The 143,376-nt window shown below is 41.3% G+C and overlaps 5 protein-coding genes and 1 long non-coding RNA gene across 9 annotated transcripts; 3 read left to right on the top strand and 3 right to left on the bottom strand.

Moving 5' to 3' along the window:
* The first annotated feature begins 21,006 nt into the window (after positions 1–21,006).
* LOC148160025 (palladin-like) lies at positions 21,007–22,984 on the top strand. Its single transcript, XM_088005287.1, has 4 exons — positions 21,007–21,017; positions 21,593–21,768; positions 22,150–22,216; positions 22,708–22,984. The coding sequence occupies exons 1-4, from the start codon at positions 21,007–21,009 to the stop codon at positions 22,982–22,984; spliced, it is 531 nt and encodes a 176-aa protein (XP_087861413.1).
* A 2,708-nt stretch (positions 22,985–25,692) lies between these two features.
* LOC148160024 (uncharacterized) lies at positions 25,693–27,104 on the top strand. The gene is made up of 2 exons (XR_015762726.1): positions 25,693–26,427; positions 26,831–27,104. It is a non-coding gene; the product is annotated as an uncharacterized LOC148160024 (long non-coding RNA).
* Positions 27,105–41,399: 14,295 nt separating this feature from the next.
* On the top strand, positions 41,400–63,843 carry palld (palladin, cytoskeletal associated protein). 2 transcript variants are annotated; one of them, XM_088005164.1, is made up of 13 exons: positions 41,400–41,599; positions 48,662–49,345; positions 51,439–51,583; positions 51,870–51,971; positions 54,069–54,107; positions 55,402–55,623; positions 56,441–56,590; positions 56,836–56,924; positions 59,526–59,658; positions 61,490–61,697; positions 61,778–61,943; positions 62,493–62,626; positions 62,714–63,843. In XM_088005164.1, exons 2-13 carry the CDS (start codon positions 48,870–48,872, stop codon positions 62,872–62,874), a joined length of 2,025 nt encoding a protein of 674 aa, XP_087861290.1. In that variant the 5' UTR covers positions 41,400–41,599; positions 48,662–48,869; the 3' UTR covers positions 62,875–63,843. The 2 variants fall into 2 exon arrangements, with proteins under 2 accessions (XP_087861290.1, XP_087861291.1); XM_088005165.1 differs by lacking the exon at positions 54,069–54,107 and having other exon boundaries at positions 41,401–41,599.
* Positions 63,844–64,242: 399 nt separating this feature from the next.
* Positions 64,243–67,538, bottom strand: cbr4 (carbonyl reductase 4). Of its 3 annotated transcripts, none has more exons than XM_015007900.2 (6): positions 67,364–67,538; positions 67,094–67,286; positions 66,852–66,972; positions 65,786–65,922; positions 65,270–65,404; positions 64,243–65,187 (listed from the first exon to the last, which is right to left on the bottom strand). In XM_015007900.2, the coding sequence occupies exons 2-6, from the start codon at positions 67,236–67,238 to the stop codon at positions 65,009–65,011; spliced, it is 717 nt and encodes a 238-aa protein (XP_014863386.1). In that variant the 5' UTR covers positions 67,239–67,286; positions 67,364–67,538; the 3' UTR covers positions 64,243–65,008. The 3 variants fall into 3 exon arrangements, with proteins under 3 accessions (XP_014863386.1, XP_087861292.1, XP_014863387.1); XM_088005166.1 differs by having other exon boundaries at positions 67,094–67,242; positions 67,364–67,536; XM_015007901.2 differs by having other exon boundaries at positions 67,094–67,245; positions 67,364–67,533.
* Positions 67,539–70,079: 2,541 nt separating this feature from the next.
* On the bottom strand, positions 70,080–115,177 carry sh3rf1 (SH3 domain containing ring finger 1). Its single transcript, XM_015007899.2, has 12 exons — positions 114,396–115,177; positions 112,533–113,036; positions 89,446–89,721; positions 88,805–88,900; positions 86,685–86,990; positions 82,564–82,674; positions 80,060–80,187; positions 78,837–79,007; positions 76,703–76,980; positions 76,343–76,629; positions 74,667–75,019; positions 70,080–74,530 (listed from the first exon to the last, which is right to left on the bottom strand). The coding sequence occupies exons 2-12, from the start codon at positions 112,911–112,913 to the stop codon at positions 74,362–74,364; spliced, it is 2,556 nt and encodes an 851-aa protein (XP_014863385.2). The 5' UTR covers positions 112,914–113,036; positions 114,396–115,177; the 3' UTR covers positions 70,080–74,361.
* Positions 115,178–121,921: 6,744 nt separating this feature from the next.
* On the bottom strand, positions 121,922–142,469 carry nek1 (NIMA-related kinase 1). Its single transcript, XM_015007894.2, has 35 exons — positions 142,373–142,469; positions 141,863–142,011; positions 141,674–141,770; positions 141,491–141,588; positions 140,573–140,656; positions 140,419–140,486; positions 140,244–140,330; positions 139,777–139,831; positions 139,380–139,580; positions 139,222–139,294; positions 138,008–138,120; positions 137,823–137,888; positions 137,443–137,502; positions 137,317–137,364; positions 136,845–136,925; positions 136,591–136,742; positions 136,080–136,202; positions 135,892–135,994; positions 133,857–133,940; positions 133,699–133,776; positions 132,863–132,958; positions 132,584–132,781; positions 131,771–131,824; positions 131,432–131,687; positions 131,206–131,331; positions 130,980–131,117; positions 130,557–130,691; positions 130,337–130,442; positions 129,608–129,684; positions 129,301–129,515; positions 128,961–129,118; positions 127,618–127,994; positions 124,610–124,743; positions 124,378–124,510; positions 121,922–122,662 (listed from the first exon to the last, which is right to left on the bottom strand). The coding sequence occupies exons 2-35, from the start codon at positions 141,977–141,979 to the stop codon at positions 122,649–122,651; spliced, it is 4,005 nt and encodes a 1,334-aa protein (XP_014863380.2). The 5' UTR covers positions 141,980–142,011; positions 142,373–142,469; the 3' UTR covers positions 121,922–122,648.
* Positions 142,470–143,376: the final 907 nt, after the last annotated feature.

The raw sequence follows: 143,376 nt of genomic DNA, 5'->3' as shown, positions 1-143,376 counted from the left end.
TTGATACAGTAGGGGCTTCCACACTTCCCATATCTGTGTCCTCTGTCACTTTTATCAGCAGTTAAAACTGTTTAATCCGTTGTTAACATGTGGTAACCTGTTTTTCCGAGCTGCCTTTAAACGCAACATAAGCGCTACGACGCTCACGCTGGGTTTACACCTGTGCGGCAGCTGCTGCTGTGCAGAGCTATGCAGGTGAGTTAGAATCATGGCAGCAAACCAGCAAAACACAAAGACCTTTGCACAGTTTTTCCCCCAAACTAACCGATTGAACCAACGGATTAAAGCAACAGTATGTAAAATTGACCTTTTTTTTAGTTTCACATCATGATATAATGTCATTCCCTCATCAAAAAGAAAAGCAGCTTCCAATCCTTCCATCTCACAGAACAGCCCTCCCATTTAGTCCCCCTCTCAGCTCCTTCAGACTAGCCAGCAGCAATTAGCAAACACCTGGTGAAAATGCTGAGCTCATTATAGGAGCTACTTCTCAGTGAAACGCTGGTAGAAACGTTATTAAAGAGGAGCCGTGTTGTGGTTACTTCCTAAAGGCAGAGTTTCAGAAAGAGCAGGAGATTTTTAAAGAAGCAGAAGCCCAATTCCAAGGCGTTAATTACAAAGTCAAATTTATTTTAAGTCATGTTTGATATTTTTGTAACAACTGAAGGTAACATAGTTATTTGATTGTGCTATGAAATGATACCATGTGGCTGGAAAACACATAATATTGTGTCTTTAAGGGGAAAATAGCTATGTAAACCAGCCTGAACTCTGTACAAAACCATAACTGCTGGAGCAACGTAAGATGGGTCTTTGTGCTGTTTCTGGTCAGCAGAGGGTTTTGGATTAGACAGCCTCTATGGATTTGGTCAGTCTCTTTCTGATAGCTGAATCTGTTTAAATGAATTGTGGTGACTGAGGCCTGCAGTGCTTTGGATATTGTTCTGAGTTTGTTGTGATCTGGTGAGCTCTTGGCGCCATTTGGTTAGCCTGACGGCTCCTTGGAAAGTTCACCACTGTTCTCTGTTTTCTCCATCTGTGGATAGTAACGGCTCCAATTATATTTTGTTGATGTCAACAAACCTTAGAAGTCACTTTCTAATACTTTCTAAGCTGATAGATGTCAATGTTTTTCAGCTGTCCTTGCACTGATTCTTTTTAGCCTATTTCATGTCGTCACACAGCTTCTGTTCAAGTGAAGTTTTGGTTCAACAGGAACCAAAAATTCTCAGGACTGGTAGGAATCACCGCTGTTCCATGTTTTCTTCATGTGACTAATAAAACTGAATAAAAAAAACAAAAAGAGATAAACCACAGTTAGATCATAATTTAATGAACAGAAGACAGTTGTATTTTTCACATAGGGCTAAGTTGTTGTAGAAACAGAAAAAAAAATTATTGGGGGATTAATTTTTCACAGCACTGTTATATATCTCCAACACATATGTGTCCTGCAAAGTAGTTAGTTACTGATTAATCTATCAATTATCGATCCATCCATTTTCTGTACACCCTTGTCCCTTCAATTATTCTATTGTTAAACTAAAAAATTACACAGATTTGTCATTTAACCACTTAAGCGTTTTTATACAACATTATAAATACATTAAGAGATGAAAATAATCAAATAATTCTCTTTATTTTTTTTTATTTAAATGAAATGAAATGAAGTTAAAACTATGCCACTTCAGGAGCTTTGGGTAAAACATTTCAACAGACAAAGGGGTATTCATCTTAAATGCAAAATGGATATATATTTTTGTACACTTTTGGATTAAGTACTGCTTTGAATATGTAGATTTTTTAGGAATTTTTTAGAAAATTGCAGGTTTTTTGAGCATACTCCATCACTGCAAAAAAGTCCCCTTTCAAAAACAAGAAAAGAAAGTACAAAAATAGGGTATAATTTTCTTAAAAGAAAAATTATCTGCCAACAGAACAAGAAAATTTATCTTGTCAAGATTTTCCAAAACAAGAAAAAATATCTAACCAAGATGAACCTACAAATATCTTAAAATTAGTGTAATTTTACTTAAAACAAGCCAATTTTACTTATACAAGTAAGATACGCATGCACAGAGAGAACATGCAAACTCCATGCAGGAAGACCGGGGCCAGGAATCAAACCAGGAATGTTGCAAGGCAAAAGCTCTACCAACTGCCACTGTGCAGCCCGCCAACTTTACTAAATAAATTTAATTCCAACATTCCGGATACATGTGCAAACTCAATTAAGTAAGGTTGATCAAAAATCCATAAACTACTGTCTGGTGTAGGCCAAATATAGTATAGCCAGATCCTGGCAATCCATAACCAGACCCCAACTAAATACCTGGATGTCTACACTATCGAAGTCTGTTGCCTTGGAGAAACTTACCTTTATGATTAAGGGTAAATATTGTATGTTCAAAAAGATTTGGGAAACGTTTCTGCTATTCTTGGAAAATATAGATACTCATAATGAGGAAAGATCGAATGTACCGTAATCTAATTTTGCTCATGTTTTTCTTCTTGTTATGGTTGTAAATCTGTGATCTTCCCATCAGCTTCAAATGTACTCGAACATTGTATGAAACTGAACCACTGATGAATGGATATCTAAATCTAAGGAGAACTGTGGCTTCACCTCGCATATAAAATGGGGACGACGACTAAATCTAGTGGACTAAATCTTGCTCAAGTTATCTAGTCAAGATAACAGACAACAATAATTTCTAACGGGACGTTTGGGCTGATATTTAGCCCTGTCCTCACAAGTACTGCAGGCGTATTTTGATTTATTGAGAGCTCGAACACCGTAAATATCCTCTTCCCTTGCCCTTTTTTGAAGCACAGATGTTAAAGTTTGATAATCGGGTCTCCTCTTTCCAGAGCAAACGTCCTCAGCCGGGGACGTTTGCTCTGGGGCCCGGTCTTCAAATGCCGCTTCTGTCAGTGCAGAGGTTGAGCTTTTAGCCTCCTTTGCACCGCTAACTTCCCCAGCCAGGGACAGATCGGTCTGAAAACTCATTTCAGACAGAGCCGTCCGATATGAGCTTTCAGACAGAGCTGTCTGAAATGAGTTTTCAGACTGATCTCAGTGATTGGTCTTAAAACTCCCACAATGGTCTGTCTCACTGCAAACTTTCCCAGCCGGGAAAGTTTACTGAGAGTTTTGGCTTTTCGGGGAAGCTTGCTTAACAATTGGGGAAGGGTTGAAGAGATAGGCGTCGAACTCGTCATAATCGATGGACTCATCCTTGTAACTACGGGTGTCAAACGTTACCCCAGGAAGTATCTTGTTAAAAATCTTCCTTACGCCTGTGGTGATCAAATATCCAGCACCAAAAGTTAGGGGGAAAAACACGGTGGCTACGACTTGTTCCATACCTAAAATCGTCCAAAAACACAGAGCTACAAGTCAAAGAAATGCTTGGATATATCCTCTTGTTTTGAGATCCAAGCATTCATAACCTTAGATGTTCTTTGATCTATGTCAGTGTTTCTCAACCTTTTTTGGGCCAGCGCCCCCCTAGCCCTTATCCAGGTCCCTCACCGGCCCCCACCAAAAAATTTGCAGGCTACTTTGCACTGACTATTATTTTATCATCAATATTACTATCACTATTGTAGATGTTTTGATTTTTATGCTTGTTTCTGTATTTATCATCAAAAATAATTTCCCAGAGAACAAAAAAGCCATGGGAACAGAAATTATTTTCACAGGCGTCTACAAAAAATGCAATGAACATTCAAGTTAAAATTGGTAGGCCTAACAGCAGCCAATCAGAGTGGAAAATTTTTTCTTATTTTGTGCCATTTTCTAGATGTTAAATAACCCTACAAAATAATCAGATAAAAGATATACAACATGCCAGTTTAAACTTTGATCTATTTGCAAACGACTGAGCTCTGCAACATTAAAACATGGATAGAACTGTAACTACATTTATCATAGCTCTTCTTCTCTTCGGTGTTTGTCAGTTTCTGGTGGTGCAGCTCTGTGCTGCCTTCAGGAGAATGGGACATCAGAGCATCATCCATAAAACTTCGCCCACATGGCATTTAGTGTGCAATCCAGAGCTTTCAGTGGAAAAACAAAAGTTCCAGGTCCTTTAATGCCATAGAAATATGAGACAGAAACATGGATTATATATGTAAATAGACCTGTCTATTGATTTATAGATTAATAGTTTTACTGGACAGAAATTACAAAGAACAAATCTGGTTCTTAATCAAATCTAATTAAAAACATGAATAAGTGATTTTTTAAATTAGAGCAGTTCTGGTGTGATCCAGATGCCAAAAAATAGTTATCGAACTTTATTGAGTTTTCACAAATCAGGAAAAGGTTTCACAAATCACAAACATGGTTCGAAATATTAAGCTTGAAGAGGAAAATAATCCAGTCCCAGTTTCAAGTGTCTAGGTGTAGTAGTTTTTAAACTAGAGTTGGTTAAAGATGCGAAAGGTAGTGAAAAATTAAGTGGAATCGCCCTTTAGCTACTGGAAGCTGGAATTGGAAACCAACTTCAGCTTCGTTGATACTAAGACAATAATGTGATTAAAAGCCTGAAAAACTGAAAGTATTTGCTCGTGAGGTATAGACTGTTATATATTTATACCAAAAAGGTCTGCATTATATGTTATTATTTATCAAAACTTATATTGCATGCATCAAGAAGATCAGATTAAGAAGGTCCATGGAAAGCAGATGGAAACATGCTTGATATATAAACTGATATTGTTTCTGAAATACTGATATTGTCTCTGAACTGTTATAAGTGTTAAATGTCAACCGTTTAAATATTAAATTATAATTTTCTATACACTCTGCCAACTTATACAAGAGTTTAAGTTTGTGGGGTTTTTTTTCATTGACAATAACAAAGGATTCTATTTAGACACAGTCTGTTTTAATTATCTGAAGAGATTTCGTTAAGTAAGTGATTTCTCTTTTTGTGCTTGAAATAAGAAAATTTTACTTATATAAAATAAGTTCTAGACTTGAAGTTTGATTGGTAAATATTGATATTCTAGTTTCTAGCACATATTTACTCATAATAAGTACAATTTTCTGAATATCAAGCTTGTATATCTTACTGAGATAATTAAGTACAAAAACACTTAAAATAAGAAAAATATTCTAACTTAAACCCCGCTTTGTGAGAAAAATTATCTTGTCAGAAAGAAAACAAGAAAAATCTCCTTAATTTAAGATATTTAATCTTACTAGGATTTCAGTTTTCCCAGTGCAGTTAACAATTAATCATTTACTAAATTAGTTGATGATTATTTCTATAATTGATTCATCACAATTAATCATTTCACCCTATTTTTCACATGATAGGAAACATCAGAACTGCAGTGCAGTTTTGCTGCTGAATTGCCTGTTTTGTCCACTGAGTGTGTGATCCTCAGTGTTTGGGCACTAGATGGCAGCAAATTGTTTGCGGTGCCACATAATTCATCGGTGACCTAAAGAAAAGTTTTCATAGTCAAAGCATTACTGATGCACTTTCAGTTGCGTGTGATTAAAGTCCAAGAAAATAAATGAAAAACCAGTCGGTAAAGATCCCCAAACCTGAAGCTGGTCTCGTTTCCCCAAGTCTCCATGCTGCTGTTGTTTGATGGCGTTTGCACTTTTAGATCAGATTTTGCAAAACTTCTCAGGAGCTCCTTTCCCATGGGGAGCACCTTTAATGTGGGAGCAGGTGACGCACCTCCTCACCTCCACAGACTCTAATGAGCCAGTTCTAATCCGATGCCAGCGTTCTTGAAGAGGCATCGAGAAGGCATTCCTGGCGGATGGGAGCTAGGCGTGACCTTCCGTGGTCAACCACAAGCTGTCTCCGCCAGAGAGTATTATGGTGCTGAGCGCATGGTATTCTTCAGCATGCCCTTATTCCCCTCAACTCACAATACATAATGCAGCGCTCTGTTTTTAAGGGATTGGTTTCTCGCACTGGGATATATGCGAGCTACATCCCAGAGGGGAAATTGTGCATTTCTTTACCCTGAGTTCATACTTTCGTCCTTTTAGGGGCTGGATTTTTTGGGTCAGGATTACAGGATCAGAAATCAAGGGAATGTGTTGAGTCAGTGCAAGACCCCAACGTACGTCTGGGCTGCTAGAGAGCATGTCTAAACATCGCTGTTGGTGTGAGGTCCCACTCTGCAAAGCACCAAACAAGCCTCTCTATTTCAAGTCCCTGCAAATCAAGTGGAGAAAATCACCGGCATGCTAATTCCTGGAATTTCATGCGACGCTCTCTTCCATATCATTACTCTGACTGCCTCCTGCGCAAACGAGGCAATTCAAAGCTTGGGATGTCGAACATTTGAGGATGATGGGCAATTAAGGGTGGGAGCAGCCTTGGCTTCTAAGTTTCAGACAAACACACACAAAACCACAATGGAAACATTTGGATGCTTTAGTGGCTGCTCAAACATTCTGCCTAGACATCCATGCAAAGCAAGTTTCCAACCCCAAGATAAGACTGAATCCACTGCTCAGTTCCAGGCATCACACATGTACAGATGTGATCACGCATCTCTGCTTTCACCAACATTAATCGCAGACAGGCTTAACATTGCAAATATTTACGATGACTTTTGTTTAAAGCAGGAGAAAAAGTTTTAGTGGCTTCCTTAAAAGTCATTCAAAAACTACAAGTAACTTTCGGTAAACCCACATTGTTTAGATGGAAGCAATGAATTGACATTTTTTCCGGTTCTTGAATAGACGACACAATATGTGGCTTTTCAGCTCAAGGTTTAAATGTAAATCATATGTTGCCAATTTTCCATCATCCAGAACACATTTTGGACGTATTAAACATGAAAACTAACATTACATAAGTATTTTGAGGGTTTGACAAAGACTAACATACATATAGCACATTATGAAACAAAAACTTAATACTTTATCAACAGATATTCCAGCACCCGATGTTAGCATTTAACTCCACTGGATGCTTCCTGAAAAGCTTTAATAACGGACCCTTTGGAAACCCTTGACTTTATGAATATCCTAACTAAGATATCAAACCGAAGCCCTTAAGGGGCCATTTACCTCCATCTTTTAGATTTCTGCTTCAAAACACCAGACTCAAATAATCAGGTCATTAGCAGGACTCTGGAAAACTTGACTGCATTCTGACGAGAGCTGGAGTTTGAGATTCTTCCTGTGAAACTTCACTGGATGCTGAGGAGGCAATGCAGCCACTTGGTTCAGGCGATGGACCAGGCATGATACAGATCACTAGAGTTTGAAACTGGTGAAGTTTGTGGTTGTAAAATCAATTGTCTTGGTTTATTGTGTGAATTAATACTGCTAAGGCATTTAGATTCTGGTGTGTCTAGAGGGTGTATAACTAGAACTTTGCATTGCTCTTGTCCTTTTATGCACAAATAGTAATACTAAAAAAGACTAATTTGAAATACGTGTTTGCTGTGGCATTTTAACCAACATACCATTACAGTAGCCCTTCCTCCTACATTTAGTGAAAAAGATTTTGCATGAGGTCATGGCAGGTGAGATCTCATGATGTAATCTGACTGTAATGCTCACTGTTTGGCCCGTTTCTGCAGGGTCATAATTTTTAAGTCTCCCTAGCGACTCATTTGATCTCTGCAGGAGAAATGGAAAGGCAAAAATAATGTTTTGTTTTGTTTTTCTTATATTGCTTCCTTCTTTAAAAGTGTTGTAGGCATGAAGTCATTTCCTAATTAATCTCCAAATGTCTGGTGTCGAGAAAGACCTTGACCTATGCTCAGATTTAGAGCTACAGTACAAGACGCTTCTATGTCTGCAGTAAGCATTTTCGCTTAAACATGACAGCATTTGAAAAGGCAGTATTCCAACAAGCAAAACAGAACAGAGATTTTAGCAGCGTGGTGAGATATGGCCAGCTTGACGTGTTGCTCAGCTCTCACCATGCTGATACCTGAACTCTGCTGACAGCATGTGTCTAAGGTGAGAGCACATTTGAACTGCTTCACCACAGAGCTATATGGGGCTGCCTTAAACTGACAAAGCAGCTCTAATTTCACTCAGATTTTCGGTGAACCATGGGCCTGCACACGTCATTTAAACATCAGCAGTAAAACGCTCTAACAGACGCATGTAGGACAATGTAGCCACTGGTTTGTTAAATGATCATATGACAAGTAGAGCTGCTCCGTTAAGACTCAGCGGTGACTCCAGCTTTCCTGCTGGCCTGGAGACAGAGTGTGAAGTTTCATCCGGCGAGGTGAGACATTTTCTGCTCACCTTGCAGCCTTGGTGTCTGGGAGGGTCCTGATGTTGACAGCCTGTGATAAATGGCAGCAAAACTCACACAATCCAGTCACTCAGGTTCGCCTTGGTCATGTTAAGGCTACAGAAATGCGAGCGGGGCTGTGTCCGGTCTTGTGAACTGGCAAACTCTGCAGGATCAGAGTGTCCCTGCTGAACTGAAGGAGCCTACAGGAAAGGAGAGTCTTAAAAGACAAAGTGTTTTAACTCTTTGTCCATAGGTTAAATACGCCCTAGTAATCTCATCTTTGGAGAAAGACCGTTTCTACAGCCAGAAATGATTCTGGGCTCAGTGTCAGCAACATGACGCAATCATGCTCAGTGCTCAGAGGATGGGTCTTGTGAAACAGTGAGAATGGATATGACTCTATACTTCCCTCCCCAAAAGACTGACCCAGGCGCCAAACATTAGGGGGAACACAACTCACCTCCCTCTTATAAATTGCCAAACATTACAGGACCAGGGTGTACCTACTGAACTAAACAACCCACCAGAAACAGTGCAGATTTAAAGCAAGGAAGTGAAGGAAATGAGATTTGTAAGGGCCAGATCAGTGATTGCTGAAAACATGGCATACCAGGTTTAATGAAGAATGACTGTGGTGGATAAAAGCAGCAGCAGCAGGAGGATGAGGATTATCCAAGGGAAGGATGATCAGATGAAGCTACATAATAATCCCCACTGAAAACTTCATTGTCTACAGAATCAACCTGTGTGTAATTTATTCTCAATATAACTGCAGCCTGTTCTCAGGTGTTGTTCCAGTCCTCCGTGTAACCTTGAAGAGAGAAATTTGGTTCTGCTAAAGGGGACATATTGTGCAAAATTCACATTTTGCATGTTTTTGTACTTCCATTTGGGTTTCCACTGCTTCTTATTGCCAGTTTTTGCAATAAGTTAATGTTTTTTGGTGCTTGGAAAATGTGCTGTTTCAAAAACAACATCACAAACCAGCAGGCACTGCCCCTCACCAAGCAACCCCAGAGAAGCCCAGCCTGTTACCTAGCAATACAAATGGTTGGTCAACTGGTTTTACTGCTGCATGTGCTGTTTACTGCTGAAACAGACTAGTGTTTTGTTGTTGACTTACCATTCATAAACCACTTCCTGCATTCTTGTTGGTTGTGCAGGAGGCTCTACTTTTACTTTTCAAAGATGTACGGCTGTATAATTTCACATCTGTTTTCACATGTGAGTGTAAATGTTGAGTTAGAGGCCAGCAGCAGATTATTGGATTTGGTTAGGGCCTTAAACATCTCAGTCTGAAAGGAGTTTGAAACAGGAAGAACTGACCAGACTGAAATCTCATAAGCATGATTTTGTTCACAAAATGTAACAAACATTCTTTATATAACCCATAGACTTATCCTACTTGTTCTAGGAATCAAATACGTCACCTTTAAAGATGTTGTGTCTATATGGGTTTTGAATTTGTATGGTCCTACAGGCATCACCCCTACTACTACCTTGTTGTAGATCTGCCCCTTGTCGACAGCTGGACTTAAGTTTCCGAAAAGGTCTTTTCTGTCTCACGCTAACGTTTGTGGTTCAGGGTGCGCGCCACAGCTGGACTGTGCGCTCTGGACTGCCTTCTTCGGTTCACCTGTTTAAACGACTCTCTGCGGTTTCCTCATGCTTGACGAGGCACCGGCGTTAGACCCGGCTTACAGTAAAACGGCTTTTGATGGGATATTTTAAGGCTGGTATTTTTTTTGTCCTGGATGGTGGATTCCTGTGCAGCTGCCAAAAAGCTGCGTTTGAAGTGGAGCCTGGTTCAATTATGTATCTCTGACGAGGCTGAAGGCGAGGAATTTTGGAGATCTTGTGCGCCTGTCTGAAAGAAACACCAGCAGACATCCGTCGGAGCACGAGGCAGTGAAAATGTGTTGCCCCCGCTACGTTGTTACTCTAAAATCCGAGGCTGCACAAGGATACTTCTTTTATGAGCAGATGAGAGGTCAGCGGGGACTCATAAAAACAAGCCAAAAGCCTTCCTTCCCATGTGCATGTGACAGGATAACAGCTGTGCGGACGTTAAACTGTCCAGAATGGAAACTCAAGATGGCCATCTCCACTCCTTTGCCTTTTGTCTATGACTGGATGAAACAGAGCTGAAGGCCCCGATATCACAGGGAACGACGGTTTCAGTGGGGGGTCCGCGGGATCGGCTTTCATACAGGCAGAAAAAGAAGATGTTTCATGTCAGGTTCATGTGTTGGATTAGAACTCGAACGGGTGTCTATAAATCCAGGGGAGGAGGTTGCAGAGTTCAAACCCTGACTGCAGCAGCGTCAGCCTGTTGCAGATTTTGGCATTCGTCTTCTCAAGTAGGCAGGAAATTTACTGCAGTTTCCTTCTTTCTGCCCTCCCCCGTACATTTCTCCAAAAGAGCATTTTGAAGATCCTGCTTAGGTCAACATCGACTGGCTTCCATATCTCAGCCGAGTTAGGAGAAGAAATAATAAAGAACTTCATGATATTTAGATGACAAGTAGACACCTTACAAGAAACAGGTGGCCCAACTATTCTGTTCATAAATGTTTAGTATTGTTTTTCTGGTGTTTGTGGAAAAATCGTGGGCAGATTTCTTTGTACTAATGCGTTTCTTGAAAGATGTGGCCATACAGTGAGTGACTCACTGGGGGCCCAAACATCTGCGCAGTGACAGACAGCTATTGCAGTAACTGAATCAAATCGATCTTCCCATAAAGTGGTGATACATACCTAAAATTAGACCTGACACAGGCTGCTGTGTGGTTTATCGTCAGCTAAAATTGCTCTGATTGATGGTAGTGGCTATGAAATACTTTTGAAAAATGAGTAAATTGGTGTATTTGTCGAAGCAAATCTCTAGTTGGGAGCACGTACTTTTGCACAAAAGCTTAAGTTTTGAATGAATGCTCGTGGGATTTGGCTTTACGTGATGTTACAAAACGAAAAAATAAATAAATAAATTAAGACCCTCAAGCATAATAGCAGTGAAAATGTGCTTTCGTCAGCATTCCACTTTGTTTTCGGCGGAACTTCAAGCTGCTGTTTAAATGTGCGGTCTCATTTATTGGTTATGGCTGATATGTTTAATTTTGGCCTCTTCTGGATGTTCCTTTTGTTGGTTTTCAAGCTGGATTTATTTGACAATCAGGAGGATATATGGTCTCACAGTGTGAGATCATGAGAGGACGTGGCCTGTGTTTTTGTTAGCGTCACTTGGTCTCCTTGGAGCAGGAACACAAGATGACAGCATGCGCCCACTTTCAGTGACGTCAGCTGACCCTCATGGGACCTTTTTGAAACGCAACATGGCCAAGAATTAGTTGGATTCTGATTATTATTTGCATGTTCGCATCAGAAATCTGCATTTACTTTCTTACAGTTATTTGCAAAAATATGCATACTCCTTGAGCTTTGTCACATTTTTTTATGCTACAAATTTGGATGTAGTGTATTAAGATTGTATGTGATAGGCAAAAGTTGTGTGTTATTTTCCTTTTCCAATTTTTACAAATAAGTCTGAAAAGTCTGGCATGCATTCATATTCAGACCTCTGTATACCGATACTGCAACCATTAGCAGTAAGCTAAAGCTAATTAGTTAATGTTTCCTGGCAGGAAAGTGTTTGGTATAATCAGCAACTCTCATAGACATTACTATCATGATAATGATTGGTTTGATTCTAAATAGCCACATCTCTGGCCTACATGTGCATTAAATTAATATGACCTGTTCTTCAGTGAGCAGGTTTAGTCATATTTCAGTCTCCCTGTGTGGATAAAACCACAGACCTCATTAAAAAAAATTTAAAGAGTAAAACATTCTGTAGGAACGTTTTCTGTAATATTCGCAGGGATGTAGGGGAAAAGGTGTGGCCAGAAAATTACACATAGCAATGCACAAAAACCCCCTCAGTCTGAATCGCCTGGGAAGTTTGGGAGAAAAAGTTCATATTCCAATTAGACAAAACGCAGCAGCTAACCATAATGTTAAAGAAACACAGGAATGCCTTCAAGGAAAGAACTGGACTGGGATGACCGGAGTCTGAATGTGAGAAAGCTCTCTGAGGAGACCTGGAGACTCTGGCTGTCCATTCAGCTGAAGCATTTCTGCTAATCAGCTGCAAAAAGATCTTGTCAGGACGAGGAGTGAGCGCATGTTGCTTCAACATTATTTCATGCTGTATTTTCTTGTATTAGGTGGAGCCCAAAAACAAGGCGCTGTGTGTGAGAGCGCCACTTTGACTCATTCAGTGATTAATAAGAGCATGCATGCTCTGTAATAACATGGAAAAAGTTTAAGAAGACATTCACACAGCAAGTCTTTATTTTCAATTCTACTGTTTTTTTTACTGAAATATGATGATGATTATTGTTATTATTATGAACTTGCCGTTCATACTAATTAAACCAGTCCGCCATGAGACTTCTGTGAGAAAGCGTTCCGCATGCGCAGAAGAAAAACATCGATATCGCACCGCAGTGCACCTAAGTTTACTGAAGTAATAGTGGATGGAGTCGTTTATGGGTCGATTTTGTTCAGTTTATTCAGCAAGGGGAGCCAATAGTATCGTCACAAGACCATAAAAAAACACAAAAACAGCTAATAAAAAAGTTTTGTGGAGCACTGACTGCAAATTCTGTAGGAAAGTGTGTTCAGGTGTGTAGTCAGAACCAGGAGTGGTCTGGTCACGATGTGATGCACTTCAGTGACACAAACTTCTTTCATAAGTTCGTAATCATAATTTCCAGCCAATGTTTATGCCCTGATTGACCACATCTAACCACATCTGGCCTTTTTTGGCTCAGAATTAAGACGCACGTCTCCTGGCAATGACATAAAAAGTCGTTTAAAATGCGACATACCCGCTCAGACTGCAGAGGTTTTGAAAACAATCGGATTCTTATCCGATTTAGCTCCACAAATGACAGTGACTCAGATACGATTTGTTTTGTTGTTGTTGTTGTTGGAGCGAAAACGTCGATGGAAAAAGTCGGATATGAATCGCATATGGACATATGGTCGTATTTGCCTGCTGTGTGAACGCAGCCTAATGACATGAGTTGTTTGTCAGAACAATTGGATGCCCAGCGACAGATATTGTTAGACGTCTGTTCTTCTCTGTGTCACCAAGTGGATCCGACACGAAGAGAGCTGACCCTCTCAGTAATGACACCACTAAGAATCCCACCTGCCACATCTCAGAGGAGCGCCGTTGATGACCAAAAATATCCCGAGTCCTGCATGCGGTAAAAGCCCGACTGACGAGGAGATCCTGCGGAGACCGAAGCACTCCACCACGCCCTCTCACTCTCTGCATCCGCCAGCAGCACTCCGGCTCTGAACAAAACCACAAATGGCCGATTTTCGCCTGCTGACTGAGCTGATTTTTAAATTTAATCACCGCGGTCTTATTTTGGCGAGAAAGAAATGACGTATCCACACCTCTCAGAGTAGCCGCAGTCTTCTGTCTTGTTCCTGTCAGGTGCTGCCAAGTCAAAGTGGTGCATTTAGACTCTTAAGTTATGCTATTTTTGTACAGGCCGAATTTGGCTTTTCCAGTTGCCTACTTCTTGGTTTCTGGCATGAGGAAGTGATTAGGGTTTGGGTCAGTGTATTTCATGTTTTCCCCTCTTTGGTCACACCATTGTGCAAGCTGAACCACTGTCATCTTTTATTAACTTAAAAGCCTTCCTCCTGCCATCGGAGATTAGAGCCCCAGAGGTTTCCATCGTGACAGTGTTGACTGGCTCCAGCCAAGTCCTGCTGTGGCGCCTTTGATGGTCAGCGGACTGTAGGCAGGACTTCTCTCGCAGCTGAAAAGCAAAAAAAAAAAAAAAAAAAAATCTGTTTGTTTTGGAAAAGGATTCCAGAAGGCACAACCGGAAAACTTATTTAAAGGTTCGTTAGGGCAAAAGAACATATGAAGTTTACCTGCTCCAAGTTTTGATGGGCTTAAAGTTGCAGATGGTTTGAAGTGCATGAACCGGATTTATCTGTGTTGCTAGAGAGAAGCTTCCAGATATTTCAGGAAACCGCTGGAATCACATGAATGAATTCAGTGTGGGCAGTCGTGAAACATTTTTTTTGTCTCCTTAATGAGTCTTAAATGTGTTTTTTTTTCCACTCTTCTGTTTTGTGTGGAATTTGGCAGCTCTGACTGCTCTCTCTCCCTCCCTCCCACTCAGCCCTGTGCTCAGTCTGAGAAATGTGTGTATCTGTGTAACTGAGTGGCTCAGTGTGGGTCATGCTGTCAGGAGAAGAGGCTCAGTGTACATCCTTGTATCAGGAGAGTTTTTACTGATCTTGGCTCACCTCACTGGGACGTAGGAAACAGAGCAGGTGAGTCACAATTTGGGTGACATCTGGGTTAAAGGTGTAAAGGTAAAAAAAAAGATCAATTGCTATTATTTGATGTAGTAGAATAAATCTCCATAATTAAGAGCAAAATAACTAAGTTGAGCAACTAATGCCTTTTTGCTAATATTTCTAAACTAACTCTGAAACTTGGCTTATATTAATTATTATATTAATATAATGCACCAGTAGCTCATATTTTTCAGTGCAGACATTAGGTGAGAGCGTCACTTGATTTCTGTGACGTTGCGTCGCGCTTGCATGCATTTCCGCTCATTTGCGTGAGTTCATGTGTGGAGGGGGCATCCCACTTGAGTGCTGAGGTGTATCCAACTTTAGCTCAGCTGTTGCACTAATCTGGTACTATTTTAATCTTTGCATTTCATGCATGCACACACAACATGACCGCAATTCATTCCCTCTCACTCTTATTTGTCTGGAGAGTTTTCAGCTAAGTAAGGGATGTATGTGTTCCTGCTCACCTCTTTTTGAGGCACGTTTCATATAGTTGACAGTGTTGATTCTCTAACTCTGAGGTTAATGTTGTAATGGTCCTGATGGCCGGAGCTGAAATTCCTTACAGTCTTGTATATTCTGGTTGTTTCCGGTCAGAGATTCAACTGTCATCAGCAGCTGTCTGTTGTCTAAATCATCCTAGTTGGGTTTGACCCGTCATTGACCGGGCTCCATCATCACACAATCTGGGCTTGTTTTTTATTTTAACCTCCAACCAAAGCATTTCTATTTTTAATTTCTAAGGCTCTAAGTGGAACATTTTAAACTGACCCCAGTGAACTAGGAATGTTAATGTTTTCCTTCTCAGTCCAGATGACAGCATTCAAATGAATGAGGTGAGCTGGGCTTTGTATGTCATGATTACTCCATAACTGAGAAACAAAATATTAATTTCATTTTTTTGTTGAAAATGTGCACATTCTTTTCTCTGGGTTTAAACTATACTAGTAGCCTACTGGACTATAATCCACAGACTAACATTTGCTTGAAGATTGTAGATTATGATAGTGCTAATCAAACAGGTTATCAGGAAGAAAAGATCACCAAACAGGCTCCCAGGTGGAACCCCAAAGGGAAGCGGAAAACGTCCACAAAACATGAGGCAGACGCCAAGAAGATTGTCTACACCAGAATGAAACCAGGACAGAAGTCTCCGGAGTTCTACCTTTTGCAGGCCACATGGAAAGAAGACATCATAAACATGAGTTAAACAAGCATCTCATCAGTGAGTGAATGGGACAGAACAACCTGGGCAGGTCTCCAGTTTGTCGTAGGGCAACACAGGGCAAACAGCTATGGGCAACTTGGAGTGACCTAACCTCATGGTTTTGGACCAGGGGAGGAAGCTGGAGTACCTGGCTGAGAGAATAGGCTATCTCCATGGACAGAAACCATTGGCCGGGATTTGAACTTGCACCTGTGATTTAAAAAGTGTCTTTAAAAATTCCTAAAGAAAAACAAGGGATCACAAGAGTAGTTGGAAGTGGTGCTCAGAAGAGTAGTTGGAAGTTGGTCACAGTAGTTGGAAGTGGTGCTCAGACTTCTTGTAAATATTTATTGACATACAATCAGACTGAATAAATCAGGATAGCAACCTCATTGACTATGATACAAGTGTGATCCTCCCATACCCTGCTTTAAGGAAGGCGTATACCGTCGCATTGGACACGGAGAAATCATCACTGTGTATATACAATGGGGACTGTTTTTGATTTTGGAGGCTTTAAGGCTGCATTTGTTTGTATAAACTCAGTCTGCATCCATGGGAGGGAAGAAACCCAGTAACCCTTCCCTGTTTGCTTGAATTAGGCGATAGTAAAACCAGCCCAGCCTGCTGTAAGGTTTGGCCAGTCTCCCTTGATCTCCCTCTGTAGTTTGTAATTATGGGTAAAGCCAGCCTTGATGCCGCTCTTGTTGTCCGTTTCGGCATCGGTCCGGTTCTGTGGTCTGCAGACATTAAACTCTCCCAACTGAGAATGCAGGACAGATTTGTCCCAAGAAGATGACCTCCTCTCTTTGTGTGTGGGGGGTAGTGGGGGGGTGTTGTGTTGAAGTTGGCCACTCCCTTGTCAATGACATGGTCGTCATAATGACTGAACCCTCCTTCTTCTACTTCCCTTTCCCCTTCTCCTCTGTTCTGGCCTCCTCCTGCTTGGCTTTGTGGTGAAACTGAGCTTTGCTTCATAAAATTTTCCATCAGCGGCAGCAAATAACAACAGGGTCAGACGAGGAGAGAGCGGCCCGTTGAGGCCGGGGCAGCGGGGCTCGGTTTGGCCTGTGAGACCCTGTCTTCATTTGGAGAGCAGCTCGCACTTCTATCTCAGGCTTCATCCACACTTAGCTAAGTTGTGTAAGCTACTTTCCAACATGAGGTTATCGTTCAGAGAGCACAGTGGGAGGCTGTTTGATGCTGAGGGTGGGATGTGTAATCACCTTGGCGGCCTTTGGGTGGGATGAATGGAGAGTTGAGGTGTTAGTCATAAAGACTTTGAGCTCATTCGTATGCATGCTCCAAATAGTTGGGTTTTGTAACGGCATTGTGTTGGGGGGAAGTGGGTGGCGAAGCTACACTCTGCCAAGAAATGTCTACCTTCAGCGCATTTTCTCAGGGCATTGACGGCTTTTGTCTTGACCACACCCTGCTGAAAAGGAGTCTGCCGATGGTCAGATTCCTTCTCGTGCCTCCTGCTCCGTGTCTGACTGGAGAAAGTCTCGGTTCCCTCGCTGGAGAAAGCGCAGCATGCTGTGTAGGCCTGTTACGTTCAGCACATTCCAGAGAAACAGAGGGGATTAAATAAACATTACCAAATGGCTTTAAATGAGTTTATACAGTAATTATGTATAATTGCACATAATTAAGGTTTATTAATAAGGGTTTTTACTGTTTTTGTTGAAAGTAGTTTGTGTGTCCCATTTTATTGTCAGCTGATGAGAGCCCTTGTTGCTTTGAGAGCAACAATAGTTGTATGTTTCCATTCACTCCTCTAATGTACATTACAGTTGCAGACGTGTATTTGGGTTCACCCCGCCCAAATCAGCACAGAGTCGAAAGTGTTTGGCTGTAAGCTTGAAGTCATTTTGATTGTGTCTCCACACGCTTTGCACTTTCAGGGACTGAAATTCTTGCCTGGTCTTATTTGCAAAACGGCTTAAACTCAGCTAGATTAGAGGAAGAGTGTGTGAACGGCAATTTACAAACTTAGCTACAGAAACCCTGCTCTTAGGTTTTCCTGTTTGGGCCTGGACTTTGTTAACACACGAGATTACTTTAATCTAAATCCTTTCCTTGTCGGCATGGTTATATCTTTAAGGTCGTTGTCCTTCTGTGTAGTCAGTCTCGTTCTCTTATTGTCAAATCATTTGCTGCCTCTAACCGGTTTTCTTCCTATTTTCCCATCTCCTCTGACCAGCCTTACTGACAATGAAAAGTAACCCCATAACAGTATATATATGCTTAATATGATACACTTCACAGTGTAAAATGAATTTTGCTGGTTTAAGGTGAAAAAGTTGACTGGATTTGAAACTTTTGTGAGGCGCTGTCTGTCAGGTTTCACGTCTGGGTTGATTCAGAGCAAAGAATCATACCAGTCTGAGCAACCGCCTCCCTCTGCCTGTAATGCCCTCTGATCCCCAGTAACTCCATCAGACTTTACTTACGGGTGTGAATGACGCATCGAACCCTGCTTGTTTTTAGTGCAACTTAAAACACAATTTTAAAGGATTTATATTAAATAAGCTACTTCGCACCCTTTGCATTTGTTGCAAAGACCGCAGCTGACAATTTCTTAATATTACTCGCAGACTGTAGAAATGTTTAATTAACCTAAACAACCTGGCTTTCAGGAGTTAAGCCCCAGCAGACACAAGAGTCACGCAAGCACGTTGTTTTCACTTTTCCCCAGCTGGTTATAATCCTGGAAAATGGATTTAAAACCCACACAGGGATATTGTTTGGTAAGGGGGGGAACCTCTATTTCACTGTCAGCCATGTTCTGGTCTTAATTAGGAAGCAGAATTTGAAGTGAGTCATCTTATAGTGTCGTGTTGCACATTGTTTTCATATCACTGTCCGCTCGCCGACTCACGAGACATCATGATATGATAAGTGACACATGATAGTAGCTACCTGTGCACCAAACAGTTCACTTAGTAAACGTAGCCTTTAAAGTGAAGTCACTTTGGCCCTCATTTCTGAAAGAAAGCCATAAGGAGTCCTCTTCACTGTTCGTCACCAGTGATGCAGAAGAAAGTGCTCTGGTTGGAGAAAAGCAAAGTGACCACAAACAAAACCTTAAGTGTGAAAGAAAACTAATTTTGTACATCATCCTGGACACACAAGCCCCATAATGTGGAATATGGTGGTGGCAGCATCGTATTTTCCTTTAGCAGGAAGCCAGAAAGCTGGTCAGAGTTGATGAAAAGATGGATGAAGCTAAACAAACAAAAACAAAATCTGTTAGACGTTGCAGAGGCTTTAAAGCTGAGGCGGAGTTTCACCTTGAAGCAGAAAAATGACCCTAAGCAGATAACTAGAGCAACAACTGAGTGGTTTAGATCAAATCATCCTGTGTTAGCATGTCAAATGCCATAATCAATATCATCAATACACATGAAAATATTGATCAATATTCCATTTGTTTTGCTTCAAAAGCAACTCCACAAAGGTGGGTTTTTATTCTGGGTTTAAAGGAACTCAGTGTTTCAGGTCTTTTGCAGTTTTCTGGTGCAGAGAGGCTGAATGCTGCTTCTCCATGTTTGATTCTGGGCAGCAGAACCAGGAGATCTGAGGCGACTGGAAGGCTGATACCATAACAACAGATCTTTTATGTATTTTGGTGCTCAGCTGTTTAGTAATTTATAAACTAACATCAATATTTAAAAGTCTGTTCTCTAGGCTATAGGGAGCCTAGAGAACAGACTAGGGAGGAGCAGAAATTAAGAACTGGGTGATGTGCTCCATCTTCCTGGTTTTAGTGAAAACACAAGCAGCAGCTTTTGGATCAGCTGCAACTGGAGGATAGATTTTTTTTTTCTTTTTTTTTTTTTTTGACCAGCATACATGAGTTTCTGTAGATCTTGCTAGAAATCGTTGAAATGTTCTTCAGGTGATAGTATTTCGACTTTGTAAATGTCGCTGTGTTTCTGAAAGTTCAGGTTTGAGTGGATCACTGCACCTGGATTTTACAAATAGTCAAAGCAAACACTGGAATCCAATCGACAATCTGTAGTAAGACTTGAAAAAATCCGTTTAAAGATGCTCTTCATCGAGTCTGACTTCATTTGAGCTATTTTGCGACAAAAAGAACGGGCAGAAATTTGTTTTGCAAATGAGCTACACTACAGAGCAGAGGGAGTTTTTGGATAAGATTTGGATATTTATTTGTAAAAATATTAATATTTTGAGTACTGTATTGAATAAGTTTTTGTTAGTGATGTGAAAAAGTTCAGTAGTTGTGTATATTTTCACTCCTGTCACTTTGTCTGCGGTATTTCACCAATCATCGTTTTTTATGTCTCACTTTTCCTGACTCATGCTCTTTCATTCACTTTTCCATATCACAGTTTCCGCTCACATCAATCAGCTCAGTCATAAATTCACCAAGTATGAACTATTGTCTGGACGTGCAAACTGATTGATTGCTTTCTGGAAGACGAGTCAGCGGGCCGTCCTACTGACACATCGGGGTGTGAAAAGTGAAATTACGGCCGTGCGGCGGGTTGTTGGAAATTGTCATGCAGCTCTCTGAGACAGTAGGAATGCCTTCAGGTCATGGCTCTGGGTGTGCGAAACAGCTGTTCTTCTGGCGTTTTGGGAATTCCTGCGCCTCCCTCTGACGATTCGTAGGCCAAGAGGTGAACGAGAATTTACACCGCTTATCATTTAGCGGCGCACTAAGGCTCTTAGTGGTGTGTCCGTGGAGAGTCGGTGCTTTGAATGTGTGGAAAACACTTTTAAATAGATTAAGACGTTGCTATGGATCAAAGTCTCTGAATGTGGTCTCGGAGAACTAATATATACAAGGAAATAGTTGAGTGGATCATCACGGTTTGATCTTGGGCTTGATGTGGTGGCGCTGACTTTGAGGCCTGCTTTAATCCTGACCCTGTGAAGAGAGATGAAACAGGCGAAGCTGCTGGAGTTGGAGGCTCTCCATTATCCACCTTTAGTCCAAGATAAAGCGACGTCTGCTCCGCGGCTCCCCCGGGAGAGCTGTTCAGGGCTCACAGCGCTCCGATTGGGATGTGGGCAGAGGCTGTTCCTGCTTCCCGTAACAGAGCGGCTTGTCAGCGCCTCGGGTGGGGGTGGAGTAGCGGTGGGGGGGGGGGGGGTTGATGTTTCAGAAGATATGTAAACTCAGACATGCCCATCAGGTGTGCGTGTGTGTGTTACTGAGTAGGTATTCACATGAAGTTGATTAGGAGACGTCCATCACATTTGGAGTAGAAAAGTAGGAACCAGTTTGGTTGAATTGTTTAAAGCTGCAGTAGCTATGTAACTTTTATTTAAAAATGTATATGTTTTACATATTTGTTGAAACTGTCGCTATGCTGTGACAGTATGATTTGAGACAAATAATATGTGAGACATTTAGGAGTGCAGTCACAAGGTCGATGGTGCGAAGACCCGCCTCCTGGCTCTGATTGGCTCTGCTTTTCTTAAATAGCGTCTCAGGAAGGAGGTGGAGGAGCTCACAGATTACTGATGATCTGTTTCTTATTATACTGCCACGACAGAATATTTTAACAAATATGTAAAAAATGTATATCTTTATAAAAGTTACATACTGCAGCTTTAAGAAACAATTTGCACTTTTGAAAAGATTTAAGCTGAAAGCAGAACATCCTTACCACCACTGCAGTTTTTCTTTTGTAACAAATGAAATAAGTCAGTCACATATACCAAAATGTTGCTGGTTGATGTAATCCAGGTGTTCCCTTACCTGCAGGTGGTTCTGCGAAGGCCGCGAGCTGCAGAACTCCCCTGACATTCAAATCTGGAGGGAAGGCGACCTTCACACGCTGGTGATCGCCGAAGCTTTCGAGGACGACACGGGACGTTACACCTGCGTGGCGTCCAACAGCCTGGGAGCAGACAACACCTCCGCCGAGGTTTACATTGAAGGTCAGGCATTCAGGCTGCTGCTCTCATGTAAATATTCTCAGCTGATGGTGGAAGTTTTCACACATGAACCTGACATAATTATTATTGAGCTGCTCTGTGACATAAAACTAAATGTCAATGGTTTGCCTATAATGAGCAGGAGTTTTTTATTTGTTTTTTGGGCTTTTTTACTTTTCAGAGTTTGTGCACCAGAATGAAAGCACTAAAGAAAGAATACGACATAAGACCGGTTTGACAAATTATACATGGAATACACAGCAAATTGTTTGTGTCCTTGTGGCTTTCAATAACAGCAGAGAAAATCTTCTTCTGCAAGTTACTTAAGGTTCTATATAAAGTTACAAAACCGGCCTCTGCTTTTGTCTTCCTCTCCACTCACAGGAGCTTCATCGTCGGACTCAGAGGGAGAAGGAACGGCGTCAAAGTCAAGATCAGGAGCCATGCCGCAGTACGTGTGTTTCTGCACCGCCTCTTGTGACCTTACGACCCCACGGTGAACTCCGAACCCCAGGAAGGGTCAACTGAGCCCCACAGCAGCCAGTAGTCTGCTGTCTGCTTCTCCTTATCCAGGCCTTTAAAGAGCCTTAAGCCTGACCCAGAACGTGGGACGCATTCCTCTAATAAAAGGTCCAACGGGGTTAATATGAAAAAGAATCACCGTGTCATGCCTGCCTCTGCTTACCTCCAGACTTTAACCTCTCGTCTGCACTTCACTGCCTACATGAATGTTTCTTCCATTTCTTGAAGCTCAAGCTGCTTCAGACGACCGTTTTTTAAAAACCAAAACAAAGCATCTTGACAAGAATGTATTTTTTCCAGTCCAGCAGAGCAGAACCGCTTTACTCCAAATGTTTTTGATTATTCCCCTGCCTTTCAGGGATTCTTGGCTAAATTTTGTTTACATTCCCTTCAAGTGTGCCTTCCTTCTCCGTCTCACAGAGCGCAGAAAAAGACGACTTCGATGTCCTTAACAATACGTTCATCATCGCCCAAAACCCCAGAGGTGCCTCCTCATCGCTCAGCCCTGGTCCAGTCCATGTCTCAGCCCCCACAGAGGGTAGGTCCCAAACCAGCCGTGATCGTAAACCTTCAAATATATATAAAAAAAATATCTTCCTCTCTCTCATGTGTGTTGTCTTGTAGATGCAGAGCCCCGTGTCTGCACTGCACGGTGGTGAGGCGTCAGGCCCTCCACTGTTCACAAAGGTACGCTTGAATCAATGGAAAGTGCTCCAACCCCAAACTTTACTGTGTTTTATAGGGATTTTGTTCGATAAATAGGCCAACACAAAGTAATTACTTATAAAGTGGGAAGAACAGGAAACTTTTTTTTTTAAATAAAAACCCATAAAGTATGGCATGCATTTGTATTCCTCTGCCCTTAATCAATGAGATTTCTCTTAAGATTGATTTATAATGTTATTCCCTCATCAAAAACGTACCTGGAGTGTTGCCTTAATTCTTTCATGCATGTTTGAGAAATCCTTTAATCTCTCATTCAGCTGTGCAAAACGCCCCAGCTCCTTCAGACTAGCCAGCAGCAGTTAGCAAACACCTGTTGGAACTGCACACCTGCAGAAGTCGTTGTGAGCTTCTTCTCAGTGCAATGTTGGTAAAAACAACGGTAAAGTTTAATAGAGGAGCCATGTTGTTGTGATGACTTCCTGAAGGTGGAGTTTTAGAAAGAGCAGGAGATTTTAAAGAGACAAAGGCCCAATTTGAAATCGCTAAGTTACAAATTGAAATTTCTTTTGAGTCATATTTGATTTGTATAGCATTTTTACAAAACTGAAGGTAACTTAGTTATCTGTGGCACTATGTGGATGGAAAGTACATAGTACTGCCCCTTTAAATTAAACTGCAGTATAACCTTAACCGTGAAAGGACTCCTCCATGCTTATACATGGCACATCATCCAGACAATCCATCCACAGATGCATCCATAAATGTCCTCAGACATCCCATAATAACTGCTGCGGCTTCCACCAGTGGGGGTCCAATAAAACAGAGGCTTTTCTGGTTCAGACTCTCCAGCTCTCCACCGTCTCCTCCCCTCCTCCTTCCCCCTCAGGCTGCGGGTCTTATGATAGCTGAACTGAGACGGGCTGAGGCAAAGCTTCAAACAGTCCTGCCAAGCCCACAAGGGTCAGGTCCCCTTCACTTTCATTCAGCCTGCCAGGCCCTAAATCATTTCCCACTTCATTAGTAAAGGACATTTGTTGTTCCTTCACCCCCACATCGAACTCCTTTCAAACCGCTGCCAGACTTTAATCACGACATTCCCACGTTGGTCAGCACCCGTCCCCACTGACCCATGAGGAATATTTCTCCTGTGAACCTTCTCTTAAACGTGTCCATGCTGAAAGCGCAGAATGAGAAGTTCCCAGGTTCATGTGAGCCCACTGAGGCTGCTGGTTTCTTGTCGTAGTTCATGTATTCATCCGACTTTATAGGCGGCGAGATTGAGAGTACTCGTGTAGGAACACTTGATTTCTTCCTTCATTTTCTCACAAACTCTGCATTTTATGAGGATTTTGTGCAACAGACCAAGACAAGGTAATGTAGCACACGAATGTGAAGTGGGTGGAAGATGATACATGTCAGCCTAAAGAAAAAAAAGAAAAAATTTGAAAAGTGTGGCATGCATTTTTTGTTTTTTAATGAAGACGAGGAACTGAGTCAGAATTAATTGACTGGCCCAGAAAAAAAACTTAGAAGCTGCAGAAAATTAATACTGGATTGTGGTTGTATGTTTTGTTCAATGAACCAAAACATACAGCCAGATTTATACTCATATGATTAAATGGCCCAATCAAAGTCCTGACCATAGTTCAATTGGGAAAAGCTGAAAACTGACGTTTACAGATGTTCTCCATCTAATAAGTTTCAGTTTCTAGATCTGCAAATGTTTAATGTAAATGTACAACACAGTTTATATATTTTTTAGTAAGACGTATCATTTTCTCTGAACTTCAAAGCTATGCATTGGTCTCTGTTGGTCCGTAAGATCTTAATAAAATACATAAAAAATACACGGGATGTGATAAAATGTTAAAACGTCCAAGAGGCCTGAATACGTTACAAAGCCCCTCAGGATCCAGCTTTACGATGTCGGAGTTTCCTGTTTTCAAACTTTTCCTATAGCCGATTTTTATGACCCCCTTTGCTGTGTGAAATGATCTCATTCAAATTTATTGACTGTTCTGTTTGCTAGCTTCTGATTTTATTTTCCATATAATCAGAAAAGCACTTGTAACATCTGTTTCTAAAAAAATAGCTTTTTTTAAAAAGAAAAATTGGATCACTATGCAGTAAATCAAAGGAAATCACCATGACAATAATTATTCTTCAGAGTTTTCCTGGATCCTGGGCAGTTTATATTTCAACAAGACAATGGCTTGAATCCTTTAGAAAACTGCCATGGCTAAAAAAGGACCTTGAATCAATTTGGCTTGATTCAAAAACATGTTTGAGAAGTTATTTAAAGCCTCATTTTGATGTGGAGATGATCATATCGCCAAAGTCTAAACTGAATCCAAGAGAATTTCCTGATTCTTGAAGAGCAGATGTAATCTGAGCATGATGTGAACCTTGCAGCAGCTTTGGGAAAACGCCGAGACGTTCATTGTTGGGAGTTTCTTACTAGAAACAAACTGTTGTCCGTAGCTATTAATGATCCCCTTCACACTTTAAACTCAGACTTTCCTCTACACCTTATTCTCTGCAAGCAACGACAGACTCCCAAATATACATTGTTGGCCTTGCGTGTCAAGCAAACATTTAGTCCACCGAAAACTTTCGAAAGCTTTTAAAAGAAAGTTGCTGAACCACGGAGCATCTCTGGAGAGACTTAAAAAGACTTCTCTAATCTGCTTAATCTTGACCGTTCACGTCTGAACGAACGGGGAAACAAAAGATTACAAAATTCACATCAAGCATACAGGTTCCTTCCCCAAAAAGACATACGGGTTTAATCAAGGCCTAACAAAAGCATCTGAATTTCTATATTTATGTAACGGATTAACAAAACCTTCCAATCACCTGCTTTTGCTTTGTCATTGTGGAAAATGTGTGGTGAGAATATTCCTTTTGGATCAAGCAAGCAAAGGACACGATGAGAAAAATGTGGACAGTTCTCAAAAACCTCTGGATGGACGGTAATGTCCAACAGGAGGGGAGTTATATAACAGAGGGTGGGTTTTTTTTGTTTTTGAGATTCAAATTTTTTATGAGTTTTATAGCCCTCATCCTCCCTCTTTGTCATGTTCCTACTCTGAAACAGATGCATCTTAATTAGAGATGTGCTCTTCATCCTTCACTCATCGGCGTCTCTCTCTCTTACTGTCTCTCTCTTTCCAATCTTTGACTGTGGCCTCCTCCCCTGCAGCTCCTGCAGGACGTCCAGGCGTCAGAGGGCCAGGTGGTGGTTCTGGAGTGCAGAGTCCGCGGAAGCCCTCCCCTCCAGGTCCAGTGGTACCGGCAGGGGAACGAGATTCTGGACTCGCCCGATTTCAGGATTCTACAAAAAAGTGAGACGTTCCCAAACTTGACGAAGCTCAGTAACTTTCAGACGTGTGCTGACTAATAGTTTGTTTCCCCCCCCCCCTTCTCTCCTGCGCTGACTGAACACATCAGAGCCTCGGTCTGCAGCTGAGTCAGGTACGATGCCTCAGGCTCTTGCAGCTACATTCATGTTTAACATGTCCAGGTTAAATAAGTTATGGACTGGCAGATCCGTCTGGGGGCTTAATCTTGATTTCATCATGACAACATTGTATCGCTGCAGTCAAAAGGGAGTCCTAGCTATTAATAACATTAAATCACATATTTCCCACCTGTGTGACTCCTTGTCTAACACGGTCTGTGAGTCAGAGCGACATCCCCAAACATCTGTGTCTGTCTGCTAGCTTGTCTTCTACGCTCTCTGTTCGTCTGACTCATCAGTCTACCTGAGATAACCATCGTCCTTGTCATTTCTGTGTGTCACTTGGTCATCGTCTTGTCATATTTTTCTGACCTCATTACAAACAAACGCATTTATGGTGGTGGTGATTTATTTCAGAGGAGATCTGCACCTTGGTGATCGCAGAGGCTTTTCCAGAGGATGGAGGTCTGTTCTTCTGCAAGGCGTCTAACGCTTTCGGCTCCGTCAGCAGCACGGCCCAGCTGACCGTGAACCCAGGTGCGTCCAGCGCACAATCAAAGAGACAGTCAAACTTCACAGGGGCGAAAACCGAACCATGAGATGTGGTATCTGTTTTTATGATTGATTCTAAACCACATCAGAACGGTAGAAAATTTTATTAATTTGCAAGGTCAAGTACAGAGAAATTAAACAGAGCAAAAAAAAAAAAAAAAAAAAAATTAAAAATGAGACTTCTTTCCTTTAACTTCAGTCCCATTTTCTGGTTTAAGGCGCTGTAAAGTCATTAAAATAAAAATTGTTCAAGCTTCCATAACAGATTTCAATAGACAGCGTTAATGTAATCCCACAGGAGCTCTTCTGGCTAGCAAGCTAAGCTAAATGCTAGTTATGATTTATCTAACACACATGCCATCTTTCTTCCGGTTCAAAAACAGCTTAAAGAACATAAATGAAGGATTTTTCACACAAAGGCTATTCAAGCTCCAGTCCTTCATTGACCTGCAGCTTTTAAATATCTTTTCAACACACCTGAATAACATAATTCAGGTTATTATCAGGAATCTGTAGAACAACAACCACTCCATCTCCTCAAAGAGAAAAATACATTTATGATTTCTAGGGCTGTATCGTTCAGTTTCCAGAATGTGTCCAACCCCAGAAAGAGCAGTACTTTAATATTACCACAAATATACTTTCTTTACGTTGTCAGGCCCAAAAAAAAAAAAAAAAGTTCAATGTTTTCAGAAAATATAAACGGTACTCATGAACTCTGTCTGGGGATTCCTTCTTAAATTTTTAAGTGAGAGAATGGAATTGTATTAAATTTCTTAATTTAAGGTTTTAACTGAAGGTTGAACATCTAAAATAAAATTCAGTTATTTGAGTCATTTTTAGGAAGTTTTCCATGGCCATAATGCTAAAATCCAGCTAACCTCAGTAGTCGTTTCCTGAAGATGGAGCTGATTGGGTTTACTCATATTAGCTCAGTGACCGTCTCCTCAGATGTAACTTAATTATCTTAAGTCTGTATAGAAAAAAGAGAGTTAAGCTGGACACAACTATTTCTGTGCATATTATCACAGACAGAGTTGTTAGTACAGTGCAGGATTCACCACAGCGTAAAGGAAAGGCTGAATAAACAGGAATTGCATCAGCCTGACTGGACCCAGCTGTCGCCCCATATCAGACCAGCTGTGATTCACTGTGTTTGTGTTCAATTTCCACTCAGTAATGGTATGTGCTGGTCCAGAGAGACCTAAATATCAAAGTAAGTAAAAAACAAAACAAAACACTTTCCACTGTTTGCTTCCCCCAGCAGCTGAGGACTCATCAAGTAATGGCATGTCTGGCGATAGCTCAGGATTTGAGGATGCGGCCTCCTTCCCTCCTCCACCTCCTCCTTCGCCACCACCCACCGAGATCAGCCTCCTGGAGTTGCCGCCTAAGGCGCTGCCTCAGCCCGGTTTAGACGCGTTCCGTGTCAAAGAGCTGGAGATGTGGCCCGGTGCATCCGTTCCGCCTCTGGTCCAAATTAACTCGGAGGTGGAAGACGGGGACAAGGAGAGAGGGCTGGACCCTCTACAGAACAGCCAACACCCACCGTCACCTCCAAGCTTACCTAAAGACGCCCCGCTCCCACCGCCACCTCCTCCTCTGCCGCTGTCAGAACTGGCGGCAGCAGACATCCAGGTCACGCCCTCCAGTCAAGCCCACATCATACCAGATTCTCCTCCGAGCCAGGGCAAGCTGTCTCCATCCCCCGGGAAAGATGGTCCCCCGATCCCTACCAAGCCAAAACCAAAGCTGTGAGTACTTGTCATTCCTCGTATGGCTGCGTCCCAGAGGAGGGTTGGTTAGCAGGGCTGAGAGTCTGACTGGGAGGACTGGGAGGACTGTCTGAGGGGGAAATGATGGTGTTGTCTCTCTGCTTTGTGGAAAGGGTAAAAGGGAAAATCCCAGACCTTTTGGAGAAGAAAAGCGTTATCTTTATGTTAGTGTCAGTAGCTGCGTTTCCATTACGAATCTGCACAAAAGTTTGTCAATATTCTACAAATGGTGAAAAAAAAAAAAAAAATTCACAATTGCTGTGTTGCTGTGTTTCCATTAAAAAATAAAAGCAATTAAAATCACACATGAATAAGTTTGTTCACGTGACAGGTCATTAAAAACATGGCGCGCTGCCATCCCCCTCCCTCTTCCTGTTGTCTTCTTTGTCTTTTCTGCCGGTGGTTGCATCCGGCTGTTGATCACATGACTTGTGTGATGAGACAAAAGTGTTTCCATTGCAGTTTTGCAAAACGCACTAACTTCAATATGGCCAATAAGCTACCTTATCATAGCACAACTTTTTATCTATTTTTTTTCCCCCAAAATGTCCTTGTTTCCATTAAGCAAATTTGTTTTCATAATTCCAATTTGTGCAAGTTTAAGCTCAGTGGAAACGCAGCTCGTGTCTGTAACAGATCTCTGTGCTTTTTCTGGATGGCTCCCATTGTATTCTTGTGACCTTGCTGTGCATGCCCGTCCCACGGTACGGCTATTGTGTTTTTGATTCCTGAGGTAGAGTGTCGCTGTCATTTTAGAAGAGCTGAGCAGCAAATGGTTTTCTTTCTGTAGTAATCAGGCCTCGTCTTAACCATCCTACCACACCTTTCCTTTTTTTATTGAAAGAATAAAGTGAAAAACTGAGGACAATAAGGAGAAAAGGAAAGACGTGAGGAAGAGAGATCTGATGTGCAACCGAACCTCACATTCAGAATAAACCATTATGTGGTTAGCCTTTTAATCCCTCAGGCTTTCCGGATGCCTCGCTGATACATGCTTGAATATTTGCAGATTGGTTCCTTTACTGGTTTGAAGTTATTCATTAAAGTAGCTACTCTATGTTTGTTTTCCAGACATTACAGGATTTTTCTTTTGATTTATTGGCAAGTGAGACACTGTTGGTTTTCTCTTCAGTACATTCTGTGATATTCCGACTAAGTGATAAATATTGTTCTGCTCCATAAAAGATGGAAGATAAAACCTAACGACGTTAAAGGAATAGTTCAGATGTTTTTAAAGTTCAGCTCTATGAAGTTACCATCAATAATAGTTCCACAACAGATTTCATTTTGCCAGGAGTTTATAGAAGAGTGAAGGCGTTTAAAGTAATAATTTTTCTCAGCTTGGATAACTTTTAACGTATTGATTGGATACTTGCAACCTTGATTAACTCTCTGCTTCCAGACAGTGATAGTCCATTTCCTTTGGTAGAAAATGTTAAAAACTAAGGTTTGAAAAAATGATTCCTTAGTAACAATGACATATCACAAACAAACATGTCCTCCACGCTTGAAGACATCATGACTGTGTGCTCTACTGCTGAGTCAGTGCAAAGAGGGGCCATGACTAAATGATGGGGCGAGTAAGAGAGCGCAATCGACTTTATTAAGTCTGGATCAACTCTGTTGAAACTCTGTGATGTTATTTTGAGGGAGTCATTAAATTGCTTGATCATTTGATCATGAGTCCAGTGAAATTTCTTGAGATTAATGATGACACCTGGAAAAGCACAGCAATACCTGTGACCTTGATACGCAGATGACATCCTGTTGGGAAACACAAAGTAAATTCCCCTCTTTACTGAACTCGTATGATTAGCTGTTAGCATATTCCAGGGTTTTATTCTAATTTATACAAACTCACTGCAATTTAACATCTCTCTAGTTACAATTAAATAAACTGTTATTGCTAGTAATTTCACCAAAAAGCGCTTGAAAAAAAATCTGAACTATCCCTTTAAATTTTGTCTACCACTTTTTTTAAAGCTGAAACATGTAGCTTGATCTGTTTTAGTCATGGTTGCAGTCGACATTTCAGGAGGAACTTTAACCTTTTATGTTGAGTTTTAACAAAAAACATACATTTTCTACCTAAATCAGACATTTGAACCTCTGCCCAGCTGCTGCTGATGATCACTTTGCTATAAATCTCGGCTCTCTCAGTTCAGCCCGTTTGTCCCTGCATGCGCTCCAGATTGCTGCTTATGGGTGCATACATGTACTGAAAACATTGTGACTTGATAACTCTGTGCTTCCAGAGCTGACAATAATGAGGAGAAGACTGAAATCGCCAGGTAATTATTTTGTTGTGTCTGTGATGCTGTAAGCAGCATTTATCTGTGGTTATGGAGAAAACATTAACAAAAGCACAATGGAATTTCTTTAGAAACAATCAAGTTTTGACAAATCTTTTATTTGGCTCCGATATGGACATTTTTAGGAACATTTTGTGTGAATTCAGGAGGTTACATCTGAGAAAGTTAGAGATTAAGAAAATGACCTCGTGCGTAGAGCTACGTTTACAGCCGCCCCATTAAACATAGGATTAATAATTCACTGGAGTTATATTATGACTGCATACTTTGGACAAGGCACAACATCTGACTTAGTTAGTTGCGTGACAAACCCTGCGCAACGAAAAGTCTTATCTGTTTATTTTTCACAGATAATAAGGCCAGGATGTTCGAGATTTTTTTCCCCTTATTGGTTTAAACACTTGTGTTCTTTTTCCATAACAAAACGCATGAGGCGCTGAAACAATCAGCCTCCGACGTCGAAGAAATTAGCGTAGCCCCCCCATCTTCTGCCCCATTACATTGTTTCCTTGCTTAATGAAAACAGCAGCGCCGCCGTTAACCAAAGGTCATGTTTCTGCAACACTGCGCTTATGAACAGTGGCCGACTGTAACCAATTTGAAGCTTATCAGTTCAATCAGATCCTGCTTGTTGTGCGGCACGTCGTCTGCAGGCTTTTTCTCAGTCAGCTGCTAGGGAACGCTCACTATAAACAGGATGTTTTTATCTGAGTTAGCCACACTCATCCTAAGGGCATGTATCCTTATTTTTATAAGTATTTTGTATGTAAGAAGGTGGGAAAGAGCACAAGTACAACACATCAGCTTGGCTTAATGTTGGTGAAGATTACATGCAGACCACCATCCCTGGGTAGTGATGCGTAACACGATGGCTGTCCAGTACAATAAGGTTTTAACAGCTTCCCACTTTGAGTTAATAAGGGCAAGAGTTATTTGTTTCAGAGCGGGAGAGGAAGTTGGGGGCGAAATGTGGAGTCTGACAGCAACACACAACCTAACAGACCAGCACTCTACTCCGGGATTTAAAAGTGCTCTGTGGCATCCCCGGCCTGTCTGTGTTTCATCACAGTGGCTGTTGCTTGTTTGTTGCAAGATTATGATTAGAGAGACAAAAATGTCAGGAATTTTTAGAAAGATCGTTGCACTAAAACAGCCTATAGACCAATTTCATAAATTAATTGAAAAGTTCATTTATTTGAGTAATTTAGTTCACCAAGTAGGATACTTTAAATGTATTAACTAGATTGACTGTTTTTAAGGTATTTACTGTTAAATACAATGACTTTCTGCTTTCGGCTATGTAAACAGGACATTCAATGTTAGAATATTACATCAGAACAATTAAAAAAGCTTTTTAAAGCCAGAAATGTGGGCTTAACGAAGAGCGTGTGTAATCCCACCCTTAAAGGCTGTTTGACTCTGACAAATGACCCTAATTGAAAAGCACATTCTGAAGTAATGAATATGATTCGACACTTCTTTGTGTAAAAACTAGCACCAGTGAATGAAGGGAGCTAATTCCTGCTTTTTTCACATAATCACTTTGTATTGTACCTGTGTTAGTTTAACTGCATGATGGAGCTAATGGAGCCGTCAGTGTAATAGTCTGAGGACAAAGTCAGTCACACCACTCAGAGAAACTGTAAGGGAAGATAAAACACTGATTTTAAATCTGTCGTTCATGTGGCTTACACTCTGTGGGGGACAAACAAGCCACTGCTGCTCTGGTGGGTAAACAGTGAGAGGAATGTTTGGAGAGACCAGATATTGATTTAATTTCTTGTTCTGTTTTGTAACATAAGTAGTCTTAAGCAGAAGCACATTTGACTTACCATACCAGCAAATTCAACTTCAAATAGCTCAAAAAAGAAGGAAAATTCTGGAGAGGCCCACGCAAAACCTGGACATAAATCCAACTGGGACACATAGGTGTGGTTGAAACCAGAAAACCCTCCAGAATGGATGAAAGAAAATGTTACAACAAAATGTTGATTCAATTTCCCCAGTGATTAAAAAAGAGATGGTACCAGTTATTACTGTAGCTTGAAGGCTGGACATAGAATTAGGTATTATTAGAAATTTGCTTTTTCACATGTAACTGGGTTGGTTTGGATACATTTTTCAGCATCATTTGTAAAATGCGTTTTGTATTTATTGAAGTTTTCATTCTCTGATATTAAAGTTAGTTTAATCTAAAACATATTAAAGTAGAAAAAGCACAAATAGAAGAAAACTAGGGGTGAAAATACTTTTTGATGGCGTTCATTTTAATGTAAAGTTTAATCTTTCTGGACTTTTTTTAATTAATGTATCTATCCATCACTGGACAATATGGCTGGAAACATAATATGATACAAGAATTTCACATAAAACTACTATAGATAATTATTGATTAGTTATTTGTTCTAAATATCTGAAATACTGATAAGTTCGAAAAGCTAAACCCTTTCTTCTGCCTACATCTCCCAGAATGCTGATCAGAGTTCAGTGAAATTATTGAATATTGTGCCAGACGTATTATTTACTGATATTTATCACAATGTTATTGATTTATTGAGTGTAAAGCTTTTACTTATGAACAACTCGACTCATTAAGACAGTCCATTGATTGACTTCAAAATGGCTTCTCAGCTCGCAGTATTAACAGGCAGAAAACCAATTTTTTTTTTTTTTGGTTTGAGTAATGTTGAGGGTTATGGAGCATGCTTGAGAGGAAGGGACGTGCTGCGGGAGACCTGGCTAATGAAAACAAACCTGCTGACTTTTTTTTTTTTTTTTTTTTTTGGTGGGCTGAAGAACAGATATGGGCACAGGAATGGAGTGAAAGCTGAACTCAAACTTCCCAGGGAGAGACTCAGATTCTCTGCTTGGATAAGAGCTAAGGCACAAGTCTGGAGAGAAACCAATGACTTTACCACATGTTGGGAAAGACAGGAGTTTCTCATTGACTGCCTTCTCCCCCCAGATCATTTCAGTGTTTCTAAGCATAGCCAACAATAATGTTTTAAGGTGTGTGCGTTAGTCCGAAATGACACCTTGATTCATTCATTGATTCACAAATTCACAGGCTGCTGATTACAGGATAAAATGAACAAGCAACACTTTTCTATAGAGACAGTGTTTTCTTCTCAGAAACTGCTGCAGGGTTTAAGCACACAAAGGAGAAGAATGTTTTCTTAACCTAACCCTACTGCTGGGAGCTTGTGTGTTTTGTCATCCAACCAGAAGTTATCTTGTTGTTGGAGGCCAGTTTAATTGTGTGAGCTTGGCAGGAAAACAGGAGAGCATTGCTACTGAATGAAACGGCTTTCGAGCATTGTGAGGCAAAGACACGGCCAAGGAGACGACACTCTGGAGATTTATGACCCTGTTGGATAAACTGAGCTGTGTTTTCATGATGCAAGACATCAGATCGCTTTTATTTTGCTCAGCGTTCACCTGAACACTCACCTTATGAACATAAAGTCGCATTACGACAGGCGGGTAACACCTGGAGCTGGTCGCTCCGATTCACATGTGAGAACATGTTTGTGTTTCAGGTTGAGGAATCGACACCGACCTTGATTACGGCTCCTGTTTGTAAGATTTCATTGCAGTGTTTTATTAACATTCTGCTGTGATGGTGTACTGCTACCATTACAATACCAATATTGATCATCTGTAATAATCTTGGCTAGAGTTATAGGATTATTTTATATTGTTTACACTGTGAAGCAAAAGTTGTTCCATTATTTCTTCTGTTAACTTTATCATAGAAAGAAAAATCTTGGCTTTAACACTTGATCATCTTTGAGGCTGTCCCGCTTGTTGCTTCAATAAGATCCTAATAAAAGCAACAGCTGGGATTTTCTACTTTCTGAGCTTTCAGAATATTCTTGAGCTAAAGTCAAAAGCTGTTTCACATTTTGTCAAGTTACCGACACAAGCATTAATGTATTGTAGTGAGATTTTAGAAGATGTACCAACACAAAGTTGTGCAGAACTGTGGGAGGTAACTTGGTTTCCACATTTTAAAAACATAAGTCTTAGAGCTGTTGCTCTGATTTGTGTTCTTTCTTTACACTTTACAATTTTTATGGTCCAGTTTGTGTCGTCTTATCACATGAAATCTGAATGAAATTCATTTTAGTTTGTGGACTTAATGTGACGAAACCTTGCAGATATTTGAACCCTGTAAATATTGCTGCTCTGTTAAATGACAGAACATGTAAAGACTTTTCACTCTGAAAAAAAGAGGAAGCATTTGACAAATTAGGAGGCATACAACTGGAGCAAAACAAAAAAGGTGGAGCCAGCAAAACGCTGCCTGAGCATTATATTATAGGTTGGTACGGTCTAACGTCTGGGTGGGCGTCTCTGTGAGCCCAAAAAGCAGAGGCAACAATTATCCATTCCTCTGCTTAATCTCTCTTTCATCAGAGCAGGAATCAACACTGACAGTCGAAATGATGCTCTTGCACGGATTTCGCTCCACAAAGTGCTTTTTGTGTCCGTGCTGAAGTCTCACTAGCGGCGTGACTGTGGGTTTGTTTTTGACGCCGCACCGCAGTGTGTTCTCTTTTAGCCTGCATGATGAAAAACAGGCACTCTTTAGCACTTAGCAGAACCTCAATTTAGCCTTTTTTTTTTGTTTGCTACACTTATCCTGGTGTTCCGGCAATCATTCAGGTTTTTTCTTTTTTTTTCTTGCTCTTTGGCTGCATGGATACTGAGGTAATGACTGATTGTAATCTACAGAACTTGGGTGGCTTACATGAAACCAGACATGGGGGGAGGAAGCTAACTCAAACATGCAAATGTATACAGTTTTGCAGCCCCTGAACCTGATTTATAAATAGTTTGGAGATGATATTTAAAGAGCAGCCTTGGAGAGAAAAGGCACAGATTTGTTTGTGTGAATGGAGCGCAGGCATCGCCAGAGCCACTTTATTTTTCTTTCCTCGGTATTTACATCTTGCTTGCCACTGTAAACTTCCCAATCACATTTCAAGAAAACACTGCAACCTCAGCAAATCACCTGTAGACCCACTTTAAGAGAGCACAAGGAAGGAACCAAAGAGTTATAGACAGGCATTTTGTTTTTGCAAATGAAAAGATTTTCTGTTCAGAAAATGTAATGGATGTTGCTTGGACTAGCCCAAACTTAAGCTGGCCAAAGTATCGATTTATTACAATGTACATGTGGGTCTAAAAAATTATTTTGCTCGAGAAAGATGAAGAAGCCAGACCATGAAGTAAATAAGAGAGCAGGAAACGTTTTTGTGTTGTCCCTACATGTTTTTGCTGTGAAACACAATGGCGGCAGCATCAAAATAGAATTAAAACGTATCATCTCTCACCTCTCTGATACGAACTTTACAAAAACATTATTCCAATCCAATTATCCTCTAATGTCTGTCTGCGCTCCTGGACTGCAAGAAGCTGAATTTTTAGAACCCGGAGAGAACATTCTTGAGCTCAAGCTAAAGACTGATTTGGCCACAACACAGCAAATGAAGACGAGGTCAATGCATAAGCACAGTCGTGATGAGGCTAAGAATGTCCTAATCAAATTTAACCTGGCCCCTGCTGCCTGCAGCTTGACCTCTTACCTTTCAATCCAGGTCCGTTGACATAACGGCCATACCTCTGAGATGAAATGATCCCTGCAGTAGTTTCCAGACCTCTTCAGCTCCACACAGGCTGCCATCTGGGGAACAGCAAACTCACTGCTTTCACACACAAACACACAGACTGTGGAGTTTCAGCAGAAGATTTTCCTCCTACATTTTGCTTTTCTCTTTAAAGAAGCGGAGGTCGTTCACTCAGTCTGGTGAATATTTTTTGTCTCTTTTTTTTTTTTTTTTTTTTTTTTTCTGAGCAAAAGGCTTCGGTTGCCAGGATCTGTCGCATATCTGCGCTGTGACTCAGAGCTTCCCCTCAGCAGTTTGTTTGTGTTTACGAGGTGCAAACTCTAATGAAGTATTAACAGTCACTTTCCTGTCGGTGTTGCTTGCGGTTTTGTAGAAAGCAGGAAACATATGCGTGTTGAGGAACCACAGAGAGCCGAGACGGCAGGCTTCTCACAAATGGGTTGTCGCCACCGTATGTCTAATTAGAAGCCGCCGAACACCTTACAAGGCCACATGCTTGGGTTTTGATTAGCGGTGTTTGGAAAAAGGCAGACAGGAAGCTGGCTCTCGTTTCGTTGGGAGTGAGGTCCGTAAAATTGAATAAAAAGTGAAAAGAAATCGCAGGAGGCTCGAGGGAAGCAGGGATGAAGATAATTTCACATGGACCTCGGCAGCTAGGGAAGGGGGGCCAGTCTATAAAAGGACATGGGAGACACGGGATTGGCTGAGACGGCAGATCAACAAACCGTTGGATTGGTCGGGGAGGCGAGAATGACCTGAGTGGAATGAAGAAACTCTCCAAATAAGGAAAAGAGCTGTGGGAGCTGACCTTCAGAGAGACGAGCCGGAGGAGAGGGAGTGATGAAAGGACGAGCGCTGGGATGTGAGGGGAGTGAGAGACGAGGCAGAGTGTGTGTGTTTAGGGAGCTGAGAGCATGGAAACTAAACTACCTCAGAGTCCCCTCCCCAGTAGAAAGCACTGCTGGGTGTAAAACGCACAGATAAACACCCACCAACATACAGCACCTTGAATTTGAGTTAATTTCATAAGAGACAGAGCTTATTAAAGAGAAAGTATTATGTAAAACCAACTTTTTTTTTATTTAAATCATGTTATAATGTTGTTTCCTCATCAGACACACCTGGAGTTTTGCTTTTGATTCTTTCATGCATGTTTGAGAAATCCTTTAATCTCTCATGGCAACCTTTCAGCTGTGCAAAACACCTTAGTGGACATAGCTCCGCCTTCGAGATGGAGTTCATCCTCAAAGCTACAGTTTCCAAGTTTTCCCCTGACAGAGCAATCCTCCACCACAACTCCACCACTCAGCTCCTTCAGACTAGCCAGCAGCAATTAGCAAACGCCTGTTGGAACTGAGCGTCTGCTGAGCTGATAATGCGAGCTACTGCTCAGTGAAACGCTGGCAGAAATGTGGTTAAAGGGTTAACAGAGGAGCCATGTTGTGATGACTTCCTAAAGGTGGAGTTTCAGAAAGAGCAGGAGTTTTTAAAGAGACAGAGACCCAATTTGAACGTCCAATTTCTTTTAAGTCATATTTGAAGAATGCAGCATTCTTATAACAACTGAAGGTGACATAGTTACTTGATTGTGCTGCAAAATGACTCTTATAAGATTGTCACAATAAAAGCTGCAAAAGATTTCAGAGTGGGCTGTAATCTTTAGCAAGATGCTACAAGTTTCATCTTGTAGCAGGATAGCAGCTTTAAACATACAGCAGAGCCACAACGAAGGGGTTTAGATGACATGATAGAAACATACATGAAATGATGTGTCTGTGCCTGGATATTGAAACCAAAATTCACAAATACTCTTCATCCAGACTGACTGAGTTAAAGATATTTTGCATAAATCTATGGGCTAAAATAACTGTAGCAAAAAGCGGTTCCATTAAATACCATGGAATCCCATTTCTGCCATGAAAAAAACACCCAACAGGAAGTCATAATTTCCAGTTCTAAAGTCATATTTGTCATAATAAACGTCATAATTACAAGAATAAAGTCAGAATTTTTACTTTTAATGTCAAAATTTTAAGATAAAATGTCATAAATTCAACTTTCAATTATAATTATAAGGTATAAAGTTATAATTTGGACTTTCAGTCTTTAATGAGATTCAAAATCATGAAACGGTTTGATTTTTTTCTCACAATTGTGACTGAAAGTAAAACATTATTTGAGATTCAGTCAGAATTATGACTTTGAAAGTTGAAAATGTGCCTTCTTGTTAGTTTTTCTTCTTTCCTTCATGGTGGAAATGAGATTTAATAAAATACTGACTCTGGGGCTGAATACAAATGCATGATGCACACTTTATATTTATTTGTAACATGTAGAAAACATGTTACAACACATGCTTTGTTAAGCTCCAGACTCACAAAATCCCAACAACACATCGAAGCTTGTGGCTGTGATATGAAAAAAAAGCCAAGGTCTGCGGGGTGTGAATACTTCTGGACTATGTAAACACACAGGGAGGGCGACATTTTTTCCTTCTGAGATCAATGATTCTGTGATCAGGCTGTAGCTCCAAGTGGTAAATCTGGCTTATCTGCCAATAGACACTCTCAGTTGGTTGACCACACAACTCCCACTTGTGGATCTCAATTAGAGGGCTCCGTAATGGGAACACACTCCACTCTCATGACACGGCTGTCACCGAGAACAAACACAGACAGGACTTGCAGTGATTCGCCCCTCAGAGTCTGCGAATCAGAGGTATGATTCGCTCCGTAGTGGAACGAGACCTCCCCGAGTGGCTGTCTGACTCCCGCCGGTAACTAGACTGGGCACATAAAACACCCCACTGGAGCGCATCCCAGTTCTCCCACCTTCCACTGGTTCTGCCGTGACTCATCAGCCGGCCTGGAACGCGACGGCTCTAAAAATAGAGCCATAACACACCAGAATAGAAATGAGAAATTCCTAATAACAAGAGCTTTGCTTCATGGCTCAAAAATGAGGAAGAAAATCCTTCTCTTGAGAAATACTCGTGGAAATACTTGTGTGAATATAAAGCAGAACTATGCGGTCAGGATGGGAGTGCTCACACACGCCAAGCAGAGAGTTGGGCTCTTATATTATTCCCACACCCTAAAACAACACACACTGCATAAAGCTATTGTGCTCCGTGTGCTGGACACGTAGATAACGTCTTCATACACACCTCTAACATATGAGGGGTGATAATAACAGAGAGCTAATTCAAACCAAAGCTCTCTGATGATTAAAGGGTTAGTCCAAAATCCTTGAAGTGAGGTTTCCTGGAAGCATCGAACATCTTAACTAGACGAGTCACCTGGGTTTATACTGAATGAAGAGGCTAACGGCTAGCCTGATATTGGTCAAAATTAAAGTGTACTCTATGGTCTAAAAACGTCGGTCTCAAAAATAGGTCCTTTATATGACCATTAGCTTATAAACCTTTTAAAAAGCATCACTGAATCAGATGCTTATTTATGTAAAAGATAAAGAATATTTAGAACGGAAACAAACTTTGGTTTAGCCGGGTTTTCAAAAGTGGCAGGGATGTGACATCATGCAGTAGCTCAAGAAATGTAGAAATGTAAAAGTACGCGCATTTGTTTGCTGTACATATTATTACGCTGCAAAATTCGTGTGTATGAAGTTTTCTTGTGTTTTTCTCATCGTACAGTTTTGATTTGTAATTTCTGTCAAGTATTTTGACTTGTTGGTTATGATGGCTTCTTTTTTTTCATTCAAGGAACACGAAAACAATCTGTCATTTCCTGGTGGTGACAGAAAATGACAACACCACAGAAATGCAGCTTTTGATTAAAACTACATAAAAAGTGTGGATGTTTAATCCCTCTGGGATTAGCTATTAGCATTAGCATCCAGGAGCAACTTTTCTGCATTCATGAAAACACCTTCATTTAATACAATATTTTCTGTCAATCAGATGTTAACAACTTGAGCATTTAAAAAAAAAAAAAACTCAAACTGCCTTCTTAAAGGGGAAGTATTATGTGTTTTTCAGGCACATAGTCCCATTTTATAGCACAATCAAGTAACTATTTAACCTCAGTTGTTTAAAAACATCTTGTATATATCAAATATGACTTAAAAGAGCATTTTCTTTGTAGTTTAACCCCTTGAAATTGGGCCTCTATCACTGTAAAAATTGCTGCTCTTTCTGAGCCTTGTGGAAGTCATCACAACATGGCTCCTTTATTAACCCTTTAACAACATTTTTACCAGCGTTTCACTGAGCAGTAGCTCTTGTAATGAGCTCAGCAGATGCTCAATTTGCTAATTGCTCCTGGCTAGTCTGAAGGAGCGGTGTGGGGACTTTCTCTGTGAGACGGAAGCTGAGGAGGAGCTTTGTCCTTGAAGGCGGAGCTACGTCCCCCCAGGTGTTTTGAACAGGTGAATGGTTGCCATGGAAGACTAAAGGATTTCTCAAACATGCATGAAAGAATCAAGGCCACACTTCGAGTGTGTTTTTGATGAGGGAACAACATTATAACATGATATAAAACTCAAAAAGTTGATTTTACATGATACTGCCCTTTTAATATCTTGCTTTGTCTCTAAAACAATGCCAGTTGTTTTAATTGGCATGGAAACTGGAGTCCTTCTTATGTCTACTTAGTTTCTGGCAGTTCAAAACGTCTCAAACTTTAAAAAGTTTTAAATTGTTGTAATACATGCTGATGGTTTTGTAAGCAGCTGCTTTCTGGCAGTGTGTGCTCATACTGTGGAGGGGAGGAGCCCACAGAGCGACTGACTCATGCAGAGAAAAAGAAAGAGAGAGAGAGAGTGAGAGAAAGGCAGGGAGGCGGCCCGTGTCACTGTCTGGCTGCCCACAGCTATAAAAGCCGCTCTGTACCTGGCAGAGCAACACGGAGACGCTGCAGCGGTTCATTCACACCGAAGATCACCACGCTAAAGGTAGACTTTTACTTTTCTTTTATTATTCTCTTGTGTCAACTGGGAGTTTATTCTGACAGCATTACTCAGGCTTTTGGGTTGGAATGACAGAAAGGGAGGGAAATGTGCTTTTCTGTAACTTTTTAAGAGTTTCACATCAAGTAGAGGAAAGTTTTCAAAAATGTTATCTCCTTTTATTTCTCGTTTTTATTATTCATAGTCTTCTTTTTTTTTTTTTTTTTTTTTTTTTTTTTAGAAATCCAAATGACCAAATGATAATGTAGATTATTTTAGCTTTCCTCGACCTGTGAAGAAATCCTGCGCGGTCAGAGAGGCTCTCTGGTGTTTCTGGAAGCACACAGAGGCTTGAGTTTGATACCCATTCATTTAGGTGAGGCTTATAAAGAGGGAGCCAGTTCAGACTGAGGAAACCAGAAGGGGAAAAGCATCACCAGAAACCCGTTCTCCCTCCAGACTGGTGTCTGTAACAAACTCAGACTGTGTTTATGTGGCGGGGTTCGTGTGTTTGCCGAGCTCCCCGGCGGAGTCGGATGGATTAGTTAACACAATAGACTCTCCAGAGTGAGAAAGTTCGTGGCTTGCTGCGCTCCAACTCGTTTGCTGGCTGATTTCTTCACTTTCTGCATCTCCTCCTCCTCTTCCTCTCCTGCTGTTAATCCCATTTGATGGCGATCTCTTTCCCACTCCAATCCAAAGAAGAATGTCTTCAGCATTCCTGCAGCAGAGGAAACTCACTTGAACAGAGAATAGGAATAGGAGAATGGATGAAGATGAAGCAGCCTTCATCTGTTTTACGCCTAGATATAAAACGCATATGAAGCTTGGGAGGGGGAGGCGACGGTGTAAGACGAGAAAGAAAGAAAGTAGGACAGGGAGAAAGTGTGCGACCGTGAGTTGTTGGAAAAGCGCTCTGTGCTTCACTTTAAAGATTGTAAAAGAGAGGAGGGGTGAGGTGGTGGGTGAGAAAACAGTCTGCTTCTATTTTATGTGGTGTGTGTGCAATTATAGACATGGGCAAGGGGAGGAGGAGGCAAGAATGGATGGTGGTACCCAGGGAGGAGTGGTGTTGAGAGTTAGTTGAGCCCTTTAGGAGAAGAAAAGCTGGAGTAAGACGGAGCAGCAGATGTGAACGCAGTGACTAATGGACTGTAGATGGATGCTTCAAAGTATTTTATTGGGTTTTACATGACAGACCAACACAAAGTTCTGCAAAAATGGGAAGCAGAAGGTGAAGCCTCAAATTTTTCACAGGTTTGATTGTTCTGCATTTTAGCTCCATCCATCTTTCCCCACAACTATGACTGGCTTTGAGAAGCCTGATCCTCACAGTGTGATGTTGCCTCCATTGTTGTTTCATCTTGGGAGTTGTCGGGTTTTTCTGCCACACAGAGTTTTGGAAAAGTTAGATTTTGTTCTCGTGATTTAAGTTCATTGATTGACTTCTGGATTTTGGTTTATGGAGTACAAAGTCATGCCACATTTCTTAAGATTTGTAAAATAAGAAGTTAAAACTGGATTATTTACATGTCAAATCACAATTACGCTCCACTTTGAGTTTGGCTGATGGGTAAAATCCCATTAAAATATCCTGAAGTTTGCAGTTGTAACTTGGCATCATGTGAAAAAGTTCAAGGGTCAAGAAATCCTTTGAGTCTTAACAGCAAAAACACAAAGTCCTACCAAGTATTTCTGAAAAGTTACGTGTAAGTTAGTTTTGTCTTATTTCAAGTTTAGTAAGATATTTGTACTAAAAATGAGACGTAAAATACTTGGTATGATTTTGTGACTTTGCAGTGTCTAAGCTAGAACGTGCTCTGTTTAACTCTTTGGAGCTAGCTATCCTAAAACTCATTGGCAATAAACTGTATTTTGACAGTAAATGTGTCATAAAACACGTCGCTCTGCTCAGCAAACGTCTAGAAGCTGCTGATGTGACACATGTCTGCAGTACCAGGTGACCGAGGGAGGTCGGACATCATCAACCGATCAGTCTGCACGTCATTTCATGTGATGAGCTCAACTCTCTGTGACAGATTAACGTGATTTTACTGCTTCAGGCGAGTTCATGCAGAGACACACGGCCATGATGACGCAATGCTCACTGACAGCAGGGCAGCGTTTAAACACAATGATAATGTGATTAATCTTCAGCAATTGGAGGATTTTAATCTTGCTGTATCGCATTGTATCGTTTTGCAACCAGAAACTTCTAATATGTTTTTATTTGGATTTTATGTGGTAGACCCTGATACTCACAAATGAAACCCAGAACAATATCCAGTTGGGTTTTATTTAGAGGGTATCAAAGTAAAAGGGGGTGTACTATACATTTGCAGCATGCTTTTCAGGAATCCACTTTGTAATTATTGCTCTACTTTGTATTAAATCTGAATTAAACACATGAAGGGTCGTGGCTTCAACTGTACACGATTCCCACCTCGTGTTTCTGTGACATTAAAATGCGGTTTTACTTTCCACCATAAATCATTTATGAATAGCAAAGTCCCCCGGCGTTACCTAGCCACAGAGGTGTTTGCAGAAACAAATATTCGGAGGTGTAATGCAAACACACGCTGGCTTTATAAGCTGAAGGCAGGAGTCTAGTCTCTCCCCCTCCCTCTTCTGCTTTTAGAGACGCGCAGGCAGACTCAGTCGTCTCTGTGTTGTTGTTGTTTACAGAAGGAAACCCCTCATTACTGCCGACGTACACTCAACAACTTCCTGCTCGCTTCCTGTCTTCAGCTGGCGAAGATAATAAAGCGGCTCCATCCTTTACGGCCAGCTGCAGAGCTGGCAGGATCGGACAGCGGATAAAATTCCCTCGATGGCTCTCTGCTAACTTGCTCTGGTCCTGAACTGCAAAAAACACAAAATGTCAACAAGTACAAAAGTACCTTACAAGTCGCTTTTCAGCAAACTATGGGAGCTTATTTTAAGTAAATAATTCCTTGAATATTGATGGAAAAAGTACTAGTTATAAGTGGATTAATCTGCTGATGGAACAAGATAATTTAACTTATAACATTTGGAAAACTTATAACTAGTACTTTGTTAATCTTAAGGAATTATTGACTTAAAACAAGCTCCTAAATCTTGCTGAAAAGTTACTTGCAGGTTAGTTTCGTCTTTTTTCTTGTGTACTGAGATATTTGCACTAAAAACTAGACCAAAACGTCGTGGTAAGATTGTGTTTTTGCAGTGTGGAACAAGGAGTTTCCAGTGCGACATGAGCCGTTCAAGTTCAAGTAGGCAACAAAGAGCAAACATGGCCTGTTACAACGCCGGGGTCTCCATTTATTAAAGCAACATGCTGCTGCTGCATCTGGCGCTTCTCACTGAGCCTGAAACATCACAGCGCTGTAAAACTCTCCCTCGGCGACGTTACCGTCAGCCTGCTACACGGTCCGATTATTGTGCTTTTAGAAATGTGACAGAGATTCCAGTCTGCATCGCTCTTTGTCTCGTCTTTCTTCCTCCAAATTTGTTAAGAATGTACAAACCCGACCCAAAGAGACCTCCTCCATGGAGTCCTCCAGGAGAGAGGGGCAAAGAGACGGGGAGAGGCCTCCGAGACGGAAGATTAATTGCGTCTTCCAGTCGGAGCAGCACACAGAGGAGCTGAAGTGTTTTCTCTGTGAAGCGAACGGCTTTGTGGGCCAGTTGGCCCGAAGCAGAACAGCAAAACACAGGACTGTTGGCGTGGCGACACAGGAAAACTTCCCTACTAATTAGATCCCGCTCTGACATATGGACGGAGAATAAAAGGGACAAATGGAAATCTGCTGAAGGCTGAGAGATATTTACAGAAACTACAGGTCAGGGCATCAGCAGCTGAGCTCAGGTGGATTATTAAGAAGCAATGCATGGTGGGACGACTCTGTTGGACTTTGCGGTCAAAGATTTCTGGAAGTGGAAGCTGGAGGCTGATCTGATTCTGGACAACCTCTGGCTGGTAGCTTGATTGATCCAAACTCTCAAGTGGGACATGAAAATATTTACACAGCTGGAAATAAGACCAGACTGACCGTTTAAACATGAAGCGAATGTTTAAACCAGATTCAGATGCAGCTGTAATTTGGCTATAATTATAATCTTCTTGCACTAAGTAGTTTTGGAGGACGAGAACTGCCAAGCCATGACAGATTTCTTGAATCTGCATCGAAACTCTGTGGAAAAAGCAGGATAGTTACAAAGTTCTTGACAAGCCAAGTCCCTAATTTTGTGACCAAATTCCGATCTCTGATTTTTGTGGAGCTCAACCTACAGATCTAGATTTCAGGGGAGATTTCAGAACAGCAATGACAACATTTAACAAGACAAGTAAAACTGGCTTTTGCATCACATGTTAGCCTAGTTACGATGTTCTGAAAGCGCTGCTTTCTCTTGCAGCCGGAATAAAAAGTAGAAATGACGGCCTACGTGGTAGGAAACAAACCTCATAGCTCGTGATTTTGGTGACACACTTCTAAAGAAATGTATTTGCACCTCGAGCTGGAATTTGTAACTTCCGTGACCAACCTGAACGCACCATTCATCGATTTATTTTTGCGACTCTACCTCCTGTTTCAATTTTTTTTTCTTAATTCCAAATAGAACTGTAACACAAGTATGTAAAAAAAGAAGAAGAAGAAGAAGAAGAAAAAACCTTAATGAATGCCAAAAAGGCCTTTGAAGTTTCTTCATGCTGAGCCAGTAAAGCAGTGAGCGATGGGGCCGTGAGGATATGAAGTGTGTTTCCTTTCTGCCGGCCGCTTCTGCCTGACGCACCGAGAACAAAGCCAAAAAAGGAATGAAACTGCTGCGGAGTGCCGCGAGCCTCGCCAGCTGCCAAACTATTCCTGTAAAAGCTCACTTTCTTTGGAGGCCTGAGGAGGAGAGCTTTGGGGAAATGTAAAGGAAAACGTACACAAAGAGGCAGACATGTTGAACCGATTGTGTTGCTTCTGTTTTTTTGTTGCGGTGGGTGAGAACCGTAAGGAGAGCACCAGGTGGGGACGAGCTGGAACGATCGGAATGGATGCTTGTGGATTAATGGGTATTTATTTGGGCCTGTGAAGTCCACTCTGGAAGGAAGCGCATAACCAAAATGAAAAACCAAAATGGCTCGGAGAGACTAATCAGTCATGCTGCTGTTGGCAGCAGGACCTAAAAGAAGGCGGGTGGGAGGTACAGAAGGGAGCGGGGGGGGGGGGGGGGCTGCACTGTCACAGATAGGAAAAAATAGTTGAAACACTCCACTGATTATCTGACATCTGGAAAAGATTTGGGCACGTGAACTTGGTGGACTCCAGACAACATGCGCGCGCCGGGATGTACAGTATTTTCTGAGCAGTGGGGAACTTCTCATTCTCACATGCAGCACACACTGCAGCACACACTGCAGCACATGCTGCACAACATGCTGCAAGATTTACAGCTTCTCGGGCTTTTCCTAGAGACCAGTGTCGTCTTCCTGATGCCTGCGGGAAGCGGCGCTTCAGGCCTGTGGTTGCTATAGTTTGTGAAGACTCAAAGGAGCCCCATATTGCCCTCATTTACAAGTTTGGAATGTAATTTTGGGAGTCTGTTGGTGAGGATTTATATACATGCTGCGTGTTGCTGCTGTCTCTGGTATCAAACGTTTTCTGAAATCCTCCTGTCTTTTTAAGGCCTGTTCCTCGAAGGATTCTGTTTGGTTAGCCGACAGAAGCTCAAGTTATACAAATAATTATACAAATATAACATGACGGAATGTAAATAGCTAAGAAAGTAAACCCTAAACCACAATGCCTTGCAAAATTATTCACATCTCATAAACTTTTCCACATATTGTTTACCTTAGAAGCGAAAGCTTCTATGTATTTTATTCCCCTAAGGTTCAGATATGTGGCAGAGCTACAAAGTGTCCCAGAGAAAGTTTGCTCTAATATGAACATTTCCAAGGACCATGAATATTTCTGTGAGACATGAAGCTTATGAACCACTACAGGATCAAAGGAATCCTTCATTTGTTGTGTTTTTAAAAGTTTATGGACTTCACATACATAAAAAAGATATATACAACCACCCTGAAATGAAAAGGATCAAAACAACTTAACAACACTTGGTCTCTTTGAAACTTTACTAGTTCATGTAAAGTTTCGTGGAGGATAGAAATGTGGAGAAGATGACATCCGAGAAACTCCACTGTCTCTCCTCCACAATGACATCGCAGGACAGTCACCAAACTGGACAACCGCAGCTCTGAAAACCCCCAGACAAACAGCATTTCATCATCTGGATTAATGACTCACATGTGTCACAGTTATGTTTTTCTTCTTTCAGCAAAACATCCAAGCAGGAGTCATACCAAACTGTGTTTCACAGAGCGGAAACCGGCTTCTGCAGCGCTTCTATTATCAGTTTTCTAGGCTGCAAGCCGGAGCCGAGCAACAGCAGTCTGACTCCTGCAGCGCATTTAAAGTGCTGTCAACAGTCTGGCCCTTTGTTAACGGCTACAAGCTGATAAACTATCAGTCCCTGCTGCTCGTGCAGTTGTTTCCTCCCTAGAAGTCGGACATATTCCAGTTTGACCAAACCTGGTTCCTGACGCAGCCCAGGAAGAACAGTTCACTCTAGTCAGTGGTGAGAGAAAAGTCAGAGACGTTTCTAAAGGTTAAACTCTGTCAGTATTTCTCTCACTGACTGTAGCTGATGCACTGCAAAAGAAGAAAATACATCTTACTGAGCATTTGTGGTCTGTTTTCTAGTAGAAATAAGACAAGTGTATCGATTAGGAAAAAAAGAAGTGCACTTCTAGCACTTTTTCATCAGCATTAAAGAATTATTTACTTAAAACAAGCTCCTGTATCTTGCTGAAAACTGATTTGTAAGTTTCTTTTGTGTTATTATATTTGGTAAGACTTTGTGTTTTTGCAGTGTAGAAACTTGTTGTCGTTGTGGAGAAACTGAAAACAGATGCTGGGTTTTGTAGCTTTTTTTTCCCTCAGCGTTGCCGTGTTACATCCGCCCTCCACCTGCTGTAAAGCGGTGAGGATTAAAGGAAGCTGGCCTGACTGAGTCTTCTTCTCCTCTTCCTCTCAGGAACGCGGCCCAGCTGAAGCAGCTGCAGGACCAGATTCTGTTGGAGCAGCAGGAGGCAGCCATCTGGCAGCAGCGGCAGCAGCAGGAGCACATCCAGGAAGTCCCGCCTCCACCCTTGCAACTGCTTCAGGAAGCACCTCCACCTGCTCCGCCCTCGCCGCCTCTCCCCCCGCCCCCCTCCTTCCAGGAGCTGGAGAGCAGCACCGCCATGCAGGCCAGTACCTTCAACTACGCCCGGCCCAAGCAGTTCATCGCTGCCCAGAGCCCGGGCGGGGCGGCCTACGTCGCCCACTCCTCTGGCTCCTCTGGGTCCAGCCTGTCCTCCCCGCTGTCTCCACCCGCCTCCCACAAGCCCTTAAACCGGGTCGCCCTGCCTCCTTTCACGAAGGCCGGCAGCGTTGAGTCTCCCACCTCTCCGTCCTTCCCGCCTCCTCCTCCGCCCTTCCTCAGCCCCAGCAACCTGTCCTCTCCCTCCGGCCCCGGCCAGGACTTCCCCCCTCCTCCACCCCCACCTCCTCCTCCTGTCTCCATGTCTCCAGTCGGCTCAGATGTGTCATCGCCGTTCTCCTCGGTGCCCCCGTCTCCCGCCTCCAGCTTTCTGTCCTCGGTGCTGCCCTCCAGCCCCTCCACACCCGGCAGCCTCACCGTCAACAGCCTGGGCCTTCCCAAAGGCAACGGCACCATGTAAGTGTCCAAATGTCACACATTTGTTAAATGTTCAGCTGCTGTGGTTCTCTTTCACACTGCACTGTGACAAACGAACCAAACTTGTTGAAAACCTGTTCCCCTCCTCGCCTGTGGTGGCGCTGCACCAAGAACAACAGAAAGAAACAACACAAAACCTCTGAAGAAGACATGAGCTCAACTCCATTCTTCACAGAATGTAAACAAAAATGGTTGTAGGATTTCTGTTTTGTAATAATAATAATAATAATAATAATAATAATAATACATTTTATCTATAAAAAGCTTTTAAAGACAGTCAAAGACGCCGTACAGTAATACGATTAAAAACAGCAGCAGTAACAACAAACAGTCGGGGAAACAAAAGACCACAATGCAGTTCTCCTGCTAACATGTTTGTTTTGCTTATATTTACCCAGAATGCCCTGCAGTATAGTCTGCTTCCTGCTTTTGGAGCTGTCTCTGGTCCACTTGCGTTCACATTTGCATTCAAACCACACCAGAGTTCACTTCAACCAGACAGAGACCGACTTTCTGGACAAACGAACCAGAGCTGGATTAAAGCAGACTAAACAGGGATGGTGTGAACGCACCTCTAAACTCCACTGTCTGTTCAGAGTTATGCATTGTGTCAAGCGAGAGATTCGAGGCCCTTTCTACCCAGCATAAGCCCATAACAGAGCCGGTTGGATGTAAACGTCCAGGCGGCAGGCGGGAGGCTTAGACGGATGAGAAACGACATGTTTACATTTTTATACGACATGTTTGAAAAAGAAAAACTAGATAAAGCAGCGAGAGAGAAAGTAAAGTTTACCAAAGGTGTAACGGCAAGAAAATAAACCCTCTGACCTGAGAGGGAAAGGTGAGTCCAAGTCAAACAAATGCTCACACATGCCATTAATTTGATAAAGTCATTTATGCAACCAGAGGAAAGTTCAATTTAGTTTATTTTTTGTTTATTCACACGTCAAACGTGGAATAATAAATGAAGTGCTTCAGCTTGGGAGTCCAGAAGCCTTAGAATGGCTTTGTGGCCCTTTTCTAGACACGTATATTAAAATGATTTTGTTTTTTATTTATTCTTGAATTTCTTCAGATCAGGCCGTGGTTTATGTATCTTTTATATGTTGCCAGACAGATTCTACTTAAAGATGTTCTCCCACCTCTTAACACAAGTAAATGAAAGAACAAACATATCTGATAAAATATGCTTTTTATTTTTTTTACTGGAAGTTTGTTTTGCTGATAGAGGATAAAACATTGTTACCCTGAAACCAGGTGTCTATCTACACCAGCTCATTCTCCAGAATTTTAATTGATTTTGTTTTTCTAGTGCGATCAGCAAACAATTTATAAAATATTTAATATTTATCATCATGCTTTTGCAGAGCTAATTTGCCCTTACACTGCAAGGCAACCAGACCCACAGCAGTGTTTGCCCAAGCTTCCTGGACGGGACACCAGGAGAAAATCTGAATAGAAGAACATTTCTTTTCATTCCAAATTAAAAACATGGAACAAGAAAATGAGACGGTGCTTCTCAAAGTTTGAAATTTAGCGCAGTTTTAAGACATGAAGTGGTGTGTGTGATTAATCTGTAGACAGAGGATGGAAACTCCCTGATGAGCGTTTCATCTCCCCTCACTGTCCTCCGCAGGGCTGCCTCGTGTTCACATCCACGTATGATCCATCACTTTTATGTTTTCAAGTCAAAATCCCACACTCGGCCCCGTTGATACTTTCATTTTGCTCTTGGCTGATAACAATCTGCAGGTCCTTCCTCTCTCCTAACGAGAGGGGAAAGTTTTCCCATTCCACCTTCATCTCTCCGCCAGTTATTTTTCATCAGCCCCTCACTCACTGCTGCACTCCCTCTCTCACCCTGGCATTCCTGCTGCATTCATAGAGAGATAAGAAGATACAGAGAGGAATGCAATAGCTGGACATGTCCAGATAAGGCCTAAAGAGAGACAGAGAGAGTTCTGGTAACGATGCAACAGGAGGAAGAAGATTTGAGATTGTAGGAGCGTGTGTGCAAAGAAGCACGACTTTAATGATGAGGTTTTTTTATTTTATTTTTATCTTTCTTTCAGCAAAGTGTTTCCGAGGAAGTCGTCAGTCACCAAGACGCCTCGCGTCGTCTCCGACTCCGACATCCAGGGCTCCAAGGATGCCGTCATCCAGGATCTGGAGAGAAAGCTGCGCTTTAAAGAGGAGCGCATGAGCAACGGTCAACAGGTTTGTTTTCATCCGTGTGTGTGTGTGTGAGGTCCTGTCAGCGAGTGTGATCACCTTTTAACATGGATTAACACACGCTAAGAAGACCAAAAAAAGCAAATTAAAAGATTGCAGGTCCATGAAAGTGATACTCATTCAGCTTCGGTTGGATTTACCTTTGGATGAATGTGAGACGTTTTAGCATCGGACCTGAACGCAGCTGCCACCCGACCCGACGGCGTGTGAACGTGTTTTTGTGCAACTGACCCCACTAACCCGCGCTGACCTCATTAATCCCTGATTGCAGAGGTTAACCTATGAGGAGAAGATGGCCCGTAGGCTCCTGGGGGCCGACAACGCTGCCACAGTCCTGAACACACAGGACACAGAGGAGGAGCCGGTCACACAGGTACGGGGGCCCTTCACACGGGGGACCGACACTGCTGGGGCCAGATGCTGGAATTATTATTATTATTATTATTATTATTATTATTATTATTATTATTATTATTCACAGTCGTGGAGAATTTTTATTCTCTATAATTAGGGAGGGTCAGGGTTCATACAACACCCTGGAGTCCTGATCAAGGTTTCTGCATGAAGTCCTTAAAAGTCTTTATATTCAAACTGCACTGTTTTGTAATAAAGTCCAATCCAAAATTTGATTAAAAGCCGAAATTTGGAGAAAAACAATTTACAGCTGAAACCAGATATTTTCTACAAAAGACTCTTTTTTTCCCTCACTGTCTGAAGTTAAATCAGACTAAACATGTCAGTAAGAATCACCAAGATTATTTATATTTGCTAAATGCAACAACATTTGGTGAGAACATTTTATAGAAATGTATTTTTAACTTTCTTTGTTTATTGTGTTTGAGGTAATTTACCTCAACAAGATTTGTTTAAATTGTGTTAATGTCATAAATATTTATCATTCCTAAATACCCGATGACTTATTGACTCATTTAGTTGAAATAAACGTTCACTCATGTTTGGCGTTTGATATTTTACAGCAACATGGTTGAAATTGGGGGATTTTTTTTTTTGTGGAATTATTAGTGTGTTGTTCTTGGAGCAGTCGGGTGTATAAAGAATGTGCAAAAGAGACATTTCAGAACAAATCTAGTTTCTGCTGTAGAATACGATCACAAGATATAATTAATAACAGTAATAAATGATAACATATTACAGTGATTGGAAAACGTATTTTGTAGTTAATTTGTATCGTCTTTATCTCCAAACTTTTCTTAAAAATGCTTGAAGTTTACAGTGGGAACCGTGTACGAACCCTGAATCCATAAATCCCCTTAGACCTTTTTTTCATTTTATCACATTACAAACCACAAATCTTTATGTATCCAATTTTGATTTCATGTAATCAGAAACCAAACGTGTGATGCACATCCGGATTCAGCCGCCTTTTAGTTTAAACATTTCACGAAGCACATCTTCCACATTAAAGCCGTTTCTACCAAGTATTGGCTCAGGGGAGATTAATTCAGTTACATGCCGCACTTTTAAGATTTTCTTAAAAAACCAACACGTCGTTTCTCTTCCACTTCACCATTATGCACGACATTAGTTGCTCCATCACACAACACTCCAACACGACGCAGCGGAGTTTGTGTTTGTAACGTGACGAGATGCGGAAAGTTGGAGGGATGAAACGAAACATCAGAGAGAAAAAAATCAAACAAGCTTTGAGTGTCTGTTTATGAAATCCTTGCAGTCAGTAATATATCTGAACGTCAACAAACTCTAAATAATGTTTTGGAACACATGGTTGCAGTTAAATATATGAAATCAAAAGGGAAATATTGCAAACGTCCGGCTGTGAGTAAGTCTCTGTTGCGTGTCGACATTGTTTCTGCATCTGGCCCCAGCAGGGGAGCATCACACAGGCATGGAAACGTTTCACCAACACGTCCTCACCGGAGCGGGTTATTTCTCCCCCCCTCCCTTCCTTCACTCTGCTGCATGTTCACTTTTTGACACGAAAACTTTCTCTGATGACCCTTCTATCTCCCGATCGCCCGTCGGCCCCGCCCTGAGCCGATGAGGAGCAGCGGCGGTCCCGCCGGCCCGCCATAAAAAGCTGTGTTTATCCAACCCTCTGTTGTTCCACGGCAACACACAGCTAGCGCTAATGTGGCTGTTTGTCTTACTCAGAGCCAACGAGCCAGTTCTGTTGAAGTGAGCAAAAATAGCAACAGTTCCTGGAGCCGGTTGTGTATTTCAAAGATGAGCCATCCGTTTCCAATTATGTCAACCGAGAAAAAGGCTAAATTTGAAACAACGTGAAGGTACAGCTGCTAAACGCGGCAGTGAACACAGAGGGTTGACAGGTCACTTCTAAACACACCAAGCTGTTCCATGTTTCCATTTCTTTGTGACTCTTTGCATGGAGAGCTGGAGTGGTTGGAGCACCAGGAGCACTTGTTTCCCCTCACTGTGTGACGCTCGGAGCCAAACACACTCAAACAAAACGTGTGTTTTCTCCCAACAGGAAGACAAGTCAGCTGATGCAGAAACTTACCCTCAAAAGGTTCATTTCAACCTTCTCTTTGCTGACGCACTGTTTTTCTTTTTTAATTATTATCCACACCGTTTTTAGATCTGCAAATTGAAATCACACTGATGTGTTTTTAGAAGTTAGAAAACCAGACATGTGAGTCCTGTCCCTGGTTCGAACAAGCATAAAAACGTCTCGGTGCCTTACTGCACTATTAATATCCATTACAACCACACACCTTAATGCATTTTACCGGGTTTTTGCACGATGGACCAACACAAAGTTGCAAATTTATGTCCAATCCTCCCTGATGCCTCCGAATGAAACCTTCAGAAGTCACCTAGTTATCTGAACCACTAGCAAATAAATGAAGCAGACATGGAAGAAACAAAAAAAGGAACTTTGTGCAGCGTTTTAAGCTGAACACTCTACGTCCTCTGTGAAGCATGGTCACGGCAGTATCATGCTGTGGGGAGGCATTTCTAGAAGAAAACCTGTTAGAATCTGCACAAGACTTTAGGATAGGATGGAGGTTTGTACACTAGAAAAATGGTTTATGTAAAAGATCAGTCTTATATTAGAATGGCCCAGTCAAAGTCCAGACCTAAATGTATCTGACAAAACCTGAATGTTTGCGTCAAGAGGTTCTCCATCCAATAAGACAGAGCTTAAATTCGCCTGACATCTTGAAAGGTCTAATTTGTCAGAAACATGTTTTAAAAACCATAAATCCTTTTCCTTCTAGTTTATCATTATGCAGCGTTTTGTGTTGCTTCATCAAATCAAATCCCAATAAAACACGTTAAAGTTTGTGGTTGTGACAAAAAGTGAGGAAGACTTTTGTTGCGCGCTGTTCAGTGTGTTGTGTTGCTAAATCATTACGTCTCACAGTGACGCACATCGTTTTACGTGTTGTTCACGTCTTAAGCAGCGAACAGCCCCGTATTTCAGTCCGGTCCTCACAGAATCGAGCTCCTCTCGGTGTGATCTCGGGTCGGCACCGGCCCTCTCTCCGCGCCGGCTCAGGAGGATTAGCGCCGGCTCTGCAGCTGCGCCCGAGGCCTGTCATTATCTGCGGGATGTGTCATCACGCTGAGCTGCTCTGCAGATGTTCCTCCGCGGAGCGATGAGGGATTGATGGGGATGGTTGTGGAGGGGGAGTGGCTCATCTGGGGGGAAAAGGACCGGGAAGCTGAGGGGAAGAGTTCGGCTCGATTGGGTGACGATGAAAACGAGTTAATGAACCTCGGTACTCTGTCTCTGCATGCTTCTCAGATTCTCTCTGGTCTAGACGTCTCCTGACTCGCCCCGTGTGTCTTGTGTTCAGGAGTACAAAGTGTCCAGCTTCGAGCAGCGCCTCATCAGCGAGATCGAATATCGCCTGGAGCGTTCTCCGGTGGAGGAGTCGGATGACGACATCCAGCACGATGAGGACTCCGCCGGCCAGGGGGTGGCGCCCTCCTTCGACCAGAAGCTGAAACACTACAAGGTGTTCGAGGGCATGCCGGTCACTTTTTCCTGCAAGGTCCACGGAGACCCCAAACCAAAGGTGCCCACCACTGATTCACACGGTTTCATGGGATCACACTTTTTCCTTTCACATGACTTTCCAACAGTACACTTGGATGCAGCATTCTGTATCCACAATCTTCAGAGTTTATGTTTTAGTGACCTACCTACAGGGATGTCCTTAAAAAACAAGCCATCGTCCTCCTACCACTTCCTGTCGCCTTCTTTGTAGTTTTTGTCAGTAGTAACATCCGGTTGTTGATCATGTGACTCTTGTGATGCGAAAAATGGTTTTTCCATTGCAGTTTTGCGAAATCCACATCACATAGCGCTAAAAGCTTTTATCAAAAAACATCAGGTGTTTTTTTTTAATTGCCGTGTTTCCATTAAGTGAATCTATTTTCATAAATCCAATTTGTGCAATTTTATGGTCAGTATTTCAGTCTGCAGTGTTTCACATGATTATGTGCAGGTGATGACACTTATTTAGTAAATTACTGAGGGTTTTTTGTCTTGTGAAACTCATTTTCTGAGCTGCTGAATTTTGAATTTTTGCTAACTGTGGGCCATAATCCTCAAAGGATGTGTAATAAACGCATACAGAAGTTTCTGAATTACAGAAATAAGTTAGGTTTTGATAATAGTCTAACTTCTTAAGAAGAACCCGGTGTCTATGAATTATGCCTGAGTTATTTCTGAAGATGAAAGGGGCCGATGAGCAACCAGCTGTAATAAGACACAAGAATATCGGTAGAACATCTGAAAACCTGGTGCTACTTTTAAAATATGACTTTCACAGAAAATCACAGTATAACAACAAATCTTGAGTGTTGAGTTTTTGCATCCTTTCCTTGCAGGTATATTGGTTTAAAGACGGCAAGCAGATCTCCAAGAGGAGCGAACACTACCGGATCAGCCGGGATCCAGACGGTACCTGCTCGCTGCACACGGCGGCAGCCTCGCTGGACGACGACGGAAATTACACCATCCTGGCAGCAAACCCAGACGTAAGTCAGAAAAAAAAAAGAAACATTTATCTGGGAGGCTGCAGATAACGCCCTGCTGGCCTGAACAGGAAGAAGGCGTTGAATGAAGCAGGAACTCACTAACACCCTCAGAGGGGTGAAAGGTTCATGTAGGACAGGCTGTAGGGCAGCGCTCTCCTGCTTTATCAGACACATCTAATTTCCTCCTGTTTTGTCTGACTGCCAGTCCTGGGTTCAGACTCCAGCTCTCTGTCCTCCCACTCCAGGGCCGGGTGAGCTGCACCGGCAGGATGATGGTCCAGGCGGTGAACCAGCGCGGCCGCAGCCCACGGATGGCTCCAGGTCACATGCGCAGGTGAGGATCCACCGCCAGGCTGCTTGTTTTTTCTCTTCTACTAAAGGGGGGGAGAGGGGAATTAGTGGCTTTTGTTTAATCAGCTGTTGACTCGGCTAATCTGTTTCATTTTAAAAGTCAAGTGCAACCAACCAAGATCAAAACCACAATCGATGGAAATAAAGGGCGGTGTAAACATTTGAGAAAATAACAGACAAATGTACAACTATACATAATATTTGAACATTTTCTCAATTATTTATCTCTGCAAAAGACTTGTGGGTGGACACGTGGGTAAGAAGTGGAAGTAGAAAGGACAAAAATGTGAAAACTTACAGATATGTCAGGGTAAATTTGGCGTTCACTGAAATATATTGCAAAAGACACAATCCAGAACTGCATTCTGGGAGTTGTAGGCAGAATAAAGGCTTTAGCCACTCAACCTCTAGAGGCTAGCTAAGCAAGGGAGGTAGCGTCAACTCACTCAGGCTTTGGTTACCTAGCAACAACCTGTTGGGTCACTAGTGCAGCAGCAGTTTCATGTTTCACCACTCTTCCTCAAAACTACTTAAAAATAAAAAAACAAAAGAAATGAGATCTGGATGCAGCAGGAAAGGTCACCAGTTTGGCAGTATTTCCGATATTTAAAAGAAATAAACTAACCAATGTAACTATCGACGGAAACGCTTCTATTGTGATACGTTTTTCAGCCATTCGGTTCCAACATTCAAAAGGGCAAACAAAACAAAACCTGTACTTTCTTTTTTTTAAAGTAACATGTACATCCAGCTGCTGGCTGGCACGCCTGCAGCTGCAGCCCCTCACATTTCATCTCTGCACAGATTGAGGCCAGAAAAGCTTCCAGGAGACTCATATTTACACAAGTGTTTGCCATGAACTGAAATCACACTCTGTTCTTTGTTTAACTGTTCATTCAAAGAAAATCAGAGTGTTAATGAGAGGGAACACATGTTTGTTCTGACCTTGTATACACCGTGTGTACTCATGCAAGGCTGGATAGTAAAAGATGATCACAGAGGCTGTGGACATAAAAACCACCTGTGAGCTGTTATCACCATGGACACGCCCCGATTAGATAACAGCGCCACCTTGTTTTGGGTGAGGAGAGAGATCGAGATAACAATCGGTGCCTGAATGACCGTTTTTGTTTTGTTTTTTTTCTTTTAGTTGTTTTGAGTTTTTCTTTTATGTACAGCCCTGCTTCAGGTGCAGGTGGGTCGGTGAGGTCACAGAGGATTCAGAGGAACACCTGTGAGTGCAGAGATCACAAACAGGAAGAGGGTTGGTGTCAGATCTGACAGGGGAGGAGAGCGCACATAGCTTTATTAAAGTAATTGTTCTGGTTTGACGGAGTTTTTCCTTTCAGAAGTCAAACATTTTCAATTTAAGAGCAAATTTCCTACAAAATTTCTACAAAATTCACGTCTCACTGTAAAAATATTGTTTGCTAACAAAATGGTTAGTTTCCCCTTTAAGCTGGTTCTGAGGTGAACATTTACACAGATATTTTCTGCTTCTTGCTTAATCCTGTTTTACTTAAACCTCTAAGCAACTCCCTTGTTCCAAGAGGGCAGAGAAAATTATTTAGCAGGGGAAAAAAAACCCTAATCAAAAGCACAGAGTTCATCCACTTCAAGAGCAAGCCGTTTAACTGGAAGGACAAATTTGTAAGGAAGATTTTGAGTTTTGAGCAGGACAGATTTTTAAAAAAAATCATACACTCCATCAATTCCCCCCAGATGTAGAGCTTAAAGAGTTTTCTCTGTAAGTTTATAATTCATTAGGTAAAAACTTTGTTCTTCAATTAAATAGGGCTGAAACAATTAAAGGGATTAATTGTGATTAATCGATTATTGAATTAAACGTCAACCAATTTAGCAATCAGTTAATCTGTAGTGTGCAGACTGAAGAGAAGGACATTTGCTGCAAGAACAACATATTCAGAGCAGTAATTAAGATAAAACTCTACAAAAAAGATCTCTATTTTACATTTAAGATATAAAAAAACTCTTTCTCTGTAAGTATGTTCTACTTAGAACTTCTCAAGTCACATAGTTTTAACTTCCCCTGGTTGAAACTCTGCAGAAAATCTAAATAATCTCCCATTATTTATATAATTGCTGTCCAATTATTATCATGTTTAACCAACAACTATCCAACAGATCAATCTTGAACTGTACTGATGTTAAGTTGAGCAGAAGAGGTTGAGCTTTTCATATGTTGTTAAAAATATTTAATTTGCAACAGTTGATAAATAAAATAAGCTTTAAAGGTTAAATAAAAATGGGCAGAATGTGCCGATTTCTTATATTTTATTAGTCAACTAATTGTCAAAATAATCAATTACTAAAATGGTAAATGAACTTCAGAACTTCTACTCCTGAACTCAATCCAATGCAAAGAAAACTTGAGTAGCTTAGTTTGATGTTTACTCCCTAGCAGAGCATCGTTTATTAACATCAGGAAGATCTGTGCTCTGCTGCAGTTTGTGTCTCTGTTCAGTTCAAAAGTTGGTGCCACTCTCTTGGGTTTAAACCGTCCGCCCAAAAATAACTTCACTCCCTCATCCGTACTCACTGCTGTCCTCTGCGTCACCCCCAGGCCCCGATCACGGTCCAGAGACAGCGGTGACGAGAACGACAACATCCAAGAGCGTCACTTCCGCCCTCACTTCCTGCAGGCGCCTGGTGACCTCATCGTCCAGGAGGGCCGCCTGTGCCGGATGGACTGCAAGGTGAGGACACACCCCTGGCTCTAGCTGCCCCAGCCTGGAGGAAAGAAGGTCAGAGCAGTTCGCTGCTGCTGCTGCTTCGTCCAATCAGCTCCTGATAGAAACCATCTGGCCCATCGATTGGTCAATGCATTTCTTTTCAGTTTTGTTTTAGACGCCCTTGCTTTGTAGCAACAGAGACGCCCCTCACACCACCATGCTGATCTATTCTTATGTCATTTTAATTCAGTCCTTTGTTACCTGGCAACGTATAGAAATACAATAAAGAAACAGGGATCATTTATTTAACCTCCTGTGATTTAAAAATAAAAAGTCTCCATCTGCATCGACCACCTGCGCAGGATGGGCCACAAAAGGCCCCCGTACCGCACTTTGAACACCCCTGTTCTATATTAAAATGAAGCGCACAGGATCCTCTAAAATAACAGAGAATGACTGGGGAAGAAAAAAACCCAACTCCAAACCAACTGGAATATGATAATCATAGTAATACAGAACGCGTTTTCAGATCCACCCTTTAATTCAATGTCTGGATGGCTCAGAGGGAGGCTCCATGTCAGCGCTGCCAAAAAAACATTTCCACACTTTTTCCTTCATTTACTTGATTTAGTCTGTAGGAAACAAGGAAAACTGGCTCAAAGGAGACATTTGCTTTCTTATGAATGTCTCACCATAAATGGAGAGAATGCAAAGATGGAAGCCCTGAAGGACCGAGTCCAATTTCTGCTCGCAATTTTCCCTGCTCTTTTACCTCCTTGCAACATTTACAAACTACTTAAAGCTGCTTCATGTAATATAATAAAACAGACCCACAATTAACTCGCTATAAAAAGACGGTCTTTTTATGCCTGTAAAAAAAACTGCTTTCCATTTTTTCTTGGTCTGTGTATTTACAGCGAAGATTTATCTCCAAGTCCGGTGCAGGAAAAAAAAAAAGACCAGGCGGACTTCTGGACCCGTCCGAAGGAGTTTACACGGCTAAAACTAAATCTTACCAAGAGCTTTGGGTCTCGGTTCCAGTGCTAATATCTTATCACACTTGAAATCAGGCAAAACTAAAGCAGCTTGTTTTAAGTTAATGATTCCTCAAGATTGATTAAAAAGGACATAGTTTTAGTGGTAGATCTTAGTTCACGTTAGGGAAGCCTAGGCTTAACTTTTTTTTTTTTTTTTGCAAATTAAGGGTTTGTAAAGTGGTTTTTTGCTTTTATTCTTCGTGTAATGTTAATTTACCAAAATAAAATGAAACTCAACTGAAAAATGTCTCATTATAAGTGATATAATCTCCCAGTGGAACCGGTATTTTTCCATCAATATAAAGGAATTATTTACTTAGAACAAGCTCCAATATCTTGGTGAGAAGTTACTTTTAAGTTGGTTTTGTCTTACTTCGAGTGTACTGAGATATTTACTCTCAAAACTAAATTAAAAAAATTCTTGGGAAGATTTTCTTTTTGCAGTGTAGTCCACATCCCTTTTTTGATTTCCACCAACTCCTCTGCTGACCTGGAATTTCAGCGGAGGCGTTTGGGAACGGTGAATGTTCCAGGTGGGCCAGGGTGCAGCCAGGTGTTGGGTTTCTCACCCAGATTTAGTCCTTTGTGTGGCTTGTTCCCATGACGAAGCATGCAGGCGACCGGGCTCCGTCAGATAAACACAACAGAGATAAACCAAACACTGCTGTCTTCGTCGTCCCTATAAACACACAGAGAACGAATGCGGCTGACGCACTCCGTTTTCCAAGGAAAACAAGCAAAAGAATGCAGGCCTTGACATTCTCTTCCACACATTCACCGCGGTACGACGGCTTTTTAACGCTTCCTTCCACCCGCAGGTGAGTGGCCTGCCGACCCCCGACCTCATCTGGCAGCTGAACGGACACACCATCCGTCCCGACTCGTCCCACAAGATGTTGGTGAGGGAGAACGGGGTGCACTCTCTGGTCATCGAGCCGGTGACCAGCCGCGACGCTGGCATTTACACCTGCATCGCCAGCAACCGGGCCGGCCAGAACTCCTTCAACCTGGAGCTCATCGTTGCGGGTGAGTTTAGAATGCCGCGCGGGCGACGGTCGCAGGGCGTGGTTTTACCGTCGCCTTGGTAACGACGACTCTCTTGACAGCTAAAGAGATGCACAAGGCGCCCTCGTTTGTGGAGAAGCTGCAGAACACGAGCGTGGCGGAGGGCCACCCCGTGCGGCTGGAGTGCCGCGTCACGGGCGTTCCTCACCCGCAGATCTTCTGGAAGAGGGAGAACGAGTCCTTCACTCACAACACAGACAGAATCAGGTACCGGTCTGCAGTTCTTGCTTTGTGAGAACGATTCGTCTTCGCAACGTTTTCCACATTTTGTCACATGACAGCCATGGAGTGTGATGTGTTTTAGTTCGATTTTATATGGGATTTATTATGATGGACAGAAATGGAAGGAGGAGGAAATATGCTACCCTGTTTTTGCCATGGAAGCCTGAAACGTTTGCTGTACATTTGGACTTTTCAGAACCACATTTACAATGACAGCTATGTGTCTGTTAGGGAACGCATCGTCCAGCTTTGCAGATGGAGATTAAAAATTATGCACATTTTCTGCAAAACATACCCAAGTCAGATTTGATGGAGATCATCCATCTGGGCAAGTTTCCTGGGCAAAGGTCTGGACTTTGACTGGGCCATTCCAACCGTTTTCAGTGTAAAAGAGGCCGAATAGAAATGTCTGCAACATTGGATTTTTATCAAGTTTGAAAATGTTTTGGATGGTTCATTGCATTAAATCCCAGTAAAATGCGGTTTGAGGGTTAGAAGTAAATTTGTATCAGTAACACTGATGCTCCTTCCCAGCATGCACCAGGACAACTGCGGCTACCTGTGCATGATAATCCAGCCAGCTCTGAAGGAAGACGCCGGGTGGTACACTGTGTCGGCCAAGAACGACGCCGGCATCGTTTCCAGCACCGCACGCCTCGACGTTCACAGTAGGTCCAAACCGCCTGCAGAGTTGCACGTTTCCTCCCACACACTTTGCCGCTACGTTCTCTGACTCTCCGTTTCCCCCTCCTCAGCTCAGTGGCAGCAGCCGAACCTCCCGAAGCCCAAGAAGGTCCGGCCCTCAGCCAGCCGCTACGCCGCGCTGACGGAGAGGGGGTTGGACGTGAAGGCGGCCTTCTTTCCCGACTCCAGCCCGCTCCCTCCCGGCGGTCTGGTGGAAAGCGACGACCTGTAAACGCGCAGAGATTTTTGACTCCAACCCCCTCCCACCCGTGAAGGCTGCCCTCGACCCCCCCCCAAACACTCCTGAGACATAAACAGAGAGGCAGGGGGCAGACTGAACTCTAGTCCACCACCGAACTGCAGAGAGGGGGTGGGTGCAGCTGTGGTTTCCTTCTTATAAACCCTTTATAGTAAAGAAATTAAGGTGACTTGGAAGGTGATTGAAGTGCTTATGATGAGAGAAGAGAGTTAAAGTGCCTCTTAAAGTGCAACACAGATTCACTACACATGCACACGTCCGATACCTGCAGTAATGGATCTGAGTGGCCAGAATGTAAAGGGACAGGAAGAGGTGAACTCTTCCATGCTGAATGTTGAAGGTGTGGAATGACGAAGGTTTGAGGTTAAGGTGAGCAGGATGTACGTGGAAGAGCAGGTGTATAGTGGGATGAGAGTAAAACGCTTTAAAGATGGTTCATTTAGTCAATTTTCCTCCACTTTGGAGGTTCATCTTTCCTAGCCGTGTGCAATGTAATGTTCTGACTCATGACAGGTTTCGGTGTAGCTCTCCTGCGCAGCACAGATCACATTTTTATTCTATTTACCTTCCCAACCAGCCTATCTTAAATTATACCTTCAAAAAAATTAAGTTTTATAAACGTACTGCCTTAAATCACTTCCATTAAACACATTTTCTTTGCATGTTCTTTTCAGACACCTGTATAGTGCCAAACAGCTTTTACATGGATGTATAAAACACAACTTCTTGCAGTATTCAGGGGTAATAAACACTAAAAATAATAAAAAAAGGAAATTAAAATATATTTATATCTATCATTTTGTCTCTGTTTAGACGTCTCTCTTGTATCAGCTGACATTAAAGTGCTGGCACCTTTCTACGCCAATCAGTGCCTGTATACAGACTGTTCTCCTGATCTCATTTTAGCTCATGAACTGTAATAAAATTCCACATCTGAAGAAAGTGAAATGTTTTTATAAACCGGCGGTCCTCATTATCGAAATATTTTTAGAAGGTCCATTTTGTAGGCTGTGTAAAAGCTAAAATTAGTTAAAATGATGTCAATATGTGGGCTATAACTAGCAAGTTGGCTAAAACTAAACTGCTAAACGGATTGGGTCAACGATAATCAACATGGTACATGTAGCCCAAGTGCTATTGACAGCATTTGAGCTAATTCTGGTCATTTTCATGCAACAAACAGAAACTATCTGCTGTTTTAAGCTGCTTAGGCTTCGACACAAACCTGGAACCTGCATAACCGCTCAGCATCGCAACCCGATTTGGGTCCGACCGATATGCACACAGGTCCCTCCTAAATTTCTTCAACGACAGACATAATAAGCACAATGAAGACCAAGGGACAAAGCAAACAACTTTCTTTGAAAAGTATAAAATACAAAAGGGTTGTACATTTTGCATTGAACTGCAAACATTGAGAGCAGGAGGACAAAAACAAAGTTGCCCATTCATTCTAATTTTTAAACAATTCTTTTTAATGATAGAGATGAACCTCGTATCTTCTTACTACTGGACATGACGGTCACCTCCGTCGTCCCTGCAGGTCCGAAGTTGTAACCAAACACAGAAAACATTCCCCGATCTAAAAATACCACCCCCACCTCTAATTTCCTCCAGCTGCAGCCCAAAGGGCCTCGTTCCCGGACAGGCCCCCACCAGAGGTGGGATCAGGAGGGCGATGGTGTTGGTGGGGGACCCAGGGGGTAACGTGCTGGGGGAATCTCCCGAGGGAGGTGGGGAAAAACAAAACATGAGCGCTGGAACCAGCAGAGAGCGTTTGACAGTCATGGAAAATGAGCTGCAGCGTTAAATCTGGTGATTAAATTTAGGACCCCGGGGCACAGAGGTCTGGACAGGGCCAGACACTTTGGAGTCAGCAGCGTTAGTCATAACACACACACACACACACACACGCACACACACACACAATGCGGCTCAGTGACTCAGCAGGACAGCTCTGAAGGCAGATGAGGGATTTCATCTTCTAACTCGGCCTCATCTCCGTCCATACTAGCATAAAGCCGTCGCTCATCATTAGCATCCTCGCTTAAACAAGACATCCAGAACTGAACGGCTTTCCTTCCTTCTGCACCAGTGATGTCGCTCCCTACATGGCCAGCTGCAGTCCCCCGTCCACCACCAGCACCTGTCCTGTAACGTACGACGAGTCCAACAGGAAGAGGACGGCAGTGGCTGCCTCCTCTGGCGTGCCAAACCTCCCCAGAGGGATGGCTCGAGCTCTGGCCTCCTCCTGGAGCCCCGCGGTCATGTCAGTGTGGATGAAACCTAAAACAGAGAGAGGAAAGAGTTGACTGAAAACAGAAAAAGAAAGGTGGTGACGTATGAAGACTGCGTGCCCACGCCGTACCTGGAGCTAACAGGTTAACCCGGATGTTGCGTGAAGCCACTTCTTTGGCTAGCGAGCGAGTGAATCCTTCTAAACCGGCTTTACTGGCGCCGTACGCACACTGGCCGGAGTTTCCCTTCAGGCCCACCACAGAGCCTGAAAACACGGCTCCGTTAAGGCAACCAGGTATGATGGGAACGCGTGCAAACACAGCTGCTTGCTCCACAAACGATTCAAATCAAATTACTTCAGTGATCTCTTAACATGTGTTCCTTTAAAAGAAAAATGTAATAAAGGGAATTTTAGAGGTTAAATCTTGAGGTTTTCTTGGGAATTACCCCGTCTGAACTCAGTAAACTCGTAAAATAATTTACGATATAATGTAAAAAAAAAAAAAAAAAAAAAAAAAGAAGAAAAAAAAATCAAATTTAGTGCTATTCTATGAATTCCATCTATGTGAGGTAAACAATGTGACTCTGCTGCCTCCTGGTGTCTAAACTGCTAACCTACAGCTAATGCAGAAGCTCTGAAGCAGACCTATGTTAACGATGGCAGCTCCAGGGGTCCGCAGCATGCTGCGCAGTGCGGCCCTGCAGGTCAGCATGGGGCCCAGCAGGTTGGTGTGGAGCACGGCCACCATGTCTTCAGGCTTCGTCCTCAGTAGCAGAGCATCCCTGATGACAGGATCATAAATATTCATACAGCGCCCCACACAGTCACTACCGTCCTGAAGCTTAAAAATCTTTTACATAAATGAATCTTCTTGGGTGTGCCTTAATCTAATGCTGAATAAAATATATATTTGGTACTTTGTATAACCACCATTGTGTAACAATACAGTAAGTTTTCCAGTAACATTTAGCAAACAGAGACAGAGATTTTTATCCTCTAAATAATTTTCTCAGAAACGCTCCACTCTTTAACAGAACTCAGATTTTCTAAAAGATTCAAATCTGGGTGCCAATATTTTAATAATAATAACAGTAACTTTATTCATAAACCGATTCCAAACAAAGTGCTTAACATTTACAAGGAGTTAAACAAAAAGTCCCTACAATAAAACAAAACAGTTCAAAGACATAAAACACCACAATAGCTATAAAACATCTTGTTTCTGGTGAAGCACTTCTGTGTTCATTTGGTCTTTTATTATTATTATTAACATGTTGATAGTTAATGTAAACCAGGCCCACAGCACCACTTTCCTCCACCGTGCTCATCTGGGGTGTCAGCGGCTTTTTCACATTCCCTCCTGTGTTTCACACTAAACACACTTGGAGTATTTGCAGCCAAAAAGTTTAACATTAGCTAAGCCTGGCTAAATCTAAAATAACTTAAGTATAAATTAAGAAATACTTAAGTTATATTTATTTTACTTGAATTTTTGTTCCCCAAACTGTACTGACATTAAAAGTTGGATTATTATTTAAAAACAAAAACAAAACAAAACAAAACAAACAAACAAAAAAACAGTGTGAATATGCTACAATAAAAATACATTTCTCTTAAGGCTTTCAGCACATCAGTTATCAAGTTGGGTCTACAGACCAGAAGATATTAATACTTCTAGAAGTGGAGCTGAGATTTCTACTCTGCTGCCCACCTGTTGATTCCAGCAGCATTCACAAGGTAAGCCATGTCTCCACAGGTCTTATGGATAGTTTCAAAGGTTTTCTGCACCTGTTCCTCCTTAGAGACGTCACAGCTGAAGGCCCTGTGATCAGCTGAGGAGGACACACACACACACACACACACACACACATTTGTGAGTGAGCAAGCCGATGCATTGTTACAATCTGTTCTTAACCAAATGAACAAACTTCAACTTTTCATGAATTACAGCACCTCCGTGTAGAGAAGCCACAGCAGCCTCGGCTGCCTCCTGGTTCCTGGAGACCACTGCTACCCTGCAGCCCCTCTCTGCCAGCAGGCGGGCCACAGCCTCCCCAATCCCCCTGGAGCCTCCGCAGACCACCGCCAGCCTGGACATGACCCTGCTGGGGAGGACACAGTCCCACCCGAACAGTTGGAGGAAAAACTAAAAACAGCCAAGTAGCCTGGGATGATTCATCTCTGTGAGATGAAGTGCATGTTACACGTACAACTGGTTCTTACCTTATTTCGTTCTGTTAAACCTCAGTTGCCTTGACTGGCTTAGTAAAGCGAGACTAGCAGGATTCTGAATATACAGACGCCGCCATGTTTCCGAGCCTATATATATGTGTTGCTAAGCACCAGCCAACAGAGGGCGCTGTGGACCCACTGAAAACAGACACCGGTTGAAAATGTCGCTTTCCTCCACAAGATTGTTTCAAGTAATATTTTCGGTAAGTGTTATAAAGCCAGAATGTTTTAACTGAGTCACAATTTTCGAAGAAGTATATCAAAGGCGGAAGTAAAACTTTAGAGAAAGCATGTTCAGTAGTTGTCTAAAATGGGGTTCAGTTTCCTACTGAATTTCTTATTTTCAATCATAAGACTTAACACAAAATATGTACATCAAATTTTGCTGTAAAAACGAAATATTTTTTTATTCTACAATTTCTTTCAAAATATTCCCAAACCTACAACAGAATGGCCAGAATAAGGGGGAAGGGGGAACCAGCAGGTCAACAACTTCAAACTCACATCCACAGCTGCAATGGAATGATCAAGACCAAAGTAAACATTTGTGCTAAAGTGGCCTAGTTCAAGTCCAGAACAAAATACTATTGAGAATCTGTTGCAAGACTTGTAAGTCAATGTGAACAGACTCTCTGCACTTAAGATATTTAGTGCAAAGAAACATTTCAGTCTTTAAAAGTGCAATGCAATAAAAAATGCTCATCATAGGAGGAGAAAGAAAGCAAAAGACTGCATTGCAGAAAAATTAGTAATGGCAGGAATGGGTGGCCTTGTCCCACACCTGAACATCACACTGCTTCTCTGCAAGATTTATCTGCTGAGGTTAAACAACATTCACATGTAGCGCACACCTCTGGCCCCCCGGGGTCCTGTGAATCATATCCTCCCTGCAGCAGAAATCGGCGTGCTTTAAACGTCCCAGCTCCTTAACACGGTGTTCCTGACTGTAGTCTAGCTGCAGAGCCAGATTGGATTTGTATTCAGATCACCTTCTGAACACATTACTCCTCTCTGTCACACCTTGGTGATCCAGTGATCCTTGCCAGCAGAGCTGTGTACTTTTCTAACGCACAAACACTCCTAGGAAAAAAAAAAGTTTTCATTGATTTTCTGAAAGTGTTTTCCAGAAGACGTTGCAGTCCTGAGAGAAAATGTACTGTCTGTTCGTCCTTCACAAACAAAATCTGAACAGGAACAACCTGATGCTGAGCTCCTGAACTACATTCAGTCCTCAAAAGCTATTTTTGAACCACCTACTGTACCGTGACTTCTATTTTTAAACACATCCCAACCCTCCATGCACGCACCAAGTGGAACAGAAAATTATGCAAATGCACACAGAAGTTAGAATCTATTTCGATTATATGCTCTTGTTCTTATTTCTGCTGCCAAGTGCATACAGTCTTGAGCTCGCATATCAGAATAACCTATTTCCATGGTAACCCGACCACTGCAGGGGACTGAGTGCAACACGATGACCTCTGTGGTTGCATGTCAGCTCCTGTCAGTGTTTCCCAGCAGAGCTCACCGGGGGAGGCTCACCTCTGTCTGAGGGGCTCTTGGTGGAAACAATGACCGCATGTACCCAAACTCACTCCAACTGTGTCCTGAGGAAAAACCAGAGCTGCTGCTGCTGCGTGTGCATGCATACAGAGCAGAACCTTAACATGGATGTGAAAAAATACATCCACTGGTTTAGAAAGATTTCAAAAATAAATTCATCAGAGAAACGACCTCAAACTGAAAAAAAGCAAAAATACTAACATAAGTTTGGGTATATTTATTTGATGGGGAAAAGCAATTTCCTGGAAATCTATTTTTAGTACAATCTCTCCTCTTTTTAAACTTTTCTGCTTTATTTCAAATGAATCAGGGTGTCTAGGAAACTGTAATTATTAACCCGTGACTTTCTGTTTCTGAGAATCTAATGCAGCAGTGACCCGTTTACCACAGTGACTCCTTAAAGTGGGAAAGCCAAGAAAACATGGCTGCAAAGTCCTCAACTTAGTGCAATTTATAGTTGGATTATAACTAGCACTGATTTGGAATGTAACCAAATTTAACTTTGTACATATGACAGGATTGAGTTGTGTCTCTTTACATTTATAAAATGGATTATTTTGTCTTGTAATGTGGATTGAGCTGAAACTTGATGAGAATTGGATATATATATATATATAAGAATAAAAACAGAAACTTTGGACATATCTGCAAGAAAATTGGTTTTGAAATACTCTTTAATACGACCTCAAGATCGAGCTTTTTGGCAGGAAAGCCTCTCGGTGGATTTGGTGTAAACAAGGGATGGATGAGTGGAAAAGCACTCCATACTCACCGTTAAATACATCGGTGGATCTGTGATGCTGTGGGCCAGCAAAGACCCTGAGGATTAAATAATCTGGTGGCCTCCGTTAGAAACTGAAGAGGGGAATTGACATTTAGCAGGATAAGGATTCAAAGACATAAATACCCAAATAACCTTGAAATGGTTCACACAAAATCAACATTTATCCACAGTCATCTCAGTCCGCAAAAACCTAAAAAAAAAAGATTGGATAAAAGGAGTCTTTTTTAAACCCTCTTCACAAGGGCCACCAGTTATTGCAGGAGATGGTTCTCTGCTGTTTATCAACACTTCTGTACATCTATACTCCTAATCTGACCAGGAAGAAACAGCACCATGAAAAAACATAAAACCTCAACAAAATACAGAAACAGTTTGATTTTATTGTTATAGATTTTTTTGTTTGTTTTTACAAAATATGTGATTCCCTCAAATGCTTCAGAATATTTTTTTTATTTTCACATAACAGACATGATGTGCCAAATAATTAGATTTCAGTTTTACTAGTTTTAGGCATAAAACAGACTAAGACAAAAAAAAAATCAAGTAAGTCACCTTGGCGTATAGACAACATGTTAGACTGGATGAGGCAAACATTGTTTGCTGATGCTCAGAAACGAATGAACAGACTTGAAAATCACTTCAAGAAGCACTTCATGTTTGCAAACTGTGCAGCATATGCATGAGACGACAACCAGGTGTTGGTGAAATTAGCAATGCCGTGACAGTGCGTACGTCAGTAGAGATTTGTGCATTTATGCCTTTTTGGGTAAAGATGAAAGGCTAACTGGTGAAATGAGAGGAGAGGTTTGAGCAAATAGTCTGAGGTTGGTGTGATTGCCAAGACATCAGATTCATTCTACTTAAAAAGGATAAAAAAACAAAAACAAAAACAAAAAAAACAAGACCCGGACAGTGACGTGTACCATCGTTCTCCACATATCAGACAAATTATAACATTTTCCAGCAGTCAGTCACACAGTGGTCCCCCTTAACGAACAACAAAAGGCAAAATAAGACAAAAAAACAAAAACAAACAAAAAACAAACATTGAAAACGTGTGCTTGAAATTCTGGGTCCCGATTCTAAAAGCCAGAGTTGGCCCAAGTCAACGTTAAAATCTGAACAGGCTTCAGACGAAGACGACGTGAAAAGGTCAAATTGCACTAACCGTGTCAGTCGGTCTGCGATAATAACATGAAGGACTGCATGGACTTGATGATGATTTTAGAGAAATGTTTCCTCCTGCTGCAGCACAGTAGTCAGTCTAACCCAGCTAATTTCATTTCATTTTAAGCTCAACGAGCCACAAATGTGACACAAGGCCCTCAAATCACAACATATTAAAAGGAATTCAAGTCTGTATCACATTTAAAACGGAAAAAAAAAAAAATTAAATAAAGGGCTCAAAGTGATTGATTTCGATAAAAATCTGAGATTCCACAGAATCACACAACACGCCTCTTCCTGTGGAGGGATACGTCGTGCTACTTTAGGCAAACAGTCTGCGCTTCGGTCAGCAGTGTGCTTTATTGCCACAAGTCACATTAGGAAAGAGTTATTAGTGTTTAAAAACAGAAATCCCAGTGAAGGGTTACTGTGTGGGGTCAGTCTTAAGCTCTACCAGCAGCAGGTATCGGCCTCTGAAATGCCTCGCAGAGATAAATATACAAAAACAATCTGCTTTGTTTCTGAAATGTAATGTGGCTCTAGTGATGCAGAGCTCTGTCTGGGTTCGGCTACTGTCGGGGGGTCAGGAGAGCAGCTACTCTGGTCAGTGAATATATTAACCAAAACGTACAAAAACTACTTTCGACTGCAAAAAAAAGTTAATCTGGAGTGTAAATTTTTAAGACGTTTACATCCTCACTTTCCGTCCAGGCGGTGGCTTTACTAACGACATGCAAATGTTTTGATCTTTGAAGGTAAAAGTCTGAAACAGGAACCTCCACCTCACCTCAGGAAAGGACAAAAATAGTCATAGAAATAAAAAAAAATAAAAAAGAAAATCTGCCCAATGGCACAGAAATATTTAGTCATGTGCAGCATTCACAAATTTGAGCTTTGAGGATTCACATGTGCAATACAGCAGATCTCACTTCTGCTCCTCTTGTTCAGGTAATGGGAGCAGCGGAGGATTCGGTTTTGTTGTTTTTCTTGCGGTGCAGCGCCTCGTTTGTTCCGGTCAGCTCCGTCTCCCTGCTGATAAACAATGATAAAACCTTTACCAGCAGGCCAACAGAAGCTCTGCGAACAGGGTCAGCTATGACATGAGGCTAGTGCACTACTTAAAGGGATAGTTCAGGGGTTTTCCAGGTGTATTGAACACAGTTCTTGTTTGTTTTTTTAGATTATTTTATTATTTTAGTTTTATTCTAAATTTATCCAGAACTGAACCATAAAAGAAACCATTTCCAAATTTTAACATCTATAAGAAAACTATGATTAACAAGCTTTTATGACAGATAACATCTTACAGGTGGAAGCTAACTCTGTTAGCATCTTCATTAAGTATAAATCCACAATAACTGATCCTGGAGGCTGAAGCTAACGGCTAGTCCAAGACCAAAACAGACTTCTTAGTAGGGCTGAAACGATTCCTCGAATGATTCGAGTACCTCGATTACTAAAATTCCTCGAGGAAAATTTACCTGCCTCGAAGCTTCGTTAATTTATGTTTTATTAGTTAGCGCACGTGTTCCGGCCGGGACTTCATTTGCGTTGCGCGGAGCTCTCACTTCCGCCTCTGAGTTGTTGACAAAACCTAAGTCTCAGCGGCATAAAGTCCAATCTTCAAGATTGGCCCGTGGGAATTTTATTGATTGATGATAATGCCCGACTTTTTATCGTTTTTGGGGAACCAATAAGCATCCTTAAAATGACTGGGGGAATGCCTGGAGTACGGCAGCATTTCTCCTCCCGGGCTGCTGGTTGAAAGCGAACGGCGGGAAGAGCGCTGAGGTGAGCGGATAGCCTGAACAGGGCGGGCGGCTGAGTAGCTGATGCTTACCGTGTAAATGTAGCTTTACCGACGAACCGCACAATAAATTTCATATCCCCGTCTGAAGAAACGGGTGGCGGAGCGCATCGTACATGGCTGGTAGATGAGTTTCTGAGTGTGACCAGTGAAGGTGTCGTAAATATCCCGTATTGCTTCCCCCGTGTTCGTCCCCCGGTCTAACGGTTCGTCAGTCCGCTGGTCTATTTCCTCCCCTCCACCCCATGTTCGTTCATTCGCCCTCTCCTCCCAGTCCAGGCGGCATTTCCCGTATTTTCAAACCCAAAGCGTGACAGGTTAGGTGGCAAGGTGAGTTTAATTAATCTATTAAACTCACTGAAGATGAATACATAAACTAAAAGCTGGATTGTAGACATTTTTTATAAGCATATTTGTGAGCCTGCCTCTTTGTTATTAAATTCAATATAATTTCAGATTTTTCTATAACTTTTCTTCTGGTTAACTTAGAAAGTGAGCTATTATTGTTACAGGTTAGTTTTCTAAACTACAAAAAAGCAACTGTTAGGGATGCTCAAATATGAAAAATTGGACTGATATTGATATCTGATAGTAACACCGGTATTATGCCAGATTTACCAATATTTCATTTTATAATTTTTTTTATCCGATTACTCGATTAATCGTAAGAATAATCGATAGATTACTCGATTACTAAAATATTCGTTTACAACAGCCCTACTTCTTAGTGTTAAAATAACTCCAATTTAAGCAGCACTGTAACATTTTTATTTTTTGCAAACCGTCTTCCGTTGTTTAATTACACAGGAAACTGAGGCAGTGGGTCGGTCGCCACGTCAGAGTGACTACTTTATAGAAAAGTCCTGTAGCGTTAAAAAAAACACCCCAATAAAAGTGTCCACTTGCAGCTGGACTATATTTGCTTTTTACACTGCTTTACTTTTATATAAGAGCAGAAATACGTCACTAGTTACTTTCCTGTTTCACACAGGAACACCTCCACTGGCGCACCACCTACTACTTCCATTTCTTGTATAAATAGTCATTGGATTTAGTGGAAATAATTGGCTGATTTAAATGTGACAACAGCTTAAAAGTCCTTGCAAAAAAAAATAAATTAGAGGAGTTCATAAAAGCTGCTTTGTTGTTTTGAGACCAGTCGTTTTAAATCTACTTTGGTTTTGGGCCCTGTTGGACTTCAGCTAATCTGGATTTATCCTGACTGAAGACACCTAAAGGAGTTAATCGCTGCATGTAAGATGTTTACTGCTGGTAACTTTACAACTCCAGAACTATCCCTTCAATCTCTCGATGTGTAGCTTCATAAAACGTCAACATGAAATAAGTTAAAAAGTGAAACAATCGGATGAATATCTCATATGGGTCGTTTCGGAACCGGTTATGGTTGTGTCCTTATGTACGATAAAGTGAGGAACAGTACAAGGCACCCATTTTACAGCTGAGTTGTTACAAATATATAAATAACCAAGAAAAAAACAGAAAGGTTTATGAGTAGTGTGCTATTTTCTCCACCTAACTCCGTCGTTCGCTGTGCTTTTTTATGAAAACAAAATGTATTTCTCTCCCCCAGCTCCAAGTGATTTTAACTTCAAGTGTTGTTGGGGCGGTTCTCTCAGCAGCGTTCACGCCGAGCCCGAGCGTCTCTGGTTAGATGCTGTCCACAAAGCTGCCGGGGAACAGGCCGGTCCTGCCGTTCCTCTGCAGCGTGCCTTTGAACCAGCCGTCCTCCCTCTTCCTGTGAACAAACACAATGTCTCCCTCCTTCAGTTCCAGCTCGGCCTCGCTCTGCGGGGGATACGACACCACCACCCTGTACCTGGGGAGGACAGCCAGAGGCACAGTCAGACACGCCAATGCACAGCTTCAAAGACAGCCGAGCCGTCCTTGTGTAACGTTGCACCTTCTGAATCTGGGACAGACGGGACAATACGGCGAAACTTTCACATCAGTACCTCTCGCATATGATGGGACGTGCGTCATGTTGCTGTGACAGAAGAGAGGAGCAGGGCTGCCGAGGGGGCGGAGCGATGGGGGCGCATCTGTCGAGAGGGCCGCTCCTCCGGTGGGACGACTCCGGCATGGAGGAGGAGGAGGAGGATGAGGATGATGACGAAGCAACGGCAGCAGGTTCGGGCTCGAGGCAGCTGGCTGAGGTTGAGGGAGGGGAGGTGTCGGGACCCACCGCGCCGTGCAGCACCTCTCCAGCCGCAGCCTGCTCAGCTTCAAGGGTGGGAGAGGACGGGGGCGAAGGACGAGACTTCTTCTTGTTGGAGGACAACAGCTTCAGAAGACTCTTCTTTTCTCTCTGCGATGGTAGAAATGAACAGATCTTAAAATCATTCACATGCCTTTATATCCTTCAAGAGACTCGTTTTATTGACAAAAACAAACACTGCTGAGAATGATTTTGTTGTATCCTATTGCAGCAATAGCCATCATATCGCTGTTGCCTGGTAACCTACCAGCTGGTGTTTCTCTGATCAGTTTGTACGAGCAACTCCAGGTCCAACTAATCAAACTATTTTGCCAAAAGTTGTTACAGAGTGAAGAGCGCTCAAAGTTAGTCTATCTAAACAAATTCACTCAGGCTGCAGCTACAGACAGCTAGTCCTCCACAGCTGATGCAGTTTCACCAACTCAAATTTAAAACTTTTCAAGGCCACTATGAATAAAATTTAAGACCCATATCACAACACAATGCACAGGCAACAGAAGACTGCCAGTGGAGAACATGTAGATGGTTCAGTCAACAGGCAATAATTTACATTTACCCATGATGGATGCAAAACAGCTAGCTAGGATTTATTAGCAGCTAGTTAGCGCTAGCCTCAACCGCCTTGAGATACATAATGAAGATTTCTGTATCAAACTCAAAGTTTTTCCAGACAGAAAAGTCTCACAAGAAAAATGAACTACAATTTAGACCTGTGATAAATGTATTTAAGTCTAAATGAAACATTTTCTAATGTAATGGTCTCCTTCACCATATCATACATTTGTCAATTCGGCCATTTCATAAAACATTCAATTCAAATCAACACTGGGGGCACATCATCCAACTTCAACAGAAAACAGGAAGGCAGTAAGACATATTCAAGCTGGTCTTTTTCTCCTTTCAAGGCTTCAACCTTAGTCTGTCATGTAATATAATGTTAAGCACACAACTACAGTTCCCTGGAGGAGAGGATCGACGTACACATGCTGTATGAGATGGGTATTCTGGCAGAATACACCTCTAATCACGCCTGTAGGCGCACAACACGGTTTGTCAGGCGCTCTTCACTGAGCCCAGGTTTTCCATCCAGGTGATAAAACTTGACAAAAGCGTGGAGTGAAGATCAACAAGCAGCAGAGCACGAGTCCATTTTGAATGATGTCCAGGAGGCTGCTACACTCCTGAGGCAGTGGGAGACTGATGCTCCTATAAGCTGGGGAGAAGGCCTCAACGATCCAATAAGACGGTATCTGTCTTGACAAGCTCTGCGCCTGGGGGTGTTGGCAAAGCTCACAAACAGCTGATCGGACAGCCACATCCTCTGTGAACGATCAACTTAGACACACAGTGCACGCACAAGACGCAGGAAACTCAACCTCATCTGCTCCACAGAAAAAGGGGAAAAAGTCCTACCTTCACATCCTTGTCCAGTCTGCAGGCAAGAGCTGAGTTAGACGAGGGATTGAGGGCAGAGTTACTCCCGACAGGAACGGGTCTCAAAGCGTCGCCGTCCAGAGACACGGCACTCACGTTGGGTGGGGTCAGAGAAGCAGCGGCGCAGCCCATCGCCACCCCCACCCGGCTACAGCCTTGAGCGGGATTGGTGGAGGACTGGGGGCAAATGGCGGAGTGTGGGAGGTAAGTCACAGACTGGATGGGCGTCACTGCAGCCGTGGGTCTGTCCTGACTGTGACATGCAGCTGCAAAGACCGCAGAAACGGCATGAGAAGGAGATTCTCATTCACGCCTTTAGGCAACGTCTGTGCGTTTTACCTGTTCTGACAGCGTTGCGAGCCTGATTCACAGTCATCTGCGAGTTGACGTGCAGGGGAACCTTTGGCTGCTGGCCTGTGGCCGTCTGGGCTGATGTTACAGCTGCAGGTGGGGAGCAGGCAGACGCAGCTGTGGAGCACGCAGGGAGGGGTTTGTTGAAATCAGGCCCAGGAACAATAGCCCCGAGGGGAGCAGAAGGACTGACGATGGTGACTCCTCTGCCAGCCTGAGTGCACAGACTCATGGGCACTTTGGGTTGGGTGCTTCCAGACGCCGTCCTGATGGGGGAGAATGTAAAAGAAAATGGTGAAAACAGGGAGGTAGTAGGGCTGAAACGATTCCTCGAATGATTCGAGTACCTCGATTACTAAAATTCCTCGAGGAAAATTTACCTGCCTCGAAGCTTCGTTAATTTATGTTTTATTAGTTAGCGCACCGTGTTCCGGCCGGGACTTCATTTGCGTTGCGCGGAGCTCTCACTTCCGCCTCTGAGTTGTTGACAAAAGCTAAGTCTCAGCGGCATAAAATCCAATCTTCAAGATTGGTCCGTGGGGATTTTATTGATTGATGATAATGCCCGACTTTTTATCGTTTTTGGGGAACCAATAAGCATCCTTAAAATGACTGGGGGAATACCTGGAGTACGGCAGCATTTCTCCTCCGGGGCTGCTGGTTGAAAGCGAACGGCGGGAAGAGCGCTGAGGTGAGCGGATAGCCTGAACAGGGCGGGCGGCTGAGTAGCTGATGCTTACCGTGTAAATGTAGCTTTACCGACGAACCGCACAATAAATTTCATATCCCGGTCTGAAGAAACGGGTGGCGGAGCGCATCGTACATGGCTAGTAGATGAGTTTCTGAGTGTGACCAGTGAAGGTGTCGTAAATATCCCGTATTGCTTCCCCCGGTGTTCATCCCCCGGTCTAACGGTTCGTCAGTCCGCTGGTCTATTTCCTCCCCTCCACCCCATGTTCGTTCATTCGCCCTCTCCTCCCACTCCAGGCGGCATTTCCCGTATTTTCAAACCCAAAGCGTGACAGGTTAGGTGGCAAGGTGAGTTTAATTAATCTATTAAACTCACTGAAGATGAATACATAAACTAAAAGTTGGATTGTAGACATTTTTTATTAGCACATTTGTGAGCCTGCCTCTTTGTTATTAAATTCAATATAATTTCAGATTTTTCTATAACTTTTCTTCTGGTTAACTTAGAAAGTGAGCTATTATTGTTACAGGTTAGTTTTCTAAACTACAAAAAAGCAACTGTTAGGGATGCTCAAATATGAAAAATTGGACTGATATTGATATCTGATAGTAACACTGGTATTATGCCAGATTTACCAATATTTCATTTTAGAATTTTTTTTATCCGATTACTCGATTAATCGTAAGAATAATCGATAGATTACTCGATTACTAAAATATTCGTTTACAACAGCCCTAGGAGGTAGTTACAGGGTTTCTGCACGTTTCACCAACTCAAATGTAAAACATTTTTAAGACCATTATGAATTCAATTTCTGACCTTTATCATGACAGAAATGTACAAAAGAGAATTGCAAATTTTATGTAGTAGTAGTGACAAGCCAACTAGCAATAAGTTTCGCTCACCCATTATAGATGCAAAAAGCTAAAATAAACTACAAAGAATAAACGAGATTTAATAGTCCTGCCACAACAAAATTTAAGACTCGTGATTAACATATTTAAAGCCAACTTGCATATTTTCTGACAGATTTAAAGGCTGTGCAAACATCTTGTGTTAAATGAATAAACTGGCTCTCATAAGAGTCTCTCTACTGCTCTAAAAAGATGAACTAACATCAAACCGAGTTGGATTTCTGCACAAAGCAGATCACAGGTTTTACATTTTAAACTCAAGGAAATAAACTAGTTACACATTTCTAAAGAGGAATTTGCAAACCACTCAAACAGCTCATTTTTATGGGAATTTTTTAAAACATGGGATGGGTCTGTGGTTCAGGAATGTACACGGCAAATGTATCAATATAGTTCACAAAAGTATAAAAATAAATAACCTCTAAATAAAACAGGAGTTGATATTAAGGAATGACTGTGCAGACATGCTGCTGTAAAACTAAGCGTGAGTGTGCAGCATGCCGACCCAGCGACCAACCTGCTGACTGGGCTCATGTAGTTTCCAGGGAAGACTCCAATCTTTCCAGTGTGCATCGAGGTGCCCTTGAACCAGCCGTCCTGACAGCGTTCCAGCACTAAAAACATCTCTCCTTTCCTCAGCTCCAGCTCATCTTCCTTTCGGGGGGTGTATGGGAACATGGCCACATAGCTGGATCAAACAACAAACAGATAACGCAGCTTTCAAAACCGCCCCGGTGAAATCCCAACACCGCTCAGAAATAAAAGCAAGTTTGTGTGCGTTTGATTCCCTGACAGCCCAGCTGGACAGCTGTCCGCACCTCGGCCGAGCCCCTACAGCACAGACTTCACTCTCTGACCCAGAAGGAAGTCAGCACGAAAAGGATAAACAAGCTGCAGGTTGTCCGCTTACAGGAGCACAAGAACGGGGCTATAACAGCGGTCAGGGAAAAGTATGTACAACATGAAATCATTTACTGCATTTTATTGGGTTTTTCATATCAGGATTTCTGCAGGTTTCACCAACTCAAACCTGCATGTCCACAAACCGTCGTCCTGCCAACTGGTGAGAAATTTGCACTTATCCATAATAAACGCAATAAAGCTAGCTAGTTAGCAAGCAAGGGTGCATTAGTAGTGGCCTTATTTATATATACATGGATTTAAGACTTTTTAAGGATGCTCACTATATGATAGATCAACACAAAACAGTGCATAAATGTGGAGGAAGTGAAAGAAAATAAAAATCTATAAGGCATACTAGGTGTTAGACAAAATTCTAACAAAATAAACTAAAATTTGTGGTTGAAGTGGGACAAAAATGTGAAAAAGCTAAAGGTATATAAATACATAAATGCCCATCGGCCAACATGTATGCACTGGGAGATAAAGATGACCACAGGAGAAGCCGGGATGAGAGGAGCAAACACCCATCAGGTGTGTGGGTTGACTTGGGTGAGTAATGAGGGTAAAGGTGAGCGGGTCAAAGGTCAGAGGTGAGAGAAAGGATCTCCCTAAGGGACCCTGGAAGCCTTTAGGAACAGGTTTTGACCTTTTCACCGGCACACAAGCTCCGTATGCAGGCCCACACCGACAGCTGAGAGGAGGGGGGTCACACCAAGATTCCCCCTCCACCAACCAGGACGGTGGGTTCAGGCTGAACCACGGCAGCGACGATCCGCAGCATGTTTATGGAAACCTTAAAATCTCTGTTGGGAGTGTTTGTTTTCCTATTTTACTTACACTGTGGGTCTTTGTCTGCCACTTTGGTCACTTATGCTGGGGGAGGGTCTCTGTCCGGCAGCGAGGGAATACGCCGCTCCACTGACCGGGGCCTGAGGAGGAGGAGGAGGCGGCGGAGGAAGAGCATCCTGTGAGAGAGAATAGGAAAACCGTATTAGTGGTTAGACGGGATCAGTGTTCAATTACAATTTCACAACAATTCATTACTTATCTCCTCTCGTTATGACGCACAAACTCAAGAGCAAGAAGTAAGACGAACCTCAATAACAAAGTTATATAAGCGGGGAAACCAGTTTGTTTATTAGCAACAATGAGAGAAGGAGAATGAAAGACGATCGGTCACTTGGGTTATTCCCTCGGGTTTGCCCACACCAAGGGAGCACGGTCTGGCAGACACGCACTCCTATCCCTGACTTTCTCTTGGAAAGGAGAATCTCCTGTTCTGCTTGTTTCCTTGCTGCTAGGAGACCACATGGCTAGATCTTAAACCCACTGCAGTGTTTTAATTGGGACCATATGAAATGAGAAACATGTCTGTGAGCACACTTTAGAGCAACCACCAGAACCAACCCGCGAGTGGACTCACGCTCTTCAGAAGATCTTTGACTGCGAACGTTTAAAACACTGCGAGGAAAACACGAAATTACTGCAAATGGAATAAAAACAAATACTGAACCCCCACCCCCCAAAAAAAATAAAAAAATAAGTGAGCTGAAATGATGCTCTTCTACTCAGAAGTTCCCTGAGTCGAACACTGGCAGCAGCGAGCAGCAGAGTAATAGCTTCCATGACAGGCTGGGGGAGGAGAGTGGCGCTCAGACAGCCCTGTGGTGTGTGTGTGCGGGTCTACGTGTGCACGCCAGCGTCGATCTGCTCCACGGTTCGCTGCCGACGCTTGAGCTGAGGTAATTAGGTTGCCTGCAGGCTGGAGAAATCATGTGTACAAAAACATCATGTAGGTTTCCCAAGTGACGCGGAGAGCTCAACCTTTTGTGTACAACATTCCTGCTCATTCAATAACTCTGCATACCAGAGCGGACGCACGGAAAGACAGGAAGTGTGCGTGCTGTTTTCAGCGGCCTGCAGGACGTTTTAATGAAACTTTTAAGGCTTTGTGGACTATCAAAATATCTCTAGGAAAGAGTTGTTTTTTTTAAAGCACAATTTTATGGTCATTTTTACACGCTCGACCATCTACAGTGCCTTGTAAAGGCACTGTAGATGGTCACACCCATTAACCTTTGGCTTTTTGTTGCATTCCAACCACGAAGTTTAATGTGCCTTACTGGGATTTTACGTCACATACCAACGCTAAGCAGAGCATAATTGTAAAGTGGAAAAAAAATTTCAATATTTTTTAGCAAAATGTAAATATTTATATTCACAGCCCTGAGTAAACTCAGTTCAACCTATAAGACTTTAGGGTTGCGTCTCCATCACCTTTACAGACTAATGTTCCTCTTTTCAATGGGAATGTTTTTCAAAAACAGGATTTGTGTTTTTGCCAATGTGAATGCTGTGACATGCAGTCACATCAACCAAGAGATCTAAAAATGTAACAGTTTTTCACCGTAATTTTTATCTTTATCACAATAGTACCACAAAATATTGCAAGAAAATTCTAAGTCCATGCCACCCATCAATCCAACCAAGTCTCCGTTCCTTTGCACTCGGGTATTCTTACAGGATAACCTCTGCATACAGCCCAAACATGAACTGGGTCTGCACAAAAAAAAAAAGAAAGAAAAAAAAAGCATTCCCACATCACCATGCTGCCACCACCAAGTTTCTTCCACAGCTTTGAAATCGGGGTTTTTACTGTTTTCTCTTGCTGCTTCTCCAATGACTAATCTTGTCACCCTGTCTGTCATTTTGACCACCTTGTCTTGGTTGGTTGTGTCATGCTCCGAGACCTTTAAAAGACAACTGCATTTAAACTGGAACCAATTAGTTCATCGAAATTTACTAATGAGATGAAAGAGAGGGCAACTGGTTGCATTGGATTTTATTTTAGAATATCAAATTGCACCTTAAACAGGGCTGGGCGATGTGGCTTAAATTAAACAGAAAATATCTGGCATTAATTTGTTGTGCGAGTTCACCTGAATTCAAAGTCAAAGTAAACAGAAGCTGTAAAACACGCTTGTCAAATAAGATGTTAGTTCCTCACTCTGGAGACCCAGAAAGTGCATTGGTGAAAAGAAAAAAAAATTTAAATCTTCAAAAACAGAAAATTTGATCCATGGATAAAATTGATTTGTCGCCCAGCCTTAACCTTAGACTTTTATTTGTAAACCTGGAATCATGCACTACTTTCTCTGTTGATCTCTTAAATAAAATCCCAATAAAAAACTTCGCCTTTCTGGTTGTAAAGTGACAAAAAGTGAAAATGTCTAAGTGATATGAACAAGTTTTTTTAATTACCCCTAAACATTTATGAAACTTCCAAAGTGGGAATCTATTGAACTGGTAAAGCTTCAACAGCTCGTCCATGTTCGACCTACCAAAGCGATGGAGGTGTAGCTCGTCTCTGAAGGAAACGTGAAGACCGTTGCTGTGGTAACCGGACTGCTAGGGGGTGGGGTCACTATTAGTCCCGTTGTGCAAATATGTACCTGTCAAAGCAAAGAGAAATGCTGACTATTTAACACACACTCCTCTCATCCAATAAGAAACCGGACACCCTCCAGTGAACACATTATTGTAACCAATTATCTGATTAATTAGACATACAATACAATTACACACTGACCATTAACGCAGTCTCATTACTTGGAGAGTTACACTGTGTGCCAGGATTTCATTAAAAGAGAAAAAAATCCCTCTCCTGTCACATTGTGTAAATGACCCACTGAGCAACACAGAACACATGTGGCTTTGTATCCGAGCTTTGACCACGACGCTCGCCACGCGGTCTGATTGGTCGAAAGGAGTCAGGTGATCACACACAAGGGTATTTCATTGGGCATGTTATTAGCGGGCAGAGGAAGGGGGGGCTTTCCCGGTCGGTCATCCACCCGAGTCACTGTGGTGTCCTGGTAACAAGGCAACACTGTTGGGACACACAATATGCCCCTGTAGCTCGGTGACTCTCCACGGCTGGCTGATCCAGACAGATTCGCCTCCTAAAGGTGAGCCTCTCTGGGAGCGGGATGCAGCCGTGCGCTCGCAGGCGCCTCGGAGAAGCAGCTCGTTAAATGAAGGTTCCCAGAAAACGGAGATTTCTAGAATCTTCTGGGGATCTTGGGCTTATCTTTGTTATTTTCTTCTTTTTGTTTGTTCGTTTTGTTTATTTTTTGGTGGAAAGACGACAAGTGCATGCAAAGGGAAAGAGACTGGGAATGCAGAGGCAGAACAGTCTTTGTGTTGTGATTCCGCCTCCCCCAAAAAACAGTCATGTGCTTAAAAATCTGTTGTGTTGTCAGTGGAGAAGATCGCTTTACAGCCACACACAGGTTCTCTGGGAGCCTTTATGGCTGAAACTCGTACATAGTAAATCAGAAATGCCCCAATCATGCTTCTCCAGGCCAATACGGATTTATGATTATCTTTGAAACTTAGCCTGCTGATTACCATTTTGACCAGATCTAATTTGATATTTTAAGGAAAACAAATGCATTGCAGGTATAGATAGTAGCTTCAAATCAAAGCAAAAAAGAAGTTACTAGATTATATCCGATTTTGATTAGAGGAGGACGATAAATCAGCATGAACATCGTTATTTGTTGATATTAGTCAATGGTTCGATGAGTAAAACTGAGCTGATAACCAATATTTTATTTCCAGCTTGTTGGCGTTTGTTTCTGGAGAGTTAGGGGAAGAGGTTGGTCATGTGATATTTGTTTGGTCATTTGACAGTGAAAGTGTTGCAGCAAAGGATTGTGGGGAGTTTAACTGAAGCAGAGAAGCAAAAGTGAATCAGCAGTGGTCTTTTTTTTTTTTTCAAGGTGTCTTATTAGCCCAAATTTTCACATCGATTCATCACTAATTTTTATTGAACTCAAAACTGAGTGCATCAAATTTAATGGATACAACCATACAGATTATAGTTTCTATGCACTAAATGAAAGATGAAACAGATTTTCTTTTATTTCTGTTTTATAGCAGATCACTAATCAGAGGCAAACAAGGGACAATTGGATGATCGATCGGTGCATCTCTACAGAAACAACAACATGCTCAGAAAAACATCCTCAGGAGAGGCTTTGCTGCAGAGGAGCTCTGTGTTTGTCTCACAGAAAACTCAGGAACATTTAATGGTAGAAGTTAACAGGAGGTTTTGGTGCAGAGATTTGCAGAAAGTCTAAACGCATCAAAGCAAATATGTTCCAGAGAAAAAAGTACACAAAAACACAGACAGTAATAAAAAAAACAAGCTGAATGAAAACTCAAAGTCGATGGAAGTAGGACATTCGTGCGGCAAGAGAGTCGTCGTCTGTGTTTCATATTATTCACAAACCAAACCCGTGTTATTTTTTTAATGCCAGTCATTGTTGAATATAAATAATGTTGTAAGAGAAGAGAAAATACTCAAAGCGGTGACAATGCTAGTGAGATTCTGTCTGGAAAAACAAATGATAAATTCATGGCGCATGTTAAAGGAGGCCTATTCGCAAAAAGTTCCCGGGATCTTTATGCTCAGCCACTTCGGCAGTTTAAAGCGACATCAAAGTAATTGTTTTGTTTATCTCGACACGTCTGTTTTTCTGGCCTTAAAGCACCGAATCAAGACTGCTCTGCCAGCAAGTAGAAACCACAGAGCAGCTTGGTGTGGAAACCTTGGGGGCTAAGCTGGAGTCATTTCTGTGGATGAGTCGAGTCGCATATGGATGACTTTAAGTTTCTAAAATCAATAATAGTTTGCTTGGTACAAAGACAGAGAAAGGGACATTTGTCTCCATGTTCAAAGGAGGAACGTGGAGCTTTGAGGAAAAAAAAAGGTTGGGAAAATAAGAGAAGCTAAATTGAGAGTCTTGAATAAATGCTTGAATGTTGGACCCTTTATAACGGCCATATTGTTGGAGTTTACTGAACTGGTTCAGATCATCAGTTTTAACCAGATTAAAGTAGTAAAAAAAAACCTCTGTTCATGTCAGAGTTTTGTATTTGGTGAGAAATCCCAAAGGTTAAATCCAAGGTGAACCCCAAAATGTTACATTGTCTAGGAGATGGAGAGGAATACACCAAATAATACAATTAGTTTAACAATCACATTTAGAAAAAAAGAAAGAAAAATGCAAAGCAGCAATTTTTTTTGTTCCCTCAAGAAATAAAGTTCAACAAAAAAATCTCAGCTATAAGCCAAAGCACCTGCCAAAACCTCCAAATTAAAAATAGTTTATAAACTGGTTATTTGATTTAAAAAAATATATATTTTTCTCCAATAATCAAAACTTTTTATTTTTTATCTGATAAATATCACATTAACTGCACTCCATTCAAATGTTAGATACATTAAAGTCCCAACTATATGCATTACTGGCGGCCAATTAAAGAATGACAAAAACACCTAAATAAGACAAACAAAACTTATGATCTGAATTCATGTCTCTCCTGTCAGCTCACCAGTAGACAGTACATGCTGAACCAAAACAAAAGTGCTCATTTATCATCTCCTACATTAAATTACTCCCATATTTTTTTTCAATTTGAAGATAAAAACTGAAGAAACTGATTAAACAAGTTAATTCCTGTAGTACTTTGCAGTAGTTGCACTTTTTTCTAACTTATATTTTGCATGAAAACAGAAATAGATTGCTGTGCCAGCCATATGATAAATGCTCCCACAGGTGACTGAACAAGTAATTGACTGGTCTTGGCTTTCAGCTCATCATTAAAGGCTGATGGTGGATCTCAAACGCTGACTAGTTAGGAACTGGCTTAGACGGAGCTGATTAGTGGTTGGCGCCAAAACCGACTGACACACACACCACACCCACAGGATGCCAACAGACTGAAGCCAAGCGCTACTTTATTTTGTCTAATCGCTCCAATAGTAACAATAAAAAAAGTAACAAAATTACAGAAGCTACATTATGTATTTTCCAGGCATTTTATGGCACAATCCAGCAACTATGTTGACTATAATTGTTATAAAAATATGACATGTAGGAAATTCGGCTTTGTAGGTTAATGTCTTCAAATTGGGCCTCTGTCACTTTAAGAAACTCCTGCTCTTTCTAAAACTCCACTCCCAGGAAGTCATCACAACATGGCTCCTCTATTAACTCTTAACAATGATTTAACCAGGGTTGCACTGAGCAGTAGCTCCTATAATGAGTTCAGCAGATGCTCAGTTCCACCAGGTGTCTGCTAATTGCTGCTGGCTAGTCTGAAGGAGCTGAGTGGGAGAGTTATGGAGAGAGGGCTGCTCTGTGAGGCAGCTGAATGGTTGCCACGGGAGATTAAAGGATTTCTCAAACATGCATGAAAGAAGCAAGGCAACACACCAGGTGTGCTTTTGATGAGGCAATAATATCATAACATGATGTAAAGTCGTTTTTACACAATACTGCCCCTTTAATAGAATTGTGAAGACGAGAACTCACTGCCCAAACTAACAAGTCAGAAATGAACAAAATCCAGGAAAACTACTCCTCCATGCATCTCCTGCTGACCATCCTACCTGTGAAGGTGCGCTGCAGGAAAGCCCCCCGCTGATCTCTCCGATCCGGGCGGCTGCGGTGGGGTTGCTGGAGCTGATGAGGACCGGGCCGCTAATCTCCATGGAGTGGCGCTGTGGCGGGGGAGCGAGCATGGGTTTGTGGGACATGGTGAGAGAAGTGAAGGAATGTCGTTTCTTGGTGTTCTTCTTCTCCCCTGGCCGCTGGGCGCCGTTGCTCTGGGGTCCCAGGGAGGCCCCTTCAATGGACTCTCCACTGGAGTCGGATGGCTTGTCCAACTCTATGAGCTGGCGGGCTGCAGAGTTGAACTATGGGAGAATATCAGAAGCGGAGGGGGGGGGGGGGGGCAACAAAGAGAAAATCACTAACAGAGGAAAATTGTTTTGAAATCTGACCTGCAGTTGACTGGCCTATATTTTCTTACATTTTAGCCCTTAAAGTAATGCCATAGTTGGTAGGTCAAAGATTTACCAAAACTGAATGTGCAGAAAAAGTTGGATCTCTGATGAAGCATTAATGACCTTCATCTAAACAGTGTCTGAATTTCTACTTCATCAACATATTATCAGAAATACTGCTGCTTCTACAAGCAGGACCAACTTTATTTTAAGGAAGCTTATTGGTCTCAGCCAGCTGCTAAACTGCAGGTTTCGAGACTTGGGCAACATAACGTGCGAGTGAAAGACGAAGGTAAAAATCAAAGCAGCAGTTTTGGTTAATCACAGGGTGCTTGAACTACTTGCCATCATCTCTTGCCCCAAGCAGCTCTTTTTACTTAAAAGACTGAAACCCTAAAATGTTTCAGAGCAATCGAGTGGGGAGTCTGTCTGGGTTAGTAACTGAAATGTCAAGACATTAAAAAGGCAGACAAGTACCAAATCATACAATAAATCAACTTCAGATGAAAACAAATGGCCCAGAGGAAAGGAAAAATGCAATGACCTAAATATTCCTTCTTCATGCTGAACTTTCATTGTTTAAAAATTTACAGAATGAGCCATTTCTCAATTCTGTCCCTCACAACATTAACAATGAATACAATCACAGTGAAACCAGAGGAGGAGGGATTTATACTGTAAAATACTCCCAGGCTAAAATAACTTTAAACATATTTTGCTTGTATTTATTTTTCCTGAATATATAGACAAGACTGCTTCTGACCAGTAAACCAAATCACCAGTGTTTCCTGCCTCTGCAGTTTTGGTCATTTTATACTAAAACATAAACAAATAAAGCTGCGTTCCATGTTTAGTCCCGACCATGAAGAGGAATCTGACCAACAAATGACAGAAACAGGGAGAAACACGACATTACGGGAGATTAATATAAAGATGCATGATATTGCAACATCAGTATCAGCCGATATTAGTCATTTTTTAACATATCAGTATTGGTCCGATAAATAAAACTAGACCAATATTAATAGCTGATATTTGTTTCCATCTTGTTGGAGTTTATTTCTGGAGGGTTGCTTTATGTGGTCTTTGTTTAGTCATGTGACAGTGAGTGAAGTAGCAAAGGATTATGGGGAGTTTAATGCAGAGAATGAGTGGTGAAGTCAGAAGTGTGCTTGTTGTCGAAAAGGTAGTGAAATATATATTGTCACCTTCCTAAAATAATGACCCAAGTCATTTTTGTCAAAAGATGAATTAAGCACAAAAAACCTCTTTTGGTAAAAAAATTACTTGGACCATTATTTTAGTAAAGTGATGATATACGATACATAAAATGTAGGTAAATATCACCAATTGGCCATAACAGCAATAGTACATTTTCATACTGATGCATCCATGGGTCAAATGCATTTAAATTTATTTATACATGAAACTTGAACTTTTCTTTGACTAGTTACCACCATAATTAAAAAATACAAAGGAAAAAAAAATCATACGCAGTAGCTAAGTACAAAGGAATGAAATGCTATAGAAGTTAAAAGAAATGACTCCGACAAGACGAGACACTGACCGTTTCTAAGAGAAAAAGATCCTTACACAGAAAACACTTGTTTCATAAACTTACAAAGATTTAAATGAATAACTAAATAAGAATAAAATTAGACCATGATCAAAATCTCAGACATCTGACTGTGAGTTTCATCACAAGAATGAAGTTACACCCTTACCTCCACGTATGAGATGGGGAAAATTCCAATTTTATCTCCCAGCATTCCCTCAGCCCAGTTTTCATCAACTCTGCGGATCACGGTCAGGATATCATCCTAGAATAACACAACAGAGAGGAAAAAAAAATGTAAATAAGGGTTGGTATCCAGCGCAGAGCATTGCTCAACCTTAGGGAGTGAACTTCAGAGCAGAAATAATGAGCAGGAGAAGAGTTTTTGGGGTTTCTGAAACAGAACATACCCTGCGACTAAAAACAGCCCGTCAGATGAGACACTTTCCGACCTTGTTTCTGGTGTTGCTCGTGTGGCATATAAATTGATGACAGAATCCAAAACAATCAACTTATGACCCAGCAGCTGGATAAACAAAGCAGCTTAATTACTGTAGTTAAGCGATGCCTCACTCTGTACGCCATTCATTCTCTCCAGCCTAATTACAGCTGCTCATCAAGAGGCCGGCTGAAAATCCAAAACGTTGCTGTGGGTGTTTCATTTAAAAAGCCTGACGTTCTGACACGCACATAACTCCAGAAAATGAAGGCCTACAAGGCAGAAGCGTCACTGTAATGAGAGGTATTTTGGTTTTACTGCGCTGGCTATGTGGCAGGAGAGCGGCTGCTGAACGTCTGCGGCGTTCTCACCTTACAGAAGGGCAGGCAGTCCTTGTCGGCCTCTTTGTCTTTCAGTTCAAAGTCGTACAGAGCTTTGCACTGAGGTGGCGGCTGCGGCAGAGGCTTGATGACCTGAACGAAGTTAGTGGGGAAGAAGCCGTGGATGCCGCCCATCTCGCCGTGGTACCAGTTCTCATCCACTTGCCGGCGCAGGATGATGATGTCGCCCTTGCTGAATTTGAGGTCTCCAGGTTCCTTGCCGTCATAGTTGTACAGCGCCTTGGCACAGGGAAGCTGGGGCATTCCCTGAAGTGGCACAGAGATTTGTAAAATAAATTTTTAGCTTGATTGAAGAATCAGATTTTTTTCAGAACACTTAGTGCTACTAAGTCTCACTGCTCAGTGCTGTTACAGAGTAATAAATCATCAAAGTTAATGACTGTCGGCATCTGTGACAGTCGGCATATAGCCAGAGGAAGCTCAGATATGTGAGCAATTTAAAGGCAGCAATATGTTCAACTAAATGGAGACATGACTGCAGTTTACTTAAGCTACGAGAGAGCGAGCAAGAGCAAGTCTTCACAGATAACAGGAAGACTGACCGGAGAAAGAAGCTGCTCAATTTCATCTGGCTGAGCTTTGAACCTCTGCCCGTTTTCAGAAATCTCAGATTTTACCATGGAATACATGCAGATTGCAGCTTTACCAATGTCATAATTTTTTAAAAGTATTAGTTGAACCCTATTTTCTAACTCACACATGACATCAAGGTCTATAAGACATTTTCAGTGCTGTTCTTCTGTCTTATGTGTATGATCCGATATTGGTATCGGAAATCAGCTGGAGAGTCAAAACCCAGGTATCGGATTACATTGGTCAGAAAATTTCTTATACACACAGATGGATGCACTCTGCTCCAGCATTCAGTCTGGATAGCAGCATTTCTATCCAGCAGCGCTTTGTATTTCGCATGGAGACCCATTAATAAATGGATCAGTTGTTCTAATACGTTTTGTTGTTTACTATTGTTTTCTGAGTAATTTCACCTGATTAGGCATTCTCTAACAATCTACACTGCAAAATAAGCAATAAAAGTATGTATGATTCATGCTAATATCATATCGGGTCAATAACGATATTGACCAATACTCCAATATCGATATTGTATTGAAAGTGAAAAAGTTGAATCCGGAACCAGCTAAAAGAAGAACCACTTTATTTTATTTTTTTATTTGATTATTTCTCTACATTTATCTGTAATATTTGTTACAAAAACATGAAGTGAAGTCAGTATTATTTATGTATGTACAAGTAAAAAGCCTGCACAATCAGAAATACCCATATAACACGTTTGAATTGGAAATAAATAAATGCAGGCTTGAGTTCAGTCACCACCAAATGGAAAAAGATTCAATGACACCCTTCATTTAAAAGGCGACAATGTGGGTTGTATTGTTTTCAAGTGATAAACAGATGATTATGAGCTTGTCTGGTTTAAGTTTGATCCGTTTACGTTTTAATAATATTAACATAACCTACACAAATGTGTGAAACTCGGGCAGCTAGCACAAGGACACAGCAGCTCTCCTACAGGCTGAAGTAACTAATCAGAGCATCTCTGCTACAGTATGAGCCTGGCTGATTCTGTAACTTCTGACTGGGGGCTTGAAAGTACGCAGGGCTCTGTGCGTTTTAATAAGCAGAGGAAGGTTTTGTATCCAGGCCTGCAAGCCTGCAGTCCTGAAAGGCTCATTCAGGGAATGACAATCCAGGGAAAGAGGGAACGCTAGTGAGGATAGTGAAGCATCAATGTTCTCTATTCAGTGAGGGGGTCCATGAGAAAGGCTTTGGTCCAAAACAACCCCCACACTACCGACCCCGCTGCTGCTGGTCGCAGTCCACAGTGATCAGAATCCCAAACACCTTCAGTCAATCTGATCTGAACTCCGAAGCCAAAATTGAAAAATTACCGTTGGGACGACAGAAAGAGACCCAAAGTGTGCACTGAAAGTCCGAGACGGAGCCAGACACGGAGGGGTTAATGCAGAGTTTGGAGTGGGCTCTGCAGTCTTGTTAAAGACTAATGAACCGTTTAAAGGCTCAGAGGAGAATAAAAGTACAGAATGAGCTGTGATGGTGAACCAGGGTGACATTACCCTGCTGCAGAGAATCACACAGTCTGAAGCACAGAGCCAATCACACTGCGGCTCTGCCGCCGGTCCGGCCTGTGGAGAAGACGGGGAGACGAGGGGTGCGCTGCGGCCCCTTGGACACTGCGCTGGAGCTGGGCCTCTCTGCTTTTTCAGAGGGGAAAAAAACAAGGCTTTTGAAAGTTAAAGCTTTGACATTTTTGTTTCAAATGACAGAACGGGTTCAGGTTAAACAAAATAAAGTGAAATCCAATTACATGGTAAATATGAAATGCTTGTTCTCATGAAACGGCGACATTTGTAATCGCTTCTGTGTACAACCAGGCGCAATAAAGCCTGTGTCCAAAGTCAGCCGTATTATGCAATTTATTTCTGTGACTGCAGCCAATAAATAATCTACTTACAAACATAACAGTTTGAATTAGCCGGTTAAAAGTATAATTGTTTTGTGTTTTTATTATTTCTCACTCAAGCTTTGTAGTCAACATATTAACTGACACTTTGTGCTATTCTCAGACCTTTACTGCCCATTTCTAAGCTGAGTTTAGGTCCTGCTGTCTGGAGTCATAAAAGAGGTGTTGTCAGCAGAGCTAAATTTCCATGTTTCACTTGGCTAGATGCAGTGAGAGTAACAGGGAGGGGAGGGGGAAAAAAAATCAGGAGACTGTCTGTAGGGGGCTCTGGAAGAACGAGTTAGTGAGGGGGGAAAGACAGGGTAAAACTGGGGCTGGAAGATAGCTCAGGGGGGTGGCTAATATCCGGTGCGCGTCCACAGAGACAGTGTTGTTGTTTCTAGAATCAGGCTGCATAGAGAAGTGTGCAGATGCAGAGCAAAGGAGGCTGCGCTCGAGGAGAAAACAAACAAAAGTGAGCTAGTATCACAGGAATCTCCTAAAAACATCTCAAACACACAAGCGTATACAGATAGCTCAAGCTTTTATTGCTATTAGTCCGTCTCCAGAAACAGGACGAGACTCGAACAGAGCGCATCTCGTGATGAATCTCCCTCGATTTTATGCTCCAATAAAAAAAGAGCAACTACAGAACAATTCAGCACCAGGACGATTATCTTTTATTCCTCCGTCTTCGCCGATGGTTTGAAAAATGAGCGGAGAGACTGCCGTAGTGATTACAGGATCATACGCCACTGTAAGACTGCTGCTACTTAACAAGAGTACACACAGCCAACTTCAAGTGACTTACAACCTCTTTAAAGATTTATAATACACGATTACCCACAACAGCAATAACCCACTTTGGCCTAAGAAAACAAAAAGCCAATGTACAGGCCACAAGAGGCTTATGTTTCTTTAAAACTAATATGTTAAACCAATCCACAGGCCACAATAGCACAACGCGGAACAAAAAACCCATCACTGTTGTGTCAATTGAGCTTTCTCCACCACGCATGTGTATCGTAACATTAGATGGAAAACATCTATTTTTCCAGGACCTGGAAAAATAGAGATCATTTGAAAAATGTTAGAAAAAAGTAGCACCGATGGTCTCAGACCAGAATCTGTCAAAGCCTCAGACCTGCTAGTGGAAATCTCAACAATCCGTGTTTTTGTGAACCCATCATAGCTAAAGGTCGCCAGGTCATGGTTTTATTATTTTTGAATATTCAACCCGCTATGAATATTTGAATATTGAATATTCAACCTAATATTTTTCTGCTATGAAAAATATTGGATTTAGAAATATTTAATTTATTTGTTTGGGGCAATGAATGTTAATTAACATATTTGCAATAGCCTATTTTCCATCTGTTGTCCTTGGACAATGAGTAATTTATCTCGCTAAAAATTAACAAAAGTCATACAAACAAGGTTAAAATGACAACTTCACAAATTTTGTCAATAAATACAAAAAATACAAATCAATACGAAACAAGGAAACAATTATAAACACCATAAGAAGTAAGTTAAAAAAATTAATTAATCCATCTGGATGGCAAAACACAAGTGGGATTAGGAGAAGGTACTTATTCAAAATACTGACAGATCTGATGTGCAATGAAGCAATGCTTTAATTGTTTTTTTAAACAGATTAGAAGCGGTAGCTACTTCTAAAACTAAAAGTTAAAGGTCTACTTTCCCCAGGGAATACAAACATAAAAGGATGTTTAAATAATGCTAACTTTGCTAAATGCTAAACTCTACAATACTTTATTTCACAATACTAAAAACTATTTTCCTTGCTTCTTCTCCTAGCACAAATAATGACCAATCATTGCAAAAAGCCTGCAAAAATATTCTGAATCTTGTTTCTTTTTCTTCCTATATTATAGTTCTTAAATAACAATCATAATTGGCTATAGGTTTGGAAACCAGATAAACCTCAGTGTGTCTAGTTCTCAACATTAAAAAAAACATTTATTCAATCTTTTTTTGCTACATTAAACACATCAGCCAAATAAGAAAACGTTCAAAAATGTGTCATGAAGGAGAATCTGTTTTCATAAGTTTGCTTCTCTTCCTTGAATCCAACTGTTCATTTCAGTGAGCAAAAGAGAGAACTTAAAGATGAAGGGAAAAACAGAAACCCGTCCCCGTCTGAGGACATCAGCTGGTGTTTTGCAGCTAATGCAGTTAGACCTGTGTGCTAAAGGGATTTTACTGTTATAATGTTCTCTTCCACAGCGCTGGGCTATAAGTGAATTACCCATGTGTGCTGCTGTACAGCACAAGGAGTGAGTAAACAGGCATTTAAAACGAAAAGCAGGCATGCAGGACTACACTTAGTCTAAGCAAACAGCTTCATTTTACAACCTTTGTTGTTTTGATTTTTTACAACCATATTAAAGACAAAATATGCCTTCCTTGGTGCTCAAAAGCCCAAATAAAACTACGTGATCCACACAAAGTAAGCAACGTAAATGAATTGGACTTGAACAACAGCATATCTTAACAGCTAAGGATGCGGTAACTTTTGCTCCATCAGCAGTCTGGGAGCAGTGTGCAACCACAGCAGACTGGAACCTTTACCCCCAACCAGCAAGTGTCAGACATGACTCCACTCCCATATGGGCACATCCAGAATCTCAGCGGGGGCTCGGAGAATGAGCCGGGGGTACTGCTGCCAAAACGGTGCGTGTGTAGCGGTGGGGTTAGTCTGGCCACTGTGCTGCTACGAGCAAATCCAGGCTTGTTAAGCATTCGGAGAGAGAATGAGAGAGAGCGTTAGAGGGCAAGCTGCCTTTTTACAACCAGGCAGCAGATTGTTGTGGGTGTCGTCGTCAGCGCTGCACCGAGTGCAAGAACTGACACATTATGAGAGTGAAGACGGGGGGAAAAAATTCACAACAAAGTTCAGCTTGATTCCATTACAGACGGATTAGTTTAATTGATTCCTAATGGCATTTTTATTGACCACTGTAGGGCAGGCTTTTTCCCCACTACTTCACTGCACTTTGTTCATTTATAATACAAGAACAGATAAAGAGAGGCAATCAGTAGCGCTGCTAGGAAACTCATGAGAGCAACAACCAGCAGTGGCGAGAATTTTAGATGAAATTGTAACATTTTTATATGAAAGTACCTGCAACCCCTGGCAAAAGTAACCTACCACTTTGAACGTTCACATGTGGTGTTGTGGTGACCTTTTTATGTGAAAACCAGGGTTTCCCCCTAGTGTATTATAAGCCTGGCGGGCCACCAGACTTTACTTGCTCCCCCCACCAGGCTAAGCATTGCTTATTTTAAATAAGTTTTTTGTACACCAGTAACGGAGACAGAAAAGACAAATAAAGCTAGGTTTATAGTTGACGCATTGAACTGGGAACGAAGAGGTGCGCACCAGTTGTGCCGTCCCTGCAACATTTGGGAATTTACGAAGCCTGCCTGTGCAGCACCAAATTTTCGTAACTTGTACAGTTTAACACAAAAACACAGTGGAGTGCCTTGTGCCTCTACCACCAGGCTTAGCAGGTTTTCTGGGGGGAAAACCCAAAAGATGAATGGCGTGAAAAATTACGTTTCTACTAGGGGTGGGCATTTATTGTATCATTTATCATTTGCAAGAATTTTATTTATTCTTTTATTAAGACAATTTTTTTTGTTGTCTTGATACATTTCAATTAATGGTGTGAAAAAATAGCAAAAAAGTGACAGTATTATCTGACATTTTATTTTTACCATTTCTCCGCTCATGGTTCCACAAGAGCATCAATAAATATGAGTAAATTTGAAAATGTGGTTAAATACGGTTACTACATGCAGTTTAATTCACACTGCGTCTTAAGGAAAGCTAACTAAGAACAGTGGTGCTGAGTGTTGCAATGCCATGCAATCACACCCATAAAGTTAACTAAAAATGTGTTAATATATGGAGTGCTGTGGTGGCGCAGAGGCAAAGCATGACCCACATATGGAGGCATTAGTCCTCATGGTGCTAATCGCAGGTTCGATTCCAGGCCTGGTGACATTTGCCGCACGTCTTCCCCCTCTTCCCTGAAAAGTTTGTTATGCATTACTGTCCAGGAACCTTTACTTTGGCGTCCTTAAATAAAATTCAGTACAACTGGCTGCTTTTAGAAGTAACCTAATTAGTAAATAGAGTACAGCTGTGTGTCATTTAATCTCAGTATGAATCCAGCTGTTCCGTGAAGGCCTCAGAGATTTACCAGAGAATGTTAGGAAACAAACGAGGAACACAGAAAACCGGTCAGGGATAATGGATGGAGACGTTTAAAAGCACCATTAAGTTATGGAACAGTTTCCCAAGCTTTGAAAAGTTTTCTAATTAAACACACAACTGCATCCAAGGTATTTACATCCATAAAAGATGTTAACACCTCCAGGTGTTAAATTGTTTATTTTGCTATATATGAAAGCTACATTTTTAAATTTATAGTTTTCAAAATGGGTGCTAAATTGCTTTACAGTTTATTGGTCTTACTGGTTTTGCCTTACCAAGACAGTGAACATATTGTCTTTTGAAATCAATGCTAAAAGAACCCTATGGTTTCAAAGAAAGTCCAGACATAGTGGAAATTGTATGGAATATGTTCCTTAATATCAGATTCGAGTTTGAAACTTTAGTATGGTGACAAACAGTTTGGACATGTATTAGTCATGCTCTTGTCATATTAGTCATGCTACATTAGAAATGCAATTAAAAAGGGGTGGAAATGAGAAAATTGTTTTAGACATAAAACCAAAATTAGTCAGCCCTTCTTGGAGGTTACCACAAGAAAAAACCAAGAGGAGAAATGAGACCAAAACTGAATGTTTTTGCCAACATGCAAAACACTGTGTGTAGAAGGAAACCAACACTGCTAATCATCATTCCTGCATCAAAGCATGGTGGTGCCAGTGTCATGCAGCAGGGAAGCCGGTAAGAGTTGATGGGACGATGGATGGAGCAAAATACAAGGCAATTCTTGAAGATGACCTGCCCAAGCATGCCAAAGACTTGAACAGGTCTTTGGCATCCAGAGTATTTACGTCCATAAATACCTTGGATTTATGCTTGCCTTAAGCTGTTCGAAAGGTAAGATAAGCATTTCAAACAGTTTACCTTAGGATAAAGACCCTAAACATACAGAAATGACCACCATGGAATGGCTTAATCATTTGTTACAATATCCTAGTCAAAGTCTAGCTTTAAATCCAGTGGACAAAGTCTGCAGAACATGTTTCAAAACTGTTGTTTACGGATACTCTACGTTTCAGTGCCTGGCTGGTAGAGACCAACACTAAATGACTTGAAGCTGTAACTACAGTGAAAGGCTCCCACATACTCGGGTGTACTTCACTCTGCGGGGTTCTGCACGCACTCAATGCGGACGTCTGCGCAAAGGTCAAGTTCTACAACTGTGTGCGCATACAGGGTGTTGCACAGTAAACTGAAACAGTGTTCAAACCATTTTTGTATGAAACGCCGAGCCAACACCCGTCAGTGCGGCACAGAGAGTAGCAGTCAGGTCGCGCATCACAGTGACTGGTTGGTCGAAGCGGAGTGTCGCTGCCATCTATCACCTGGGAACATTAAGTGTATCACAAATAACCTTGGAGGAGAGACCTGGACAAATTAATTTATATTTTTGGTCTAATTTGTATTGATGCCAGTATTAGGGTGATAGGGGAACTTCTTAATCCTAGGCCAGGGATTACAAAATCCCTGGTCATTAAAATGTAGTTAGAGTAAATGGAGAGTATGCCGAAAATGTGGTTTAACACATGCAAGCCAGAAAGAAAGTGACCATTTTCATTCTACTTCACAATTATTCACAACTTTGTCAATAATAGTTATTGTAAATTCGTTTTAATGGGAGATGTTTCATAGCATACAATTAGTATTAATAGCACATTTTGGTTACGATAAATTGCTTTCTCAGTGCTGTTTGCTGATAAGACGCCTCTTAGTACTCACTAACAGTCCAATCTGAATTAAGATGGCTGTATATATGGTGAGCACAAAAATATCACAGCGTAAAAAAATAAAAAGGCATTGTTTCAAAAGAAAGTTGACAAAAAGTACAAGTAGGGCATGTGGAACTTTCTCAAACTAATATAAAGTAAAGTGCTGGATGAGTCCTCGACACAGTACAATGTAATGACGCCGCTTCATCATCTAGAGCTGCTGTCTACTCCTCAGCATGAGACAATAGAAAAACTTCCATCTGCAGGTTTCTATGGAAACTCCACGCAGGAGCTATTTTCCCCTATTTTTGGGTCTCTTGACAGTGAAGTGAATCTTACAAAGGAGACTCTTGAACATCTCATTGGTGTCTCAGTATGGAATTGTAAGGGTGACATTACCGGGTTATCGGATCAGAAAAAATACCTTGTTTTTCAGAGAAATTTGTGCAGCATGAAAACATTTAGATCAGCTAAAAGTCTCTGTTGTGTCACTGTGACAAAAAAATCAGAACGCAAGACTTGAGAGACTGAAAAACCAGCCACGTGAAACATAAAATGAAATCCTAGGGTCGAACAATAAAAGAGAGAAATTGAAACTTTTTGTGAATGATTGCCTAATTCAGCTTCAGACAGGCGGAGAGCAGAAGAGATTAAAGAGTGAAACATCTCAGCGAGCAACAGCAGCATTTGTACATCAGATTCCTGGATCGGCTACAAGAAAAATGTTTAAACGTCTGGCATGAAAACGTGGGGAAAACAGCCTTTACTCAAGCAATACGGTGTCAAATGTTGTGGGGATGTTTACCGACTTTATTTACATCCAAGATGTAGAGGAGGCAATAAAACATTCAGGCCTAACTAAACTAAAGCTTTATGTGACAAAACTCCATGCTTGTTTGTTTCCCCTCGCTACATATCAAATGAGGTCCCACACATTAGTCCACAGGCATGAAAACACTCAGCGCAGTCTGGACGCCAGATGGATGCTTGGATCGCATGTGAGAAGGAACAGGAAGCTTTCAAAAGTCTTGGAAACTCTCCCCGTGTTCATCGATGTTGCTTGAGCCGCGAAGGCATCTGTCAGTTAGCCTGATACTTATTTAACGCGAAGGGGGAAAAAATGCAGCCTACTCCTCTAAATGCAAGAGATGAGGCACATCTTCAGAGTACCCACGCTACGACCCCAGCAGTCTGTTTTACTGCTGGTTCTTGGCTCTTCAGCTGTCCCCTCGGGGGGTGCGTGTAAATCTGGATGCTTAGACAAGAATAGGAGGTCTGAAAAATCAGGAGCTCCATGAACCGACGGTGGTGAGGTTTTATGAAAACATTCGACACATGGACATACAATCAGGACGTTTTACTGCACTTTGTTAGCTGCAGAAGGAAAGCGTTTTAAGAGGAAGGGAAAAGGATTTATGGGAGAGCATGTGCACACATTGTAGAGGTGTCACGCATGTGGTTTTCATGAAGCTCTAGTGCGTCTGGCCGTCAGTGTGGGTTCTACTGTGAAAATGCAATTAGACAAAACCACTCGCACGTGAACTGGCCCATTTTTTGCGTAACCTTTCGGTTTATGGGCCTGCTTTTCGTCCGCAGGCTGGCCTTCCGACGCGGGGGTAAACGCTGGCTCTGGGTGGCCTCGAAATCACCCGGTCGGCTGGTCTGACTCGAAATCCGAAAGGACGGGACCCTTTAACTCAGTGCCAGTTCATACGCTGGGCTCACCGGTTTCTCTCACAGGAACCCGCTCACATTTCACGGCAGATGGAGCGTGTGAGGAGGCAAAACACGGAAAGCCAGAAAGACATAAGCGGAGAAACAGTCGGAGATCAAAGGGGGAAAAGAACATGAGGCAGAGAGAGGAAGCTGGGCTTGAGTTTCTGAACCTTTCAAACAGCGGAGAGGCAAACACAATTGGTCAGAAGGCCTGACTAATTTGTTACAGGCAAAAAGACTTTGACTAGAAAGAACAGAGAGATGTGAATTATAAAGTAGAAACGCATTGGGAAGTTGGCTGGAGACTGGCACTGAATGATTTAATGCTCGACCGACTGTGATCTAAGAAGGGAACTAAAACTGGGATCTCTTTTGATGAGTGAACACATAAGTAAGTGCTACCAAGTTGGGTATTTCAACACTGTTCAGTGCGGAAGCCGTTCCTCAATAAAGAACCAGTTGGAGGAATCACAAAGTTGCCAGAAACTTCAAGAAAAAGGCATTTTCTATGAGGATATAGTGGCTGTTAATCCAAAATTGTAACATTTCTGGGATTTGTTTGTATTCCTTGGCAGCAGATTTGTGCTTCTCACACTGCATATGCGAGAAGCACAAATATGGCTCACATATGTATGCACAAGGCTCTCTATAGCCTTAACCCCTGTAGTGCAGAGCTTTTATGCACATAATGTGCATAACATTGTATGGGTTGGCAACAGAAGTGAGCCAGAAGCAAGGAAAAACCTCGTCCAGCCAATTGACAATACATTTGCACTTACCCATGATAGTTGTAAAAAAGCTAGTTAGCTTGCTAGGATGTATTAGCAGCTTGTTACTGGTAGCTTCAAACACCTCGAGTCACCAAACATAATTAAAATGTCTGTGGGCGACTCAAACTGTTGCCTGACAGAAAAATACCACAAGAAAAAGAAAAAATCTACATAGAATATGAGATTAAATAGTCAGAACATGGCAAAATTTAACACCTGTGGTTAAAGTATTTAAGGACAAACAAAATTTTTTAATGAATCTAAGACATTGTAAGGCCTTAACTTTATATACATTAATTTAAGTCTTAATACTTTTTAAGGATGCACACCCCCCCCAAAGAAATGCCATTAGCTAACATTTTTGTAATGTACTAAAAACATATATAATTTCTAATGCTTTTAATTACAAATTGTTAGATACGTCCATCTAAATCACAGATTTTCTGTTCATATGTCTTCAGTCTTGTAGAAAATGTTCCAGATACTGACACATTTTGGTCCTTGAGGTGGCACCAGGTTATTTCTGATAATAGGTGGACAGGAGACAAAGCCTTATGGGACGGTTGACGGTGCGCTGCAGTCTGGACGCCGCTCAGAGCAGCCCCACTGTGCCACGAAGCCATAATCTCTACATTATACATAATAATTCAATCTGTAATGAGACAGTAAACCCAGAGAGGCCCTCAGTAATAACCAGGATTAGGACTGTGAAAGGAGTCTCACGTAGGAAGCTAACTTGTATCCAAGCTACGGAGGGATTAGTTCACAAATGTCACAGTATCTGTGTATTGAGTACTAGTCAATATGAGCTGAATACTAAGCATTTCCTCACATTACTCTCCACTGTGCTTGTGAAAGCTCACAGTGTCTGTAGGCTTTTGTCCCTCTCAGTCATTCAGGCTGAGCCACCTGCTCTGCTTGGCTGACGCTGATTTACACACGCTGCAAATTAAGGGAAAAACTGATGAAGTGGACAACTAGCTTGTAAGAAATTTTGTATTAGCCGTGGTTCGTACAGGCAGAACATCTCATTGCATGCGCGGGTCCTAAGATACTTCTAAAGTAAACAAACAAGGGCAGGAAATCGACTCGGTCCTGGCAGAGATCCAAGAGACAAACACTGCATCTTTTCACTGACTCAAGAGACTGCATTATTTTTTCCACTCTCTCAAGAAACTGTTTGTCCATTTCACTCTTGACTCAGTGCAGATGTAACATGTAACTGCAAGTTTCACCCATTTCTCTGCTGTAGAGACTGAGCATGTGAGGCACCGTGCGAAGAAGCCCTCAGTCGTTCTGTATATTCTGCAGGAGGACAAAACGACCTCGTTCTTGCAAATGTTTGCTTTGGGAAAGAAAAAGTGGTGAAAGGGATTGGCCAGTTCCTGCTGCAGTAAGAATTGAGTGACTTGCGCCAACTTACAAAGGCCTGGTTTCATTCGTCGCTTGAACCAAGATATTAAATTTTAAGTGTTGAGAACTGAGCGAGAGCTGCAAAATCTGAACAGCAGTGCACTGGAGTCTACTGGCTGGCATGTCACCAGTCCTTTAAACATCCTCACTCTGTCATGGAAATATGTTCTTTAATTAACTTTTTATTGCATTTATAGAAAACGCAGTTTGGTGGATTATAAAGAAGTGAATCACCAAAACCACTGGGTAACCCAGGCAGCAGTGACAATAAAAACCAGGTTTTCTGCAAGTTTCACTCTAATTTAATGACCTTTAAGACCATTATAAATTACATTTCAGACCTGTATCTCCACAGAAATACTAACATACCGTTGCTGGCTGGAAAGGGTATGTTAGCATTGAGTTAGCGGTAGCGTCAACCAGCCAGAGAAATGCAATGTATATGTCCGAGTGTGACTTTTGCCTGACAGAAAAGTCTGGTGGAAAAAAGAAATGCGTAGAATATGAGTTTTGTCAAGACAACATTTCTACATTTTCAATTCTCTATTGCACGATCGATTAACTAAAAAGAGAAAAAGGGGAAACAGAGTTACCTAAATGTTTTCAAACTGAATATAGCATGTTCTACCATGAAGCAGAGAAATACAGGCTGAAAGTCTTACTGGCATTTTAAGTTGTTGTCTGAAGATGTTGCAACTCCCCACTTGTATCTTTTTTTTGTGGTTGTACACGGTTTAATGGGTTCTCGCGAACATAAAGCTGGTCTGAGTCATTTAAACAAACATAACCCTCATTAAGTGAGGCCAAAGTAATGGGGGATAAGGTGTCTTCATATGTGAGAAACCAAGCAGGTTGCAGCTGAATATGTTGCCAGAAGTTATGATGAGATACTGGTGTACATGTAAGCCTCTGGCCAGCGCTTGTGCCAAGACGTGAGCACACTGACAAAATCCATCCTGCTCTTTTTCAAGTTCCTGTTAATAATTAATCACGGGTTGTCAGCAGGAAAGACCCCACAAGTGAGAAGTAACAGAGAACCAAGGCTTCTGGTAGAAATGTACATTTCCTGAGTGACAAAAATAAAAACTGAGTAAAACAAAAAACTTAGAAGACCAACCTACATCAGCGATTTATAAATGAGTAAAAACTGCAAAACTGTGAACAATGTGTACAATATGCCCGTTGACAACACTGTTTGTTGCTACTTTCTCAAACTAATTTAAAACAAATAGTCAGAGGAAGCACAAAAGTAGTCGTTAAAAAGAAAGATATTTTTTCGGTCAGGTTTGCTTCTTCATCATTTCATACTTATTAACGTCCTACTGTTTTGCACCCAATCATCTCTGGGTACAAGATGATGGGTCTGCACCATTCTGTAGCCACTTTGGAGGCAATTCTTAGAATAAAAGCCAACTTTGGTTCTCCACAGGAAAGGCTGAATGAAGCCCGGTAAAGTCAACCTGTTTTATTTTTTTCAAGCTTTCAACCTTTTTCTCATCACAGAAACAGCTGGAGTTGGAAAGACTGGCAGCATTTTAGAAACTTTAGCATCTTAGCAAGCTGTGCTAATTACCAATATGCTAAAATGTCAACTCTGCTCTCAACCAAAAAGTTTGACATTGTCTCTGCTCTTAAAACAAATAAGTGCTCACAGAATGTAAGCTGCAGAAATGTTTTTTGAATGCTATGAATTAAATTGTTCAGAATTAGAAGCTAAAAGCTGCTAAAATTTATCAGCAGGTCAAAAAACGAACAACAAAAGGTCAAAAATCAATGAGAACCTTAGTCCACGAATCCCTAACTACTCTGGGTTGAAAAACAGAAAGTGCATTGCTCCATACGGCCAGTGGGTTGCGACTGAAACAATGTGGGACCACAGATTATTTGAATGAAAGTTGGACTCTTCATAGCGCAAACCAGACTAGAAACTCAAACTTTGTCTCAAGTCTGCATCAACTGTGCACAAATTTTGAACAAAATGAATCAATTTATCATCTCTGAAAGGAAGGTAAGGATCAAACACTAAGGTGAGCCAGAGGGTAAAGATGCATCAAGAGGCAGTAATAGCTTCAGGGTCAGAGGTCAAGCAACTGAAAACGAAACTCGCAGCAAAACATGATTACGCCTTAGGGATCAGAAATGAACACTTAAGATGCCAGCGGTCAAACGGTCCATGGATGACCAGTTCAGGCTAACCAATCACTGCGAGGGGTGAGAGGTCAAACTACTCAGTTAAGTCCAGAGTGGCGGAAAAGCTACCTCGGGAGTAATGAATGAGGGGCAACACGTGACACACGCTGGAAAACAGCTAGCAAAACGTTTTACCAACAAACCGACATTTGGAAAACATTTTGGTGCCAACAGACTGGACCACACATACACACCACACTGGCTCCAAAGAAAGGCTTTATCAGCCCACACAGGTGTGACAGGGCTGTGGATAAGAAGGTCATGGATGTTTCTTTCACTGCTCTATGCTGAGAGATGTGACATGAATGGACACAGCACAGGAGAGTGGGGGGGGGGGCGTTAGCAAATGTGGTATTTTGGTTTGGGGACCACCTAGAGAGCGGAGCTAAAAACAAACAAGTAAACTCAAGACATCTTTGTTCACAGGTTTATTGACACAGAGCGAGGCCGACTTTCCATAAAAAGACAGCCAGGTGGTCGGCACTTTGTACAGCAGGACCTTAAAACAGGATGAAAAAGCTGCAGCCAAGTCGGCCCGGAGGCTTTCAGGTGCAGAGGAACATCACAGCTTGGATTACTATAAACAAAACTTGCGAGACCCCTTATTCATCTACTTGACAAACCAAAAATCAAAGACCTAACCTGTGGTCAGGGAAGCAGATTAAAACATCCAAGAAGGTACACACCCAGACTCTGCTAAGAGGGGAAGGTGAGTGTTAGCCGGCGGGCTGGACGAGACCCGACAGGCCCGCTGTTTGGAAAAGAAACAGTGACCTGCAAGTGTTCATGGCATTCCTCCAAGACACTAACACAAAACATCCCCCTCCGTCTGGGGAAAAAAAAAAAAACCTCACAGAACAAAAGTGTTTTCCTCCATATGTCTGGCCTGGAAAATCTTAAAGAGCCTGAAAAGACAAAGACAGGCACAGAACCCTCATCAGAGGAGCAGCGAAACCCAACAAAGAGATGGCCATGACGGCCCATTAATCATGACTGGGCTTTTTGAACTTCTCTTCCTTGGAGATTTGGTAAACATGTACTGTATTTGGAGGGAGCGTTATCTCCCAGAGTATAAGTAACCCTGTTCCTGTTCACTGTATCCGTTCCGAGACGTGCCCAAATGGTGACGCATTTAAAAGCTTTGATTGTTATTATGCCGCTAAGTTTTCCCATGACACCAGCAAGGCGACAGACCGGGAATGTATCCAGGTACATGTTTTTAATTTTAGTACAACACACAATTCGGCCAACTGGGAACTTGGACAACATAATGAAAATAATGTGACAGCTTACATGCACTGAGGATGGATGATGTGGTAAATATGAATAACAATTTCCTTTTGAGTAAAATCAAGTATTTTCCCAACTATTTCCTCCAAGCTTTAATCATCGTTGCGACTTACAACAGTTGATATTCAATACTTAGTTTTTGAGTTTACCATTTCTGTCTCAGTACTTGTTTTCAAGTATTCAATTAAGTATTTTATTTAATATATATGCATACGTATAGTTTAAAGTTTTTCATAGTCTTAAAATGTGTTATTTTGAAGGGAAAAAAAACTAATACAGCAGCATTTTTTTCATAAGAAAAAAAAACTTTCTGTAAAAACTATTGAATTTTAAGCTTAAACAATTCAGCTAAATAGGTGAGTTTATCATTTATTTTTTTTAAATTCAGTCCACAGGACCAACAATAAAAAAATGTTCAGTAAACGGACAACTCACGTCCACTGAGGATCTCTGCAGAGGGTGGAGGTTGCTAGGTTAAAGTTAGCTTGCATTCTCTTTTTTTTGATAAAACGTGTTGATGTAAAGCTAAACTCAAAGAGATGTTTCCCTGTTTCACAAGCTAAGTGCTTTACTTTATGTTCTTAGCTCTAAATGAGTAATGCTTCAGCAGCGGTCTGACCCAGAGCCAGGCTGATAACATATCAGAAACGGATGCAGTAACTCTTATTACTCCACTTTGACACTGAACATCAGCATTAAAGGTAAAAAAAACAAAAAACAATTGGAAACATCAACAAATCCTGCAGTGATCAAAGTTTTCCCTACTTACAAGGCAACATTGCAAAAGTATTTTCATCATTCAAGATCTAATATGATTTCATTGACAACCCTGAGTTAGCTGAGATTTTCCAGAACAAATCATGCTCTATTTCCTTCTTGGAAGGCTCAAAATACTTTAACAATCATCTTTGTGTCCCAGATAAGCATCTGAAAATACAGAAATGTAAGCAGAGATGGAGACACCCGGTTTGCTGCGCCACACAGCGAGTGTTTTGTTTCCTCTAAATGAAAAGTAAGGAGTAAGCGGAGAACAGGGAGCAGCGCTGACTCTGTATCTAATAAACTCTAATCCTGATTAGACCCTTAACGAGCTCCAGCCTGGATTTAGATGGTGAGGAGAGAAGGTGGAAGGCAGAAAATTACAGGAAAAGCAGAGTTCGCGTCAGCGTCAGATACGCGTTCAAAGCTGATAATATTTTTTTAATATCATTTTAAATCGTTTTCTATGCTTTAAAGTTGTTACAGAGTACAAGAGTTGTCTCTGTAACAACTAGAGAAATGAGTATAGAGAAAATAGTATAGAGAAATGAGTGATGATTTATCCTCAATGTGTTGCTGCTCATTGCCAGACAGCTGGCTGAAAGACGGCAATTATTTTCCCTTACAACAAAAATAAATCTATCAGTTAAAAAAATATTCCTGGAGGCAAAAAGCATAGATAGTCAACAAATGCTATTAATTAGATTCTAAATTTGACAGAAATAAATATGTAAAATTACTTACCACGAGAATAAAGTAAGTGAAGCTTTTCTGTATAAAATTAAACCAACTGTGTGCTTGAATATTTTGCTATTTTACATTTTTTGGGTATTTTTACTTCATGGTATTGCACTATTAAAAACGGCATATTAGCTCTCCAAGACCACAGTGTTCTTGGAGGGAACGTTTAAGTCACTCCGAGATGTCTTGCATTCACTGTCCAGAAGTTTGTTGCCACTTCGTAAACCTCTGTGGGAAATAGAGAGAGCAAGAGGAAGGCGTGAACATGCTGAGAAGAGTGGGAACGAACAGAACGAAGCACTGTAAAAAAAAAAAAAAAAAGAAAAGAAAAGAAAATTCCCAGTGGAAAAGCAGTGAGCATGTTTGCCAGAGTGCGGGCAGTGTGAGGGTGTAATGAAGGGGTTCTGTCATGCAGGCTGAGGTCAGGCGACCGGGCAGAAGTTAAGACTTCGACAACAATATGATGTAATCAAAGAGAGCCAGCATTACTCATCGACCTCAGACACAGGAGGTGCTCAGGAATTTTATTGTGAGCACTTCATACAGGGAGGCACGCAAAAGCTTTTTTTTTTCCCTTCCCTCTCGCTCCCTTTCTCTCTCATAATATGAACGCCGAGAGAACCCGCTATGATGTTCATCCAAGAATAACCAGAGGACCAAGAAACATCTGTAGCGTCTTACAAAACAACAGAACTTCCTTTTAATCATAGGAAGTTGCACCAAATTATAGCACTGGATTTAGAGAAAACATGCCAGGAAGAAGTCTTTAAATAGTAAGAGGTGAAGCTACACGAATCACAAATGAATGCCTGGAAGCGATATCTGGTGGGCTACGATGATGAAGTACCATCCAGTAGGGATTAAAAACTATAGTACTGTAAAATGATTTACCATGTTTAGTGGTTCAATTGGACTCCTGAATGTAACTGATAGTTGCATTTTGGTCTGATAATGGCTTAGTTTTGTTTTTCAAAGCAGCATTTGTGTTTGGGACTCTGTATGCAGCGACATACTCTGAGTGTGTTTTCACACCTGACAGTCCGGTAGACTCTGCACCATTGAGAACCAAAATTGCAACACTTATTACATTTCCAGCTGGAGCGGTTCACTTTCACACTGCACGGTGTCAAACAAACCAAACCCGTTTCCCCACTTCGCCTGTGGTGTCGCTGCACCAAGAACCTCCGAAGGAAATTACACAAAAACCTCTGGAGACGACGAGCCCAACTTCATCCTGTGTGAAATGTTAACAAAAACAGAGCAGCATCAGATTTTAGCGGTTGCCAAATTTTACCTTTGGCAAATGTCCATGAGCCATTTCTCCTGCTTGTTCTAGACTTGTTTGTTTTGGTTATATTTACCCAGAATGCCCTGTGCTATAGTCCTACGTTTGCAGTGATCTCCCATCCGCTTAGCTTTCACATCTGCGTTAGAGTTCACGTCAACCAAGGTGGACCAGAGTTCGCTTTTTTTATCCGCACCAGAGTTCAATTGTGCATTCACACCTCCCCAAACAAACCGAACTTTCTAGGCAAGCAAACTGGAGTTGGATTAAAGTTAACTAAGCAGGGCTGGACTGAATGCACTCTTAGTCACCTTGCCACTTTCACGCTTATCAAAACAAATATGACAAAATATGGTGATAAAACCTCAACTCCATATAACCCACCCCCTAGCATGACAACGATATATTCAGCTGGTTAAACAGACTTTTACTGTCCTTAATGCCAAAACCTGATGTAAACATTAGTGACCAAGATGCTAAGACTCACTAGACATTGCAATAATGGAAAAAAAATTAGTGAGGAAAATATGTGTTTAATTGTAACCAATATATTTAATTCAATATTCCAAATTAATATCCTGGCAAGTTTTTCTATCTTTGTACCCCCCTAGAAAGAGTCAAATTGAAAAGAGAGACAATGACCTGAATACATCGAAGGAAGGTTAGAGAGAAACCAGCGTCTCATTACTTATCAGCTAAGCATGAGCTGACAGACATGAAACAAAAGTTCTGAATCTAAACTTCAAACTCCAAACTGCGGCTGACTGGGAGCATCATTAAAAATTAACACAAAAGACTCATGAAAAACCCCAGAAATGCTATTTTGGTGCAAAGGATTATGAGTTCAACTCTCTGGGGAGCCACAATGAAACTGAAGACATCCACTTGGATCTCAAATTCCCTTCCCATTTCCCCAGTTGCCGATGACCCTTGTCAACCGTGACTCGCGAACTCCGACCTTTTGACTCCCCCACGGCTCAAAAGGCCTCCCTCGTTCTTGCGGAGAAATACCACCAAGTGTCTGCTTCCAATCTCTGCCAACCAAATCCTGTGTTGTATGAGTCAATACGGGGCCGGGGAAGACAAAACATCCCCGTAATGGAGCTCCGCTGGAGGCGAGTCACACACGTAGACACTCTGCTACAGTGAGGACGAGCCTTTTGATGGCTCTCGTGAAGCAAATGCCACGGCGCTGCGTCAAAGGCAAGCCACAGCCCCGGAGATAAAGAGAGGTTGCTCTCTGAACATTTGTCCCTTTTGGTCCCGACGCGTTCGCTTAACACCATTACCGGCGGCCTTCCACACACATAAAAATCACTCTGTGGGCCACTCTACGCGTGTCGGCCGGTCAGGAGGATCAGAGGGAACCCAGAACAAAACCCTGTTGTGCATCTGTCAGCCAGTCCCCACCATTCTGCCCTCCAAGCCATTATTTAGTCACATAAGAATCGGAGGTGGAGCCCTGCTTTAACAGAAGAACAGTACCAGAGGAGCAGCCTCAAGCTTTAAAAGACGACCCCCTCACCCCCACCAAATCTCCTTCCCCCAAAACCTCCAACCCTTCCCGAAAGGGACAGATGACGAACAAGAAAGAAATGGGACTGAGGGTGTCACCCGGGAGCAATGAAGCGTTCAATGCCCATGGAGCGCTGGCCAGAGATCAGACTGGACGAAGTGTAAGAGCTTTGATCTCCGTCTTTTATGTTCCGAAAATGATACACCTGCACGGCCGCATCTTTTCTTGATTCTTTGGAGTTGACAGAATGCATTCAGTCAGCAGGACAGACTCAGGAGATGCAGACAGCGGCTCAACAGACAACAAAAACGTTAAATAACGCGTGGAGATAGTTTGATCTCTTTGAAAGACTTACCTGTACATTGTATGAATAAATGTATGCATCTTGTATGTCGATTAAACTTTGCTGCTTTTATGACGGTACAACTAAGCCCGTCACAATAACTAATTTTGCTGTAATATTATTGTTTATTCCAATAAACAATAATGTTGTTTTGAGATCGTTTTCACGTTGATAATGGCACCCTCTTAAAGACCTATAAACTTGAATTTTGTAAAGAAGACTACATAGGACATGGAGAGTTTTAAAATATCCAAAATAAAACACGACAACTGAAAACAAGACATAAAATGGAAAGAAAACAGCAAAACTATGAAAAAGTGGATTATGTTTGTGTAAAAAATATTAGGTAGTACTATAACTACTTCTTGAACTCAAGTATTCTATCAATTACTTTATTAAAAAAAATTCCATAAAAACAAAATTTTCTGAAATTTTTTGTACAGTTTTGCCTTAGTTATTGATCTGAATATATTATATATTATATATAGCAAATGGACATTTTTTTGAGTCCGTATGCGTCAGTTAACAATTAATCAATTACTAGATGAGTTGACTTTTATTTCAATAAATCAATTCATGACGATTAATCCGATAAATAGCTTTAGCCCTACAATGGGAATGAAATTTACCAAGCTCATTTTTATTCATCAGTAAGCAATTAACTCCTTAATTGCTTATTGAGAAGACCTTAACTACAGCATCACACTTTGATGGATTTCATCTAGATTTCATGAAACAGGCCAACACAAAGTAGCAGAGAAGAGTTCAAGGGAAATAATTGGGTAGTTTCAAATGACGCCTGCTCAATTTCCAACAATCGGCCTCCTTAGTATCTGCAGGGGGAGATTCCAAAAGGCACAAACAGCTTTGAAACAGAGAACAAATCTTCTGAAGTGATACTTTGGCGAATGAGGCAGGTCCCCCAGTAGCAATTCACAGAAGGTTCTCTGATCTTCATACCTGCATGGCTGGGCAGATACATTATCTGACATTCCAGTGATTCTACACAGAACCTTGACATCTTTTCATCTACCCAATCCTCCCTTCGTGGGGACCAGCGCAGCCCAAAGAGGGGCCCACAGGTAATTTTCCTGCACACGTCAGGAGGTACCTGAGAAGAATTACAGCCCAAAATTTTGAAGAAATCTGATAGAGTCAAACTAGTTTGTGTAAATTTTAAAAAGTAAGGGACTTGAGGTCTGATGGTCGTGTTTCATACAAAACAGTCTGGACAAGTACGTTAAAATAGCACTTCCTAACAAGATTTCCTTTGAATTTTTGACCTTTTGCACAGTGCTGATATAAAGTTTTATGTCATATCAGTGAAAGAGCATTCAGTTATTCTTCTTTCTACATGAAAAAGGAAATACAATACCTTATAAATTTCTAATGTACAGTGCACTCAGATTTTACTTACAGATACACCAGTTAAACTTTTGTGGCCAATTTCCTGTTTTTACAAAGCTTCTGACTTGCTGATAACAATTTTAAATAATTTATACTAATAATAACTTTATAAATGCTTTCAACTTGCTGAACAATTACAAGGAGGTAAAAACAACAAAATAAAACAATAAAAATGGGAAGTCAAGGCGTCGTCGCACTGTAAAACAGGTCTTTATAATTTCAAACCAACTACTACAAACTAATTTAGCATCTTGTACTAGCAGTTAGCATGTGTGGTGCAGCTAGCATAACAAAAACTGTTTGATTTTGCGTTCCTTAGACAATTTACATCCTTAAAACAACTCCATGATTTCCAGAAGATTGCAAATATTTCTAACATCAGCATGTTCAGCAACAGACAGGTGGACAGTCTCAAAAGATAAAACCAAACTTTGCTGTTCTCCGTTTAGCCTTCCTGTTACCTGCTGAAAGTATTAATGAGCTCAAAACATCTCATGTTGCTGAATATAAGTGAAAAAGCTTATGACTTTATTCTAAATATTTCACCAAACCATACAAACAGCTACTTTGGGTCTTTCTCACACATTTGCAGTTTCCACACCAGAAAATGTTTTTAACCTTAAAGCACTGATTGAAATATATAGGACTTTTGTCAACTGGCCAGTCATAATCCAGGGCAAACAAGCCTAAAATTGATCAATAGAAGATATGAGGCAATTGCTCTGAGCATCTCTAGTTTTAACCCAATCACCGGCAAATCTGTAGACCTACCTGTTAATGTTTTGTAATTTGTATGCGTGAATTTTATTTTTCCTGGAATAGGACACTAAAACCGGCTACAGACGGTATTCTTCTAAATCCGGTCTTGACTAAAAGGACACTAATGACTGAATCCACAAAAAAAAAAATCTGTGTGCCATCAACAGGGTAAGTGGAATTATTAGCAGCTAAACTACTGACTGCTCTAAATCTCCGCCTGTGGTGGTGATGGGCTGCTGGTCAACTGGCTGGCTTAAAGATCCCCCATGATAACCAGTAATCCGGACCAAAGATTAGAGACCCAACATGCTGCTGTTAATCCACACAGATTTTCCCTGTTTTGTCTCAATTTGGCTCTAACAATGGGAAGGACAAGCTCACTTAAGGCATGTCCGGTCAGGCGCCGTACTCACCCGGACAGCAGTGCTCTTTGCCTGGGTGCGTTGGGGCTGCAGACCCGGAGCGCCCGGGTCCCTGGTTCCGCTCCCATGCGCCCGGGCCACGGCTCCAGACGTGCCGTTGGCGCAGACGCCTCCGGCGGACGCGGAGGCTCGAGGCCTCTGCTTGATGCCATCCAAAAGGCGCACGAGGAGGATGTTGCTCGGCAGTTCGTCCACGGCGCAATCCACCAGCGTCCGGCACTCGGGGCAGCGCAGCTCCCCGCGCGAGCCCAGGATGCCCTGGAGACATCGACGGCAGAAGGTGTGCTGACAGGGAAGGACCTTCGCCGAGGCGTCCAGGCGCTCCAGACACACAGGGCACTCGAGCAGATCCAGTAAAATGGACTCATCCATACTCTGTGCGATGCGCCTTCACTTCAGAAGGACATGATAGCTGACGAGGTTTCTGTTCGGAAGCAGCTCAGGGGCCGTCACCTCACTGCCATGCCTCGGCTGTGGCCATGGCATTCGCATCAGCTGTGACCAAAAAAAAAGGTCAAATGAATCGGCTGTGCAGCCAAGAAATAGGTCATAGCATCTATATAACAGACAGGACATATGGCTGTGTGTTGTGTCATCAGCTGAGAAGTGGAACAATGTCAGGCGCAAACAGGCAACTTTTACAGTCTGTGGGTGAAAGTTTAACAGATACAAAATCATTACGGCTCTGTAGTCTGGTCACCATTTGAAAAAACTCGATAGTACACCTGTTAGCGTTTGCAAGGTGCATTTGTCGCATTTTGATTTATTCTTGTCCCAATAAATTACAAAAAAAAATTGAAATAAACGACAGAATTATCAGAGATGTTACTTTTATTTTCTCCACTGTTTGTTCCATTAGAGTATCAAAAAATATCAGTAAATATGGTTAAATATAATTACTGCAGTTTAAATCCCATTTCTTTACTTAAGGGTTGTATGAAAGAAAACTATTTAAAATGTTGAAATGTTTTTCAAGAACAGTATTTGTGTTACCATACAGTCACAGTCATACAGTTACCTGTAAAAGTAGTAATAGTTTTTTTTTAATCATAATTCTTACCGTTATCTCAACAGTACCACAATATATCGCGGTAAAATTGAAAGTCTGTATCGCCCACGTCTAAATACATTTGATAGTTTTGGTCTTAGATCCTTTCACATCACGATATTATGTTATGTCAAGATCCAATATAATTCCAGATATAAATACCCCACCGGGTGAATGATTGACAAAATATTTAGCCAACAACACAGGAAATAAAGACGGGAAATACATTTGTAACGCGTATCCACAGTTGGAAAATACATAAAACGCTTAAAAACCAAAACTCAGATTTTTCCAGATTTGGTAGAAGACAGACTGTGAACACTGCATAATAAAAAAAGGAGCGCAGGAGTGAAACACTGTGATTTATCATTCAGGAGGACAAACATCAGACTATCAAGCATGCGATCAACACACTCCGTCTGGTAAATGATTTAAAAGAGCGCAAATAACTCACTCATCTAACAATAAGTCGATTTCTGCCAGAAAAATAATCTGTCAAGCTGCTACAGAAATATTCTTGCAATAATCGTGAAGAACACCAATATTACGCAACAACCTTACGAGTTAAAGCTGTCAAGTTTTAAAGAGATACTCAAATATACAAGAAAAGTGGAGAAATTAAAGCGGAAATGCTGGAATATATTACATGTGACGTTAATATTGCCACGTTATAAATACATTATACTTTTACGAGTTTTTCTACCAATTCGCACTTTGATATAACAGTTTCAACAACTTACGGGACAGAAGTCAAATTACATAAAACACTTTAAAACAGCTGAGGGGGGGAAGTAAATGCGGCTCACTTCTTCCAGAACAGGACTCCTCCTCGGTTTGTTCCGTTTTTCCCAGTTTCTGCCTCCTTGCTAGCGGTAAGTTAGCAGCCGAGCCCCGGAATATTTTACCCACTTAGCAGAGAGTGTTACGCCGACAAACACGGTCGTCTAAATAATATGTGTTTGAGTCACGGGGGCGCAGAGGGAGGAATAAACAAACCTCTGTTAGATACTAAAGTAAAACCAAGCGAGAGAGAAAAGGCGGAGAAGACAACGGAACTCCAGCCGCACAGAGCGCCATGCTAGTAGTTGAGCTGCTCGGCTGGAGTGTTGCTCCTGGAGCAGCAGGAGGAGAGGACAGGAGCGGAGAGGGGGAGGGCGGAGGAGGACCGCTTCAAGGACGCATGGGAAATTAGAGAACTAAACGAACTGTTCTTTCACATCACTCAAAGATGTGACACCGTGTCAGTTTTTTTTATTTGTTTTTTTTTTTCCAAATTGCTACTTTTCTATAAACTATACTCTGTAAAAGCAAAATTCCACGTTTCACAGTGGCAAAAGGATCAGAGAACAGTACATAGTTCTTTTGATAACTTCCAGTTGTATTTTTCTAAATCCTCTTTATTTACTGACCCTGACGCTTTCTGAAATCAGAGTGTACATTTTAAATTTCAGAGTAGGATTCTTAACAATTCTCTCATAAAACTCAAGTCTCACTCCAAGGACTTGTTACCAATATGCTCTACTCCCACTCAACTGTACAATAATCTCTTCTTGTCTGTAATCCTTCTTATTTTTGCACTCAAATTTCCTCTGCACAGTTGAAACCTTTGCTCTCTGCTCTCTTCTTTTAACTTTTAGAGAAACACCAAAAAGAAAATCCCAATCAGGACCTAAGAAGGAATGGGAAAAAAATAGATCCAGAAGCAATCTTTTCAGAGAAAGCAGAACATTTTCAACATTGAGAAAGAGTTACTTCTTTCTTTTTTGGAATGTGTTTTGAGCGAGAGTAGTGCAATCTCTAAAAGTGAAAGAATACTCTTAAACTGAAGATGTACTCTCTTTGATTTTTAAAAGAAAAACATTCCACGTAGGGTTTGATTAAAATAGGGTTTGAATAAAGAGCGAAACCAAAGCATCTAAAACACAGATGAAGGCACTTCAGGCTTTATGCCTTAAATGAAGATTATTGCAAGAGAGAAAGATATGGACTTATTGAAGGTCATCTGCAGTGAGTCATCACCTTTATTCTAGTCGACAACAGAAAGAAGAAATAAGATCCAATAGCTTATACTCAGAAGTTGTTTGGGTAAGATAAAGCAGTTTTCATTCACTCCTTGGCACGTGAAAATAACTCAGATGCTTCATAATTTCTGTCAAAAGACACTCATCTGGCATAAAAACAGAACAAAATTTGTTATAAGTTACTATCAACAGATACAGAATTAGAAGAAAAGCTACTAAAAACGGCTAAAAGGCCCCAAAAAGTGATGAAACACAACCTGTATCCGCAAAATACATGAGCACGAAATGCAAAACAAGGAAACTTTGATGAAACTATAATTTCCTAGGTGCACCTGAAGGCGTTATGTAGTGTTGTAAAAAGGGCGTAAACTACGCTGTCAAAGAACGACGTCCCCTTCCAGACACAATGGAAAATTCCTTGTTTTTCATTTTTTTAATTCAAATCTGTAAATTTTTTCCATCGGTCAACCTGTTAAATATACGATGTGCTCATCTGATTTTTCATCCAGTTCGCTTAATGTCTCTGTCGTAAATATATCTGACTTTAATTCTGTGACCAAACATTATTTGGTCGTCTTACCCGATGTGTCGTCTTTAGTTTCTCAAGATATTGACTCGACTCATTTAAATAATTTAAATCTGTTCGATATTTTGTCTCCCTCTTTTATTGAATTTGTCACAAAAGCAAAATTTAGCCTGAGCTGTAAAAGTAAAATGATTATTATTTAGGGTCTTTCTTTTGTGTGTATGAAGCGTTTGAAATGTTTCATTTCCAGTCAGAATTTACGTGCAGAAACCAGTGAAAATTTTATTTGCTTTAAATGCGATCTGGTAAACTGGGACAACAGAATTAGATTACAGGTTTTTGTAAATTATTCATGCAAATATAACGTAGCATTAAAATCTACCTGAAGCACATGCAGATTCTCTTTTACTTCTTTTTCTTTTTTGTGTGTCTCATTTAAAAGTTTCTGATCATTTAAAAAAACTTAAACATTTAATTAGGCTAAGTAAATACAAAATGCAGCTTTCAAATTCTGATTTTGTTTATTAAGGACAATTAATTTCTACACAGTCATGAAAGAATCTCACCTACTCTTCTCTGCTTAACAGTTTTTCATTTTGCCATAGTGGAGCGGTTTTAAACATGAATTTAACACTTGTAGGTCACAGATTCTCATATTTAAGTCCAGACTTTGACTAGGCCACTCCCAAAACCTTCCTTTCCTCTCTCTCTTTTGCAGTTGAGGTTGAGCTCGGGATTTTCTGAACTCGTGGTTCCAAAAAGTTGCAACAAAAGTTGTCCTATAGCATCAAAACAGTCCCACATCATCACGCTACCACTACCGTGTCAGACAGCTGATTTAATACTCTTCTTCTTCTTCTTCTTCTTCTTCTTCTTCTTCTTCTTCTTCTTCTTCTTCTTCTTCTGACGTGCAGTGTTTGAAAAGCAAAAACAGAAAAAATAAGTATGCGAGTACGTTTTCCACAAAGGCGTCATTTACAATGAAGGCGTGAAATATCTTGTATTATTTAACGTGAAAATAACTATCCAGTGAGAGACGGACATGTTGCGGCCAGTGTCTGCAGGCGAGCAGAGAGGTGAAGAGGGACATCTGGTGGTCACATAATCAGCGGGACTATGGACATTTCTGCACGTTCCACAAGTTGTTTTTTTGCAACTTTCTCTTTTGCTGACTATGAATCATCCACCATATAGTCTGTCACCACTTCAAGTCTTTGACTTGTGTCTGGGTTTGGAAAAAAAATTAAATAAAAATAGACCAAAGTCCATCAGGAGGCTTAAAAAAAACCTTTGTTTTATTATTATGAAATACAAATTTGTAATAGACCTTTAACTCCCAAGTAACAGAGGGAGCAGAGGCAAAAGCTGCTATAAAAAAAGACAGAAGATCCGATGAGACAGAGCCAGATAGTAAACGTGATTTATTTTGATCCCGTCCAGAGGACGGCGCGTATTGAGCAAGAGGGAGAGAGGAGGAAGAGAGCAATAAAGAGGGAGATTTATTTGTGGGGGGCGTCTCTCTTCTGCCTCCTGCGGTCCCAGTGGGTTCCAGCAAAAGCCCCCCCCCAATCTATTTTTTAACCAGGAAGGAGGCAGCGCTCCACCCTCCTCCTCCACCTTCACTTCCACACATAGACTTCAGGCCTTCCGGAAAGGCTTGACCACCCCAACACTCATGAGGAATAAAATAAAATAAAATAAATGTAAAAAAAAAAAGGTCCTGGCAGACATTATTTCTGATGTTATCGTAAAAGGAAGCAGGAATGATTTGTTCACTCTGAAAGCCAGTAATCCTTCATAATAAGAACTGCACCTGAGGGTGTAAAGAAAAGATCACAGGGAACACACACACACTCACGCACACGCACACACATGTTTGTTTTGCTATTTTTGTGGGGACTTTCCATTGACTTCCATTCATTTCTACAGCCTAAACCTTATCTTTACCCTTTTCCTAACCCTAACCATCACATACCTAACCCTAACCCTAACCAAAACTCAATTCATACCTTAGCCCTAAATCTGACCCCTGACCCAAAAACAGGGTTTCCCCTTGTGGGGACCAGGCTCCGGTCCCCACAAGGAGCAATTGGTCCCCACAACGTAGTATATGTCAGGAAAATCGTCCCCACAAGGTATTACAAACAAACAAACACACACACACAGACACATGCACACACACACACACACACACACACAGAGAGAGAGAGAGAGATGATGATGGAAGTGACAGCTGTGCCTCCACTTGTGAGGCACGGGAAGACCTAACAAGACGTACGCCCTCGTTTCCACTAAAGGATAAATCCTGACAAAAAAAAAAAAAAAATATATATATATATATATATATATATAAAACACTCTCTTCGGCTTCATAGTTATTCAACGTGCACAGACTGAATGCTAATAAGTGCAGATATCCACAAGTCGACGTTTGGCGAGTTAAAGCGGTGCAAAATCTTTGGCTTTTACACAATCCTTACATCAGGATCCTGACATCACCCCCCTCCCTGATCCCCTCTTTGATAAGGCTTTCAGACTCACTCGCTCACTCAGCCTCAAGGCTTTTTTTTTCTTCTTTGCTTTCGAATTAGATTAGGAAGCAGAACTGAACTCTAACTAACGCCGTCTGATTTTATTTTTCTATGCGGGCCATTTTGCACTCACTTCCACTGGCGGACGACCAAGTCGGAATAGAAGCAGGTTGAGGGAAATCCCAAACAAAGTTACATTTATTAGTTGTCAAGCGGAGATTAGATCGCCAGGGTCTGTGAGAGACTGAAATGTGTCTTTGTTTCAGTTGCAGACGGGCCTCGTAGGGATGTTTGATTCTTTTATAGGCGATGACCCGATGAGATCGGTTTAATACGGTTGATAAAGGGGGAATCCCAGCCAACACTGATGTGACATCCGACTGTACTGAGTGCATGTTCTCAACCAACAGTGTTGCCATTGTTTCGTCACGGCGCTCGCTTAGCTGATATCATTTTTATCATTAAGGGAAGACAGACCTCCAGGCAGCCATGTTTACCACAGACACAGGACCAAACTGGTCTGGAGCAATACTTCAAAAGAGTGAGAGCCTCCTTCGAGAAAAGACAAAACAACCAAAGTGTTCTGCCTGTAAATTTCTGTTCATTTTAAATGTGATTTATTTCTCAGAGCAGACATCCTGTGGTACTTAGTGGCGTCTAATAGGAACATAAATTCAATACCCTACACAAGTGATCACACCACTTGGGCTTGCCCATGTTTTGCCATGTTACAATAACAAACGTCAGGGTGATTTATAAGGATTTCGTGTGAAAGTTGCGCAGAATTGTAAGGTGTTAGAATTTTTCTTTTCCCCTAAAATGTCTTGCAAATGAAAGTTTAAAGGGGCAGTACTATACGTTTTCCACACAGTACTGCCCCTTTATATAGATAAAATCACAATCACTTGATTGTGATTTAATATCACAATTGAGTAACTATGTTAACGAAAGCTGAAAAGAATGCTATACCAAATACAACATAAAAGACATTTTACATTGTGATTTAATACCTTGAAATTGGGCCTCTGTCTCTTTAAAACCTGCTCTTTCTGAAACTTCATGGGATTTTCTTTTTTTTTTAACCACTTAATTTTTTTTTAACATTTCACTGAGCAGTAGTTCCTATAATGAGCTCAGCAGATGCACAGTTCCACCAGGTGTTTGCTAATTGCTGTTGGCTAGTCTGAAGGAGCTGAGTGGGGGAGTCGAATGGAGGAGCTGCTCTGTGAGGCGGAAACTGAGCCCCAAAGGCAGAGCTAGGTCCACCCATACGTTTTGCACAGCTGAATGGTTGACATGGAGATTAAAGGATTTCTCAAACATGCATGAAAGAAACAAAGCAACACTCAAACTCAAAACTCCATATGTTGTTGATGAGGGGAAAACATTTTAACATGACAAAGCTCATGAAAGTTGATTTTACATGACAATGGCCCTTTAATAATATGGCGCACATTTGTCTTCACTCTGATACCCCTAAATAAACTGCAAATAGGCTCCAGAAGATTAATCAGACTAATTATCACTGAACTACTTTGGGCTCTAAATACAGGAAGTGCAGGCTCAGTATGAACTCCGAACTACCAGAAGAGGAATAAACATTTTATAACTGCTGCTATTAAATTATCGTTTAGTTCCTAAACGATAATTCTGTGTTTTAGGTTGGTGTATGTGTGAATCCTTTAAATTTTCAAGATTGTGTTTTAAATTTTGGGGGTAGAGATACACCAACTAGTCAGCTAGAGTTTATCGCACATTTTTCCTCTGAAAACTGATGTTCATTAAATGCATCAAAATAAGTCTACAAGTGCATCAGTTAACATGTAATTTTATTTGATTAAAGCTTAGAGACAAACGTGCCGATGCCTAGATGGGAACAATCTTATGAGTCCTTGTTTTTCTGCAGACATCAGAGCTACTGCTGCGATCAAAGAACCTGCAGTACATCTTCTCTTATTTCCTTTTTTTTTTTTTTAATTGTCCTCAGGGAAATCAGTTGAAGCTGGAATTGGCAGGTCAGACCTCTGAGAAAACTGCAAATCAATTCGGACGCGGAGAAGCTTCAACCATGAATTTGCTGTTGCACACAGAACGGGGCTGCACATTACGTGTTCTTCAATGTGTGTGTTTGTGCGTGTGAGCCAAATTATTAGAATGTTGGAAAATTTAAGGGCCCGCGTGCACAGTCCATATCGGACATGATCACTCAACATTTTATTGTTGTCACTTTTAAAATAGCATCGACAGCAATTTCCCCCCCCACCTCTAGGAAGATCATTTATAAAAGGAATAGAAACGACAGACAGCTGTAAACATTTTTTATCAAGGCCAGAATTGCTCTCATTTCACTGGATTCACCTTCTGAAAAATCCTCATGACAACCAAAATGCAAATCACAAAGCTGAACTAACACCCATGCATAATGCAAGGAACACAAGAAGGCTTCAAACAGATGAACAAGACGAGACACAGATCAAACAAATAAGTCTGTCCTGCATTGGATATGTTTAATGAGGGCTTGTGACGGGAGTAAGAGCTCTCGCTTCAAACGCTCCCACAACCCACCCAAATACCCGGAATAAATTGTGTGGAAGACGAACCTATCCCATACATGTTTTATTCCTTGCGCTGCGTTCAAGTTGTACTCGAAACTGGGAAATTACAACTTGGAATTTTTTTTTTTTTTTTTGGGGGGACAGGATCTACTGGAATGCCGCCCAAAGTCGAATTAACCATTGGGAAACTGGGAGCAACTCTGACTTGAAAGGCCGACTTCGTGTTTCAATATGGCCGCTCCTTGCATCAGCAGTAATAAAATGAGGTGAAAACTAAACGTGCCAACATTACAAGACACAAGTGTAGGAGGTTCTTAAAGAGACAGACCGATTTCAACTATAATGCTAGTCAAGCGAATTTCAAGTTATTTTCAATGTATACACCATTTTAAATGCAACAGTTGATTGTGCTATAAAATGGCACTATATGCCTGGAAAGTACATAAAACAAACCTTTTTACATAAAAGGAAGCTCATGAAGTCAAATTAAAGGAGCAGTGTTATGTTTTCCAGACACAAAGTGTCATTTTACAGCACAATCAAGTAACTATGTTAACTTCAGTTGTTATAAAAATGGCGGATATATCAAATATGACTTTGTAATTTAACAGCTTGAAATTGGGCGTGTCTCTTTAAAAACTCATTTGTTGCAACATCCAATATGTCAGTATGCAAGTCTGACGCAGAAAGAAATACAGATTCAGGTTATTAGAAAGTTTATTAAATAAAAAAACAAAGATTTACAATATTTAATCAAACAAATTATTGGTAATATCTACACAAGTTACATCTTGAAAACAACAGTCGCTTAATCTTACCAAGCAAGTCTCACAAGCCAGTGCTGCTACAGTACCTTGGTGGCAACGCTTTGCTTTGATCTGCATTAAACCAGATAGTAAAAATAATACGGAAAATTAAGTCAGCGTTTGTAACTTGGTATATGGTAGAAATTCTGTTAAGAAAGGGAGGTATAACTGTTTTTTTGAGTACATTATATAGTCCTTTATGTTGAGGATAACCTGGTTTATAAATTGAAGTTGAGTGTGGCACAGAAAGAGAGCACCTGAGAGAAACAGATCTAAAGCCCCCTTAACATGAGCCGCCTCCAGAGTTCAAGAAAACTAAATACGTACATGTGTCGTTCATCTGAGGATGCAGGCAGCAATAAATATTTACAGAATCGTGAAATGAACTTTGATTACCAAAAAAAAAAAAAAAAAACAAAAGAAAAAAAACAGACTTAATGCACTTCTGGACAAACACTGGTTAGAAAACGGGAGGGTCGGGTGCTGACAAGTGCTCTAGTTAGAACATCATGCAAGAGAGTCACTAACATGTGAGGGGCAGCCAGACTTCATGCATAGATCCTTCTGTCTGTAGAGGGAAGACGGTCAGACAGCCGCCAGCAGCTCCACTGCTCTGAACGTTACTCGTCGTTGTCTAAACGAGACAGAAAATGAAAACTGATTAGAATGAGGTGTGAGGGGGAGCTGTGGTGGCGCAGGGGCAAAGCACAACCCACATATGGACCTTTGCCTCATGTCTTCCCCCCTCTCTCATTAACCACTTTCCTGTCAATTCACTATCAAATAAAGGCCACTAGAGCCAATAAAACCTTTAAAAAACATAAAATCAGGTGTGACCCAGGGGCCATCTGTGGCCCCGTGAGGAATTTTGTGCGGCTACTGGGAAAATGATGGGGAATGGAACAAAGTTTGGTAGGTCGTTTAGTTTATGCAGACACTTTCTGCAAAAAGTCTTTCCCTAAGGCGATGACTTTCAATAAAAAATTCTTAGAAAAAAAGGAAAGGTTTTTGTGCTTAAGAAGAAAACAACAGAACATACATGTGTATGACTGAGGCAAACTCTCTACCCCGTTGTTAGAATTCAACGTTTTTTGTTTGGAAACCCAGAAAAAAACAGAAAAAATAAAGTTTAAATTGATTTTATGGTTTTAGACAAAATTCATTTCATAAGAGCCAGGTTAAAAATGTCTATGTTAGAGATCCCTAACCTAGACCAACATCCTCCTAAATCTGAGTGTGAATAATAATAATAATGAGGGGAACAGACTACAGTTCATTAACACAGAAAGCTCTCCGAGAACTGCTCCACACATCTCTTCAGAGATGTGTGGAGCAGTTCTCTGCGTGGAGGTGATAAAACATCTGCCAACGATCCCGAGACGAGTCCTCAGGGAAAATATCCGACATGTGCAGCTTCTCCTTCAACGCAGTAAAAATAGAAATCAAAGAGTTGTCAAACAGAGATGAAACCCCCCCCCACAACATATCTGAAGACTATTTGGATCCTGAGGGGAAACCTTTAAAGCCTCTCCACCCTTCAACATCTATTTCTGGTGTGGTCACAGTGTGACAACAGATCAGGCACAGAGAATAACAAATCAGGGAAAGCAAAGGGAGCAAAGGGAGCGTTTCTCCATCTACTCAGTCCCTTGACAAGTTGGTGCAGTGACACATGAGAAGTTGGTATGTTGGAGACTTAAATCTGGAAATAATGAAGAAAGGTGATCCAGATGCAGTCTGTATAAGCCACTGAATATTCACAGGGAAATAGAGCTGCTGAAAACATATTAAAATACACAAACCTTTCCTGGTGGTTGGATTAAACAACCAGGAAATTCTAGTACAAAAACTAAAAGTATAAAACTTTTGCCAAGTTGAATTTGCTGATTTGTAGTTTTATTTTCTGAAAATCATGAATCATCAGTGTTCATTCTGGCTTCTGATTCAGAAATGACGTCAAGGGCAAGTTAAAAATTATCATAACGGATCATAATTGTTGTTATAATAATAAAATCTGTGTAGCACAGGGGAAAAAAAAAGGTTAAGCACCTTGAGTTCAGTTTTAAAAATACAAAAAAACTAGAGGCCAAGATGAACAGTGTAGTTTCCCTTTAAAATTTTAGAAAAAGAAAATAAAGGTCTTTTTATTGGTTTTTAACTGGACAACCACAATAATCACAGAATGGGACAAGAACACAAACTGCTATGTGGTAAAACCGAATCTAAAAGGTGTATTTTTATTACACCTTTTAGTAATGACAACAATCCAGTGTAAAACCTACTGATTTTCCCTACTTAAATAAAAAAAAAAAAAAATACAAAACTACTTTATAAACAAAAACCACCAACCTTCTTGGTAGGCTCCGTCAGCCATCACTAGATGAAGGATGTTTGGGTACAGATGCTGGTGCTCAGTTCCCAGGATGTTTGACACCAAATTGGAACCCAGTTCAATATTCTCATCTTCATCTTCATGTATAGCCTTGGGGGAAAAAAAACCCCAACAACCCAGGGATATTTATTGCGAGGTCAGAAGAATGAATGGGCTGATTTTAGAGACACCTAATGACTAAATCTGCACCTTTATCTTGTTATAAGCTTCAATGAACTTCTCGAATCCCATCTGCTGCTCCAGGTTGAAGCGCAGCTCCTCCAGGCGACTGAAGATGCTGTCGTGATGGTCAACCTCCACGCACTGATCATCTCCGCTGCCATCTATGATGGAGAAGAATAAGGCATTTGTCTTCTTAGGATGCTTTGGTTTACATGAAAATGTCTCCAACTATAGTAGAAAAAGCTAAAAGGGTAGAGACGGGTGCTAAACAAAATGCAGGTGAAAAAGAGCGTCACCTGCAAGTCAAACGTGAGCAGGTTTCTTGCTCTTCCAAAGTTACAACTGACAAGAACGTTCTTAAACAGCTGGAGTACTTCAAGTGGGAGGCTGCAAAATACGCCTCCCGCAATAAAGGTCTGATTGAAGTAATGGTTGAAGAATACCGAGTGAGACTCAAATATGAGAAGCAGCTCAAAAGTCACTCTGAGCAAGCTTCCAAATTTAAGGCTCAGGAGGGAACGGTGAAAGCTCTGCAGGGTCAGGTTGCGGACCTGAAGGTGGAGTTGAAACTTGCTCTAGAAAACAACCATCCTAGAGTCTCCACCCGACCAGAGGTCCCCCTGCAAAGAGAAGGCTCCCTACAAACAGAGGAGACCAACATAGACAAACCTCCAATCAACCAGGGAGGTCTGAAGAAAGACAGACCTCCAATCAACCAGAGAGGTCTGAGGAAAGACGGGCCTCCAATCAACGAGGGAGGTCTGAAGAAAGACAGACCTTGAATCAACAAGGGGTCTCCATGCATAGCCTGGCTCAGCCTTTACTCCGACCCACAGTCAGGTTGTAAACAGGAGTCCACGCAAAGCCAAACCTCCACACAAACATGAAGGTCCGAGGAAAGACAGACATCCAGGCGATCAACCTCCACTGGTTTCATGGAGGCTCTTCATGTTGGTGTTGGCACAAAGGCCAAGCTAAGCCCAGCTCAGCCTAGCTCAGCCTTTACACCAACCCACACCCAGGTAGCACTAACCAAGGTCACTAACCAAGCCCAGGTTTTGCTAACACTTTGCATTATGAAAATTTGAGGCTTTGCACAAATTTGGCAAAGCCTCAAACTGTTTAACAAATATTCATCCATCATCTAACATACAGATGATGGATGAATATTTGCTAAACAGTTGACAATAGAATACGAAACAGAATTTGTGAAAATTCATTTGGCTCTGCTACTGTGCAGAAACAACCAATCAGAACCAAAAGTTTGCCCTTTGGTTCTGATTGGTTTCTAATGTGCCGAATGTGTCTCAGCACATTCGACTACTAGTGTACTGCAGCTATGCAATTGGCAGAAAAACAACCTAATGTTACATCATCATTATTTATAGAATGATTTAGAAAACAAAATTCTATACAGGCTTGTCAAAACTATTTCGACCCATATTAGAACTTTGCATTGATTTCCCTTCATTTTAGCAGCTGCGATTAAACCAAACCAATACTAGTCTATTCCTAACATCAACTAAACCTTAATTCACATCTTTGATGCATCAAAGGAATCTCTCTCTTGACTGTTTTTTCAGACCTGTTCTCTATAAGTTAACTTGTAGGTTCCTGTAACTTTTAAGTTATGAATCTTCTACAGGAGCATTAAAATTATTTGAAGGCACAGAATCAGCCCAGTAGGTTCACATTCTCAGGTGAGAGACTCACCTGGTGTAAAATTAATTTTTCGGTACTGGAATTGCACCGAGGATAAATTACTTTAATCAAAGCATGTTATGAATATATGTGCATATATTCCATCTTAAGTACATAGCATAATAGTTTTTTTGTTGCTTTTGCCACCACTAGATGACGTAACATAAACAGCACTATTCAGAGATGCAATGAGTTTATAGCAGCGGCCCTGATGCCAACATCTCCAGAAAACATATTAAAGATTGTGGCATGTGTTACACAAATCAGACCTTCACTAATCCTCCTGGAATCTGTTCTGGTTAAATAGTTAACATTTCCAAATAGCACCATATGTGATTTTTCTTCAAAATAGTCATTGTGTCCACGTTATTTTCTTTGTCATTCTAGACAATATACTTATTCCTGTAATAAACAGTTTTAGATCCTTTAATACAAAGGTACAGCTTATGCCACACAGTTAAGTCTCAGAATAACCCCCATCTGCTACTGCATAAAAAATACACAATATATTTGGGGGGTTCTGTACACCAACATTTTCACCGAAAGACAGAATATAGCTAAACAGATTCGACTCATGTAACGAAAAAAAAACAATCTAAACATGTCAATATTACTTTCCAACAACTTCCAGAACCGTTTTATTTCAAAGCTGATGACTGACGGTGTATTAAGCAATCTGTACATATAAACATATTGCAATTCAGCTCCTGTACAGAAGGTTTATACCTCTGCTAACTAGAACCGCCGTCGCTCTTTTTCCTCCCAGCGCCCGTTAGTTCAGTTGCTATGACAACGGTAAATAAAAACACAAAAGGAAAAGGAGTAGTAACGGCGTGTTCCGCCATGTCTGTAGTTCTAAAGAGCAGCTCAGAGGGGCAGACAAAAGTCTACGTCTATTTTGAATGGCACTGTTTTGTGTCAGACTTTTGTTCTGAGTTGAATTTGGCTCATTTTGTGTTAATTATGTCGCCACAGTTACTCGAAATGCCAACAAAAGCAATAGCTCCCCTCACAGGATCGAGCCGCTACTTTTTGACGGGGCACGCTTCACAATATATTTTGAGGTGTAGAACAATAGGTGCCTGTCTATGCATTGCTACGGCAGGCCCCAATAATAAAGGTTGACCTGAATTCAAATTCCAAACAAATGGAAGCTGCAGAACACGCTTCTCAAAAAAAGAGAAATACAATTTTGGGCGTGCTGATATCAATGGGAACACAAAGTACTTTATTATTTTTACCCCCCCCCCCCACCTCCCCCCAATTTTACAAAAATTACATCTTCAAAAACCAAAAATTAAATTCAATCGATCACGTGTGGCGCTCCTGCTTACCTGACTGCCATTCTTCGTTGAGCTGCTTGCCGTCACTTTGCCGCTCCTCTCCGTCTCCATTAGCCAGCAGTTCCCTGACCTCGTCGTCTGCCGGACTCCCATTAGAGCACTCCTCGTCCTCATCCTCGTCCTCCTCTTCATCCTCGTCGTCCTCATCCTCCTCGTCGTCCTCTTCGTCGTCGTCCACGGCCATCTGGTTGTTGTCCTGATCGAGCTCGGCGGCTATTTTGTTGAACAGCTCGCTGTTGCCCTCCTGTGGAGGGTTCCCGTTGTAATCTCCGGCTCCGTTAACATCGACAGGGTTTCTGTCGCCTTCTTCCTGCAGCAGTCTCACCATAGAGGCCCGGATGTCCCGCAGGTCTTCATCTTCGTACGCACTAAGAAACAGAGCAGAGTCTCACAGTTCGCTCTTACCCTGCAGTAATTATTCTCCATCTTGATTCTTAAATTTAATTCTTAAACATTTTACAATACAAATATTTTGTTTGCAGGATATCCTGAACACAAAACTTTAACTCAAAGTATTCACATGCCTTAAGCCTTCCACATTGTCATTTAATTTATGATAGATCAGCATGAAGTAGTGCATAATTGTGACGTTACAATAAAAATAAAAAAAAACTGACCTGGTTTTACAAGTTTACAAACCAAAGTCTGAGAAGTGTGGAGTGCTAGCCTTGTCCTGATAACACATTTTTCTGGATGGTAAATTGTCCCAGAAATTTTTCCATGAATGATAATATTGTTGTTTTGAGGCCATTTTCAAATAGTATATCGATAATGGCGTAATAATGCAAATTCACCCTCTCAAAGACCAATAAACTTTAACTTTGTACAGAACATTTACCAGAGAACCTGGAATATATTTTAAATATCCACAAAAAAAAAAAACAACAGTTGGATGACTAATAATAGAAAATATTTTCAAAAACTGACTTGTTTCAGTTATTTACTTTTTTTTTTTAAAGAAAGTGATGAAAAAATTTAATTCAGAAACTGAATTTGGTGTGGGGAAAAAATCAAAGTACAACTTAAATCCCATCTGAGCGAAGCTCCTTCTTCCACAGGTTTGCTGTGATTTTAGAAACAATTCAATTTGTGGGACTGAATACAAATGCACGCCACACTTTCCAGATTTTTATTTGTGAAGAGTTTGAAAAACCACGCTTCATGTTCCTGCTACTTCGCAACTGAGCACGACTGGTGCAGGTCATAAGAAAAATCTCAGAAACGCAAACCTCAATTGATTTTTACTAACGAGAAAAAATGTGGAAAACCTCAAGGCCATTACTTTTAGCACGGCGTAGACTAAAATGATCAAATTCAGAGTCAGAACGACTTACTCCTCAGCATCTGATTGGTCGTCGTCTTTGACAGCCTCCTCCAGATCCTCAATTTCCAGGTCTTTGTCTGGGGAAACATTAGCCTTGCTAGCTTCAGTGGAGTCCTGCTGAGGGCTGAACAGTCGACTGAGGTCGGGTAAAGAACACGTCCGCAGCATCTAATGGCGCAACAGGAGCAGAAAGGCATGTGAAGAAACTCGATATAACATTTATTAGAAAATTCATGAAGTAAAATATCGAATTTAGCACTGAATGACCCTAAACAAATAATCTCTCTGACAGCCCAACTGTTTGATGCTTCCAGTCCAACTCCAGAGAAGAACAGAAGGATGTTCGTCACCTTTGGGTTGTTGGCATCAAACATGCCGGCAGAGAGACCGATGAGAAGGGCGTCCTGGTTCTTGGTGCGCAAAGGTGAGACGGATCGTGAGCGGGAGGCCAGAGAAGAGGATGACTCGTCCATGGAGGAATTGGCGGACATCACTGAGAGGGCGGCGGCTCGGCGGTGGGCCGGCGAGCATTTCAGAAACAGCGGCTCCTCGTTCTGAGCCGAGCCTGGTGAGAGCCAAACAGGCGAGGGTGGATTTAATCAGAGTCATGATCACAGGGGAAACCGGCGGCCATGACAGCGGGGACGTTCGCCTTACATGAGGAGTCGGTCGGCTTCTCTGAACTCTTCTCAATATCCTGAGGGCCCGCTGCTCCTGTAGCGCCCCCATGTGGCCTGTAAGAAGAAGACACACAATAATGAAATATGACGGAATATTAGGGTGAGATTAAGATCTTTTTTTTAAATTAGGAGAATAAAGATACAATATTACCCAAAGAAAGTCGCAAAAGAAAAAAAAAAAGAAAAAATCACTAGAAAAAAAAGCTGTTGAGAACACTGCAGTGATCAAGATCTGACATGACCAGTTCTTCAGTCCATGTGGCACTTTCTTCTAAATAGTCGTTTGAACACATCATCGTCAAATTTACTGTTTTTTGTAAGGAGTTCTCCTAATATTACTACTTCATTTTCCTAATATGACGACTTTATTCTGGTATCATTTCGACTTTGTGAAAATGAGAGAACAAAGTAATACGGCAACTTCATTTTCACACCATCACAACTTTTTTCTCGTATTATGAATTTTGTCTTCACTCTCATATTATTAGGACTTTATTCTTGTAATGTTAAGACTTTTTTCTCAGTCTGGCCCTTACACTGTAAATTAGTGAAAAGTTATTACAAATGAAATACCATATTAGGGTTTCGCTGTAGCTGTATGACAAATCTACATGTAGGTTTTTTATTTTTTTGCTATTCGCATTAAAATGACCTCTAAATCTGAATTTATTGCAACATTTATAATCCAACACATATCAGTGCTCACATTTGCTTCTGGACTTCCTGTTCCCAAGCTTGTTGCACATTAGCTGGTGGATTTGACTCTTGTTTAGGACTCTCCTCCAAAATCACCGACTCCAGGTCGGCTGGATCTAGAGGAATTTAACCAAAACAAGATTTTGCTTTGCTGAAAATGAATAAAAGTCTTGATTTGTAATAATCAAAGGTGATCATTAATATTAATATCAAGCTAAGATACAACTTACCCTCAATATCAGTAAGGCCAGGCAGCAGCGATGCGTTTACCACAGACGTTTTCTGACCTGAATCCTGGTTTCCATCAGTCGGTCTTTGACCCACTGCAGAGGTGAAAGGTTCACTGGGGATTTTCACACAATCAGCTACAGCAGAAAACAGAAAATACACCATTAATATTAGACAATGAATGCACCGAGGGTATTCTTGTGCTTTCATTTGTGACCCTCTCGCTCACTCTAAAAAAATTAAAAATTTGAAATCTGTCATTTCCAGATCATAAAGGGAAATCAGAATCAGCCAGAAATTATTCCGATAGGTCAGAGCTTCACAAAAACAACCAAAACAGATCAGATTGTCTGTATGAAGTACACCTGCAGCTGATCCTTAAGACAATGACTCAAATTAAGAACAAAAACTAGAAAAGTCCGTACACGTTGTGGAAACCTCCGGCTGTTGAGCGAGCGGCCGAAGCGCCTCTGGCCCCTCACACACCGGGCTCGCCTCCCACGCCTTCCTGGGAGAGTCTTCCTGAAGCTCGCCCATCCATATGACTTCCCCCAGCGTTTGATCTGAGACAGAAGGCAGGACAACAACAAAACAGACCGTTTTCTAACGCACGTGCTTCCCATGTCCTCCGTCGGAGTCGACGGTCGTTACCGGTAGTTGTGATGCACGTCTCTCCGAGCGTCTGCTGTGCAACGGCGAGAACGAGAGGAGCCGCTGCCTCCCACTTCTTCCTGTCTCCACCAGAGCATGGCCTTTCCTCTGGAGATGCTAAAGTGGCTAGCAAAACAATTAGAAGAAAAAAAAAAAAAGATAAAAATTGATGCACCAGATTGATTTTGTTTGTTTTTTGCCTGGAAGACTCACTGCTTGAACTCACTGCTTGATGTGGAACAAGTTTCTCCAAAGGTTTGCTGAGGCACAGGCAGCGCCGCAGGCAGCTCCGCCACTTCCCACTTCTTCCGATCTCCGTCCGAAGGGCGGCATTTCTCACCGTCCAGCTGTTGGGGCGGAGGAGGAGTCGGTTCCGATGGTGCTGGTGGAGGAGGTGAAGGAGTCTCTTCCGTCTCATCCACTGGGCTCTGGGCTTTCAGGTTCTGGTTCAGTCTGCGCAGAATCTGCTTCTTCTCACTCTGCTGCTCAGGAGACATCGGTGAACGTCGACTCTTGGAAATTTATTCACGCAAAAAAAAAAAAATTGACCGACACTTTAACAGACCTGAGTCACTGCTGTTGCCTCAGTTTCGTTCAAGTTCTCCTTTGGTGGAGTAATCTGTGAATGAGTGAAAACGGTCACAATTTAAAAGTAGCGATACAACTACAGCCATATGTGTTGATTGTTTATTTTAAGTATCAATTAATTGATTATTCCAACAATTAATCGGCTTAAACACATGATCACATGCTGCAGATCTTTCAGTTAAGCCTTTTTTATAAATCTTAGAAATGCATTAAAAAATACAAAACAATTCAATTCCCTTACTGAAATAAGAAAGTTGATATTTTATGGATTAAAATGCAACATAGCATTCCTTTAGTGAACCCTGGATCATTCTGACTGGTATTTTAATGGAGTCTTTATTAGTTAGTGCTCTGGTCATTTTGTAGCACTGTGATATTTATATGTGAAGTGTACTATAAAATATTATTGTTAGGATAATTAACAGCAAAGGATGCATCTGTAGTGAAAAAAAATACTAACAATACTTTTATTCTCAGCCCTTTCTGACTTATCAATACGTTGATTATCTTTTGGATTACAGATTAATATTTGGGTAGCAAAAAGTGCTTAATAGGAGATTTTTGAGAAATAATTTGAACCAGGTGAAACTAAAACTATGCCACTTCAGTTTTGAGTAGGACAGTTTTACAGCGTTTTTTTTTTTTATCTTAAATGTAAAATGCATATAATTTTTGCACAATTACTGCTGTGAGTGAGCTGTCCTTTAAGGATTTTTTCTTCGGAGTACTTAAACTCCTGTTAATGATTATTTAATTAACAAATTAGCTGACAGTCAATTAGCACACTGACCGCTCCGACGTTCTCCAGCGCAGCGGTCATGGAGATGAGGGGGCTGGAGGCTTTGGATGAGGGCTGGGCCGAAGCTTTGGCGGCTGGGTCGGGCTGCGGCGGCGCGGCCTGTGGAGGAGGACCGTCAGAGGAAGACGACGCGGCTCCTGCTGCATTTCCAGGTGCAACGCCGCTCTTGGCAGCTCGAGCTGCACCGAGCTTTAAACAACAACAGAACATAGCCAGCATTGGACTTTATCCGTTTTAGATGTGCGTGCAGAAAGGCGGCGTGAACCCTACATGGTCCTCCCAGGCTTTCTTCTCCCTCTCGTACGCTTCCCTCCTCTTCTTCTCCAGCTGCTCCTTCAGTACAGCAACACGGGCGTTTGCCTGAGCCTGAGGAAGGTTAGACGGACACAGATATGAATATAGACGCACTGCAAAACTAAATCTTACCAAGTAACTTTTCAGCAATATTTAGGAGCTTGTTTTAAATCAATAATTTCCTAATACATAGTTTAAAAGAAAAAAAAAAAAATCATCTATAACTCGGGAAAATGTCTTGTTATAAGTGAAATAATAACCATCCTCTGGTTTCTTATTGTTCAATGTTTACAAAAACTTCCAAATTTTTTGCGATGAATAAAACATCTAACATTAAAGTACTGGAACGTCACCTGGCCTGAAATCTGTTGAAAGTTTATGGCCGGGGCATACAAGCTGGATTGTAGCCCAGACAAATTCTACTTCCTACTGTCTGGCCAGAGAGTTATACCAGGAACTCTGTAATAGTTATAAAAAATAAATATATTTCTGCAATTTGTTAAGGGTCTTTTACCTAAATATTAGTCATGGTGTGTATTTAGCTTAACCTGCTGAGACAGAGAAAAGTCCAGAAGGAGATCAAACATTTGCACAAAGTTCTTATTTTTGAAAAACATTGAAGTTTTTTGTTTTATAATCACATTAATGACAAAAAAAAGATGAAACAGAATAAAACAGATACCAGCTGATTTTTTCTAAAGACTAAACTATTCATAGAAACACCTCTGACCTTTTTAAAGAGCAATTCCAGAAGTAATAAATCTGAGAAGTAAATAAAAATGTCAGTGGCTTTGAGCTTCTTGCAGACTCACTTTTAAAACCTCTATCTTTTTCCTCCTGAGCTCTGCCTCCTCACTTGACTCCTGGCTATCAGAGCCGTCACTGTCATACTGAAACACACACACACAGACAGAAATATCAGAGAAAGTGACAACAAGTCTAGACTCTGACGGTGTGTGTAGGTGTGTACCTTCTCTCCTCGCAGCCGGGCTTTGATCTGTTGACGCTCATTGAAGTTCTGCAGGCGGATCTGCCGGAGTCTTGCCAAGTACTCCTGGGAACAGATCAATCCTTCATGAACGGTGAGAAAAACTTACTGTCTACATCTTGTTTAGTCATCATAAACACTAAACACCCACACATGCTTAGCTGTACAGCTGGGCGACATGGCTGAAAAATAAAATGCCAGATTGTTTTCAGACCAGAACCAACTTTTTTCTTGCTTTTTCTAAAAAGTTACAAGTGACAAAATATTTTATGTCAATCATGCCCTTCTGATTTGTATGACTAAGTATTAGGGCCAGGTTACAAGAATGTTTAATTATGGAGGATATGGTCATAATATTAGTAGAATAAAGACAGTTTCACCATAAATATATCTTAAAATTACAAGGGGGGAAAAAAATGTGGATAATTTTTTATTATTTTTTGTGTTGGAGTTTTCATAAAATTACATCTTCATTCTCTTAATATTAGAACTTCATTCTGATAAATTGCTACTTTATTCTCATATTAGTACGACTGTATTCCTAAAAAAAAAAACTTTACCTTTATATTTTGTGATAGTCTGATTCAAATCTAAATAAGCTGTAAAATACTAAAAAGAAGATTTTCCAAAACTGTAATCTTCAAAAACTGATCATTTCAACTCAGACCAGCCATGAGGTGAGCATCTCATTAGAACAGCAAATAAGAGACAGAATTAATAAAATTTTGCAAACTTCATGCCATGAAGAACAACGTCGTGTATCAGTAAAATACAAACATGATTGAAAAAAAAAAATAAATAAATAAAATGCATGAAACAATGGCCGTTGTTGGGAAACACAACGAGGAAACCAAACACAAGGAGGGAGCTTGATGTTGAACTGCTGGGTGGAGTTATGGCTGCGTCACAGGGGGGGATGGAGGGGGTTTGTGCAGACAAGCCAGGCGTGCTGTGATTCAGATGGAGCGTCAGGTTGGGGCGTTCAGCTCTGGGCTCCTACCTCCTCCTCTTTGTTGACTTTAGGTCGCCGGAACCGAGCCGAACCGGCCCGGCTTCCATAGATTGCAGCCAGGTTTTGTCGGGTTCCCTGTTCAGCATTCAAGTCAACCACACTTTAGACGGATACAAAGCCTCAACGTCTGACTACAACAACATTTAAGTTGGGAATGCGAAGGTAAAGTGCCACTGATCAATGTTTTTTTTTTTTCCTTAAAAAGCTAAAGATTTGAATGATGAAATTCTGCCACTGCACCATTAAATCTATTTAATGACAGCAGCCTTCGAAGCACGCAAGCGTAAAAATAATCATATTGGAACTTTAAGAAAACTTAGTCAAAGTGCTAAAGTTGGAGTTATATTGCAAAAAAAAAAGAAAATTACAGTAATATTTGTGATAAAGTTGTATAGTGCATTTCTCCCACTAGGGGGCAGCAGGGCTCTTAAATCAGATCTTCTGTCTGATGAACTTGTGGGTTTCCAATGACAGCGTTTTCATAAACTTTCCACAAAACATTTCAAACTACTAATAACCAATTTAACACATACAGAGCACCTGCAGGTAACAGCCAATCACATTTAAAACCTTTTTAATGCCACCTTGAATTAAATTTTAAGAGCAAAAGCTGTAACTATAGGGGATGTTTGGGGGATACAGCACCCAACAAATTTATCAACTGGTGATAAATTTGAACTTACTCCATGACAGATGCACAAAGCTAGCTAGCAGGGGTGCATTAGCAGTTACTTAGCAATAGCCACAACCACCTTGAGTCACAGAGTGCAATGAAGAAGTCTGCGCATGACTCAAACGTTTGCTTAACCCAACTGTCCCGCAAGAAAAACACTACAAAGATGATTAATAGTTCTGCCACAACAAAATGTAAGACCTGATTAATGTCTTTAAGGTCAAATATGTTTTTAAGAGATAGATGCATGAATTTAAGACTTAAGACTTATTTAGATTGTGCAGACTCCCTGATACAGCCGTCAATGTGTAACGGTTTCATGCATTACGTACCAGCTGCCCCTCAGCTTTCACTTTGTTGAGCATTGCTTCTCTCTTGCGCTGTAGAAACTCCTCGACCTGGAAGGCTCTCTCGGCTGGTATCTGACCGCGCTGCCTACAGACAAAACACGGCAACAAATATTCAGGCCGCCTTCTCAGCACGGAGACCATCTGGTGGTGCTCGTTCAACTGCGACTGACCGGCTAATCTGGGCTTGTTTTGAAACGTGGTGCAACCTCTGAAGTTCTCTCTTGATGACGTCGGAGTTCAGTCGACGGGCCGGTCCGTTGGGCAGCACTGGGCCGGCAGCAGCTGGTACACCTCTGGAAAAAAACCCCGGCAAGAAATACATTTAACTCTTCTTTCCTCCTTGCTCAAATAAAAATTAGACAATAATAATAAAAAAAAAGAAAAATCATTATTACATAATTTAATTATATTTTAAAATCCTGAGATGCTTTGGCTGATAACATGATTCTAATTGGAATCAATCCTAATGTATTAAGCCACATTTTATACTCTTAAAGCAATTTTGATCTGCTGCTTTGATGGTTCAAAAACTCGGCTCTGTGTGTAAAACCGTGTTTCTTATTTCATGAGAGTAGCTAAGGTCTACTTGAAAACTCCAGTTATTACAGCTACGTGTGAAATTGTGTCAATACGTTTGTAGGGTCCTGGATATGTTTAATAAAAACAGAAGTATTAATTTACCTGATGGGACTGCCAGGTCCTGCTGAGGGTCCCTCCCTGCTGGGGTCTTTGGGTTGGGGTTTAGCCATTTGGTCCACAGCAGCGTAGTGGTGTTCATATGGGCTCAAAACAGAAGCTTGGACCCCCGCAGCCCTTTTACCACCCACAAAACACTGAAAACACAAGATTAGCATCCAGAGTTGAAGCATAAGAGGGAAAAAAGGGGGTAATTTTACTTAAAAGTAATCAAAAAAAAAAAAAAAAAAAGTCACTACCTTCCTCTCTGGGCTGCTACCTCCACTTGAACTCAATACATGCTTCCAACCTTGTTCTCTGGCTTGGTTTATTCGACTAATCTGTAAGACATTATTGATCCACAATTTCATTCATGTTTGAGTCACAATTTAATAATAGCTTTCAGCTTATGAACAAGGAGAAATTGTATCACTTTTAAACAGCAGCACAGCTAAAATCAATTAGAAAGTGTCACTGAACATTAGTTTTCTATTTCTATCACAGATTTCCAATTCAACTAATTCAACTTAAATTGCGCCTCTGTCTCTTTAAGAAGCTCCTACTCTTTCCAACACTCTGCCTTCAGAACTTCATCACAACAAAGCTACTCCTTTAAGTAGTTTACAAATATTCTTAGGAGTGTTGGACTTAGAAGTAGTTCCTATGATAAGGTTCTGTTAATTTATACCATAAAATCCTAATAAAAGACTTTTGCAGGACAGTACGGCTCACCTTTTCTTTCTCGTATCTCTTCATTTGCTCGCCTTTCAACAGGAACATCTGAGAGGCACAGAGAATGACAAAAAGGACAAACCACACACATTCAGACATTAAAAACAGACTAAACGACATGCTTACCTGTTCTCTCTGTTTCCTTTCCTTCTCTATCAGCTCCATCCTTTTCTTTCTGATGCCATCCTGCAGAAGAGACAGAAGCACCACAAACTCAAAAAAACATCTTAAAGCGCTCCCCCTAGAGGTGAGAGGATGCAGAACTGCTCTGTCACAGGGCAGGCAGGCAAAGAGGGAAAAACGACTGGTTAGGAAAGGGCTAAACTCAGGCAGAAGGCTCCGAGTGGAAAACCAGGTGAAGGCAGGGATCAAGTGTAATGGGAAGAAGGAAAAAAAAAAAAAAAGGAAAACTGAAAAATTAACCCACGTGTGTGGGTGAATGAATGGAGGAGAGGAAGGGCAACGCTAACAGAGAACACAAGTTAAACGGGGGCGCTCAGCTGTACCTCGTGCTTTTTCCTTTCTTCCTCCACTTGACTGATCCTTCTGTGAGGGGCTGCTGGGAGAACGGCCTGAGCAACATATAACATGTGGCTTCAGAGTTTGCCGACATTTTCAACACACGGGAACACCCACTAACATTTAGACAGCGTTCAAACAAAACAACAATAAACAAGTACGAGAGACTAACCGGTTTGTGTTTCACTGCAGCTTTCCTCTCCGAAGGCTTCTTTGCTCCGTCGCCAGCTTTCCTCACTGCTAAAGGCACTCCATATTTACATGCTGGTTTTGTAATCTTCTGGGCTGAGGTGAAAAGATATATGAAAAAAAAAAACAAACTGAAATTAACCTTATTGTACAAATAAGTTCAGAAATATGAGAATGGAGAAAGACAGGAAATGTTGCTACGCCAAATACTGAAGCTACCAATTATAATAAGTTCTCTGTTTAACAATTTCATGGGGAACAGCCGTCATTACAGTCAGTTTAATGACTGGACACAACTTTGTTTACCCATCTGAAACCTAGGCTCTTATTTTGAAGGCACGTTTTCCCCTGTGCTCCTTCCTGATGTAAATTGATTTAGCATTAGCTTGGCATGGCTGGCAGCCATCAGGTTGATGTAGCGTGACAGCGTCACTTTTCTATTCCTACAGTGAATGTAAGTTTGGATGATTTCTGCTATGGCTTCTTTTTTTTTTTTTCTACTGAGCATCCAAAATTATGGATAATACTTTTTCCGGCAGACTTTAATTTGGCACAAAATATTTTCTTTTAATTGTGGGATCCCACTATATTTGGACTGTACTTTGAAATATAACAGAGGATTAAAGCTCAATTAGGGCTGAAATGATTAATCGGCTGTTGAAATAATTGTCAACTGATCGAGTAATCAATTCATTGTTAATTGGAGGAGTTTAAGTATCTGGTGAGGTGTTCCAGACACGTCCCACCGGGAGGCGGCCTCGGGGAAGACCCAGGACATGCTGGAGGGACTACGTCTCTCAGCTGGCCTGGGAACACCTTGGGGTTCCCCCAGAGGAACCCCATGGAAGAAGTGGCTGGGGAGAGGGAAGTCTGGGCCTCCCTTCTGAAGCTGCTGCCCTCGTGACCCGACCCCGGATAAGTGGAAGAAAATGGATGGATGGATGGATTGATAATTGAGGGGGCGGGTTAGCAGTCTTTAATTAATTTCTAATAGTATAACACTTAAGTGGTTAAATGAGAAATCTGCGGAATGTACCAATTTTTTCCAATGTTCATTAATCAGAATAATTGATTAATAAAATAATCATCAGTTGCAGCCCTAGGATGAATTGTTTGACGCATTTTGAATCATTTTGCCCAAAACCAGCAGGAGAAAGTTGGGACTCACTGCAACAGACATGCATGAAGGCTCCTTACCTGGCGGCACCTGTGCCACGCCCATTTTAGGCTGCTTGTGTAGAAAAGTATGGCGGAATTCCTGAGCGATGATCTGAAAGGAGAAAATAAACCAGTTTCCTCTCCATCACAGAACCTGATGGCTGAAAAATAACGACAGAGGAATAGCGGCACGCTACCTGTGGTGTGAGAAACCTCTCGATCCTACAAGAGAGGAAAGGTTTGTCCAGAATGCTGCCGATCGAAGGCCTCTCCCGGGGGTTGCGTTTAAAAAGCTGCGCCAAGAGAGAGCGTAGCTCTTGGGAATAGTGAACAGATACAGGAGGGTAAGAGCCTCTGATTATCTTCAGAACCAGGTTCTTCATGTTGCCAGCTTCAAACTACAAAAAAAACAAAACAAAAAAAACAGTCGTGATTGTCACCTAGAAAACACTGAAGTTATGAGTGAAAGTGGCAATAATGATTACAACTAGGCTCAGATAAAAAAAAAAAAGAAACATGCTCACTGCAGTGCTGCAAAGGATGCATTAAAACGCACATTAATATGTAAACAGCTAGCACACATCAAATACTTACTGCATGCTTAAGAGTGCACATTTCATAGAGCACACACCCTAGGGCCCAAATATCACTGCAGAGGGAAGGAAAGTAGGAAAACGTAAGACAACGACAAGGAAACAGACACGCAGGGATACGTTTTCCAATCAGTTTGCATTCATTTAGTTGGGCAATTGTGAGATATAAAAACATTTTAGCCCTTTATTAAACTTAAAGAGCTTCCAAGACATGACTTCACTGACTGTAACTAAATTGGATAGGATGACATGGAAACCTAAAAACAGAGCAGGAAATCAATATTGGCTTCCTGTTGTGGATGTAAGCAAGAAGCTGACATGCTATCCTCCTGGCTCTATCTAGAAACCACCTGCTAATACTGGAGGGAACAAATCAGGTGAGGAGATATGGACTGTGCACCAAACATTACAAGAGAAATAGAACAACCCCCCCCCCCAAATGATTCACTTCAACTGAAGATCAGGTACCTTTTATTGTTGTACGGCTTATTTTCACAGATCTCTGGTGATAAGTAATATGGAGTCCCTATGCATGTTCTCGCCAGTTCTACAGTGCTGGGAAAAAACAAAAAACAAAAAGAGCAACGTTATTGAGTCTGTTCTAAGTCCAAGTTTTATCTTTACAGACAACTGCCAAACATACCTGTTCAGGACCCTCGCGATCCCAAAGTCTCCAAGTTGAACCGTCCCTTCTTTTGTCAAAAATATATTCTGCAGAGGAATTTTTAATCAAAGAACAAATAAATGATTGGGAACACAAGATTTGCCAAGATCTGGCCACACAAAAGGAACAATACCTGCGATTTAATGTCCCTGTGGAGAATTTTCCGCCCGTGTACGTGCTTCAGGGCCAGGCAAATCTGCACAAACCAATCTAGGATCTGAAAAAAACGAAACAAAACAAAACAATTTCAATATGAACAATGAACATTTATTTGGCAGCATTACAGGAAGCACAAAGCTGTCGGAAGCTTCTAGAAAGGAAGTTTTCCCCATCAGCTGTTCTTTCAGGTAGCAACTTTTAAACGGTGAATTAACAGGAAGCTGGAAGCATTACAGAAGAGTTGCTTTGTTTATCCTTCAAGTTTTTAGCTTCAACAAATTTTGCCTTTGTGGTCTAATGGAAGCGAAATCCGGTTAAACTGCAGAGCTGTGTAACACCCACTGCTCTCGCATCCACTCTGGTCTTAATGGAAATAATTAATGATCCCGAGAGAAAAGCTTCTTAAGGGGCAACGTACTGCTGCAACCAACACACAGCAGCAAACTGGAGCTTCTTCCTCTTGGATACATTTGGGTGCGTTACATGTACTGTGCAAAAACAAAAGGTTTGTGAGCTGATTTGTAAACAACATATGTTGAAATATTTTTTATTGGATCAATGTCTAACATGGAGCTTTTTATGGCGTTTTAAAATGTTCAGTAATTTTGAGAGAAATCACTGTTTGGCGGAAGAAAAAAAAACATTTATTTAATGAGAAATGCTGAATTGTTAGGACAGTTAAATTATCTTACTTATTAGTCAAGTATCGCCTGGTGTTTATAACTCATAAAGAGAAGTCGGAACTTGTCAAAAACGATCAGAACTTCATTAAGTTAATGATAAGTAACCAGCCACAAAATATCTGGACGGTGAATCTCTAGTTGAAATAAATGATAAAGTTCCAACTTCTCAAAAACTATCATTTAGATCTGGCAAAGTGTTACAGGCTTACTTGTTCCTCAGGAAACAGCACTCCTTTCTGAGAATTGATCTTTTTGAAAAGGTCCCCTCCCTCACAGTAGTCCATGACAATGTAAAGACATCCCCCTTCTAAAGAAAACATAAGAAATACAAATTAAATGTCATTATTAAAATACTTCTGAGATTCTTCACAGAAACACAAATGTGCGAATACCTTCAAAAGACTCCTTATACTGCACAATGTTGGGATGACTCATGTTGGCAAGAACAGCAACCTCTCTTCTGGACTCCTGCCTCTCTTTCCTTGACATCTGTGGAGAGAAATGAAAGGATAATTTGTTATAATCGTGATGAAGAGGTAAAATGGGCTCCTACTGCCACATAATAATACACAAGAGCTTACTCCAGATATGCCAATCTCCTTGATGACATACTGACGTCCATCATCTTTGGATTTCACCAGGATGGCTTTTCCAAATGAGCCCTCCCCAATTTGTTTCACCTTTTCGTACTTTTCCATGCTACTGGAGAGACTGGCTCCGCATAGTGGATCTGAAAATAAATATAGACAGCATGGGAAGACTGAAAGCTTTGATAAAGGGCTTAGAAACAGTGAAGCGTCGATTTTATTCTCTGATCAGAATCCCGAACGTTCGCGTTATGATGCATACATGTTAAATCAATATGTCAAACATTAATTATTTACTCTAAAGAGGTTGAGATGCTGAGAAATTACATACAGCTGCCAGATGGCTAATGTTACCGTGGCAGTGTAGCTAGACGACGATGTGAAAAACCAAATTCCTGCTGTAGACTTCGACTGTCCCGTAAACACTCAAAGCTCAACGATAAAACGCGAAGGCTCATTTAGCAACAGTGTGTAAATGCTAATAGGAGGTTAATTGTGTATTACCATTAGTTCTTCGCTTCGCTGCTTCTCGCAGAAATTCTGCTTCTTGCTACTGTCCTCGCACTCACTCTAACACGTCGCTCTTTCTTCATTCTTATTGGTCAGCGTCTCTCTTCTCGATCAATGATTGGTTAAACTAACTGCCCATCACGTCTTATGCCCACCCCAACCAACGGCTCTGTTGCTGTGGACATTTCCCTTAGCAACCAAAAGGCACACCGTGTTAACTACAATGGTTGGTGAGTTTAACCTTTTCACAGCGTCCAAGAACTACTTTAACTTACAAACTATATTAGTTAGCATAAAACAAAGAGTTCCACGTTTGATAGTTAAGTGTCGTGACACTGGCATTAACGTGGTGGGAACCACTGAGGTTCAGTAACTCAGCTCAAAGTCAGCCAAAGGCATTTTCAAACTAGGCTGACTTGGGGTTCACCAAAAGCGTTAGATTTCAAGCAGAATAACATGTAGATCTTTAAACTTTACATTTGTGGTTACTTTTATCAATAATATATCGCTTTTTAAATTTGGTTTAAAGGCTTTCGATCAACTTTAAATTTTAAATCTGGAAGTATTTAGAATCGAAAAGAACTGATAAATAATACTAATCATACCATACAGAGGAAAATCTGAATCAAAAAAGTTTGATTCAATCATTTCTTCAGAATTTATGTACTGCTGTTTATTTAATAAACAATGTAAAAAAAGAATGCCATTAGAATCAGAATAAACTTTAATGGCCAAAACTGTGTACACAAACATGAGATTTCATTGTTGACTAACTATGAAAACATGAATGAGTAAGCCATGGCATTTGTGGAATGTCAGTATCTCTCACAAAATAATATAAGTGGTGCTGATGATAGTAGTGTTAGCACTAACTCCCATACAAAATTCTGCTGAAAGGCGAGAAATAAACTTTTACGAGCTCTGATCCAAACCAATATAAACAAAAATAAGCAATAAATAAATAAATAAATAAAATAAAAAGTCACAATCTTTAAGAT

This window comes from Poecilia mexicana, unplaced genomic scaffold (genome assembly GCF_051168715.1).
Source record: "Poecilia mexicana isolate PSO_F unplaced genomic scaffold, ASM5116871v1 scaffold_4, whole genome shotgun sequence".
Taxonomy (NCBI): domain Eukaryota; kingdom Metazoa; phylum Chordata; class Actinopteri; order Cyprinodontiformes; family Poeciliidae; genus Poecilia; species Poecilia mexicana.
The sequence above is the reverse complement of the archived record's forward strand: the minus strand, read 5'-3'. Positions and strand labels throughout refer to the sequence as shown.

Bases quoted from the DNA above. Each gene is read 5' to 3' on its own strand.
- nek1 (XM_015007894.2), bottom strand. From the start codon at position 141,979: ATGGAAAAGTACGAAAAGGTGAAACAAATTGGGGAGGGCTCATTTGGA. The intron at 141,771-141,862 runs GTAAGCTCTTGT...TTCTCTCCACAG, and splicing joins AGGAGATTGGCATATCTGGA to ATGTCAAGGAAAGAGAGGCA. The intron at 133,777-133,856 runs GTACACACCTAC...TGTGTGTTTCAG, and splicing joins CCCGGCTGCGAGGAGAGAAG to TATGACAGTGACGGCTCTGA.
- palld (XM_088005164.1), top strand. From the start codon at position 48,870: ATGCAGGCCAGTACCTTCAACTACGCCCGGCCCAAGCAGTTCATCGCT. The intron at 56,925-59,525 runs GTGAGGATCCAC...CGTCACCCCCAG, and splicing joins GCTCCAGGTCACATGCGCAG to GCCCCGATCACGGTCCAGAG. The intron at 61,944-62,492 runs GTACCGGTCTGC...GCTCCTTCCCAG, and splicing joins CACAACACAGACAGAATCAG to CATGCACCAGGACAACTGCG.
- sh3rf1 (XM_015007899.2), bottom strand. From the start codon at position 112,913: ATGGATGAGTCCATTTTACTGGATCTGCTCGAGTGCCCTGTGTGTCTG. The intron at 86,991-88,804 runs GTAAGGGTGTAA...ATTCTCCCATAG, and splicing joins TCCCCATCTCATACGTGGAG to TTCAACTCTGCAGCCCGCCA. The intron at 80,188-82,563 runs GTAGGTCGAACA...TCTCTCTCACAG, and splicing joins GCTACACCTCCATCGCTTTG to GATGCTCTTCCTCCGCCGCC.
- LOC148160025 (XM_088005287.1), top strand. The intron at 21,769-22,149 runs GTCAGGCATTCA...CTCCACTCACAG, and splicing joins CGCCGAGGTTTACATTGAAG to GAGCTTCATCGTCGGACTCA. The intron at 22,217-22,707 runs GTACGTGTGTTT...TCCGTCTCACAG, and splicing joins AGATCAGGAGCCATGCCGCA to AGCGCAGAAAAAGACGACTT.
- cbr4 (XM_015007900.2), bottom strand. From the start codon at position 67,238: ATGTCCAGGCTGGCGGTGGTCTGCGGAGGCTCCAGGGGGATTGGGGAG. The intron at 65,923-66,851 runs GTGGGCAGCAGA...TCCTGTCATCAG, and splicing joins AATGCTGCTGGAATCAACAG to GGATGCTCTGCTACTGAGGA. The intron at 65,405-65,785 runs GTCTGCTTCAGA...CCGTGTTTTCAG, and splicing joins AGCTGCCATCGTTAACATAG to GCTCTGTGGTGGGCCTGAAG.